This window comes from Microtus pennsylvanicus, chromosome 14 (assembly GCF_037038515.1).
Source record: "Microtus pennsylvanicus isolate mMicPen1 chromosome 14, mMicPen1.hap1, whole genome shotgun sequence".
In the NCBI taxonomy this organism is placed as follows: Eukaryota; Metazoa; Chordata; class Mammalia; order Rodentia; family Cricetidae; genus Microtus; species Microtus pennsylvanicus.
In genome coordinates, this window is record NC_134592.1 from 52,489,023 (window position 1) to 52,610,918 (window position 121,896).

At 41.3% G+C, this 121,896-nt stretch overlaps 1 protein-coding gene across 1 annotated transcript; it reads left to right on the top strand.

Moving 5' to 3' along the window:
- Window positions 1-24,923: 24,923 nt before the first annotated feature.
- LOC142834730 (ubiquitin domain-containing protein 2-like) lies at window positions 24,924-106,355 on the top strand. Its single transcript, XM_075947552.1, is given in 6 exon segments — window positions 24,924-25,018; window positions 25,517-25,578; window positions 63,644-63,816; window positions 103,296-103,456; window positions 105,690-106,203; window positions 106,206-106,355. Coding segments are annotated over 6 exon segments (1,155 nt in total).
- The last annotated feature ends 15,541 nt before the right edge of the window (window positions 106,356-121,896 follow it).

Genomic DNA, 121,896 nt, shown 5'->3' on the forward strand with positions numbered 1-121,896 from the left:
AGGGGCCAGAGCAGGGCAAGTGTGTAAAGCCAGAAGCAGAGGCAGTGAGAAAGCCACTGGAGAGCACAATGCATTTGTCAAAGTCACCCGGCCATTACCTATTCAGCCTCAATGTGTTAGGGTCATGGTGCTGGACGTTCAGCAATGACCGGGACTTTTGTTTGTGAAGTGGGAAGGTGGGGGAGGACAGGAGAGAAACACAACCACAAAGAACCCAAGGGAGGATGCAGGGAGACTTCTTCCAGCTAGCCCTGGCTGTTATGAAAAACAACAACAAAAAGCCTCCCACCCCCTCTAAGCTGAGATGTTCTTTTGTCTCTTCTCAGCTTCTCTTCAGGCCCATTTGCCACAACATTGCATTCCTGTGTACAGCACCCGCATGAGAAAGTCCGCTGCTCCTTTAAGCGATTTAATCTCCTAAAAGCTTTCTCCATACACACCAAGGCGCTCCCTGAGCCTTGCCCACATATTCGCAGAAGAAGATCTTGCCAGGCTGCCGCAGTCTGTGCTCTAAGTGTGTGTCAATATATTTACAGAAAAACACTGTTAAATTTAAAAAGAACCTCTTCGAAAAGACACCATGTACTTCCCAAATATAGCACTTTACAGATTGGGGTTCGGGAGCAATTGACTCACCACCTGCATCACAATCCCCACCACCGGACTAAATGACAAAGCGGCGAACAAGAAGGCTCAGAGCAAACGCCATTACCGCTTTAAAGAAACGTTCGCAGAGCAATCGTCTGTGAGAGCGGTGCCACACACGTCAAAGTCCAGTTGGCACACAAATGATGACATAAAACGGGAGGATTCTGTGGGGCCTTGATAAGAGGCGTTCCTAAAGAGAAAAGCAGGGCGGTGCTGGGCGGAGGGCTGTAAATCACAACTGGTCAACCAACCCATCAGCTTACACTGACTCGGTCCTGTCTTCCAGTTCTGGGTTGACTGCGCGAAATAGCAGTTCCATAGACCTTCCTGCTAAACACATTGGGTTTGCAGGCCGGAAACAAAAGTGATCTCCTCCACCACTGTAAAATCCCCTACAGCTGTCCTTCATAGGCTGATTAAGATGGAAAACCTCAAACCACTTCCCCCCTGTCTCTCCCGACAAAGAAAGCAAATGGTCATTCCCATCCTGTTCCATTTCTTAAGTTCTAACTAATTAGCTATTTCAAGTCCCAGCTACCTGATGCTTGATGGTTAGCCTGAGTCTCTCTCCTGCTAGCAGCTCCCAATTTTTTTTTCTATTGGGCTCCCAGGAAACAAAAATAAGTCTTAAACTAGTATTTCCTATTTCTCCTAATGCTTTACACTGTGCCTGTTAAATCATTCTTACACTGACTATCTTATTTTTCATTTTAAATCACTCACTTCCAAAGCCCTATAGACTAACATAAGAGATGCAATTCTGATTTTAAGACAAATGACAAAATGCCTCTGCATCCTCTATTACAGCCTCTGTATCTTCTCTCCAGCCCCAAATTTGAGATTTCATGTCTGAGGCAATAACTCCTGAAGACTCCAGTAAGTTGCTCCTCTGCTTAGCTGAAGGACTAAGACAGAGGGTCTTAAGTGTGTGTCTTTATTCACAAATAATCATTTAGTGTCCAGATTCAAGTCCTAGGGTCCTACTCCAAGCTTCTTAGCTTGGGCTTCCTAGACGTGTGGCCAGAATGCTTGGACAAACATCCCAACTTGACCTGGATAAATGAGAGTTTTAGGAGCTCTGCTCCAGGGGGTGGCCCTCTGTTGTCCTGTGAGAATCTGATGAACTCAGCAAATTCTGCAGCCCTGGACGATGATGGGGACAAGGAGAACAATATGGATACCTCTGTCTGTGCCTCTCGGGAAGCTGATCAGGGTCTATCAAAGTACACTCCCCCACCCCCAGCGCGGTGTCTGGACCCATATGAGAGCCTATCATACTAATCTGTTTGGCACTTCTAAAAAAACCTGGAGTGGAAAACAGCACAAACTGTTGCCTGCTCTGCTCTATTTTATTCTGCCGAGAAGAATTGTTGACAATTTATGTCTTTTATCTCAACCTCAAAATGAAGTGTGTTTCTTCTTATCCAATTCACATAAGTGCTATGAAGCTGAAATTGCTTTAAGAGCATTAGAAGAAGGATATCATATAAATGCAAATAACAGGAGGTTTGATAAAAAGAATAGTCACATCCAAGTACACAGTACTACCCTATCCAAATGAACAGCTTGAGGTTTCCCGGCTACTGTCATTCAAGATAAATCAGAAAATGTGGGCTAGGGAATGAATCTTCTGGAATTATTTGCGCTTGAACTGCAGCCCTGTGTTCCTTATGCTGTCGTGTAATAGTCACCCAGAGAGTCAAATGGATCCTCCAGACACCTCAGTGATAATAAGTCCTCTAAGGCTGCTGCCTGCACCCAACCAGGACACAGGGGTGACATCACTGGTGCATAAACGCTCTCCAACTTCCTGTTCAGCCTCTGGAAGGAATGTGCTGCAGCTTTTAAATACTTAGCACAACTATCTGCATATTGCAATATCTGGCATTTACCATTTTAACTTTTCACATTCTCATGACCACTATGCCCCCTGCTCCATTCTAATTGGTCAGTCTAAGGAGATGCTATTCAAAATGATAACCATCTAAAAAAATGCAGATGTTTTTCTGGACACTTCTGCACTTCAAATGATGGGTCAGCAATCATTCACATACCTCCTCTGAAATTTTCTCTGAACCTGCTATGGTTTGTCCTATAACTGACCACAGCACTCTGGGTTACTACTAATTGGAAAAGTTTCTAGAGAAAGTGTTCACACAACCAATGAGTGCCTTGAGACATTTGTGTAGCATTTTACTAAGTCTGTACAAGATATAAACAAAAGTCAAGGAGATACCCAAGGTTGAGTGCCACTCCCTTCAGAACAGCAACCTCCATGGCTTTCTGCCTGAGTTCCAGAGTATATAATCTGAGATCTTAAACAGTTATACAGTACAGAATTGGATTACTGGTCATGCATGATGCAGCTGGAACCTTACCATGCTTAATATACATTTTATTCTTTTTGTAGCTAGTGTCTTCGTAAGTCATATGTAAGTATTTTGTTTGAAGAGACAGGCAAGTAGAACTGTTTGGGTTTTTTTTTCTTTCAGAAAACTCATAAAGTGACACATAGTCTTTGTGAATTTAAGCAGAAGACATTGACCAAACACGAAAGTTGAGCCCTGTGCCAAACCCATCTAAAGGAAATGGGAGAGAATGACCATGTATGTGAATGAAAACCAGATGCCATAAATCCCACCAGTATATTACCCTGCTTGCCTCCATAACTCCCTGTAGGAGGAATATGAAGCCGAACCTGAGAGCCTGCCAGGCCCAAGATTATGCCCAGTGTCAAATACCACACAGTGTGTAGCTGGTGAGCCTAAGATAGAGAGAATTTTAATGGGAAAAATGGGGACCATTTTGTAACTTCAATCTCTTTCTGCCATGGTAGACAAAAGCTTCTAGATAGCCTAGCATTTATCTAAACCAAAAAGCTCATGACCACAGCAGGGTACATTATTAAAAGAAGAAAACTAAAGATTCATATTTGAACTACTTTTCTTATATCGCAGATCACAAATTTTGAACGGACATATGATATCTATCTAAGGGGAAGACTCGCAAAGCTAAGGAGTTACAAATTTTAATCATATGGAGTAGACCTAATAGAGACTTAGAAACCAGATCAAAAATCTACATTCTATTGATTACATCAGTACAATTCTTCCATGCAAATACCATTAAAAATACTACATCTGCACATGATATTTGCAGTGAATGCTAGAACTTTCTTTGAAACTGCTTATTATCTTGCCTTTTTAGAACAACAGATTCTTGCCAACACTCAAGTCTCCCAGTTTTTGAGGTCAGAAAAGTTGAATTCATGACAGGACTATGAAATCTCTCCCTTTCATGCTCAAAATTATTTCTAATGTTGTCCATGTATGAAAATGAAGCTAAAAAGCAGTCAGCAGTGGCTCCTTCTCCACCTGATACGTGTAAAGTCCATTTCTCATCAGCGGCTCTTGGACGAGCCTGCCTCTGATTGCAACCCCACTTTCCTCATCACAGTCTGATGGATGTTTTCGCTCAAAATAAGCTGCCCTTTGCTGATTGCTGCGGGCTGCTCGGTCTGTCAATTGGGAAAATACAGCATTTCGCAGGCAGGCCGCATAGCTTATTGTAATCTGAATCAGATGCAAACATACTCCAGAGAGATGCCAGCTCCAGCTCTTGGCTCTGTTTGCTCCACAGCAATGTTCACTGCGCTGGTGGAGTGTCCTTAGAACAAAATGCCGTGGGTTAGAGATCAAATCGCTCAACCCGGTTGAGTTACTATCTTCCCCTCACTCGGAGACTAAGCCTCTCATTTTTCCTGAAAGAAGAGCAAAGGCAGCCTGCACTGCCTTTTAAAATACAAAGAGGCAGAATCTGACATTTTTGATGAGAATACAGAAAACTAGAGACTACAGATTTTCATTCCTGAGAGGAACTCTAAATGCCATGGGCTTCCTGCTTGTCAATCAAAAGGATGTTGGTTAAAAGGATGACTGTGTATGTCATGAAATACTGAGAGTTGGATGGTTAAACAGAAGACCCTGAGATGCTTCATAGGCGCTGCTTCTGGAAAGGGAATGAAGAATCTAATAATCACTTAACTGTAACTATATGGCATCCAGATGCATGTGCACTGGAGGGCCATTTTAAACTCCTATTCCAACTCTAGAAAGGCCTAGCATTTGTTATTAATTAAGACGAGATTCTCATATACAAGACAAACCCCAAAGGGAGCAACAAATTCTCAGGAAAGATAGGGAATGCATGTCGCTTAGCAGGTAAGAAACCTGGAGCTCAACAACCCGTAGCTGGAGTCATAAATACCAGCATCATCTTGGAATCCAACTCTCATCTCTCTTCTCTCATCCAGTCATAGAGCAGCATTCTCAGAACTTTCTTAGGTTTTTGGTGGCTGCTAAACCCTGGTTACTATTTCCATGTTTCAAGACATCAAGATTGGAGAAACAAGGAAGAAAATATTGGCACCTCCTTTTAAAGGGACTTCCAAGCAGTCCCACCAGCCACTTCCTTTTATATCCATAGGTGAAAACTTTATCATCTGTCTATATCTAATAAAGCAAGAAACAATCAAAAACAGTACTCAAAATCACAAGAAGCCCAGCAAAATGTGACACTGTACTTACTAGAAACTAGTACTGCCTACCAGAGCCCTACACTCCCACACCAATATCTGCCCAGACATAGTTTGCAAATGACCTTGCACAAGTCATTTAAATCTCTGTGCCCTTCGATTTTCTCAACTCTGGAAGTAACACCCATATTAATCAGTATGACATATTCATTGCACAATATAGGTGTACTTATAAATACACAAGGAAAATTATCATACTGCGCATGACCAACACAGTTTCTGTCAATTTCTGTAAAACAAAAAAATTCCTCAACTCTAAAAGAACTATCTGTGCAGTAAAAGCTTGAAGACAGGTGGCCAGTGTAGAGGACATGTAGGCCGCCAGTTGATAGCAGCCTCCTCCTATGCACTAACAGAAGCCAGGCCCCCTCCCGAGCCTGTCAGGCTACCACCACCCACCTCCTAAGGGATCACACTAGGTTGGCTCTCCTGTCACCTACTCTAATACTGGCTCCCTCAACCTTTCAGTACCATTCCCCATATTCTAGTCTGAGCTAAAGAAACCTTGACAGGCCTGATAACAGGACTCACGGTGGATGCAGTAATGAGGAGGCTGATTATATAAGAAGAACAAGAGGAATGGAAACAAGTGTGTTATGGTCAATACTGACTGTCAGCTTGACAGGATCCAGTGTCACTAATGCAAAGGGTGAGCACAAAGAAGCACATAAAAATGGACCGTAGGAAGTGTTTGTTTCTTCCAAAAGGACTAAATAGTTTTCTTTAGTTCTGTTTCCCAAAGACAGCAGCTTTTTAGGTTTCTAACAGTTTCTACTGTCTACAGAGCTAAAAGTGCGTCTAAATTACCCATTATGTGTCCTGCCGGCACTGCAGTAAGACCCAGTGAGAGTCTCCAAGTGATGTTGGCTCACTTCTTACCACTGTGAGTCAGATGTAAACCAAGTGCTGCTGATAATTCCGTGTGCTGTGGGGAGATCGGGGGCTTGCTCATCGGTTCCTGCTCCCACAACCCAGATTTCCTGGACCGAAATGGAAGGTTTGGGATGTGCAATGTTTACGAGAGATGGACAACTATAAATGGAAGGAATAGAAGCAAGCCTGGATGAAGTCAGATTGCAAATCAGTCAACACAAAGCTAACAGAGAGTTCTGGAGCAAATATAACCTAATGAGATTTTTTATATACAGGCTGAGATGCCCTGACCGCTACGGAGTTCGAGAATAAGTACTATTTAAAGGAACTTCCATTTTCAGATTGAGATACCTTGGTGTATATGAAGTTACAGAACAAGCATTATCTAAGGGAAGTTACATCTTCAGGCTGAGATGCCCAGATCTATAAAGAGTTATGGAGCCAGTGTTACCTAAAGGAAAATCCATCTCTAAGCTGAGGTACCCTGCTCTCTGTAAGTCCTAGAAGGAATACTGTCTAAAGTAATGGTCACCTCCAAGATGAGCAGCCCTGGTTTCCAACGGCTTTTCATCTCGTGTCGGTTGTGATCTGATGACCTCAGGTGAGCTCCACACTGCAGTCATAACTGTGCAGCAAGATCTACTTTGAAAGGGCAATAGACTTATACATGTCTGCCATAGGAGACATCATCAAAGTATTTCTGTTTTCCAGGTTCTGTTGTTCACACATTGACTTCTTATCATAAGTAGAGTTGGCACAAAAATCGCTGTATTTCACTCCTGGACTCAAACATCACAGACTGGCTGCTTAACTGATAGCAGGCTTGAAATGTTATATAAACAACTCAATTAAGATCAGGAAGATTGGAAAGTCAGCCCTACTCTATCAGCCTTCTTGGTATAAAGATCAATGTATACAAGTAAGGATTTTTCAATTAAAAAAAGATTAGAATGTACTTCATAATCAATCGTGAGAAGTCTAAATGTAAGAACTGGGGAGGAAAAGGATGCTTTAGCAGCTTTCCAATATTTTCTAAGTCTTGCTTTACTGGGGAGTAAAGTGTTTTAGTACACGCTTTCCAATTTTCAGTTCTACTGAGATACTGGCATTTTCTACTTAAAATGCTCAGTGATAAGTTCGATTTCCCAAATTCTCAAGATAATCTTTCAACCACTGTTTGTGTCTTTCCATGGGGATAGCATCTGAAAAACAAAAAAAAAAAAAAATTGCCAGGAACCCTTCTATATTCCACACTCCCAAAGAAGCACAATATACCAGAAAGATTTTATATATAGAAATAAAATCATCCTTATATCACAAATAAGACTTAATCCAACGTGTTACCAAGTAATACATAACTATCCAGCTACAGTCTAAAATACAGATCAATCTCTCACCAAATCGATTTCTGTTTGCAACAGAGACTGTTACAGAAAACAACAATCAAAATGCAGATAACAAGAGACCCTGTGGTGCTGAGTCCCAACACAATTCCTGCACCTGAGATTCAAGTTTAATTGCAAAAGAGGGAAGAGCCTCAGGAACAGGAAGTTGGGGTGTCTCCTCAAATTAACGGAGACTTTAGCCATGAACTCTCATCAACATGGCTGCCTAAACAAAACCTGGACAATGGTAATATTAGTAGACATGCTAACATGGAAAGGGAAAGCTTATGGGGCCCCATAGATGAGCTAAGCAAGTTGTATTTATATACCTAGGAATGTGTGTGTCTGTGTGCGCATGCGCACATGTGTGCGTGCGCGCAACAACAATTAAGTAAAAATGGCTATGAATTTGAGAGATCAAGGCAGTGTGCATAGGAGGGGTTGGAGGGAGAAAAGGGAATGGGAAAATTATCTAATTACAATTTCTGAAAATAAATATTATTATAAAATTAAAAGAATAGTACATATTAAGCCCAAATTATAGTTAATTATGAATTGAGGAAGAAGTACTACTACACTTTCCTAAACCAGTATAATCCCTAATTAAAATCTAAATACTTATCCTTGTTCCCAAAGATAAGTGAAGCTCACAACCCTCATCAAAGAAGTTTCTTCATGCAATACAAAGAGGCCATTACAGAGATTTACAACTGACCATATGCAGAGAAGAGCTGACCTGGAGCTAACAAACCACAACTGGTCTATCTACAACATGATCTCTACAACAAGGCTCAGGAAACATCAAAAAGTGGGAGTGGACACACCATAAGAGACATAAGACTGGGGTGTCTTCCGAGAAATTGTGTCTACAATATGATCAACAATGTGGCTGCCTAAACAAGACCTGAACAAGAACAACACTAGCTGAAATGCCAACGTAAATGAGGGAAAATGTACAAGTCCCACCCGCAGATGGAGAGTTTCAGGCAATTAAAAACTGTTGTGGGAGAAAACTGCTCTTAGCTCCCTAAATAGTTATTTAATCTCAAATGGCCAGCCCTAAAAACATATACACATAAACAACAATAAGTGAACAGGGTTTGTTTATGTTTATTTTTGTGTATATGTAATAAATAATTAAAGAATAAAAAAGTGGATTTGGAAGGGAAAGAGGACATGAAAGGAATTGAAGGGAGAAATAAGAAGGAGGAAATTATGCACTTATATTTTAATTAAATTTTACAAATTTTAAAGAATATTTATACAAACAAAATACATAAAAACTTGATTTTTTTTCCTAAAAAATGTTTTTATACGTGTGTGTGTGTGTGTGCGTGTGTGTGTGTGTAACTTATAAAAGTATCTGGGCTCTAGAGATAGAACACAGGTCATTAGGCTTGGTGGCAAGCACCTTTACCCACTGAGCTATCTCTCTAGCCCTTAACTTTGAAATTTTGAGGGGAAAGGATTTAAGAAACATTCACTAACTCAGATCTCTAAAACATTCTGTCGGCTTCACAGTGGCATGCTTCAGTGAAATGCCAGTCTTCAGTTTCGCCTTCCTACAGAGCTGTTCTTAAAATACCTATTATAAGATTTTTTTTGACCAAAGAATTTTTCTATGGAATATATCAGAGAATGTACCAGAAGAAAAAGATTTAATATAGGAATACATAAAATGTCCAAGAGTGTTCGACTGTTGGAAGCCAAGTATTTACTAAAGAAAGGATCAGGGTTGGGAAAGGACACCAGCCAGAAGGGGGATTCTGGGACACAGACCAGTAAACCATATTCTCAAGTCAACAAGTTTATCACCAATGTTTTCAAATAATTCATATGTGTAGTGGTTTGAAAGAAAATGGTCCCCATAGGGAGTGACACTATTAGGAGATGTGACCTTGTTGGAGGAAGTGTGTCACTGTGGGGGCGAGCTTTGAGGTCCTTTTCTCAAGCTTCCCTCAGTGTGGCAGCCAGTTGACTTCCTGTTGCCTGCAAGATGTAGCACCTTCGGCCTCAGTTCCACATCTGCCTGCACGTTGCCATGCTGCCCTTCATGATCATAATGAACTGAACCTCTGAAACTGTAAGCAACTCATCCTCAATTCCATGTTTTCTTTGTAAACGTTGCTGTGGTCATGGTGTATCTTCACAGCAATAAAAACTCAAACTAAGACAGCATGTCTGTCTATGCCTACAATGGCTTCCACACAGAACTGAGACCTGTTTCACAGTATACAAAACTAAATTTGTTTATCATCTGTCTTTCTGTCTTAGTATGCATTTTGCTGGTATAACAGACTGTCTAAGGCTGGATAAGTAGTTATAAACAGAAATGTGCCTACCTTGTGGTTCTGGGAGGCAAAAAAAAGTCAGAGAAAGTAGGTGCTGACCCCTGCGGCTCTTCCAGTTGTGAATTCCATGGTGGAAGATAAAAGGGCAAGAGTAAGAAAGTGAAAAAGACTGAATATAATATTATAAAAATCTACTTGAAATAATTCCATTCCTGTGATAAACACATTAAGTCATTCATAAAGGCTCAGCTTTCAGTTACCTAATAACTTCTCATAAGACTCCGCCTCCCAACACTTTAACATTAAGTATCAAGTTTCCAACATAAAAAGTTGGAGAACTGGCTGGTGAGGTGACTCAGCAGGTAAAGGTGTTTGCTGCCAAGCCTGACAATCTGAGTTTTATCCCTGGAATCCACATGGTAGAAAGAACCAAATGACTCCCCAAATTGTCCTTTGACTTCCAAACTCAATCCTACATACACACACACATACACACACACACACACACACACACACACACACACACACACACACCACAAAAAAACTAAGCAAAAAATACACAAAATTTTGAAGAAGAACTTTGAGGAATATATTCACACTATAGCACTGGCCTCTTACAAAATACATTTTCAGACTCCTTATATAGGTGTTGACAAAAGGCAGCCCACAGAGGAGAGAGGACAACAAGCTAGTATCCATGTAAGATCTGACTAGAGAAGTCAGCTTTCCTGGATAAGGAAAGAGACCAGACAAAGTCTTCTGGACAAACAGTGATCTCTTCAAACTCCCACATGCCAAGCCATCCAAGTTGTGAGAGCCTCCAAAGAGCGGTGCTCTCCTGCTGCTGTCTTGGCATATTTTACTGGTACTGTCAACGGCTTCCCTTTACATGGTAGGAGGCTCCAATTTCTCTCCTTAAAACCCCCTCTATTGTACCTCTCACTTTCCTGAGGACATATTCATAGACGTTCTTAGCGTCAAGTCATTTTATAGGCTGGCAACTCCCAATGCTACACCTCCTACACCTGAGACCCACCCACCCACAGCCTTTGAAACAACTTTACCCCTCAAATGCAGCTCCCATAAAATTCAATTTCTTGTTTGTACTGAATAAGTTTAGTGATGAGTCCAGGCTTGTTAGTTAAAATCCTTAGCCCATTTGAGGGCAGTATGGAAAACTAATATAGTAGAAGTTTCCTAAAATATGTACATATATGAAGGTGATCTAAATGAAATCACCAAATAATGAGGGAGACCGAGTCTCAGTTGGTCTTCTCTTGTCACCTAATGAAGATCCCAGTACCAAGGAACTGAGTTGTTACTCAAAGTGGTCCCATAGGAATCTTCAAACAACTCAGGATGTTGCAAAGACTATAGGTTACTCTCTACAAACTGACAGTAAGGTCCCCAAACAGCTCCTACACAACCCAGTGAAGATGGACAAATCGAGTTGGTGCCTAGGTACTCTGGACACTACTAAAACAAATGTAAACACCAACCCAGCCAAAAACTCTTTCATCTACAGTGGTGTCCTGCCAATGAAATATACTAATGCAAAGCTTGTGACCCAAAGCTTGTGAAAGTAACTATGTCAACATCTGATTTGATTTAAGGCCCACTCCATGATTTAGAACCCACACTTGACACAGCTTAAGTGACCAAAAACCGGAGATTAGATAGCCCAAGGATATAGAAGAAAAACAAAGACTACTATTCTCTAAAAAATATTAGAAGTGTGATAACCCAGACACAGAAAGATGAACATGGTTATGTACTCACTCATAAATGGATACTAGCTGTAAATCAAAGGATAACAAACCTATAGTCCACGATCCTAGAGAAGCTAAGTAACCAAAGAAACCCTAAGAAAAAACAGACTCAGACAAAGAATGTTAGTGCAGGCTTTAAAGGCAGGCAAATCTGGCTCTGGGCTTCAGTTCCTCCCTGATAACTGTGGAGCACAGGATGGCTACCTAAGCCCTCCTAGGTCTGTTTCCTTACCTTAAAATAGAAGCAATAATTGTATCCACCTTGTTAGTTTATGTGAAAATAGAACAGATAAAGCATATAAATTGCTTTGTGTTGCACTTGGCAGTTGCAGCTAGTGTGGGGTGTCATTTGAAACTGGGCTGGAAGAAAGAAAGGTGTCCAGTCACCCGAAGTCATCTGACCCTCACTAATCTGCTTGTAAATTAATCATGGCCAATTAATCATCAATTAAGAAGGATAATTTGTACTTTCGTGGACACTAAATGATGAAAGGCCAGTCGAAACTCCAGCATGGCCCTCTGAAGACAAGGTCCTTCACCCGTCAGTCCTGAATTGATCACAAAGCTCTGAAGACTCTCATCCAGTCCAGAGAAGCAGACACCAAATGCATTTGGAAATCTTATCCCACTAGAAAACAAAAAAGCAATCTGCAGAGGCAACATGTTATATTGCTGTGGCTAATTTGGAAATGATTAGTTTACAGTATTTAATGTTTATTTTTGTTTGAGCAAATTATAAAATCCAAATGGCTTTTCAAGCTCCTGATTGAAAGGCTTTTTTTTTCTTATTTACAAAAGTGACTAATTTGACACTTATAGTACTTAGTTGTTAATTTTCCTTTCAATCACATTGATGCCAGTATAAGGCCCCGTAGACGAGAGTGACCTTGAAAAATAACTGAAACCCAAGAGCAGGTGCTCCCTAACTCTGCTCACGTTCCAATCCAATCCTGCTACTCCAGAGTTCAGACACCCGCAGAATCTTAATTTAAAAAGTTTTAAAAGACACCAGAAAGTTTTGCAAACAAAATTAAGGAGGCTTGCAACTGAGTTCAAGGCCAACCTGCTGACATATGGACACCAAACATCCTAGGCTACAAACTGAAACACCAACGCCATAAAAGCCTACAGATGATAGATAGATGGATGGATGGATGATAGATGATAGATAGACAGACAGGCAGACAGAAAGAAAGATAGACAGATAGATAGATGCACTCTACATATGTATTAGACCACAACAACCAATGGAAGAAACCTCATTCCACTTTTACCTTTGGTTTTACGTGCATTTGATCAACTTTTATTGTCTTCCTGACCCCATTTCTTTTTTTTATTTTTTTTTATTTAATTTATTTATTTATTAAGGATTTCTGCCTCCTCCCCGCAACCGCCTCCCATTTCCCTCCCCCTCCCCCGATCAAGTCACCCTCCCTCATCTGCTCGAAGAGCAATCAGGGATCCCTGACCTGTGGGAAGCCCAAGGACCGCCCACCTCTATCCAGGTCTCCTAAGGTGAGCATCCAAACTGCCTAGGCTCCCCCAAAGCCAGTACGTGCAGTAGGATCAAAAACCCACTGCGATTGTTCTTGAGTTCTCAGTATTCCTCATTGTCCTCTATGTTCAGCTAGTCCGGATTTATCCCATGCTTTTTCAGACCCAGGCCAGCTGGCCTTGGTGAGTTCCCGATAGAACATCCCCATTGTCTCAGTGTGTGGGTGCACCCCTCACGGTCCTGAGTTCCTTGCTTGTGCTCCGTCTCCTTCTGCTCCTGATTTGGACCTTGAGATTTCTGTCCCGTGTTCCTCTGTCTCTGTCTACTTTCATTGCCTGATGAAGGTTAATATTCATGAGGATGCCTATGTGTTTGTCTTTGGGTTCACCTTCTTATTTAGCTTCTCTAGGAACATGCATTATAAGCTCAATGTCCTTTATTTATGTCTAGAAACCAAATATGAGTGACTACATCCCATGTTCCTCTTTTTGGGGCTGGCTTACCTCACTCAGGATAGTGTTTTCTATTTCCATCCATTTGTATGCAAAATTCATGAAGTCCTTGTTTTTTACTGCTGAGTAATACTCTAATATGTATATATTCCATACTTTCTTCATCCATTCTTCCATTGAAGGGCATCTAGGTTGTTTCCAGGTTCTGGCTATTACAAACAATGCTGCCATGAACATAGTTGAGCATATACTTTTGTTGTATGATAGGGCCTCTCTTGGGTATATTCTCAAGAGTGGTATTGCTGGATCCAGGGGTAGGTTGATTCCGAATTTCCTGAGAAACCGAAACACTGCTTTCCAGAGTGGTTGCACAAGTTTGCATTCCCACCAGCAATGGGTGAGTGTACCCCTCCTGACCCCATTTCTAAAGCAGCAATTGCCATCTCACTGTCTTAAAAATGTTACAAACTCCGTTCCAGAATTTTCTCTTTTGAAAAGTAGTGAAATTATACTAAAAACTTTTCAAAGTTTACTTTGAACTTTAAAAATGCCGTGAGTCTATTTCAATGAATTTAAAGACGTTTTGTTCAAAAGGCCCCTGGTCAACTATATCTATTTTATCTGTAAGGAATAAACAACTGTGAATACAGGTGAAATGTGAGTACAAGTTTCTTTATAGCCCTAAAGAAAAGAATCAACTAGATGTCAGCTTCCAGTGGCAAGTCAGGAAATGGAAAATCAGGACTACAGAGACTGTGTGGGGAGGAGAGCCATGCAGAGGAAAGTCATGCAGAGGGGAGGTAGAGAATCAGAGTCAAGAACGTTTTCCAATGAACATTCCACGGACAAGCCAATGTTCACTGGAAAATGGAAGCAGAAATCTCCAGCACAAGACGAGGACAGGCTCCAAGAGGCAAACGGTCACAAGTTTGCATATCACGGGTTTTATTTTAAACTAAAACCTGAAAATCACATGCAAGAACTTGCACTGTATAAACAGACATATCAGAAAACTTAAATGTGCTGTGATAGTCAAGACTTTCCCTAGTCAAAATTGTACAGAAAAGTAATCTTTGAGGATCCCCCCTCCCTGCGGCTACATGATCTGTCTTAGGTTTCTCTTGGCTCTCCACGACTCCCACGTCTGGAGACTTACCAGGCCATATTGCTTTCCTTACAAAACTTCAGAAAGCACAAGTTAGGGAGCTAAGACTGGGTGTGAAGGTCAACGGTGCGTGAATCCTTCCCTCCAGACCAGTGAGGAGATTACACAATCACCAGGCCCTGGCACGGAGAGCAGCCTTAGAAGTTAGACTGTGCTTTAAATACCCACTGCAGACCTCACCTTACGGTGGCTGCCAGGACTCTGTTCTTTCTCTCGCAGGAAGGGGAGTCCTTCAAGATGGGTGTGGAGTGACTGCAAGCCAACCGGTCGCATCATTCCCAACAGGTCTCAATAGCTGCTGGTGTCTGAATCAGTCATCCCTTCGGTCATAGCCCAATGAAAGGAGACAGAAACATCATGTGTTAAACACCAAAGCAGAAGGGAATCTGTGGTGGGAAAGCAGGTGAATAGGAAGGCTGTCTGTGAAGACAGTCAAAGGCGAGTGTTCTCTAGAGGATACCAAAGTAAGTCTTTCACCAGCACTTTGGACGCAGATTCACACTTGAAACTTGTCAAGGGTTCACTTAACAATGGTTTCAAGTCTGAAAGATCAAAAATTGAAGCTAGGGGAAGTTCTTTGTAGTCAATTCTAAGGCCCACAGGTTTACTTGATAGCTGATAAAAGCTATTCTGTTCTGATGTAGAAGGTATTATATGGGGGGAAATGTGACTGTCTTTGCAGGAAGCGATAACTGAAATACAAGTTGAGAAAGCCGCCTGATTGCAGGGTCCCAAGAATGAGATTTGATGGCACTGGTGATTCTCTGATACCTTCCTTGCTGGGAGCGTATGATGATTCATAGAAGAAAACGGTGCCTGTGGGAAGTGGCGGTAGAAAAGGAAACTTGATTTACACCATATCCTCATTTCTGTGGATGGATTCTTTCGAGTTGGTTACAGCTAATCTATGCATATAGGATTATTCTATAAATTTCTATTGAAAGGAGACAGTGTAGTTATCCACAAGATTAATGCACAGTTTTAAAAACTTGAAGTTTTGCCTGCATTACTCAGATAAGTTCTCACTGCTCAGTCATGGTAAGGGGGAGTACATGAACTCCCACCGTGGGGTGGAAGCGCTTGTTATTCTAGGGAGTTACTCATCGCCTATGGCTCACAACATTTATAAATCTTCTGAAGCTTAGACTTACTTCTTTTAGAGCCTCACTATATTAGAAAATAATAGCACCACCTTTAAAAGAAACTGAAGTCTCACAATGGATATCCCCTACAGACAGTGTTAGCTCAACATAATTCTAAACCCGAATAGACCACGAGAAGGCTATCTGATTAGTGATGGACTCTAGAAAAACCTCATACACCTTAATCCCCTGTCCCACTAAGATAGCCTTAAGTTTGGTTTGTATACAACTGCTAGTGTGGCCATCCATGAGGCCATCACGAATAATCTAGTGTCCTCACTAGACAGTAGGTTGAAAGTCTAGGAGAAAAAGAATTCAGAGATTGTGTAAAACCAGTTCCTCAAGCAGCCCTGCAGGAAATCTGGAAGTGGCCAATCCTTTTTGATACCCTTAACTTGGTCTGTCTGGACTGTTTCTCCAGTTTCATGGGTTACCTTCCTCTTCTTCTCTATTTTCCCAGAACTTCCTTTTCTATTCCTCAATTAAAACAAGCCTTTAAGAAAATATTTAGTGCCAGCAGTGTGCATTTGTATTGGGAACCTTAGTATAATAATTCCCAAGCATATAAGTACTAGTGCTAGCTGGGCTGACAAGGCCATGCTCTTGTGCAAAAGACATAATTAAGCTTTAACAAAATAGGTGAGAAAGATAATGGAGTGTTGGGCAAGGAATAGTATCAGTTTACTTAAAATATGCAAATATATTGATTGCCTGTTTTCTTGAATTTGTCTTGAAAACCCTCTCAAATAAACTTTGTAATGTGTCACACTGTAAGATGCACCAACATAATATTTCTAAATGAATGCACATCTTATATCAAGAGAGAAAACACATAGAGCCTTGGGACCAGAGAGTGTGATCTTGAAGAATAGCGCTCAGAATGATGCTGATTTCTGAGGGACATTGTTTTTCCTTCTTGTAGAGTGAAACTCGATTTAATCCAAAAGACATATGAAAATAGAAAACAACTGTAAAACTCTTATCTACATAGGGTAATAATAACAAAATAACAGTAATTTAGAGAATAACTGACCCCCCCTTTGATGAATGGCACATAAATTAATGAATTCCAAACAGATTTCTTCATGCACTACATGTCCATCCTTTGCCGTTTCAGGGTCACTTGGATGCTAGGCATTTTTATAAATGAAGCTGTTCTGTACAATACAGACTCACACAGAGACAGGGCCAATATCTCTCTAAATTCATTATTCACCTCAGAGAATATCCTTCTTAACTAGGCATCCTGTGAATACACAAGCTAATATTTCATTTTGATTTACAGTCAAGGATTCTGAATGAAGATGGATATAATTTATACAAAGTCACCTTCATGCAAATGGCAATTTTGGAAGAAAGTGGAAATGCCTGTTTCACAATCAGAGTTTCTTCATTTTCTTGGTAATAAGTTCTAACATGATAAAACTTAATAATAGGTGATAAATATACTCTTGAGAAGTAGCATTTCATTTTTAATTGACTTTTGAGATTTCATGACTGTGATCACTGTAAAATTATCCCTAAAGTTATTTCAATCTACATTATCTGTGCATACTGATTAGCATGTGTCTTACTGTACTTTCAAATTAAAATGACTATTATTTCAAGATTTTCTTGAGGATGGAAGTGCATCTTAATGTAATTAAAAAGTGGTTGGTAGGAATATATTTTAATTGTTTTAAATTTATTTTTATTTATATGTGTGTATTGTGTGTGTGTGTGTGTGTGTGTGTGTGTGTGTGTGTGTGTGCTAAGTAGAAGCCAGAAGAGGGTATAAGATGCCCTGGAGTTAGAATTACAGGTAGTTTTAAGATGCTCAGAACTCTGGCCCTCTGGAAGAGCAGGGAATGCTCCTAACTGATGAGCTATCATTCTAGCCCCACAGTTTGATTTATTTTTACTAGTCCATTTATACTAGAAATCTATATTCAATGGCATATATTACCTAAAGTCTTTGAAGTTGCTTAGTATGAAACCTCAAGAAAATGGCATTCAAGATCTGTGTCTATAGTTCAATGGTAGAATGCTTGCCTACCACACTCAAGACTTAAAGAGCTGAGTCTATAGGTCAGTGATAGAATGCTTGCCTACCACACTCAAGACTTAAAGAGCTGAGTCGATAGGTCAGTGATAGAATGCTTGCTTCCCGTACTCAAAACCATGGTTGCATCTCAAAAATATGCTCCTCTTCTGCTCCCAAAAATCTAGACTATTAAAATGTGTGAGTCAACTGTCCCAAAGAGAATACCTATACTTTTAGACTAACACTGTATTAACGTTTCCACCTCTTATATGATGACAATTATCATCCAACCACTTAATCAGTCAATTAATTAAGGAATATCTACAATCTGCAAAGCCAGGAATCCAGGCTGGATGAGGTAATGGGAGTGGAACACATTTAGGAAGCATTGGATATTTCAGTGGTTTGTGTGCTCTGGTGATAAGTTTAATCATGCCCAGGATTGCTCTATCATTCTGGTAATGGGTTTATCATTGGTTTACCCAGAAACTTGTTTATATTGATATGTTGCATGACCTTCAAATTTGACTTTGGCTTTGCCACAAAACTTGTTTTGATGATCAAAATACGGGTTTGACACAAGCATACCAGGAGATACAAGAAGTATAGGAGAACAAGCAGCGCACACTGTGCCCATTTTCCTTAGCTAGAAGAAGAAAAATGGGCCTCTACCTGAAAACAGGGAAGCACTGGCTGTCCTTTCAGACTTTCAGAGAACCTTAGTAGAGTTCCCAGAACTCACACAGTGAGCCACAACCATTTGTAATTCCAGTTTCAGCAGATCTGACACATTCTTCTGACCTCCATGGGCAGACCAGGCATGCATGTGATACACAGACATACATGCAGGCAGAACACTCATACTCATAAAATTTTCATATGTGTGTGTGTGTGTGTGTGTGTGTGTGTGTGTGTGTGTGTGTGTGTACAGATTTGCACACTTGAATGCAGTACCCTTGAAGGGCAGAGGAGGGCATCAGATTCTCCAAAGCCAGAGTTCCAGGCAGTTCAGAGCCATCTGATATGGGTGCTGGGAACTCCCCTCCGATCTTCTGTAAGAGCACTAGTCACCCCTGATTCCTGAGGTGGCTCTCCAGTCCCCATCCTCTCAAATTGCTAACAGACATCTCTCCCGGGGCCATCAAGAAACAATTTAAGAAACCTTAATATAACCTAGAGCACAAAGGATATTACAGAATAACCATAAAAAATAAAAAGTTTAATGTTACAACTAAACCTAGGCTCCAGACAGGACATAAACATGACTGGTGAGGAACCTGGAGATGACATGGGATGAAGATGACTTCCCCCCCCCCCGGCTCTTTGCTGGGGGGCAGCACAGCTAAGAAGCAAATGGATGAGCAGAGGTCAAAGCCTGTGGTCTTAACCACTGAATAGCAATGCTGCTACTCAGCGATGCAGGAGACACTGGAGTATGAGATAGACAAAAAGGGTCTTGCAGTCTCAATTCCCAAAAAGGAATAGTTATTAACTATATTTGAAAATTAGAGGATGAGGAGGTGTTGCTTCAACACACTACAAAAACAAAAGAACCCTGCAGTATTGAGTCATTCTCACAAAGCTTTGTAAGGAAGTGACAAATGCAGACATTAGGGACTGAAAATGTGTCACATAAGCTCTCTTCTGAGCCTTTGTTTCCAAATATCAAGGTTGAAAAAAAAAAGTAGATTAGAGAACAGTCATTTGCAGAGGATAGTGTTCCAGGGCAGAGGCACGTCATTGCCAGCCCGCCTTAGCGGTGAGATCCTCTCATCAAATGGAAGCACATTCGGCTAATGGAGTGGGGAGGCCTGTGGGGGACGATGGGTATTTAGACTTTCGAGTCAAACAGCCAAGCTTTAGAGGCGTCATCGTCACACTACACCATAGCATAAACGGCACTGTATTAGCTCAGAAGGACCCAGGAGCACATTTATGCTAACCTCCTTATTTCATAGATGAGGAAATGGGATTCATTAGCACAGAACAGTCTGTCAGACCACATGGTGAGTTACTACTGAAAACAAAATTAGGAAGGGTAACATTGCTACCATTAGAGACATCTGTGGGGGCCTGGCACCTCATTAGAAGCTCAGTGAGTTAGACGAGGCTGCGGTTTCAGCCTGGATCAAGTGTTACCTTGGTGATACCTCTGATCCTTTAGTAAGGGCTCGGAACCTCCCTGCAGAAACGTGGTGAATTCACATCTTACCTTGTAAGCCACTCGTCGTGAGAGGTGAGCTTTCAAGTCACCTAGCTTTTGCTGCCCTGAAAAGAAGGAAGCTGGGAACTCGGCCATCTCCTTGGAGCGCGTTCCAGTTATTTACTGTTGTGTAAAAAAAAAAAAAAAAAAAAAAAAGCCACCTACAAACTTAGCGGCTCAAACAACAGTTATTTGTTTTTCCTACAGATTTGGGCAGGTCCAGCAAGACACAACTAACTGCTCAGTCTTCTTGGCTGCATCATCCGGGCAGTTCAGCGGAGGACGCTGGATCCCTTTTTAGGCTTGTCTCCACTTTTATGGCTGGCATGGTGGAGTCAAGGACTCTCCTCTGCAGACACAGCAGGAGAGTCCGTGTGCGAGCTGCTTCAGCTTGCTCTGGCCTCTGGCATGGAGCCTCCTGGAGCAGGCATCCTAAGAGAAAGGAAGTGGAAGCTAACAGTTGTTTAAACCCTGGGTTCCAGGTGAGCGAGGTGTGCTTTTCACTGCACCCTGATGGCCAACCAGAAACGAAGCCCAGACCCAAGGAAAGGGCACAAAGATTTCACCTCTTGATGAAAAAGTATCTGACTTGGTTGATCATGTTTTAAGGTCATTACATGGGAAGAAATTGCTCCCTTCTCCCTGTAAATATAATTCCATTTTGCTGATACAGTAAAGAACTGAGAATTATTAGAGGTATGCCATAGACATCAAAACTATAATCTCTTCAGAGCGTTTATCTCTTCACTGTTTACCAATCAGACAGACAGAGCTACAATTAAGGCTCAATCTTTGCCTCCGTTTCCTCTTCCACATAAAGGAGATAATAAGCCTTCTTGTGTGGAATGAGAAGCTCATTTCCAACTATAAAGCGGAATGTACTTATAGTTGTCTTAGGAAATGCTTATTAATAGTGAATTACCTGTAAAGTGTCCCACACAAGTGAAAGGTGTAATCATTACGTGCTTAAGGATCATGCAATAGAAGCCTTTTCTGGGCTCCTCGGGCGGTTATCCATGCCTGGATCTCAGAAGCCTTAATTAGTTCTGCTAAACATGCAGCTAAATAGCAATCCTATTTTTTAAAAGGATAATGGTTTGCCCAATCCTCTTAAGTATTTGATGAGACTGACATGATGAAATATTTATGGGTTCTTGGCTTTTACAAAAGGATTGTATCCAAAAGCGAAACCTTCCTAATAGTACCGACAAATGGCCAAATGCATTGGGTCCTTGCTGTAGCAAACAAAAAAGAAACTCCTAATTTAACTAAGGGGATAGGCGTGAAGATGTTAGACTAGTTCTGATCATGAGCAAAGCTGGCCAGCTCCTGATTTGTTTCGCAGGCCCAGTAACCAAGTGGGGTTTTCCCACAGGGGTCCTAGGAGTTAGGCAAAATGACTTCCCGTTAGGCAATTTAGACCACGGAAAGCAATAACTTCCTCAACTCAGCCACTTACGGGAAGATTGGTTAAATAAGATGAGAGTTCTCCTAGCTGAAAATGGGACCTGCAGCTGAGAGGTCGGTTTCCAGGGGACCAGAAGAGGGAGAGAGCTCTATTGCCCGGCGAAGCAATGTTGCTGCAAGAAAACAGGCTGAGTAGAAAGCAGAGTCACACCCAGCCAGGCAGGGAGCCTGGGCTGCGCATCTGTATCCCAGTGTCTGCTTCCATGTCACCGCCAGTGTTTGCGGGCACGTCGCCTGTGGTCTGAAGAATTGTCTGGATTACTGTAAACTTATTTCCAAAGATTTTATTATAGAGACCCTTTGTAGTGAGCATGTGAAAGCCAGCTAAAAGATCATACTCTGCTCCCTAAATAAAATTCTGTATGAGAAAATCAAAGTATATAATGAATGCAGTCACTGGACACATAGCCACTACCATATCATAGGAATTAGTTCACCTTCAGTGAACTATTTATGAGCCCACTAACACCCTCTCTGGCTGATTATATTATATACTTTATTACTATAATGAGATATAATAAAAAGTAAGCACTTTTATATAGAAGAGATACTTATGTTACTGTTGCTTATTAAATGGACATATGGTCAGATGGTTTATGTTTATACCTACAAGTTAGTACTACTCTCAGCCCTGGTTAAAGAACTTTCTTCTTAATGTATCTCTTCTTTGAGAATTTGTATACATGTATATTGCAGTAGACAGCAATTGATGCAGAGACTCACTAAAACTGGTCCAAGTGATAAGAATATGGTATTGCTGAGTGCTCGGCCCTAAATGGGACTTCTACATCATCTCCCATCACAGGGTCTATGGAACATACTGGAAGAAGAGAAAAAAAAGACTGAAAAGGCAGGCGGAAGGGGAAGAATGTCGTAGAAGGTTGTTTCCTGAACACGGCATGGCAGTTGTCCTCGTGAGATTCATAGCAGCTGTGGCTACCTGCGAAGACCAGCAAAAGATTGGGCTGTCAACACTCCATCATAGATGAGTAAGGGGCTCATGAGGCCCAGCCCTCCCTGTGGAATGACTGACAGTTAATGTTTCCCATGGGAAAGGCTATCATGTCCGCCAGTGGTGTATCCACTGGTAGGTTGCCCATGTGCCAGTAAATAACTCATTTGTGTTCATGCAGTCAACACTGACTAAACTCAGGGTGCCAAAACAAAGAGAGGGAAAGGAAAGAAAAAGCTAGAAGGGAGGCCTGGGAAGAAGGGGCTCTGTGGGAGTAGGGGTAGGTTAGAAAAGGTCATGGGAGTTCGTGTGGTGAAAACACATCATATACTTGTATAGTATTCAGAAGAAGAATAAAGACGGGTTTATTTAGCTCAGAATTCTGGAGGCTCGAAGTCTGGCACCTTCTGTGCGAGGTCCTCACTGCTGTGGCAGGAGCGTATGTGAAAACAAAAGCTCAGGTTGCAGGAAACTGAGACCTTTCCAGAGTGGCCTTCACCCTAGTAACAGCTAACTCTGGATCCCATGGCACTGCCTTTACCTCTTCTAAGGACATACACTCAGTGAGCTAAGGACCCCAGGCTCACTGCTCTACTGCCCCACAGCTGCCTAGCTTTTACAGATTGAGGACCATGGCTCCATCACAAGAATCTTCAGGGGATAAACAGCATTCAAACCAGCAGAGATGCTGGTAAAACACTGCGTAGCCCTTAGAAAATGGGAGCCCATACGCCAAATCCAAGAGAGGACATAAAATTATCAATAGTCAAAAAAGGGGGTGAGGAGACAGTAGGAGGTTGAATGAGTATTTTCAACACAGAGAGCAGGCAACTCATGATCTCATTTCCCAGGAGGTCTCAACAAAAATGCCGTTGACTTCTAATAGCACTGCTATTGGCTTGTCACAGTCCCCTCGGCACCGACCACTCCAGAAAGCCTGGCTCCTAATACAAGTCACTGATGTCATATGAAACATTTCCCTTCATTTGCTAATGTCAAAATATTCTGTCACTTGTTAAATTAGAAATTAAAAGCCAATTTTTTACATGCCCTCTCCAAAATGTGGAGAATGAGGGCAGCTATGGAGGAACTGAGAAACATGCACTGACTACAGATTTCTCCGAAATCCATCCATAAAATAGTGAAGGGTTTCTGTTTAATAGATTCTCGACAAGCCACATACTGTGCTCACTGAAGCAAGAAGTAGAAAGAAATGATTGAGCAACATTAAAAGGTGGAGAGACAGACCCTTTTCTCTGGAGTGTTTCATATTGAAATAAAAGGCCCAGCGGAAGCGTTTGGCCTCAGCAGCCAGGACACCCGCACCCTGCCCTTCCTGGGCTGCCAGGACATAGAGTCCCTGGAGAGGCCCATTCTCTCTCCATATTAAGGAAAAAGTGGAAGCAGAAACTGCCGGCAGGATTTTCCAGTTCACACTGCCTCGGAGAGCAGTTCCGCTCATCTGCTAGAAGGGTTGGGAAAGGAGCAGACAGAGATCCCGATTCGAACTGAAGTTCGTACTGCCTCCATTTTCATCGGCCTGGCTGGCAATGATTTTATCTTCAACAAAGCGGAATCCTGTTACAATCCAGTCTTCTCAAATGTTTTGAATTTTAGACTTCTAAATAAGGAACACGAGTCCAAAACACCCTATATTCTCTGTTATTTCTGTACACACGATAAGATGCATGCACACATACGTGCCTGCCATGGGGCTTATAGGAGTGCTTATGAATTCCTGCCTGCCAACCATGCAGGGCCTGCACAAGCACAGCTGGAATGAAGACGCAGGATAGCTTTTAGTGAGTATCTCCCAGCCATATTCATTTTCAAAGTATTGGCTGCTGCGTGTCTTTAGCATGTTCATTTAAGCATGAGAATTAATGTACACACTTCTGCCAAAATACATCTGTACTCTGAGATTCCTTTGTGTGATTTAGATTTTTTTCTTATACTTATATTTGAATTTAAAATTTAAATTAAAATTAAATTTTAGTTTGAAAATTCTTCTAGTGGAAATCTCCCACCCACTACTGCCTCCCCTTTCCTCACCGTCATCCCTCCCAGGTCAAGGGGAGAGAACCCATGCCACTGATTTCTCTAAATAATAAACGCATTATATTTAGAGGATATTTCCAGTTTGCTAGCAATAGATGTTTTTAACTAACAAACCAGTGTACCTCACACCGATATAAAACCTTCCTTGTCTACAGCTAATTTCTGTACAAAATAAATGACTGCACCCATGCCCAGCACAGTTGAAAACTGTCACTCGTCACGTACAATCCAGATGGCCATGCCCTGCACACACTCCCGCCTCCTCTCCTCGGGTATCTTTATAAAAAAAACAAAACAAAACTCCTCTAATCCCAATACAGGTTATTTTTAAGCTCCCTGATTCCTCCAGCAAAGGCAATGTCTTTAGTGATGTTACGCACTTAACAATGGGAGGGTAGCGTTTGAAATGAGAAGCATCGTTTCTCAGCGATCAAATGGTATCAGTGGACTTTTCAGAGTCCAAGGGCTGCAGTTGCTGCTGAATAAGAGACAAGTCCGAGGGTATGCACAAGAAAGGGAGAGAAGATGGACGGGTTTATTCCTGTCAGCGTTAAATACAGCTCCATACAGCTCTTAGAAGTCCGTGCCTGGGCCAGGCCATCACGGGGCTCTCATCTCCTCGCAGGGTCTTCTTCCCTTTCCTTTCATCAAATGAGAATGTTTCTCCTCTCACAGCCCTATTACAGGATTTTCCCCTGTTGAACTATTCCTTGCAGCGTGTTCTTTCTTTGTTCAATTGTCATCCTTTTAATATCCGAAGAAGTAGCAGCCTTGTTTTATTTATATGAAAGAGGATGACCTCTGGAATCAGACTTCCCAGGTTGGAGCCTCAAATCCAGCATGTTATTTGTATGACTGTGGGCAAGATGCTCAAAATATTTGTGTCTCATTTCCCTCATCATAGACGAGATTTTCAAGGCAGGGCTCTCCTCAGGAAGCCCAGGCTGTCCTCCTCAGGAAGCCCAGGCTGTCCTGAAAGCTGTATTTTTCCTGTTTCAGCTTCCTAGGTGCTGGCATCACAGACCTGAGCCGCCGTACCTTGGAAGAGTCAGTTGTTAAAGGTAAGCAAAGCAGTTACTGTTTAATAGAAAAAAAATTTAATAATGTTGAAAAATAATGAAAATTTGGTTTTACAAATGAATAACATTTCTTTGCTCATGCTATTTTCCAAATTACGTTGCTCGTATATATGCTTTCTAAACTTACATCTTTTTATTTCTGCCAAGTCTTCTTTAGTCTTTATCTTCGCTTAGTCCCCCCGAGTCATTTCAGTATTTTGTTTACTTAAAACCTTATCTCCTGGAGCTGGAGAAATGGCTCAGAGGTTTAAAGGACTTGCTGACTTGCTGCTCTCACAGGGGACCAGGGTTCAATTTCCAGCATTCACGTGGTAGGGCAAAGCCCTCTTTAACTCGAGCCCCAAGGATCCACCTCCCTCTCGACCTCCTCAGTCACAAGACACACATGTAGTGTACATACATGCATCCAGGAAAACAATCATACAGATAAATAAATCAAAAATGTATTTTCTAAAAATGTGTTTCTTGCCTGTGATCTTAGCTTAGAGCTGGGACTCTCAGGTTTGCCAAAACAACAACAAAAAATTACACAGGTTACATACTGATGACTCTATGTGAATTCAGAACACTGAAGTCACAGGTGCTGCAATTTGATGGCCCCACCAAAGTCCACTTATGGGAAAGGTGCCTAAAGTTGGGATGTTTGTGAAGTGACTGGTGGGGAAGGCTGTGCGCTTAGGATGATCTAATGTTGCTACCACAGGTGCAAGATTATGATTATCAGAGTGGCCTTGTTTATTATAAAAGTTAACTGGGTTCTATTAGGCTAACCCCCCGAACACACACACACACACACACACACACACACACACATACACACACACACACACACACACACACTTTCTGCCATCAAATAGCATAGCAAGAAGGCTCTTGACACATCTGACACTTTCGTATTGAAATTCCAGGTATCCAAGTTCAGGATTCTGAGAGAAAGTTTTTTATAAGTTTTCCATTTTTTTTAATTGCTTGCTTTATGGATTGATTGGCTGTTTTGGTTGATTAATTGTTTGGCCTCGCACTTGTGATCCTCATCCCTCAGCATCCTGAGTGTTGAGATTATGTCATGAACCGCTACATCTGATAAGTATCTGGCATTCTGCTATAGTCACACACAACAGACTAGGACTCAAGACAAACAAGCACCCTGGGGATGGAGAGATGTAGATTGCTGATGTAAATTAAGAAGGATGGATTCAGTGGACCAAGGGCTCTTACAAGTCACCAGGCCTACTGAATGACACTTCCAGCTGCAGGTGATTTAAAAAACAGAATAGTCTTCGCCTTTCTCTTCTTTCACCTGCACAGCCTGTCTCATCTCCACCGCCACACTGGAAGAATACAAAGGAGGGAGGCATTTAAAGAGATGCTGAGCTGCATTAAGCAAAGCTGGACAAAGGCAGTACAAGCACTGACAAAAAAGCCTAACGACCCAATACTCAGACCTAGAGCTTCGAAATTTCTTTCCCAGAAAAACAACAACATCAACAATAACAGAAGAAGAACAAAACATAAATCCGTAGTCATGATGAAATGAAAAAGACAAAAAACAAACCCCAGGGCTGGTGAGATGATGCAGTGAATGAGGTTACTTGCTGCCAAGCCTGAGGACCAGGGTTTAGTCCCCACTAGAGTCCACCTGGAAGACGAGAACTGACTCCCGCAAGTTGTCTTCTGACCTCCACATGTGGGCCATAGCAACTCAATTCCCTGCACCCACATTGAGCTTACACCTTCTTGTAACCCAGCTCCAGTGTAATCCAACACCCTCTTCTGGATGCCATGGGCATCTACACTCACATATGCATACAAACACACAGAGAGATGTAATTTAAAAATTATTAAAATTTATTTCCTTTCCCTATAGCAGCTCTTCTCAATGAGTAGAATACTTTTTGTCTAATCTTTAGATACATTCTCATTAACTAACAAAATTAGAAAACATAATATACAAGCAAAACACTAGTGAGATTTTTTTAAAATGCCCAAACAAAGCAATACGAGACACAAAGTCTACAGAAATACTGTTGAGTTTATTTTGTGGTTGCCATTGACTTCTGGCCATAGAGCCTACCCTGCCTATCCTTAAGTGTGGTTAAGACTCCACTGAACAAAAGCTGATTTTCCCTTTGCCATTAGGTTTCAATTGCAGATAGCTTCTAGATAGGAGGGGGAAGCCCAGGTCTGCTTCCCCCTCATCACTGGGACTCCCATCTGACTTGAGCTTGTGCATGCTGCCATAGCCTCTGAGTGGCTTGGTTCTATTGTGCCTGGAGGACACTGCGTCCTTGCAACCATCCATCCCCTCTGGCTCTCATCATCTTCCCGCCCTCTCTTCCCCATAGCTCCCTGAAGCCTGAGGGAAGCTCTCCTAAACTCTTTGATCAAGCCCAATCTACACAGACCCAGCAGTGCCTACCACAGTGCAACAGAGCAACATTCTCCAGGTACCATCACCAATATGCTTTTATTTAACTTTTTGTTTGAAAAGAGCAAATAGTCAAAAGTATCCACAGTCTCAAAACATCATTATATTAAAAAATAAAAGCCTTTTTTACCCAAGCCAGTTCCTGGGGTCAGTTTCTAACAATATTTTGGAGTCTCAACTGTATACATATTGATATGTCCATATCTGATATTTATGCACAGGTCTCTCTCTATAGGAATACAAATATCGCTTCAATAGCACTTGTTAGGCTTTCATTATTTTCCCTTATTTTCACACTGGTCTATCATGCAAACTGTCTCGTTCACATGTCATGTGCATATACACCTCTGTTCTTACTTATACTTTTTTAAGAGGAGTTTTTTAAGTAGTGTCTAAAGCATAGTAGGCACTCTGATTCTTAGCTATTCCTTACATTATTCTGCATTGTTATAATATATGTATATGTATGCCTTTCCAATCATAGAAATACTTTTTTTTTATCAAAGAGACATTTAAGGCAGGAGTGTACATCAGCAGATAGAGTGCATAGTGGTTTAAATAAGAATGGCCCACATAGGTTCATGTATTTGAATTTTTAGGGATGACACTGGTTAAAAGGATTAGGAGGTGTGGCTTTGTTGGAGGAAGTGTGTTACTGGGTTGGGCTTTGGGGTTTCAAATGCTCAAGTCAGACCCAGGGACTCTCTCAGCCTATGAAGCTGGGTATAGAACTCTCAGCTGTGAAGTGGTTTAACTAAAACAGCACTGTTCCCCGAGTGGTGGCAATTGGCAGCAGGCCATAAGGCCATGCCACAGGTCCCCAAAGCTGGTCCTGGACAGGGAGACCCCAAGTGGCCTTCTGGTCCAGCCAGTGGGTCCTAGGCAAGTACCCCATGGTGGGTGAGAGACCAGGATGGATAGGCACACCATGCAGAGTGAGGTTAGATATTTATTTAGTGGGTTGTGGAAGGAAAGGTGAGAGGGAGGGAGAAGGGGAACGAGGAAAGAAATAGAGAGAATGAGAGAGAGAGAGAGAGAGAGAGAGAGAGAGAGAGAGAGAGAGAGAGAGGAAGAGGCATGGGAGGAGAGGAAAGGAGCCACGGCCGCAGCTACCTCTTTGGGAGAGAGATGGAAAGGAAGGGGCTCAGACTGGAAGCAGAAGGAAGAAACTCCTGCCTCTGAAGTGGGGAGGGGAGTCAGTAGGGCTTGTCTCTTAAAAGGGCAGGACAGACCATTACATTCCCATCCCTTTTTTATAATTAAAAAAAAGTGGGAATTTAGGCACAACAGGTTAAAGGAATTGGGGCATCAGATTCTCAAAACTGCTTCCTGCTTATTTGTGGGCATCATCTTGCGGGGGGGGGGGGACCTGAGAAAGCTGGGTGCTGGTCACATCCCGGGATAGCTGGTCTCTTTGCTCCTGTCTGGTGTTTGTGAATTAAGAATGTATGGTATCTCTTATAGCTGTTTAAGGTATTGGCAGAACAGAGGACAAAGTTAAGTTTAGGAAAATAAAAATTTCAGGATCAGGGAATTGAGATGGGTATATTTGACCTGTTTAAGGTGGATCATTCAATTCAGCTCCCTGGAACTCACAAGAATTCTTTGGGTTTGTGAAAAACATAAGTTTTAGACATATGCATTGTATAAACAGTAGCATATTTATGTCAGAATGACTTGACATGTTTTTGCACAATGAAAAGCATCTTTAAGACTATGAAAGGCAGAATGGGAGTGAATTTTGATAGCATGCACTTGTCCTCACACCTTTATAACTTGCAGGTACACACCTTACTAACTTCTTTTTGTATTTTACTAAAATTTGTTTGGTGAGGTTGTACTTTTAAACTGACAAAACCTCTCAGCTGTCAAACTGCATCAGAGATCTTTGAGAAGGATAAAATTTTACTTGAGTTATTGAGTTAAAAACAACAGAGAACTTACTTGGTTGGCACCTAGAGCTACTCCTCAGAGTCCTCCATGGACACTGAGGGTCAATTTTTCTTTTGCTGTTTAGCACAGGGCCTGCCAGGCTCCAGAAGATCCTGTGGGCTATGAAATCTGCAGGAGGATAAGCCTACCTTGACCTGAGCAGCTAGGCTGTCAATTCCAGCAATTCTGTCCATGGTCTTGTCATCTTCAGTCTAGATAAAAGGAAGTTTGTCCAGTGGTCAGTGCTTGGCAGTTGAAACAAATTGCAATTGGATGTTGTTCTGTGCCCATTTGTCTTCTGTCTTCTTTGGAGGAAGTAGAGTGCTGCTGCTAGGAGCCAACCTGTCTTTTTTTGTTATGAAAAGTCTTTAATAATTAAATATTTAAATGCCATATTCCCCAGATCTCTGAGCAGTTGAGGCCTGTTTATCAGGTATAACTATAGTATAGAATCTATCTGGAGAATTGGGTCTAATCTTGACTGTACTGGCTCTTAACTTAAAAAGTAGATTTACACTCATAAAAAGATAGAAAGAAGAAAAAACTGCTTGCAATAGAAGGTTAACGGCAGAACTGACAATAGTAGAGAACAGCTTAATATATTTTAAATCAGGGTAAGAGTAAATATATCGTATTTTATGTAAGAGACTTAAAAGTACATACCAACTTATTGTTTTGTAGTCTGAAATGAGATACAATGAACAGACAATTATAACATTTAACAGTAAACATAGGTGTATTTAAGTTACATGTGTGTACAAACATACAGAGTGAAGAGGAACTGAGTGAGGTGGATGCTCTTGGTGAGCCCTACCAAAGGCATGCCACTGCACAAAACACACAGGTAACAGGGTCAACACTGGGGAACCAGGCAGGGAATACCTCAGTAAAGATGGCAGAACTTGGTCACCTGACTTGGCCCTCAGTTAAGTTTGCGGTGGAGTCACCTGATCTCAGTTAAGATGGTAATAAGGTCACCTGACCTCAGTCAAAATGGCGGTGGTCACATGTTGTATGGAGAAGCCACACCTTTTTTGAGCCATGGGAATTTTGCCTAGAGGCATGATCTGCCCTGTTGCTGAGCCACCATGCCATAAGCCACAGCAGGGAGCGAAGGTTGGAATTGAAAACAGCTGCCTCACAGATTGGTTTCCATGGGATCAGCGGTAGCGGTGGCAGGGATAGTTTGAGGAAAAGTGGAGCCAGCAGGACATTGGTGGAGCATAGTTTAAGGGTTTAGACATAGCGGAAAATGTGAAAGACACCACAGGGCCTATAGAAGAGTATCCTCTCTATATAGGTGGGGTATGAAACAATGGCAAACACCACAGGGCCTGTAGAAGAGTATCCTCTCTATATAGGTGGGGTATGAAACAATGGCAAACACCACATGGCCTGTAGAAGAGTATCCTCTCTATATAGGTGGGGTATGAAACAATGGCAAACACCACAGGGCCTGTAGAAGAGCGTCCTCTATCTACAGGTGGGGTGTTAAAGCCTGACTGGCTCCCGTCTGGGCTACTCAGAAGCCATAGAAGCTATAGGCCGCACTGAGCATTCTCTCACAGTGAGGACCACTTACGAGTGTTCCAAAAGAAAAGAAAAAGAAAAATCCGTAAGACCCTGGGCCCCCAAATCGAATGGACCACACAGTACGTGCAGTGCTAATGCAGGAGGACCAATACTGGATTGTCTGGTCACATTTTTAGCTATGGATAGTGAAGGGCTCACACATAGCCATGAAGGCTGTGGTTGGGAGCTGGAAGGGAAAAAATCGTCACCAAAGCTACTGGTATGTGTAGAGGTTGCATTCAGGCAGATATAATGTAGAACTGTTGCAAAGAAACCTGGTTTGGGAGCCCAGGGTTCCATGTTTCCACAGCCAACCTGACCGTGGGCTAGAGGGAATGTGGTAAGAACCTGGCTGAGTACCAATGTTATGGTAAAAGTAAAACCAATGTTATGGTTTAAATAAAATGCTGCAGGTCCCTTAGTGGCAGCAGTGGGCAGCTGGCACGAGACTACAGCAGGCCACAAAGACAGCCAGTCCCAGGCAGGGAGCCACATAGTGGGTGAGAGACCGAGATGAATAGGCACACCATGAAGAGGTTGGATATTTACTTAGTGGGCTATGGAAGGGAAGGAGATGAGGAAAGAGAGAGAGGGGGGAAGAGAGGGAGAAAGAGGGGAAGAGGATGGAAAGGGAGGAGGGAGAGGAGAGGAGCCACAGCAGCAGCTACTTCTTTGGGAGAGACACAGAAAAGGAGAAGTTCAGACTAGAAGTGGAAGGAAGATCCTCCTGCCTCGGTGGTGGATGGGGGAGAGAGTCAGCAGGGCTTGTCTCTTAAAGGGACAGGACAAACAATTACAAGCTCCTTGTCCAGCGCCATGTCTGCCTGTGTGCTCACACTTCCCACCATGCTAATAATGGACCAAACCTCTGAAAATGTAAGAAAGGTCCAATTAAATGCTTGCCTTTATAATATTTGCCATAGTTATGGTGTCTCTTCACTGCAATGGAACACTAATTAAGACAGAGTGCTTGCCTAGCAAGCAAAAATCCCTGGTTTTGATCCCTATTATTGTAGGCATAAACCCTACAATAGGTGTGATGGTACATGGCTAGAATCTCAGAAGGTAGAGGCCAGAAGGTCAGAAGTTTAAGGGTGTCCTAGACTATATAATAAATTTAAGGCCAGCTTTAGCTGTAAGGGACACGAAGGGATAGAGGGTGAGAAGGAGGTAGGGAGGGAAAGAGGGAGGGAGGGGGGAAACAGAGACAGAGAAGGCTTCAGTGAAGTTATGTGACTTAGAAAGGTAGTGTTTACCCCAGGTTCCATAAACTGTCTGGCAGAAATCCCAGGGACAGGTATAAGAATCTCCTTTTGAGTTGCTGGTCAAGAGAGTTCAAGAGCTTCACAAAACAAGAGAGCCTATTGCTGTTGCCCTTAGTTGCCTCCCAGAAGTTTACATTAACTTCCTATTGGTGAAGACACAGGGCACGTCAGATATAGGATTCAGAGGATGTAACCTGGATCTGACATGAAAACTTGCTCCCTAAGACTAGCTTCCATAGTGTAGGAAGACATTGTCAAAGCTGCCAAGGAAGGCAACCAATCAATAGCCCTATCCAGCTGTGACACCCATGAACCACAAAAATATCCTGTATGGCAATAGTGACACTCATATCTTGGCTGTAACCAACAGTAGTCTAGTTGGACTTAAGAAGTTTCTCTTTGCAGCAGATAGAGACCATCACAGAAAGTCACTGCGGTCAAATACAGAGAGAAACAGAGTGGCGCTCCCAGCCCCAGTTGGCACATGTACAACACAGTCTCCACACCTAAGGCTCTGAGAATATCACAGAAGAGTGTACAGAAAGATTATAAGACCCAAAGAAGCAGAAACTCTGCTATGAGAGTGTGTCTCCTAAAAATAACAGGGAAGCCTCATCTATGATACCTCAGCAGTGTGGCAGCAAAATAAAGACCTGAACAATGGCAACACTGATAGACATGCTAACACAGATGGAGAAATTCTCATGAAACTCCCAAAAAAATCTATAGGAAAATAATAACTGCTAAGAGAGGGTGAATTAGTCTAGTCTCTCTGGGGAGGTGTTGCCTAATTGGTTATCTAATAATATCCATCAAAACATATAGATACAAGCAACACTAAATGACTCTACAAGTCAGTTGGGGAGGAGGAGGTATTGCACACACATGGGTTGAAACAATAGTACTTAAAGAAGAAGAGGTCATGAATTTGAGAGAGAGTGGGGGAACACAGGAGGAATTATAGGGTTGAGAAGGATGTGTAGAAATTATGTAAATATAGCACTAACGTATGAAATTCTCAAAAAAGATAATCCAAAATTTTAAAGCCACAGTTAAAAAATTACAAAATATTTTCTCAATATGTCTGTTTTAGAATCTCAAAGACCTGGAGTCAGCCATTACAAACTTCTACGATTTAAGATTAATTTTTATTGTGACTTAAACTTGTCTCAATTTTGTTCAACTAAGACCAAAACACAGAAGCAAATTAACTACCCAGACTGATATGGCTACAACTGGTAACAATGACTACCCATTGAAAGTCTGGGAGAAAATATCTCAAAAACTTTATTTTCTGTAAGCATGAACCAAACTAAATTTGTGCAAATCAATTGTTACTTTAAATATTAGCATTAAGTGCAGAATTTTAGAGGATTTCATTACTAAAAATTCTGCAGTCTACTTACTTAGTTTTTCCCTGTAGAACATCGTTTGTCTCCACTACACTGAAGACAAAATTCATCAGACAGGTAATTTTCCATTGAGATGAATAGCTGGTATCTGACAGGAAGGCACTCTGCTGTTGACTGAAGGAAGATCAATATGTTTCACAGGCCAGGAACAGAGACAGCAAAGATGCTAGTCTGGGCCTAATTTGTATTCAAGGGTTAGTAGGGACCACCCAACTTTTCATTCACTGGAGCACCAGAGTTATGACAAACCTTTTTCTTGGATGAGTTCTGGATCTCAAGTGCTAAATGGAATCTTGGCTGAAGGTTGAGAATTTTGTGCCTTAAAGGAAGAAGAATGTGCTTTGGGGAATAATGTTGAGAGCACTGGTGATTTAAACATCCATACCTATCACTTCCAAGCCATTGATAGTAAAAATGAAAACTTCCTAACCATAAGCAGTCAACCCAAGTTTCCCCTTTCCCTCAGTCCCCGGTGATTTCTAACTCACTTTCTGTCTCTGTGTTGCCTATTCTGAATATTTCAGCCAAACAGTCAACCAACAAACCAGGTGTCTTAGTTATGGTTTCTATTGCTGTGGAGAGATGCCGTGACTGTGGCAATTCTTATAAAGAAAAACATTGGGGCTGCTTTACATTTTTAGAGGTTTAGCCTGTTACCAGCACAGTGCCACATGGTGGCATACAGGCAAACATGCTGAAGCAGGAGCTGAAGGTCTTTACATCTTGACTCACAGGCAACAGGAAGTTGTCTGAGACACTGGAAGGTATCTTGAGCATAAGAGACCTCAAAGCCTGTGACACACTGCCTCCAGCAAGGCCATACTTACTCTAAAAAAGCCACACCACCTAATAGTACCTAATAGTACCTTGAGGGCCATTTTCTTTCAGACCACCACACTGGGCCTTTGAGTTTGGCTTCTTTCTCTTGTCATTGTGTCCTCAAGGTTCATGCTAAATTATATGTTACTATTTAGTCCTTTATATAGCTGAGTAATATTCTTCTATATGTCCATTCATCAGTTAGTGAATAGTCTGGTTATTTTTACTTTTTGATTTTGTGAATAGTGTACCAGTTTTTGCTTAACATCTGTGTGCAAACCTTTGGGGTGTATATACCAAGAAGTATAATTGCTAAGTGACATGGTACCACTGTGTTTAACAATTTAAGTCACTGTCTAGCTGTTTTACACATGACTACACCATTTCACATTTGTACCGTTATTGTACAACGGTTCCAATTTCTCTAGATACAAGTTAGTATTTTTATGTATGTGAAGTGTTATGTTTTTGTGGTCTCTATTTATATCTCTTTAGTAATTAATGATTACCCTCTTTTATGAGATTAGTTGGTATAACTTTTGTGTTGAAATACTTACTTAAGATTTTGCCTATTTTTTAACTAAATTATTCATTTATTTGTTAAGTTGCAAAAGACTATTTATTCTGGATAAAAGTCTCTTGTAAAATGCATAATTATCAACTATTCTTTACCATTCTGCAGTTTGTCTTTTTTTTGATGGTGCACAAGTTGTTAACTTTTGCTAAATCTGGCATCCAGTTTTCTTGTTGTTGTGTTTCTGCTATCATATGTAAAGAACCATTGTCACCTCACAATTACAGATCTAATGAGAACATGTATCTAAAACACACTGGAATCATATTTTCTGTTTCTTTCATCAGAAGTAGAGTATATTTCTGTCACTTTGAAACTAGTGACCTGCTCTGACCAACACAAAAGAAGTGATATTTGAAACTCAGGTCCACACAGACATTATTAGAAAAGAAAAGAGACTGAGTCACCCCCAGTGGACATCCAAGATGTGACTGATGTCTTCTTGGTCTTTGATGTAAGTAAACAAATCCACCTGAGAAAGTCCAACAAATACTGTGTAGGGCAAAAAGCCACACAGATGGCCATGATATCACATGATATTTAATTTAAAAGAAAAATATTTAAAATATTGCTGTCTCAGCACTGTTAGAGAACCGTTGATCAAATATACCAGTGATGAAGTGCATCCAATGAAGGCACTGCTGGAATGTTGGCAAAAGGTCTAGAAGACCAGAGTCATATGACATTCCTAAAGTAACAATAAACATTCTGAATTTCTGAAAGACTAGGGAACTAACTGCGGAAAGACACAAATGAATATCATATCATTCATTTATTTGATTCACTTAAGCTGACAATTTAAAGCAACCTGATATCTGTTCTCATGATAAGGATTGACCCCAAGGTCTTGTGCATGCTGGGCAGGTTCTCTACCACTAAGCTACATAGCCAGCTTCAATTTTATTTTTGAAAGTTAACTTCTAAACAATAAACTTCTCTCAAATTAAAATTTTTAAGTGCAACTCTAAATTAACTTAAACGTAATAACCAAGTGTGAAATACACGGGGTCAAGAAACCAAAATGGATTAGGAAAGTTGTGGCCTTAAGATAGGTTGTTGGTGAGAAACCTGTAGATATATGATGATCACAGCAAAAAATGTCCAACAAACAAGGCTTTCAGGAAGGCTGTGATTGAAAACTATTAGCATTGAACCCTAAGATATGAAAACATCAGGGCATTTTTAATTAAACAGAAAATCTAAAAGTGTAAATTTGCCTAAAGAATGTCAAAAATACAAAAAACAAACCAAAAAAAAGCAGTTTGGAAGTCTTTTTCCCAAAAGGAAAAAGAAAAGAAAATAACTGAACCATTACAAGCTTCCCCAACAGGATTTCATTAAAGAATTAATGTCACTTCTAAATGATTTCTCTGCACCACTGAAAAGGCCGCTCGTCGTGGCAATGCTCTTCAAAGCACTGCTCTAAATGCTATTTGCCTGTGCTAAGATAGACAATTAATATTAAGCCACAGTGAAGTGCAATGTTCCTGTTGTACAAATCAGTTACTTACAAAGTGTCAGACCCCAAAAAAAGGGCTATTGAAACCTAATGAAAAACTGTAGTGCTTAATAAGAATAAGGTTTTTCAAAACATCATTGGTAAGCCAAGAAGCTGAAAAGTCCCTGCAGAGACTTCTGTTTAGTTCTTAAATTACTTTCAAACTCAGAGCTGAAGAAAAAAGAGAATCAAAGGCCCAAACATTCAAACCTTTAATAAAATATCAATGACTATCTTCATATAGCATCCCATAAGGACTGCCCGTTCCATGAATTGCAGTTTCCAAAGTGAAGTAAACAACTAGTGCAGTCTTTAAAATCACTCTAAAGGAGTAAGCACATGCAAACACTCCAAGATCTCCGGGAAGGAATGCCAAGCGACTGCCATGCCCCCACCACCAGTCTATTGCCAGGTCTCTTTTGTGGCAGCTCTCTCCACATGCAAAGAAAAACAAAGCTAGAAACTACTAAAACTATTAATATAATGTCAGTTTCATTTTATCAGACAAGAATATAATTTGTGTTACTTCTCATATAAAAGATTGGAAACCATTATGAAATGTCAAGTTGTAGTAGTTATATTTATAAAGAAGTTTATCAACTGTTTTATCAACTGATAAGTAAAAAGTGAAAAATCAAAGCTGCTATTTAAGAAATAATTTAGCTATAAATGAATTGCGGCCTGGAAGATGTAAAGTACTTCAATGTTATTGGAGTGAAAAATTGACTTACAATTTTATAAATGTTTCTGAGAGAAAAGAAAAAATGCATTATCATTTTTAACTGAATGCATTCAGATATATCAAAACATTTCCTTAGAAATTCCAGGTGGACTGAAGTCACATGCAATCTTCAAAGTACACAATCTTTGTTCTTACAGCTCCTAACTCTGTCAACACTCATTCTCTACATTCAATATTAGATGTCAAAAGCAATGTTATAAATCTATTTCTTTAAACACATTCTATAGAGGCTGGAAAGTTGGCTCAGTGGTTAAGAGCACTGGTTGCTCTTCTAGAGGACCTGGATTCCATTCTGAGCCTATATATGGCAGTTCTCAACCATCAGTACAGTTCCAAGGAATCCAACATCTTCTTCTGGCCTCCATGGGACCAGACAAGTTATAAACAGATATACATTTGGACAAATATTCACACATATAAAATAAAATAAAAATATGTAATCTAAAACATTTTCCTAACTACAAAAGGAAAATTTCTTATTTCCAAGTAAAAGTTAAGACATTTATTTTTAAAAACAATGAATGCAAGATATTACTTCAGTTTTCCTGTTTGTTAAAACTTGCTCTGTGTGGCAACACCTATAAGATCCTCTCAAGCCTAAGCCAGGCAAAACCGTGACGTAGAGAAAGGGAACTGGACACAGAGTCCCAGTACTAGCCAAGAAGCTGTTTTCTTTTAGGAGAGGGGCAATAAGTTTTCTTCAATATAATGACATTAGATATACCAGGGCAGGAGGAATTGCCCCCATAGGTTTATATATTTGAATACTTGGTCATTAGGGAGTGGAGCTGATTGACAGGGATTAGGAGGTGTGGTTTTGCTGGAGAAGTGTGTCACTGTGGGTGGCTTTTTGGTTTCAAATGCTCAAGCCAGGCCCAATGTCTCTTTCTTCCTGCTTTCTACAAATCTGGATGTAGAACTCTCCGCTCCTCCAGCACCAGGTCTGCCTGTGTGCCACCATGCGAATGATGGAATAAACCTCTGAAACTGTAAGCAAGCCCCAATTAAAGGCTTTCCTTGAGCTACCATGGTCATAGTGTCTCTTCACAGCGATAGAACATTGACTAAGACGTCCACACTCCAGGACAGGACCCATGCTCAGGAGTAGTTGACCAACACAAATCAAACTCCATTTGTCTGTGTGTGTGTGTGTGTGTGTGTGTGTGTGTGTGTGTGTGTGTGTGTGCGTGCGCGCTTTGGGTTTTTATTTGGTTTGGCTTGTTTGTTTGCCTATTTGTTTGTTTAAGAGAGAAAGAGCAGGAAGCTGGTGGATAGGGAGGCAGGGCAGTATCTGGGAAAAGTTCTAGGAGAAAAAAAAATATGATCAAAATACATGGTATGAAATTCTCAAAAAAATAAATATTTAAAAAAGAACAAAAAATTAAAATAAATAAAAATGAGAACAGTAAATAAATTACTTCATGTCAACATCTGTCAATCTAAAAGAGAATTCAAAGCCTACAAATAGGAATCAAAGATTGCACACCAAAGAATGGTCATTCTTTGGACAATTTAGAACAATGAAAGAAACACACCCTTTCTTATCAATAACCCTGGTCTCAAGTTTTAGCCCCCTTAAAGATCGTGTTTCCTGGAACAAGACGACTGACCTATCTGCACCTGCTTCTTCATCTTTAAAATTGGCTAATACTCTGCCAGCTTTGTAAGAACCTTTTTTGCTTTAGTGGAAGCCATGAAGGCAATACTAGGACAGCATTAAATTATTAGTTACACAGTTTCTCCTTATCTCTAGAATATTCACAACTGAAGCATTCTCCACTCCCACATTTGTCCAAACCTAACCACATTACACCTCATATCAACAAACTCACTAACTTTTGCCCTAGACTCCACCCAACTCAACAGTTACACAGAGCATAAAAGGTCCACAAGTTCACATCACCACCGTGTGAGATAAGTTGCCGAAACACAAAATGGTCCATAGAGTGAGGTCTAGGGCATCCAGAGCTACACAGAGAAATCCTGGATGTAAATATTTCTTCATTTTTGGAGGATAGGAAGAGGATGGGATGAATGGCACAAGCTTTATGTTGACTATTTAAGCATTACATGTTAAAAAAAAAATTAAAGAGCCTATCATTTGACCCAAAAGCTCTATGCTGCAGACTATGAACATCCTGAGAATGTAGTAGACACCAAAGAATTTTATCATAGTTCTGGGAAACTATGTTATCTTTGATTCTTTAACCTGTTTATAATATATTCTGAAGTTTTTTAAAAAGCAAGTTATAAATTATATGATTCTATTCATACAAATTAATAAATCAGATGCTCATTCGTACATGAACACACAGTCATATGCAAATATAGATAATGGAAAGAATGATTGGTAATTTTGAATAAAAAGAATATTCATTGGCATTCTCTCTTGATACACAGTATTTTTCAAAATACATGTAATTAAAAAAATAGGCTACCTTTTAATTTAACAATATAGTTATACCTTAACAGTGACCTCAGATAAAATCCTTGGAACTGAAAAATGTTTCTACCAAGGTTCATCATGAAAGTAGGTTAAGCTCATAATAAAATCATACCTAAAAAAAAGACACCTTTTCATGTTATTTCAGGTCTCTCCCTGCCATGATGAAATTTGCCTTTATTTATGTTAATATGCAAATGTGTCACTCCGGTCTTCCAAAGCACTATCCCGATCTAAAATTCCTCTAAACCAGAGGCTAGGTTGCATATTTTCCAAGTTTTCCTCTACAACACGCTGGACACTGCAAGATTCAATGAATTTACAGTCCCTACACAGTGTAGGTACTCCAAGCCCAAGCCGTCCTTTCCCCAGTTCATTTAAGGGATACTTAGAAACTGTTTCATGAAACCGCTACCCATGCTCTAGTGCAGAGAGTGAAAGTCAAAGGAGAGTGTGCGTGTGACTGTGTTCTGAGAAAAAGCTGCCACATTGACTAAGGATGATGCAGCATAAATATTTTCCAAAGGTGTTTTTGGTAGACACATAAGTTTGCTCAGCTGCCTCTAGCATATTCCTGAAAAATAAAACTTAAAAGTCACCAACCTAAAGTGCTGTATTATCTTACAGCTTGAACATTAAAATGTTAAAAAGGAAGAAATCTTAGAAGTTTCCTGCTCTTTAATATGTAGATTTCCACTAACGGCAATCGTTTACAGGCAGCTGTCGCCTTTAATATTTCAACTTCTTCATGCTGAGATGTTAAACCCTATCCAGTTTTCAGAAATGCTTTCTCATTCAGTATCAGCTTTACTAATTTCTAAGTAATAATTCTTCTCTCCTGCCTGAGAATTACAGAGGAAGGGAGGCAATGCAACGGACTTTGAGCAATAGACTAATTAAAATAGTTTCTTATTCTGAAAACTTGTTTGTTCAAGGATACATGGAAATTATAATAAGTGAATTTTTTTCTTTTCCATTGCTCAGCACACATCATTTAGATGTGGTTTCTTTCCTCATTCCATAATTCACAGTGTCTACTGCCAGTCAGTAGAAAGCTCCATGGTTAGTTCAGCTCCAGAGGAGACAGAGTCATGATCCTTGATGAATTAAAGATAAAATGTCTTCAAAAAAAAAACCTACAAAAGAAATGAAATACTGTACTGATGATAGTCCTCTCTTTTCTGTGACACCTTCCTACACTTGAGTTCCGGGATAATGATGCTTTGTGGCTTAAGTATTAAATAATCCATATGCATTCCTCTTGTTTACTACTTCCTGTCTTAGGAAGCAACAGCAGCTTTGATGCAACTTCATGTTAGCTTCCCCTGGATTTTTACTACATAAACAACAGTAACAACAAAGAACACGTAGCCAATTTGACAGTAATAACTTCCTAGTCCCAATAAAACAGCTTTCAATAGTCAAAGTCATCCATTAGTCAATGAAACAATGAGCTGGCCTCTAAGCATTATCTCTTTGCAAATTCATCTAGACATACACACACTGCATGGAAACTGTTCAGAAGAACCTATAAAAACCTGTGGAATAAATGAAGGCATGTGTGAAAAAATATCACACACAGAGCTGGCAACAAGTCCAAAGACATCATTTCACTCCGAGTGCATGGTATACAAGACATGGTTCTAATTTTCCAAGACACAATTCCAATTTTCTGCAGAATGAGTAGAGTGATAAGAATAGAAAGGAATGAATGAAGCAAAGAGGGAGCCAACATGGTATAAACTATTCTCCTAAAAAGTTCACAGAGCAAATGAAGAGCAGGCTATTGCTTGAAGGTGAAATAGTTCTCCAAACAGGAGTCGAGATATCCATTGAGAGCACTGGAAACATAGGCAGACAGCATGGAGCCTGGGTACAATATTTCGGAAAACCATCAGGCAGTTTTACACATTCTTAAGAAAACAGTCCACCTGTAATCTAGCAATTCCACATGTAGATACTTACCTAAAAGAAACAAAGCAATAGACTGCTCATCAAAAGAAAAGATTTTAGTAAGGTATGACTACTTTGTTCATAAATAAAAACTACAAAACAGCTCCCATAAGACAAATACATTGAACAGTGCTCATATAATGAAACAGTAGTTTCTCCTGCTTCATTAAATAATAGATAATTTCAAAAACCAAATTGAGCTGTATAGGCAGACGTTTCTATCACAACAACAGCTCCCAAATAGACACACAGAAGCTTATATTAATTACAAATGCTCAGCCAATAGCTCAGGCTTGTTACTAGCTAAATCTTACATTTTCAATTAGTCCATATTTTTTTTTTACCTATGCTTTGCAACATGGCTTGGTAAGTTTTCTCAGTACAGCATGGCTATCTTGTTTCTCTCTGCATCTGCTGGTGACTCCAGAGTCATAAGACAGCTTTTTGGGGTGATTCCTACCATGATCCTGGCCGTGGCAGGTTTGTACATTCCAGGGTAAGAATGTGAAGATTAGATACATTAGGTTGGAGGAACAGAGATAAGAAAGAAACACAGAAACACAGGATAGTACCAGGATGGCAACTCCATGGATCCTGAATGCTGAATTTTTGAGCTCTGAGTTCTGAGTTTGCCTGTGTTTAATTTTCCATACACTTTTATACTCCAATACAAAATGTGGGGGAGAAGGAAAAAGATTGCCTTAATATGATACAACGGATAACCAGAACAGTTACTTGTTTCAATGCTTGAGACATCAAGTCATTAATTCCTGGGTATTTGATGTTTGGGGCAGTAAATGCACCCTAGACCAAGTATCCTGTAGGAAGTTGCTCCCTAAGTCAAGCCTCTTATCTCAAAAGATGAAACAGAAGTATGCTTGAATTCTCTGAGCTTTGGTCAGGGTGGATCAGATCTACCTCTATGGACCATTTTAGTGTCCAAGCATCAAGTAACCACATCCTAGATGAGGATATGGTTTTTGTAGCCACACCTGTAGTCAACAACTTTAAGAGCAAAAATAAGCTCAAACTCTCTGACCTTCTTCTGACATGGTGGAATAGGCTCACATCTTTGGGTTCCCACACTCCAGATTTTACCCTTTTTCTCCCCATTGTTCTCAATTTGGCTCTCCCGCCTAACTTAACCCTGTTCAGCTATTGGCCAGTCAGCTTCTTTATTAAACCAATCACAGTGACATATATTCACACAGTGTAAAGGATTATTCCCAGAGCTGAAGAAGCCAAGCAGCAGGGAGTACATACTGCGAGGGTGCGCAGATACGATGTTCAAGAGCAGGGAACTTAATCAGTGTTGATGAGCTAAGAACAATAGTTAAGAGCACAGAAGATCCCAGCACTTAGAAGGCAGAAGCAGACTGATCCCTGTAACTTCAAGGACAGCCTCATCTACATAGTGAGCTCCAGTCTTGCCACGTTATTTGGTGTTGTCATTGCTCAGGTCCTGTTTAGATAATTATATTGTTGAAATTCTGTGGCCATATTTCATATCTAGACGACAATCTCACAACAGACTGCCTGATCTTCTGTTGTTGACAATCTTTCTACCCTGGCCTTTGCTCTGTTCCCTGAGCCTTAGGTTATAAGGGCTGTGTTGTAGATGCATCAGTTGGGGGATCACAATCACCCCATGGTTAGTTGTTCTCTGCATTTTGACTGATTTTGGCCCTCTGTAATGTTCTCCATCTTCTACAAAAATAAGCTTCTTTGTTGAGGGGTAAGGGCTACAATGACTTGTGTGTCTTAAGTATTTAGAATGAAATAATGCTACTGTAGAAAAGTAGCAGTAGTGGGCTCTTCTCTAAGATCCATGAGCTTACTAAGAAGAGTTGCCTGGGTTTATAGAACCAAGCATGACTATGCCAGTTGACAAGTCAACATGGATGGGAGATACCTCATGTGGTTCTGTCCCTAGATAAAGAACTACAGGGATTTAATGACTACTGTGAGAGGAAGAATTAGTCTTCCCCAGGGATGAGCTCCGTAATTGATTATCCAGTACTTGGTAATCAATCCAAAAACATATACATACAAGCAACATCAGATGAACTAAGCAGATTGTACTTATATATTCATTCATTATTAATAATTAAAGAATGAGGGCCTATGAATTTGAGATGGCATGAGGAAAGGACATTGGAGGGGGTGACAAGTGTCTTAATTAGTGTTCTATTGCTATGAAGACACACCATGACCATGGTAACTCTTATAAAGGAAAACACTTTATTGGAGCTAGTTTATAGACCAAAGGTTTAATCCATTATCATCATTGGGAGGCATGACAGCATGCAAGTGGATGTGGTGCTAGAGAGGTAGCTAAGAGTTCTACAACCAGATCCACAGGCAGGCAGCAGGAAGAGAGAGACACTGGGCCTGGCTTGAGCATTTGTGGGACATACTTTCTCTAATTTGAGGTCACACCTCCTAATCCCTGTCAAATAGCACTGCTCCCTAATGACCAAGCTTTCAAATATATGAGTCTATGGGGCCATTCCTACTCAAGGCTCACAACAAGAAAAAAGGACATGATACAACTATCCTTTAATTAAAGTGAAAATTTTAAAACCAGGTGCAAAGAAGCACATGCCTGTAATCCCTGTACTAGGGAGGAAGAAACAGGAGGATCCCTGGGGTTTGCAGGCCAGTCAGTCTAGCCAAATTAACGAATTCTAGATTCATCAAAGACTCTCAAAAATTAAGATGGAGGTGAGCTGAAAAGATGGCTCAGCATTTAAGACCACTTCTGGTTCTTCCAGAGACCTGAGTTTGGTTCCCATCATCCATGTAAGATGATTGGTCCCCAGCTCCAGGGGTTCAAATGCTTCTGACCTTTGCCAGCACCTGTCACCACACGCATACACATATACACATAATTCTAAAATAGTAAGAAAAACAAAATTATTTAAATAATGAAGTAGAGAGTGTTTGAGGAAAATGCCTGTCAGCCTCGGATTGTATACGCAGGTTCAGGTACATCCATACATAAACATGCACATACACAAAGATATATATCTTACAAGCCCTTGATAAAAAATGAAATAAAGAGCAAATATTGACTAGAAATACAGCTAGCATTCACCAAGCCCAATAGTCTGTTCCTATGACTGAATAAAATCAGACGTTGTGGCTCATACCTGAATTCCCAGCACTAGGGAAGTAGAGGGAGAAGGTTCATAAATTCATAGTCACACTCATGTATCCAGGAAGTTATAGGACATCCTAGGCTTCATGAAACCCAGTCTTAAGGAAAAAAATATTTGAGCACAGGAGATTTCAAGACTGAGGACAGATCAATCTTTTGCTACCTCAGAAGAAGCTAAAAGCATAAAGGAACTGGCAGACACTTTCACCTTGACGTCACGGTATGCATGCTGGAGTTTCATGATAGCTTTTCTTTGGCATGGTGACATTAAATAAGACCACAGCGACAAACACAAATGACACAAGTGCAAGCTTCACCTTTTCCTCTCCATCCACAGTTCGTACATTTTATTACTCCACGCTAATTTTTACTTACTGGTGTAGCTAAGAAAACTGGCAACGTTTTCAAAGCCTTGTGAAAGTCACAAACATGGCCAATTCCTTCAAATTAATGAGCCCTAAATTCATGATACTATTAAGAATGTACTTCTACTGCATAGAAAATAAAATTCTGGCGAGAGGAATAAAACATTTCTTTGTCTTCTCAGGTGAGCACCCACATATAATATGCAGATTTCGAGAACATCTAGGCACTCTGTCTAATGACTTCAGTAAATAAAGGAAGAGGTGAAAAACTACATGACAAGAATACACAAAACAAATAGTTGCCCATTCTAAATATGGGACCAAGAGAGGGTGGTGAAGAACCTGAAAGTAAGAAGATTGTTTCCCATCAGCACCTGCTCCTACCCCTTAATGAAGACAGAATCACTGACCTTCATTCAAGGATGAGGAGCGGGGACTGTAGTCGAGGTTATTCAGAGAGAGGCATTGCATTCTGAGGGTGTCAAGTGCTGTAACTTGAAAGCTGCTTCAAGGCCAGAGCAGAAACACAAGAGAAGCCATTGATCTGCGTGGCTGCTTTCTTCAATCCCACTATAAGAATTTTATCAAAGCTCACACTCAGCTCACAATGAGCAAGCCAGGACTGGCAAGATAAGCCTAGACTTCAAATAGGAATCCCAGTTTTGCCACATTCAGAATGAAGGGTAGCTTGAAAAGCTTGCCCCTAGGAAGAAAAGTATTTGAGAAAAGTGATAGCAAAAACAGAGGCAGGAGAGGCACCTGGGAAAGTTGTTGTCATGCACAAGTTCATAAACCATACCTCATAAAGACACACAGATCTCAGGGCCTAGAGCTTAGTAATATTACCATTACTAGAGCACTCACTTGCTTTACTCCATTTAAACCTTTTGTCAAAGCAACAATCCCTTATCATCATGATGTTTAGTCAACGGAGACCAGGAAGCTAAAGGGACCCTGTAGCACATGGTAAGGAAATAACAGGTCTAAGACTTATCTCTCATTCTATCCCTCCATGAGCAATATTATGTGTATAAAACTACAGTGGCAGTAGATTCTGCTCATGAAATACAGAAGGCCCTATCTCGGGGATGGGCAGGAGACAGAGGGCAGAAGGAGGAACCTGAGGGACACACTGCAGTGACCAGGGGGAGCATGACCTAGTGATATTGGGTGCTAAGAGGATGCTGCTGTGCGGGGAAGGGGCATGGGGTGGTTATGTTCTCAGCCTACACTTACGTGCTGAGGACAAGGACAACGCATTGTTCATGCTGTCAAATTCAACTAGCTGGCCACACACCATATATTCACCTTTATGTAGACATGCTTTGCTTTCGTAGACAAAAAAAAATATTTTAAAAAATCATCTATTCCTAATCCCAGGAGAGCTTTCTAAGTCTCTCTATATTTTTATGTTGTTTTATTTTTTGTTTTGGTTTTGTTTTTATCTGTTTGTTAATTGTATGGGAAATGGACATACATTCCTATCCTCTGATAATTATTTCAAAAGAAAAAAGCTCTATTTTCACAAATTCTTACCAACAATTATGAGACTTAGCCTTTTTCATTGGAAAGAAGTTCCAGCATCTTCATACAAAGATGGAAGATGGGGAGCAGACAGTGGATGCAGATTGGTACAACTCTCCTGCAGCCTTAATACCAACAGTCATGAGGCCCTGGCCCTCAGTTTACCCACTGTGAAGAATTTTAGGTAACTCAAAAATTCATTTCCCAGGATATTATTCAGTATAATTGGACAAGAATAATTATAGCTTATACTGTAAGTGGCATTAGGAAAAAATATAGCTGGTAGCCATCGAGAAGAGATTAGACAATAAATAACACTATAAACCATGCAATGAAATAGTCTGTAGAGATGAAGAACATTCATTATGATTCTATGTAATGTGGCTGGATCTCAGAAGCATAGTGCAAAAAGACACTATACACACGAATGTGTGTGTGTGTGTGTGTGTGTGTGTGTGTGTGTGTGTGTGTGTGTAATTATGGCAGTATCCATATAAGCTAAAAGCAAGTAAAATGAAATATACCGTTTAGGGATAAATGCACTCTGGTGTCAAATACTAAGGGAAGCAAATGATAAATACAAAACATCATGCAATGGTAATGTCTGGAGGAAAGCAAGGTAAGGGAGAAGGAAGTGAACAGGGCACCTTTGACTATAGCGGCATATTGACTGGTGCATTCATGAGCATTTATATAGTTATTGTTATTATACTTCATAACTTACATACTATCTTCTATGTATTAAACAATTCATAAATTTTTAAACATTGCATGTATTATTCTGAGAAACTCTTTAAGATAGAAGGGTAAGTACATAACCCTAATGATACAAATAAATTGTTTCTCTGGTCTTCAGTAGCTCCAGTAATATGGCTGTTTCCTGTGGAGAAAAGACAGGGACATAATTTTCCAGTATCGTATACCATCCTCAGCTTTTAGACCTTCTGCAGCACACACCTGAAGACAAAGAAGGAGCCACACCGATGCAATAGAACACTATTGGAACAGGAAGGCAGGTTCACCTCCTCTCTGGAAGACATTACTGGCTTATCTTTCTGAAGTCCACTTTACCTCAAGCACTGTTTGTAAGGTCAGGGCTAGGGAAGAGCCATACTTGGAGTCCTGCCTTACAGGGTTCGCTTGGCTCTCGAGCCAAAGAGAAACTTATTTTAAAAATGTAATGAGATCATTTCTGATAGTAAACAGAAAGCAAAACATGAAGTTTCAATGTCTTTTGGTTGCAGCTTATGAAAGTGAGGCACTCCTCCTTACTTTTCTAGAAAACTTAGCCTTATATTATAGCCTGCCTAAGGTAACTTCAGAGAGCTGAGTAGTACAGGACTTACCTCGCGTGCACAAGGTTGTGGCTTCCACACCCAGCATATGCACACACACACACACACACACACACACACACACACCACAAACACACACAAAGGTAACTTCTCTTTAAAACATGATTGTCTTTTAAAACAATATATTTTTTGAGAATTTCATATACTTACACAATATATTTTGATCATATTCACCTCCGACTTCTTTCAGATTCTCCCCATGTACAAAGCCCCCTCTCACCTTCCCATCCTTTTATTGTAAATGAGTCACAGAGTCTAATTAGTACTGCCAATACGTAAAAATGTGAGTGCAGACCTCTACCAGAACGTCCAACCTACCAGGGACCACACCCCTAAAGAAAACTGACTCCCTCTCCCTCCCCCAGTAGCTATCAATTGTGCATAGTTCCTCAGATAGGGGTGGGAGGCTCATGGGCCCCTCCCTGAGGCAATGTTGCTAAAATGTCAACTGGCTTGATCTTATGCAGGCAACCACAGCTACCATGAGCCTACGAGTATGGCAATCTTGTCTTGTTCAGGAGACATTGTTCCACCTAAGTCCTTCACAGCCTCTAGATCTTAATATCACACACACACACACACACACACACTTCCATGACAACCCCTGAGCCTTCTAGGGAATGGGTGTGATATATATGTTCCATTTATAGCTAAGTACAAAAGATATCTGTTTCCATGAAAAAAAAATAAAGCAGAAAGGTCAAAAGGATGGCTTAATATTCTCTTTGTTGTGTCAGTTTTACTGGGTTACAGTCTCCACTCCCCTCTGTTAAGTCAACACTAATATAGGTATTTCTATAGAGGTATTTGTAGATCTGATTAAAGCCCACACAAAGTGGACTACCTGCCTGTGGATCTCAGGCTTTCCCAACCAACTTTCATGTTAGATGAACCAATTCCTCGTAACAAATCTCCTACTGTTGGGTCTCTTCTTGAACCTTGATGACCAATGGTTGAGTCTAAAATGCCCACCACTAAAGATCCCAAGTCCAAGCACATGGGCTTGGCTTCCGTGTTGCTTCTCCAGAAATGTCAGCCTTTATCTTCCCATCAGCTTACACTCTAAAGTTTGCAAATAAAACACTATCACAACCATGGGAAGTAAAGGGTAAACCAGAAAGCAATCCAATTTAGCTAAAGAACTTGGAAAAATCAGAAGGATAATCAAATTTCTCCTTAGGCATTGACAGAAACATAAAACTCAATTTTTATAACAGACTGTTGAATTCCTCCAAGGAATGCTGAAATAGACGCCTAAGTGACCCGGAGGGTTCATTTAAGTATCTACATTATAGGATTTGAACTTCAATTTAAAAGAGGAAAAGTGATTCACAGTGAACCAAACAAATCACACTCTGAAATATAATGTGTGCCAATCTGCCACTTAATGGCTTATCGAGAAATACTTCATAGTTACCTGTCTGTCCTCAGAGCCTCTTCCTTTAAGAACTTCACCTTGATTATTCTGTGTCTTTAAAGTACTGAAACTGAACAGTCAAAATCCCAGTTCCATTTAAGCTCACTTCCCTTGGAGCCCAGGGCAACCTGTTACTTAAATAAGAAGGATGAATTTCACTGTATTTCAATGATTTGGGTGACATTTCCTTGACATTCACAATATGTCTATAAATTAGAAGAGCTATAGTTTTAACACAAAATGAATAAAATGATCAAAAGACTCCTCCAGCCAATGCTTACCCCCAGAGGATGGGAAGCCAATCTGATTTCTGTTCTCTACATACATCAAGTTCATACACAGAAGCATAGGGAAATCACCAATAAATTGCCTTTTCTCATTATGTTTTGGTTTGCCTTTATGTTTTCTAGCTCGTGTAATTATTCCCTGTCTTCTATAGAGGCAGATTATAGAACACCTTGATTAATCCACTGAAACCCTTAATTTACCATAATTTAGGAACCAGAAATTGTTTTCTAAATGTTAAAGCTATAGCGGGGCAAATGATAACATACCCACCTATCACAGAGCTCATCTGTGCTTCTTTTTTCTCCTTCTTCCCAAAATAGAACATAGAAGCGCAATCAAGAACAGACATACAAAGCCAGGCAGCACTAAAACTCAGGGGAGATGGCTTTTCACAGACTCTGTGATGGAGGCCTGCACTCTGAAGAAAACTCCATCCACTCCCAGGGGATGTGGATTGCAAGAGCCCTCTTTATTTAAAGCTGAATAGAGACATCCCAGCTAACACCCACTGGAGCAAACTCTATACTAGGCCTTGATCTGAACATTTTACAGTGAAGATAATATTAGTGTCTTGCTTTTATTTCTAATGCAAGGTCATGTGGCTGAAAAGCAGTAGAGCCAGGATTTAACCCCAGGATTTAATCTGCTTTATAACAGAACGTGTCTCTTATCCTACTAGGTTAGAACTGGTTTTTTTGAAAATTCTCTATCACTTAAGTAGTTGCAGCATCCCACCCATATGAAATACCCAAGGATTAGATAACAGACTGAGAATGAAATAAAACAATGCATGCAAGCTGGACAGAGTACTGGGGCCATGCATGTGAGCAGAATAAACAGACCAGTCATAAATCTAGAGTGGGAAGTACACACTAAAAGCCAGCCACAGTCTTGCTGCTCTGCCTCCCGCTAAACTGATAAAATAGTTGAGATATTTCTAAACCATGGTGACAATCATGATTCTAACAAAAGGAGTATTCTGTTTAATCACCCAGCAGCCAGCTTCCATGCTATATTTGAAACCTGTCGTCAGGAAGCCCATTGTGGTAGCTGCACAACAGAGATACCTAACAAAAAGTCCTTTTCAAAAATTGTGGAAATAGAAAGTTGAGTTGCCCAGAATACCCAGTCCCATCAGCATTACAGTGACTCAAGGTTTGGATCTTCTGTGTGACGGTCGCTGTGCTCGCTCCATTTCCAGCAAGCGGAGGCATCTGCAGATTCCGTGGGCCTTTGTGAGTCAGTGCCACAATGCTGTCTTGTCACTTTCCCTTTGCAATCTTTATCTGCTACTTGAAGTGAAGGAGGAGAGGCCTGAAATGTGTGTTTTTCAAATACATCCAGGACCACACTTCACTGGGGCTCTTCACTTGTTAAATAAAAACCACCCAACAGCTGCTACATAGGAGAGGAATACCAATCACTTCAGAAACTGAGAAACTTCAGGTCTTGAAAAACACACGCATTCAGAGCTAGCTGCGGCTATGACACTCGGAATGAAATGCTAAATCCAGGCTGCGTTTCTTGTCATCGGTCAGACTGAATGGGGGGACGCCAGCAAAGATGCAATTTCCCTTGAATGTTATTACGGAGAGCATTCATTCTTACATACACAGTATCTGTAGTCCCATTCTTGTGCGGTGTCCTCTCGAGCTCCCTGCCATGGCTATGAAGCCGTACGTTACAAGTCCTTTGGCACAATAGACATGCCAGAGGGATCAGATACACTGTTGAAATTCATTGCACGCCAGCTACAAACTAGGGGCTGTATCAATGCGTGTTGTGAGACGGATCCCCATTCTTTTCATGTCTCCCTGAATTTATTTGACAGAGTTTCAGAAGGGAAATGCGCTTGCTGGAGGGCAGGTTGTTTGGGCTTCTTGCAGTCACAAAGAGGCTGATAGATGTTCCGCTCTCTTTGCCATTATCTCAAACCTCATCATCTCAGATACCCAGCCGCACTCTGTACGGAGCAGCAGCGGGGATTCTTCCTCCGATTGTCCTTTGTCTTAGTGTTTCTGGAGGCTTCCCTAGGCAGGTTTAGACTTTTCAAAGGCGCAGCCAGCTTTGAAACACTCTTATATCAACACCCAAAAGAAAGAAAGAGGCTTTAAAAAGTTTCAGTTCAACAACAGCTAGGCCAGCTTCCGCACTTTCCTAAATATCAGATCCCAACCACTGTTTTGCAAAACATAATTCCTGGAGCCTGCAGCGCTCTCAGGCTAAGCTCCTCCTTTCAAGCAAAGTGGGTCATCTGCAAACTTCATTCCTTCCCTTCCCATCCAATTCTCAACACGCCACAGACTGTCAGCTCTCAGGGCTCTTGCTATCTTATTCTCATGACCAGTGATGGGTCAGTCGGGGTATGAGCAGATCTCCAGCTCCTTGAGATAATGTATTCCTCTTCTCTAACAAACTCTGTTCTCTTGTGCTCACTTGCTCAGTCTCTCTCCCTTCTCCTCTCCCTCCCTCTTCTTTTCTTTCCCCTCTACAACTTCTGACACCCCCTTCTTTATTTCAGTTGTGGGGATTCCTTGTCCCATTATCATTAGCCCACCTTCGCTCTGATGAACTGGCCCTAAGCAATCTTGTTCACATTCATGCTTCTAAAATGTTCTTCACATTGTTGACGATCTAAATCAAATCTTTCTCCTGAACATCAAGAACATTTTACTTCATGGTAAATACAGTAAGATATTTTGCAGAACCCCAAATTTGAGATGTCTAAAACAAAACCCATCATTTCCTCCTTCAAAAATCTAACTCTAGGGTTGTTAAGCTGCCTCAGCAGGACTAGGTTCAGCAAAGCCTGATGATCTGATGAGATCCCAGAAGCCACATGGTAGAAGGGAAGAACTGGTTGCTGCAAGCGCTCCTCTAACCTCCACACACATATTATGACACATGTATGACAAACACACACATGTACACAAACACACACGTATATACACATACACAATGAAGGAATAGTTTAGTTTTATGAAACCATGTTCCACAGAGATAGAAAACTGAGACTAACTCCATACTGGTCCTCTTCTGAGTCCCAAGCTCCTGTAATTCTCATCAAAATGGCCATGATGAATGTCGAACTGATCATCCATCCTCTGGAATTGCCCAACCCTTCCATCTTCCGTTCCTAAAAGTCAACAATCTCTACTGGTTAAACATCAAACTGAAAAGTAAGACAGACACCCCTTTCTGGAATTTCTGTTCCTACCAATCTTCGAAAGCCATGTTGTACACACTCCGGTATATGGAGTGTCTAATTTGACTGCTTACCACTTTTCTATCTTGTTATCAAACTAATAAAATTTAGTAATGAATTCATTATTCAAAACTCTGCTCAGCTGTTACCTTCTTTGAGAAGTCTTGCTCCAGCTTCATTGGGAACAGCCAAGGGTTTCCTCTTCTCCTCCCAGCCTTATTGATTCCTATTTTTATAGCACTTGGTCCTTACAGAGTAGATGAAGACTGGAAGCTTGTTCATCTTTATGTCGCCAGTATGCAGTACCATGACTCATGCATCCGAACAGTTTAATGAATGCCTTGAGAAGAAAATTGTGTGTGGGTGAATGGTATCATGCTCTACCTTCCTAAAAGCACACCTTTTTTCTAAGTTGTATGCTTTTCCCATATGGAATCCTCATTGTAACTCCAGGTGGGGTAAGGCCTAATTCTCCAAGACTTTGCTCTTTCCCCTTTCAAAGGAAGACTCTCTTAGAAAAATACGAAGTTCTAGCCACCCTCATTTAGCTAATTAGAAATTACATGCAGTAGAACTTCCTGAAAATTGAATCATTTACATCTGGGAAGGGTTGAGGTTTCCTTCTTTCTCTGCTAGCTGAACACTTAAACATCACTAGGTGAACCTATCAGAGTCCACTGCCAATACATTCACATGTCATTTCCATGACTGGCTGAATCTCATGAACCATCCCCAATCGTAGCCCGTCCTTTTCAATGATAGCAGCCCACACAGACTTGACCTCCAGATACCTCTGATGAGCCTTGCAATATGTTAAACAAGTTTGTTATGATCTTTACTAACCAATGATTATGAGGCACTTCCGGTTTTTCTATAGCACAAGCATACTCCACAGCTCCCAGGCTGTCACCTTGTAAATCAAACTCACCATTCCACCAGAAGAGGTAAAGTGTTTTAATAGTGTGCATTAACACATTAATACCATGAAAGTAGGACTTTTTACACACACACACACACACACACACACACACACACTACCTCTTCCCAGTGTCTCAGAGAAATAATTAAAAAGGAACTACTTAGTGCATATAGGATTCCAGCTAGATAAATTCTGCATTTCTGTCACATAATCTCATAATTGCATTCAGAACCCATTCCAACCAAATCATTCCCCAGGCTTACAGGGATACTTTCTTTCCCACAGCCCTCTTTTTTATAAGGTTATTTTGCTTGTTGTTAGAGATGTTTATTTGTTCTTCTTGGTAGTTTGGGAATTTTGTTCCCTTGTATAAACTGGAATCAAGACAGGATTTTCATACCTGTTACACAAATACTCTGCCACTGAACTACATTTTGAAACATTTAAGAGGCTCCCTAGAAGACAAATCTGAAGCAGGTGGCTTTGACTAGGTAGATGTCACAGTTCAGTCTGAAAGTAGCCCAATGTACACTAAACCTGTATCTGCCAAAATGCTGTAACCATCAAGTAAAGTTGCTACACACACACAATGAACACAAACACAGTAAACAGTAATTGTATTAACATCCAAATTTATGGCGCACAGGATGCTTGATAATAGAACATAATATGTGTTGACCACTATAAATATATCCTAAGCCATTTTTATATAAATTTCCAATGTTTAATTCAGTAAGTTCTTGGTTTCTATGTACAATGTATTCTCTAAGAACTTTACATGACAAATAATTTCTACTCCATCTTAAGGGTTGTTCTGCTCAGCCTGGTCTGCTGTAACACATTGCCATTGACTTGAAGGCTAAAACAGCAAGAGTTTGTTTTACATTTAGAGTTTTGAAGGTCTAAAGTCAAGATTCCTACAGGTCCAGTTCTCCTGAAGGCTTTCTTCCAGGGATGTAGACACCTTCTTGTGTCCTCACAGAGTAAGCAGTGGGGGTCAAGGGAAGGAGGAGAACCTCATCTTATAACACCATTAGGTTGATTCATGAGTTGTACACCCTCATGACCTAATTACCTACACAGGCCCCATACCCCAACACCATCACTCGGAAGTCAGGAGTTCAACCTAAGGAGATATGGACATAAATGTTCAGCCCGTAACAAACTTACACTGACTCAGTGAAAAGTCAAATGGGTGGGAGGTAGGGGGTGGGGAACCAAGGAAAGTCAGAGAAGAATTTTTAGTGCAAAAACCAGAACTCATTCTAATTGAGCAAAGAGAAATTTTATGCCCATTATAGGCAGAAAGCCGGAAGCTGCCTAACGAAGGCCCTGTGCTTACCCACAGTAGATTTAAAACTCCCTAATGAACAATTATCTCTGCTAACTTCTGCTAGACAAGCACTCCCTTTGCCTTCCAGTTTAACTCCTCCACAAAATACATTTGTTTTTCTGCCCTTAACCTTTTAAGCCAAGTGGATACCAAAGCATTTTAATGCCTTCTCTGAAATCAGACCCATTAACATTGCAACAAAATATTCAGGCATTAGTCATTGTCCACAAAGGTTGTTCCAATTCCTTTTGCCTTTATATATATATATATATATATTTGCTAATGAGAGTGTTAAGGAATTCTCTTCCTCCCAGATGACACTCTAAGTTGATTCTTAGTGACCCAATTAAACAGATATAATAATAACTCAAATCTTCATTAAGGGAAAGAAAGAAAAGAGATCAGAGAGAACATGTGATTTTTTTTAAACATTATTAAAAAGAATACTGAAGAAAATATATGAAACTTTTAGCATCCAATAATATGATTGTGTACAGGTGACTGCCTATACAGTAGTATAAGTTCTTTTTTGAGATTTGAAATGGCTCTTAACTGAAGTTTTGTTGCTGCGTTATTGTTAGGATGGCTGTTGTTGTTGTTGCTGCTGATTCGAAGCTTGGTCTCATGTGTCCCAGGTTGGCCTCCAGCTCACTGTGTAATCAAGTAAGACCTTGATCTTCTTTCTGGTCTTCTTCCTCTACCTCTTTAATGCTGGATTCAGACATGTGCCACCACTCTGTTTATGCAGTGTCTGGACAATATGGGACTCTAGAGTAAGAAAGGAAAGTACTCTACCAAACTGATCTAAGTCCCCAGCCCCTCATAACTGAAGAACAAAAATAGGTAATAAAAAAGTAACTGTCTTAAATCAGACAAACCAAACATCAGAGATTTCCGATTCCCTACTCTCTAAACTCCCACATTCTGCTTTGTCAGTTTTCACCCCTGGTTAAATGTTTTGTCCTTGTCCTCTTCTATGCCACCAAGCATTGCTACACAAAATCATTTATGTTAGACACAATGTAAGTTCACCCCTGTAACCTAAGGTAAGAGATGCACTGTTCCTTAGCAATTTGCCTTTTCCCTGCACTTACTGAATGAGTATTGTTGGAGGAGGCCACTTGTTTGTTTCCCAGCTGCCCATAAACTGAAATAAACACACAGAAACCATATTATTTAAATCACTGCTTGGCCCATTAGCTCTAACTTCTTATTGGCTAACTCTTACATATTAATTTAACCCGTTTCTATTAATCTGTGTATTGCCATGTGTCTGTGCCTTACTGGCTAAAAGAATTCCTGCATCCATCTCTGGCGGGGCTACACGGCTTCTCTCCAACTCTGTCCTTCTTTCTCCCAGCATTCAGTTTAGTTTTCCCTGCATACCTCTATATTTTTGCCCTGTCAGGCCAAGCCAGTTTTCTTTATTAATTAACCAATCGTATTCACAGCATACAAAGGGGAATTCCACATCAGGGTATCACTTTTCCCACTGACCATCCTAAACCTGTTCTTCTTTACTTCACTTCCTTGAAAGATTTTTGGAATTTTGGTTGACTTTATTTACATGTATTAGTTTCTAGAGAGTTTTTCAAGTCATGTGTCAGGTAAGTACCTTTGGTTCATACTTTCTAGTACAGTCATATGATGGAGGAAGGTCATTGGCTAATAAAGGAACTGCCTTGGCCCATTTTATTGGTTAGAACATAGGTAGGTGGAGTAAACAGAACAGAATGCTGGGAGGAAGAGGAAGTGAGATCAGACTCCACAGCTCTCCTCTCGGGAGCAGACGCCTCAGAGAGAGACGCCATGCTACCCTCTCCCAGGCAGATGCTCGGACCCAGGATGGACGTAGGCTAGAATCTTCCCGGTAAGTGCACCTTGGGGTGCTACACACAGATGATTAGAAATGGGCTAAATTAATATGTGAGAATTAGCCTAGAAGAGGCTAGATAGAAATGGGCCAAGCAGTGATTAAATGAATACAGTTTGTGTGTTGTTATTTCGGGCATAAGCTAGCCAGGCATCCGGGGTGTTGGGGACGCAGCCCCGCCGCTCTTATTACTACAGTCATATCTTTCTAAGAATACCAAACATGGAACTATATTTGGATATCTTGTCTATAGAACTACAAGATTAAGTCATGGAAAAGTTTGAGATGCCTTTTGATATTATACCATGAATCTTGTCAGGTAACCAGTCCCTAAACTATCCCCAAATATTGCCCAGTTCCTAAAGTTCTAAAACATCCTCCTCTTTGATACTGAACAGGCCAGGCCTATGATTGCTTCCAACAAGTGGAATGTGAAAAGACGTTTGATAGATATCACTCCAATATTAATGCTATGACATATGGCTTCACCTTAACAGACTGGATTATGATTCTCTTTGAAAACAGTTGTCCTGAAGAAGACATGTAGGCTATAGGGCCTCCAGTCAGTAGCCAGAAGGAAACCTGCACTACCAATCACATATCCTCAAGAAAATGGATTTTGATAGCAACATGAATGAGCTCATTTTTCCCCAGTTAAGCCTCCCAGTGAAGAGGCAACCCAGCCAACACCTTGGTGCAATGTCAAGAGATGCTGACCTGAAGAGCAACTAAACCATGTCACAAACCCTGAGTCATCTCAATATATGCACCTTGTCTTGCATGGAGTCTGTGTGATTTACTGTATAGCAATATAAAATTAATATGGTCAGTAGAATTTTTTTCCAAGGAAAGAAGAGAAAGGATGAAAAAAGCAGAAAGTCAAAGGTAGACGATGCAGAGTTACATCTAACTGAAAAGTCCAGAGAGAGAGAATGGACCCAGAAAGGCCCTGATTGGCACACACACTGAACATGACTACTTGAGAAGGAAGTCTCTCTGAGCTGCTGCTCTGAGAAAAGTCAAATTTTCATGGAATTACATATGAACTATTATACAGTTTGGTTTTTACCTCATCAATGGAGGGAGTGAGAATATCTGATTCAGTTCATAAGCCAAGCAGTAAACACTAAGTGCTTTGCGTGTGTTAATCACCACAGCCTAGGTAAGTGTCTTAAGTACCAATTCAGAGATGAGAGAAATGAAGCATGTGGATGCTGGGTGATTCGCTAAGCACTGTGCTAGAACTAAACTCCAGCCTGTCTCCAAAGCTGTAGGTCTCAACAGGCACTGCGGAGAGGAGAATGATGAAGGTCAGTGAGAGTGGCGTGGAAAAGATATGGATGGACCCTGAGAGTAGAAACTCAGGGGAAAACAAAACGATAGCAACCACCCACTGCAGAGTTAAGCAGAAAGCAGGAACCAGCGCTTTGAAGAATTAAATAAATTAAACGTTTTTCACAGTATCAATGAAAAGACGCAAATAATCTTTAAGCCAAGAAGTTATATCCTTGGGCAGAAGACTGAGTTTAAAAAAAAAAAATAATGAGATTACACAGGAGGGTATCAAAGCATGGACAGATAAACTCAGCCACTATAAGAAATTTCAAACCAGAGGAAAAACTTTACTAATACTTTTCACCTAGAAACTGAAAATTAGTATCAAATTTCCTTGTTCGGTTTTATGCTTGTAGCACTGTGCCATATGAACTAAAGTTGTCCCCCACTCCTCCAAATCAAGATATTGTCTCCAAATTGTATTGGTGTTTAATAAATCTGTGAATTGGAGAACTGCCCACGCTATTAGAGGCAGGCATGGGGGCTGAATGGTGTCAGAGTTCTTACAATGAACATTATGGTGACAAGAATTGACAAACCCATCACCAAGTCAGTCTTCACAAGGTGTGGCTCTGCCCATGTGGGGATATTTTACGCTAAAGTGTTATCTTGAATTCATTCATTACTCCCCAGGTTGATCTTATTGGGAAATAGTGGAGAGTTTAAGATGTAGAGCCTAGTGGAAGGTGTTTTGATTGTAGAGAAGGGAATCTCAGTCCTTCCTCTTTCCTCTTTTTGCATCCTGGCCATGAAATGAACATTTCACAGTCAACAGATCCAACTGACCATAGACTGAAACCTCCAAACCTACGAAAAAAAAATAAAGCTTTCATCTCTGTAAGTTTATTTCACGGTTGGTTACAGTAACAGAAAGGTGACAAAGATGCTTTATAAGCTAGGAAGTCACCCAAGAAGGGCCAGAATTCTCTGGGAAACAGAAGGAACCTGGGTGGGTAGCGATCTACAAACACAGTCATGGACCAACTGAGGATTGGTACTATCAGAAAGCAGGCTTCAAAAGAGAGTGGGTATGCAGGATATAGACAATGTGAACACACATGGAATCAGGTTGAGCACTTTGCTGCTCCCACTAACCAGGTTGCAGCAGCTGGTTCAGCAGGAATCTCCGCACACCGCCCTTGCCTGAGCGAGATTTCTCACAATACCTTTCCTAACTATGTCACTGATGCTTCTGGATCAGTGTGGTTTGTGTCATTCTTCATGGGCCTGCCCTGAACGAAGCAAGCATTTCTGGCCCTCTGCGAACACTCAGTTTACAACCCTGTTTTTCTTCCACAAAAGACAAACATTGTCAAGGCATGTAAGTACCTCTAGCAGCGTTGGATCCATCATCAAAGAGGGCTTATGAGGCCGACAAGCACTTATTGATTTCTGGGCCTGTGCAGGATGATGGAGCACTCTTCCTTCAGACACTTCACCTGTTAGTGGCAGAGCAGCTACCACCTGCTTGATGCCAGCCAGGCAGTGGCATGCAGCTGCTCGGGATGTCGGATTTACCCCTTGATGTGAGATGATTGGACAGTAGGGAACGGTATCAGAAACATGGGGTCAGAAGTTACATAATGCCTTTGAGGATCCTAAAGCGAGCCACAGCAGGGACATTGATACCATTTTCCAAGAGAATCTGCGAGAGTCTCCCATTCATTAGCTCTCTCCTCCTGTCTGTGTTCATTTTGGTCTCCAACCCAGCTTTTATCCAAAGACGTTTGATCTGTCCTTACTCTACTGTTTCATCTTTTTAATACCTAACTCAGCTGTTCACTTTATAATCTGGACATAATTTAATCAAAAACTCAGCCCTAAACTGAGAAGATAGCTCAATAGGTAAGAACCTGGCATGTAAGTACTTTAGAACCTGAGTTCCATCCCCAGAACCCACATAATGAAGCTGAGCAGGGTACTGCAGACTTGTAATCCCAATACTGCAGAGGTAGAGATGGGCAAATTCCCAGGGCTCCTTAAAGAGGCAGCCTAGACGTACTTAGTGAGTTTTAAACTAGTAAGAAATCATGTTTCAAGTATGCCTGCATGGGAGTTGGAGAGATGGCTCGTCAACTAAGAGCACTTGTGACTATTTCACAAGGCCATGTCTGTGCTCCATGGACCCACACAAAGGTGACAACTGCCAATAATTCCAGCTCCAGAGTATCTGCTACCCTCTTCTAGCATCTGAGGGCACTGGAAGCATTTGCTACACAGACATAAATACAGACAAAATGTCCACAAAACAAGAATAAATAAATCATTTTTCAAAACCTACTTACCTCTGTAGGGTCTAGCATGGTGAATCTTCCCACTCCCCTCCAAGCCCAACATCTCCCCAGCCCACCAGATCTAGTCCGGATCCCACACTGAGTTCTCCAACCTTCTCTGGCCTCCTGAGCCTGAACCACAAATGATCTCTAGGCTTTGGCAAGGACCCTCCCTACCTATCCCCCAACCCAAAGTCACTTTGAGCCAAAAGATCCTGAAGCAATGCACTCCAAAAACCCTACAAGACCATGATGGCCAACCTTAACTAGAGAAGAAAAGAAACAGCGAAAGTACATAATTGAAGGAGAAAGAAAAACTTTCCATAATAAAAACGGCCTTAAAAATTATAGCCAAAAAAACAAATACAAGAAGAAAGGAAGAAAAAAAATAGGAAGCAGTATTTAGTACTGAAGAGAGGAAGGTGCTTAGTTGAGGAATTGTGACAAGAAATACAAAGCCATGGTTACTAAGACATAAAATACTGCTGAGAACACAAACAACAAAAATCAAAGATCAACAAAAAACAAAGATCAAAAATAAAATAGACATTTCAATAGTACCTTTAAATATCAATGGCCTCAACTCTCCAATCAATCTGGCTGACTGAAAGGATCAAGAAGCAAAGTCCATCTATCTGTTGACTACAAGAAACACATCTCTAACACCCAAGCACCCACCCTGGCCTCGAGGATGCTACTATGGTGGAGAGACAGGAAAAATAGAATATTAGGAGGAGAAATGAGAAAGAGGCAGTCCACTGTGGGGCAAGATGAAACCGAAAAACATGCCAGCGGTGAGGAAGAGGCCCTCGGTAACTGCATTGCTACCAAGGGCCATTTGGACGTCTGTAGTCTGGTTTGCTGCCTGAGGCCATGTCGCTGGGGGACCAAACTGATTTGAGTGGCCTGAGCTGGCACGTGAGGCCATGGTGATGTCCAGGCCCAGACTGCCACCAAGGGCCATATCTTGGTCAGTGGTCTTACTGGGCGGGGTGTGTGTTGATATCTGAGGCCCATGTTACCACCAATGACCATGAGGAGCATGTCAGTGATCTGGGCTGCCACCTGAAGCCATATTGATGTCGGAGGGCTGTGCTGAGCTGACCCTGCCCCTCACCAGCCACAGAACCTGGGAGAACCGGTATCATCCCTTGCTGACCTGCAGTGCCAACAGTGATGTGAGTGTAGGAAAGCTCATCTTGCTCCTCGTGGCATGGGTACCTCACCAAGGCGGCAAGGAAGAGCTGGCCCCCGTGGCATGGGCATGGGCGTGGGCGAGAGGCGAGGGTGGCAAGGGAGCTTAGACCTAGGTTTACCAACTCAGTCACCACCCAGGCCCAGATTCGGAGCCTTGAGCTGGCCCACCCAGTCTATGAACTGTTAGAATGTGCGTTAAGGGGCTGGTCCTGCAGAAACATAGATAGTCACAGACTCTCCATGACTCTGGACAACAGCAGAACATACGAGAGGAGTCTGGGCGAGGGTGCAGCATTGATGGCGTAGCAGAAGCCAGAGGCCTCAAACCAGACCAATGACTCATGACAATGAACGTTTGCAAGTAAAGTTATTTGGGCAAAAACGTATGCTGTGTCTCACACCGCAACTTCCAATACTGTTACTGTGAATGAGTATGTGATGGAGAAGCGGGAAAGATGGAGGAGCAGAGGTACAAGTTCGGTGGCAGCTCCGACCTAAACAGCAAAGAACACGCATTCTACTCAGCAGCACATGGAGCTTCTCTAAAACAGACCGCAGCCTGGGACACAAAACAATCTTTACAATTTCAAAAAGATTGAACTCCCTCTTTGAATTCCGCCTGATCACAATGCAATAAGACAAAACAAACAGCAGACAGACCTCTAGCGAATACGCAAGCTCACGGAGATTAAGGAGCTCATTGCGGAACAGTGAGTGGGTCAAAGAGGAAATTAAGAAAGAACGTTTTTAATTCCTGGAAATAAACAAAAATGATAACACAACACAACAAAAATTCTGGGACACACTGAAAGTCTTCTTTCATTTCTTTTCTCTTTTCATTCTTTTTTACTTCCTTTTTATTTATTCTGTGTATCTTTGACATTGTGTATCTTGATCCCATTTCTTTCTCCTGCCCCTTCACATCCACCCTCCACTCCTGCACCTCCCCCCAAAAAAAAATACAAAATTTAAGAAAAATAAAAGGAAGAAGGGGGGTGAAAAATCTCATCATGGAAGCTGCAGTGTGACACAGTGAGTCACGCAGCTTTACTTGCAGTGTTCGCTGCAAAGTCATTGATCTAGTTCGAGGTCTCTGGTTTCTGCTACACTATCAATGTTGGACTAGGATTCTTCTTGGATAGCCTGTTGTTGCCCTGTGTTGTAGATACTGCAGACCCTGCAGCTTTGGGTCTGCGGATCAGGTCTCTTCATGTGCTCCGGCAGATAATAGATGGGGTGGATGTTGGGACGAGACAAATCATAACCCTGGTTCCGGGCACGAGCAGCTGCTGTAGGGTTGGTCGGCCAGCCGGTTCTCCCACGGTCCTCACCACCAGGGTGAGCCCAGCATTGCTCTGGCTAATTCGCCTATTGCAGTGGATTTCACAGCCTCAGAGCTGTCCCCATCACCCATCTGTGCTGCAACTGCATGGGTGGAGAGTTGTCACCTCCCCACCACTCCCTGCCACCTAACAAAGCCTGAGGCAGATGTGAGAAGCTATCAAGAGGTCACAAGAGTAGCAGAGCTGTCCCTGCCCCCCACCAGCTGAAGCATGCAGAAGAGTGGTCCTTGTACCTCACTTGGGCAACACAATAGATCTGGCCCTAGTGGCAGAAGTGTGGGAGAGCCGACCCTGAAAGCCTGCATTCTTATAGCCCCCTAGACCACCCAGCCCAGAAGGGGACCCACTCACTGTGAACCAGACCCTCCCACATCAATTATAAATCAAGAAAACGTGCCACAGCGTGACCAATCTCCGGGTCCATTATGTCTCCAACCTTCTTTGGCCTCCAAAGCCTGATTGATATTAAGTTTGAATTCTTCCTTTTTCAGCAGAGCTTCCAAAACACACAGAAACAATTAATCAATCACAATTAAAAAATTAATTAATTAATCACAAACAATCAGTCTCTAGGAAATACATGTAAAACTAGTCTTTAGATTTTCACTGATTTTCATTCCCATGAATACCCTCATAGCAGTGGTGTTTTATAACCTGAAACTCTCCGATCCATACCATTGCTGCATCCTTCAGTGTTCAGTCCCTTTCCATTCCAGTGCTACAAGATGCCACCAAAAATCTTCCAAAATCTGTGTTTACAAAGCTCAGTTCTGATTAGGCCACCCCGTGCTACTTAACAAGACTCTCACATGGAGATAAACTGTCATAACTGGAGATGGTTTTGAAACTCACTATTTCTTACTTAATAAAATCCAAGTATCTTGTCACAGCCTCCAGATAATTCTACGGTCATAGAGTTGTTCGTTGAAAGACATTTAGACACATCTTGCCCTAGCCTCCTCAAATGCAATCCCAAAATGTCTTTTCCTGTCTCGTCTTCCTCACTACCTCCAGCACATCCTTTGCTTGAGCAGACTGAGCCAATCATATCTCTGTCACTTCTGCCTCGGTGGCTATTCTCAAAAGCTTTCCTCTGTCCAGATGTTCTTCCCTCAAAGTCTGTCAAAATGTGTTCATTTTTCTAAGTTCCAGGTCAGATGTCCCCTCCTTCACAAATGCTTTCATGATCCTTGCAAATTAAAACTTGTCCCTCCTGAAATTTTCATAACTCTGCTGTAATCCCTTCTCCAGGCGTGGGAACATACTGCCCGGGCTGTAAACAGTTGGGCATCACCTGCTGCTGTCCCAACTGTAGACTCCTGAAGGAGAAGAAACTTGGCTAATTTATTTGTGAGCCTTCTGTGTTATTTTGTTCTGCACTTTAAGGGAAAAAGAAAGACTATTTCCAAGCTATTATTTTCTCCATGTTCTAAAAGACGTCATTGATAGAAGTGAAATTCGAAAATTTCAAGTGAAACCTCACTTTTTGACTGCCAGCCGTGAGCATTGCTTTAGGAAAGAATAGATTTCATCTTAGATCTCTATCAAGTAGGAAGCCAGGTCATATTATAGCGAATTTTATTAGATAAATATTTGTAAAGTATCGACCACATGCTGGGGACATTCTGCCAGGTTCTTTGGAAGTACACGAGCATCTACTCATTAAGACGGACATAGTCTAGTGAGATGAAACTAAATTTTACAGAGCTGTAGCAGCGCAAGTGCCATATGAGGAGAAATCTGCTGTGAGGATTTAAATAAGCGTAAAACCAGGGGGGAAATCTCTAAGGAAAGGCAGAAGCATATGGACCGCAAAGCCACTCAGGCTCGTTGGGATCCTCCTAACTCCATACACATGGCACAGGCTTGAGCAAAACCCTGAACTACTCCAGAACTCGGATTCCTCACCCACAAAAGGAGACCAGCCATAATGTACATTCAGCTAGTTTTCCTAAAACATAAGCGCTCAGAAAATAATATAATGCCTTCCCTCCTCTGTCTTTTTCTGGTCCGCAAAGACACCAAAAAAATTAGTCACAGTTCCGGACTCACTTTAGTTCTAAGCAGAATGAGTTGGATCTTTTACCACACTTCAAAATGAGAACCCTGAAAGACCAAATTCCTGGGGTGCTCACATAGCCGAGAATGAGCCTCTGAGAGGACTGCTAAAGTTTCCCTGCAGGTGGTGGCTTTGGTTTGGGGTGGTAAAATCGAGTGCAATTGTCCCAGTATATCAGAGTGGCTTCTCTTCTCCACATGATGGTAAATAATTAAGGCCCCACCCCACAGTTATAAATAGGTTCAGCCTCCAGTGGTTTCAAATTTACCATCTTTCTCAAGTGGCTATTTTACTGTTAGAACTCAGTCTCTTCTTTCTGTTTACGCCGGCACTGAGCAGTAAGGATTTTTGTTCTTTAGACAAGTTCAATAAAAGCACTAAAGCTGGTGTTTTATAAGGCTTTGATGCGGCATCATCAAGAATATCCATTTTGTAATAAGAAACATATCTTCCTGCTTCCTGGTTCCAAGATCCTTGGGACCCACAAATATCTCTCAGCAAAGGAGTCAAGCATCTCTCAAGCTGTAACACACACTCAAACTACAATCTTAGCTGTCTTTACCAGTCTGTCAGTTCTAGCGGCACTACAGGATATATCTTTTTTTAATTATCGTACCACACTTCACTGTTTTCTATGCTTTAAAATCATTTACAGTTGGGCATGATGGCAAAAATCTGTAACTGCGGCCATTCAGGAGGCTGGGAAACTGACAGGGTGTTGAGACCAACCTGGCCTACATTGCAAGGCCCTTCTTCAAAAGAACAACCAACCAAAACCCAAAAAATCAAATCACTTAGATCTGTTATTAAGGGGGGGCATCAGTGGCGTGCTACTATTCTTTTCGTTTTGTTTTGTTTTGTTTTGTTTTTGAGACAAGATCTGCCTACGTATCTTAATCTCCCCTAAGCTACCTAATTATCCCCCGTAGAAGATACCATCTCAAACTGATTCAACAAAAATGTATGACTCTTTGGTATGCCAGAAACTCCTCTAGGTTCTAGGTATTTAGTACAAAATCCTGAAGGAGATGAACTGTATTTTAAGTACTTACACTGGAATGCTTGAGAAATGGGAGTAGGGAAGTTACGTTGCAGGCATGGGTTTTCTAAGAGAAAATGAGACTTCATAACAAGGAGAGCAATCGCTTCAGAGAGGCAGTCAAAGCAGAAGTCCTGAAAAGGAGCAGGCACATCTCCGCCCGTGCTGTTTAGATCAGAAGCCAGGTCACTCAAGATCATTGCCACCCTTCATTACCTGGGCCGCTCTCTCCTGTGCCCTGCTCTGAACAGAACAACCCAGTCCCTGCCCTGAAGGCTCACAATTCAGCCTAGGGAGACAGCTTGTTCTGACACACTCCTAAATAAGCTTCAAATGCACAAGAGGGAAACCAGATGAAATCTAAGGAAACAGCATCTGAGGTACAGTAAATCTGTAATGACTAACTGACCTAACTTATGACCTAAAAAAATCATTTTTCTTACAAAGACAACTAACAAACTCATAGACAGCTCTGTGCCAAATAGACAGCTTGATGAATCAGCTCCTTAAACTGATGCATGGTCCACAATGGATGCAGTCTTAAATAACTTTGAAAAGGAGCTCTGGTCTCTGAGAGAATTCACATACGCGAGTTCATCCAAGCTTGCACAGCATCATAAAGATACTTCATTAATTCAACCAATAAGTACATGTACAGCATGGTGAAGGTAAAGAGGGGGCAAGTAAAAGAGTTAAAAGGTGTTTACTATCAAAAACAAAGTTTACAGTTAGAACCGAATATTTATCATTTGCTTTTGATTACATGTATTTATCCTAATTACAAAACAAGATGCAATCATTCTGAAAACAAAGAGAGACTGGATATTTTATTTTAAGCAAGCTCTCTTGAAGCACAAGATTAAAAAAAAAAAAATCAGTGTGTGAGCCAAATGCCAGAAGCTGAGAATTCAATCTAAGCTACCAATATCAAAAACAAGGCCAAACATAAAAGCTTCTGTCTGTGGGTAAAAAGAAATGGTAATCATTGACTACCTGCAAAGAATGAAGTGTATGAAGCACTCTTAAGCTTCATGTGTGAAGGAAGTCTTACTGGCTAATAAACCCCAGGACCCGTCTGCTTATTGAAGTTTGAAATTTATTGTTTACTTGAATCTGGTAAATAAAACAAATAAATATGTTTTAATGAACATAAACATTATATATATATATATATATATAATGTTTAAATCAGGATATGAATGTCTTCTCAAGTATTTATCACTTTGTCATGGTAAAAGCCATCAAGTTCCTTTCTTCTAGCTCTTTGAAATATGCAATACATATCGACACCCCATCACACTGTAATGCATCGGAACTCTGTCCCCATTTAAATATGACTTCTGTGTATTTATCAACCTTATGTTGTAACCTCCTGGATTTAGATAACTATAAAGTTTTCAAACACAATATTTTATTAATGAGTGTCAAAGGAGACTCTAATCCCTTGACATACAACTAAATATTTGATTTCTCCATTACATATGCCAAAAAACACCAACATTTGATGTGGGATTTCCTCTCTGTATGCTGTGAACATGTTTTATTACCATTGGTTAGTAAAGAAGCTGCTTTGGACCTGTGACAAGGCAGAATAGAGCTAGTCAGGAAAACTAAACTGAATGCTGGAAGAAAGAAGGTGGAGTCAGAGAGATGCCATGTAGCCCCTGAAGGAGACTGAGGCCCTAGAACCTTACCAGTAAACCATGAGCCTCATGGTAAAATATGGAATAATAGAAATGGGTTAAGATGTAAGAGCTAGCTAGGAATATGCTAGCCAAGCAATGTTGCAATTAATATAGTTTCTGTGCGATTATTTCAGGTTTAGGTGGCCAGGAAACAAACAAGCAGTCTGTCAACAAACATTTTTATTGCTTTTTAATTTTTTTGCAATTTCATACAGGTGTGTAATCTATTCATCCCATTATCCTTTCTTAGCCCACTCCAACTCCTACTGCACACTCCCCCCCGGTCTTCCTCCCACCTGGCTGCTTTCATTCTCATTTTTTTGTACAGATCTCATGCAGGTGTACATAGCTGCTGTGTGTGCCTGCTTACACTGACCATGTCATATCCAGAAGACATATCCACTCCATGCATATTCTTTCCACTCCCTTTTCCAAGATGTTCTGTGAATCCTGGAGGGTGTAATACAGATGTCCTGTTTAGGACTAAGCCTTCAACACCGATCCATTCTTAGCATTTTAACCAGTTGTGAGTCTGTGTGTTAACCAGTACCCATTGCAAAAAGAAGCCTCCCTGGCCGAGTGTTAGTTACAGCATACAAATATAAATATTGAGAAGACATCCTGGGTACATATATATTTAGCTTAATATCAGCAGTAAACTCCACCCTAAGACTTGTGACATCCACAACCATAGGTCTTATCAGACCTCTAATAAATCCAATTAAAATTCAGATACCCTGAAAACAATCATACCACCATTATATCAGTTGGGAAAGCGTGCGTGTAAGTCAGTGTTGCAGCATTCAGGACCCACAGCAGGGTGAAAGTCACCGGTTCCTTTTCTCTCCTAGCAGCCATCATAGCGCCTTCTTGGCTCTATGAATGCTATCTAGCTGGGTAGTGTGGTGAAAGCTTCCAGTTTAGTTCTAGCTTAATTAATCCCAGGTGCGTGGTGTCTTCAACAATAGTGTTTTACCATAGAGTTCTGCCGAGTAACCAGGAGCAAGGGTAATATACTTCATCCACTCTTAATGGAAAACGCCATACCTGGCACTGGGATTCTGTTTAGTCAGGACTTCTGAGAGCAGCATTATCCATTCACATAGGATACCCCCATTTGAAATGTAATTGATTACATCTTTTAATTACCTTGCAATTTAGTGGGTTTCTAGATGGCATTTCCCTAGACCCTGTTTAGTTGACCCTTCCCTATCCCTACTTTCTCAAATTCTCCTCATACCTGTTAAGACCTTTCCAGTTTTACTATCCCACACACTCTACTTTCATAGCCCATAAAAAATGCTAATTTTTTAATTAATTTATTTTTTATTGATTTTTTTATTGAGTTCTACATTTTTTTCTGCTCCCCTCCCTGCCTCTCTCCTCCCCTTCAACTCCCTCCCAAGGTCCCCATGCTCCCAATTTACTCAGAAGATCTTGTCTTTTTCTACTACCTATGTAGATTAGATCTATGTATGTTTCTCTTACGGTCTTCATTGTTGTCTAGGTTCTCTGGGATTGTGATTTGTGGGCTGGTTTTCTTTGCTTTATGTTTAAAAAACACTGATGAGTGAGTACATGTGCAATTATCTTTCTGGGTCTGAATTACCTCACTCAAAACAATGTTTTCTAGATCAATCCATTTGCCTGCAAACTTCAAGATGTCGTTATTTTTTCTGCTGTGTAGTACTCCATTGTGTAAACGTACCATATTTTCTGTATCTATTCATCAGTCAAGGGGCATTTAGGTTATTTCCAGGTTTGGGCTATGACAAACAATGCTGCTATGAACAAAGTTGAGCACATGTCCTTGTGGCATGATTGAGCATCCTTTGGATATATATCCAAAAGTGGTATTACTGGGTCTTGAGGAAAGTTGTTTCCTAATTTTCTGAGAAATCACCACACTGACATCCAAAAAGGCTGTACCAGATTGCATTCCCACCAACAATTCAGAAGTGTTCCGTTTTCCCCACAACCTCTCCAGCATAAGTTGTCATCAGTGTTTTTGATCTTGGCCATTCTTACAGGTGTAAGATGGAATCTCAGAGTTGTTTTGATTTGCATTTCTCTGATGACTAAGGATGTTGAACATTTCCTTAAGTGTCTTTCAGCCATTTTAGATTCCTCTGTTGAGAGCTCTCTGTTTAGGTCTGTATTCTGTTTTTTATTGGATTATTTGTTCTTTTGATGGCCAATTTCTTGAGTTCTTTGTATATTTTGGAGATCAGACCTCTGTCTGATGTGGGGTTAGTGTAGATCTTTTCCCATTCTGTAGACTGCCTTTTTTTCTTGTTGAAGCTTTTCAAGTTTCAGGAGGTCCCATTTATTAATTGTTTTTCTCAGTGTCTGTGCTGCTGGGGTTATATTTAGGAAATGATCTCCTGTGACAATGCATTCAAGTGTACTTTCCACTTTCTCTTCTAGGAGGTTCAGTGTGGTTGGCTTTATGTTGAAGTCTTTGATCCATTTGGACTTGAGATTGGTGCATGGTGATAGATATGGATCTATTCACATTCTTCTACATACTAATATCCAGTTATGGCAGTACCATTTGCTAAATATGCTTTCTTTTTTCTATTTGATGTGTTTTGCTTCTTTGTCAAAGATCAGGTATTCATAGGTGTGTGGATTGATATCCAGGTCTTCTATTTGGTTCAATTGGTCCTCCTGACTGTTTTTATGCCAATACCAGGCTGTTTTCAGTACTGTAGCTCTGTAGTAGAGTTTGAAGTCAGGGATTGTGATGCCTCTGGAAGTTCTTTTATTGTACAGGATTGTTTTGGCTATCCTGGGTTTTTTTTTTCTTTTCCCTATGAAGTTGAGTACTGTTCTTTTGACATCTGTGAAGAATTTAGCTGGGATTTTGATGGGCATTGCATTGAATCTATACATTGCTTTTAGTAAGATTGCCATTTTTTACTATGTTAATTCTATCTACCCAAGAGTATGGGAGATCTTCCACTTTCTGGTGTCTTCTTCAAGAAAAAACGCTAAAATTTTTAATCCCCAACATATGTCTTCTGTTTATACAGTGTGAACCCCTTAGCTGTAAATGCAGGCATGACCAAAACTAATGATCCTCAATCCCCAATGTGCTGACAGTAATCTGCTTCATTATCACCTTCAGGAGACAACAGATTTCTTTAAGCTTAGAGAGTAGACATGGTGAGCGATCAGCCTGGCTGATTCATAGGTACCCTTCAATATACATCCAATTTTCTGTTTCACTTAAGGCAAGATGCACAGTGTGACTCTTGCTGTGTCTCACAAACATTTCCTCAAGTGCTTGAGCAAAGTGATGTCAACTAACCAACACCACTGAAGGCTGAGAGGTTAGCCCGCCTGTCCACAACTTCACTACCATCTGTAACTAATCTTGGTCATCAACTTGACTACATCTATAAGCAACTAAAACGCAAGCATCTGAGCACACCTGTGGGGGATTTTCTTGGCCAAATCATTTAAAGTTGGATGACTTGCCCTAAATCTGCATTAGCTGAAATCAGAAGACCAAAGCTAATTCTGAGCCACACCTTCTGGGAGCAGCCCACATAAAAGAACATAGAAGAAGGAAGCTGTTGCTTTTTTGTCTGCTCATTCTTACTCTCACTGCCAAGTTCATCTACCCTGCTGATTAGGCATTCCTTTACTGGTATTAGAACCTGCTTCTTTGGGACTCCAACAAAAACCAACAACCAACTGAGACATCCAACCTTCTAAACACAACAACTGCTGGATTCTTGGTCTTTTTGCCAAGGGATAGCCATTGTTGCACTAGCTAGACCACAGTCTGTAAACTACTCTAATAAATCTCTTTTCAACACATATATTCTATTGGTTATGTTCCTCTAGAGAACCCTGACTAATGTACCTGTAGTAATAAGGGGAGCGGCAGCGGGGTTGCGTCCCCAAACACCCCAGCCGCTTGCCCTGCCCGGCTAGCTTATGCCCCGAAATAATTACACGGATACTGTATTCTTTTAAACACTGCTTGGCCCATTCTCTTCTAGGCTAATTCTCACACCTGGACTAGCCCATTTCTAATCATCTGTGTAGCGCCCCTAGGTGCGCTTACCGGGAAGATTCTAGTCTAAGTCCATCCTGGGTCGGAGCTGGGGCATGGTGTGCGTCTTCCCTGGAGCAGGTAGCATGGCGTCTCTCCTGAGGCATCTGCTCCGGAGAGGAGAGCTGCGGAGTCTGACCTCACTTCCTCTTCCTCCCAGCCTTCCCTTCTGTTTACTCCACCCACCTAAGGGTGGACCTATCAAATGGGCCTAGCAGTTTCTTTATTGCTTAAACAATGAAATCAACAGATTGATATATGACACTCCCACATCACTTCCCCTTTTTCTGTTTAAACAAAAAAAGGAAGGCTTTAACCTTAACATAGCAAAATTACATATAACAACAGTTATCAAGTAAAAGTTACATCAGAAACATTTATACATATAACAAAATTGACCGTAAATCTCTATCAATAAAGCAAAATCTATACTAATGCAAATTATTCATGTCTATATCATATCCCCCTTTAAATGTAAAAGAACGTTTTATAAACCATATTTGGGAACATGGGCGCAGTTTTTTCTCTCCAAACTGCTTCCTGCTGAATGGGGGCGTCGTTAATGATTTTAGGGTGTAACCTGTGTGCCAGGTTTATCTCAGTTGGCAGTTGAGCAAGGCAATTTTCTGAAGATGTTCATAGCAACCCTTCAGGAGGACGTGGTCCATCATACCAAATCGGAATAGAAGAAATCCATAGAGTCTCATCCTCTGTGAAAACAAAAGAAGACTCTCTCCAAAGCATCATATCCTTAGACCCAAATTCTGAAATCGTAATACCCTTATATCCATTCTGGTTTAGCTTGGCAGCCCATGTAATGAAATGTCTCTCTGTACTTAGCTCCTTCACAGTCAAAAATTTTAAAGAAAACACAATAATACAAAGAATCCAGACTCTCTGTGAATTTTTCATCTTTACGCAGCTTAGTTTTACTCTATCACTTTACTTTATTCTGTCTCTTTAATGACTTTATTTTTACTTTTTTCTTTTTAAACCATTAACTTTATTCTCTATATTCTTTTTCTTCTCTCTCCCAAGCCAACGTACATTCATCCAACAGTGTGACTCGTTTAGTGGTCTGAATCTGTCCTATTGTGAATCTGCAATTTTTTACTATCCAGGAGCACTTTTGATTTGCGCCTTTAAATCACTAGGCGCTTAAGAATCTAAGCTGAGACATTCCTAAGTTAACTTTTTGCTTTTTGAGCGCACATCTGTAGACCAGGCTGTCTTTGAACTCTCAGAGATCCGCCTGTCTCTGCCTCCCAGGCATTGGGATTAAAGGCGTTTGCTACTACACCTTGAACTCACAGAGATCTGTTTGTCTCTGCCTTTTAGGCACTGGGATTAAAGGTGTGTACTACGACACACAACAACTCGCTTCCTTTTTTTTGTTTTTTGCTTTAAGAACTTCAACTTTCAGCTTGCATATATTTTTAACACACAGTAAATCATTTAAAATTTTTCTTTGTCTTTGACGCTCTCTTTACTGTATCTCTCTCTGTTTTTTGACCACAAGAGCCTTTAAATTACTGAGCAATATCAGTAGGACTAAAGGCGTGGCTTTGCCGGCTGGATCCTTAGCTTTCCAGCCTCGTGGCTGAGGTATTGGCTGTAGCCATGTTTATAGACACAACTGGCATTTCAAGGTCCCTGCCAGCCAGAGAGCTACAACAGACAACACTCAAGTCCTCTCTCGGTAGCCGGCCCTCCTGCCTCAAACAGTCAGAGTTTGCCTTGGCAGGATGGCCCAGAAAGCCGGCATTTTTAAACGCGCAGCTTTTTTCCTGCTACGGCTGAAAACCGAAAAGCATGTGTTCAGCTTTTCGTCAACACCGTTTAAGTGTTTCGTGGCAGGACCTCTTAATGAGCCGCAGGGTTTTGCAGCTAAAGCTGAGTCAGGAAGCCTCTTGGGGCTACCAGGTAGGAGCGGCACTCAGCACTTTAATTCTGAGACTGAGCGTGCAGCACAGAAATTCTTTTCATCCAAGTAACATCCAAATCTGACAGGCAGAGCACTGCGCAGTCTAAAAACACGTCTCTGTATGGCAGCAGGAATCCGCCATGCTCTTCCGCCTGCCTAAGCCTGATTCTGCCTTCTGCCCAGGAGCAGGCGGGGAGCTCTGAGTCATCTTCATGCTCTCAGAGCACTCTCCTTCCGATCCCAAGCGGGAACACAAACATAGTCCAGAGTTTGCACTGGCGGCACAGCCCCAAGGAGCTGTGCTTTAAAATTACACAGCTTTTTTTCTGCTGCTGTTGCCGAATCAGGAAATCTCTCTACAGCACGCCACCAACAAACAGCAAAAATCTGTGTTAGACGCTCTCTTCCTTATTTTTAAGCCTTCTCAGGTTTTTTAAGTAGGTTTAGTTAGCCACACGTCTGGGCGTCATTTGTAGTAATAAGGGGAGCGGCAGCGGGGTTGCGTCCCCAAACACCCCAGCCGCTTGCCCTGCCCGGCTAGCTTATGCCCCGAAATAATTACACGGATACTGTATTCTTTTAAACACTGCTTGGCCCATTCTCTTCTAGGCTAATTCTCACACCTGGACTAGCCCATTTCTAATCATCTGTGTAGCGCCCCTAGGTGCGCTTACCGGGAAGATTCTAGTCTAAGTCCATCCTGGGTCGGAGCTGGGGCATGGTGTGCGTCTTCCCTGGAGCAGGTAGCATGGCGTCTCTCCTGAGGCATCTGCTCCGGAGAGGAGAGCTGCGGAGTCTGACCTCACTTCCTCTTCCTCCCAGCCTTCCCTTCTGTTTACTCCACCCACCTAAGGGTGGACCTATCAAATGGGCCTAGCAGTTTCTTTATTGCTTAAACAATGAAATCAACAGATTGATATATGACACTCCCACATCATGTACCATGTCTCCAGCCTCCCAGGCCCAGTGCCTATACAACTGTCTCCATGTCAGAGAGACCTTCTGCATGGAGACATCCTTTCTGGTCTTTCCTTTAAGCACCTTTCTGGTCTTTCTGATTATCCTGAGTTGCTAGAGCAGAGACCATCCTGCTGCTGTCTTAAAATGTGGGGATAGTGGCAAATTCTAAAGAAGATGACTTCTGCCTTCCTTCTCCTCCCCTCACATTCCAGAATCTTCTCCTGGTACCACCTCCTAGCAATATATTCTTTTTTTTTAACATTTTTTTATTGATAAAAGAAGAATAAAGAAAAAAAAACAAATTTCCACCTCCTCCCAGCCTCCCCTTTCCCTCCCCCTCCTCCCACTCTTCTCCCCCTCCTCCCACTCTTCTCCCCCTCCTCCCACCCCTCTCCCCTTCTCCCCACTCCTCTCCCCCTCCCTCTCCAGTCCAAAGAGCAGTCAGGGTTCCCTGCCCTGTGGTAAGTCCTAGGTCCTCCCCCCTCCGTCCATATCTAGGAAGGTGAACATCCAAACTGGCTAGGCTCCCACCAAGCCAGCAGATTGCGTAGGATCAAAACTGCGTGCCATTGTCCTTGGCGTCTCATCAGTCCTCATTGTTCGTCATGATCAGAGAGTTCAGTTTTATCCCATGCTTTTTTTGGTAATAGTCCAGCTGGCCTTGGTGAGCTCCCAGTAGATCAGCTCCACTGTCTCAGTGGGTGGGTGCACCCCTCGTGGTCCCGACTTCTTTGCTCATGTTCTCCCTCCTTCTGCTCCTCATTGGGACCTTGGGAGCTCAGTCCATTGCTCCAGTGTGGGTCTCTGTCTCTATCTCCATCCCTCGCCAGATGAAAGTTCTAAGATGATATGCAAGATATTCGTCAGTATTGCGCTAGGATGGGATCATTTCAGGTTCCCTATCCTCAGCTGCCCAAGGAACTAACTGGGGACCTCAGCTTGGGCACCTGGGAGCCCCTCTAGGGTCAATTCTCCTGCCCACCCTAAAGTGGGTCCCTTAACTAAGGATTGTAGTTCCGTGCTCCCCTATCCAACCTTCCTTTATCCCGATCCTCCTATTTCCCCAAGTACCCCTCCTTCCCTTCTACCTTTTCTCTCCCCATCTCCCCTTACCCCCTTCCGACCCCACCCCCAAGATCCCACTTTTCTCCCCGGCAATTTTGTCTACTTCCCTTATCCAAGAGGATAACGATATGTTTTTCCTTGTGTTCACCTTCTTACTTAGCTTCTTTAGGTTCGCCAATTGTAGATTCTGTGACCCCTATTTATGGCTAGAAACCAATTATGAGTGAGTACATCCCATGTTCTTCTTTTTGGGTCTGGGATACCTCACTCAGGATAGTGTTTTCTATTTCCATCCATTTGCATGCAAAATTCGAGAAGTCATTGTTTTTTACCGCAGCGTAGTACTCTAGTGTGTATATATTCCATACTTTCTTCATCCATTCTTCCATTGAAGGGCATCTAGGTTGTTTCCAGGTTCTGACTAGTACAAATAATACTGCTATGAACATAGTTGAACAAATGCTTTTGACATGTGATAGAGCATCTCTTGGGTAAATTCCCAAGAGTGGTATTGCTGGGTCCAGGGGTAGGTTGATCCCGAATTTCCTGAGAAACCGAAACACTGACTTCCACAGTGGTTGCACAAGATTGCATTCCCACCAGCAATGGATGAGGGTACCCCTTCCTCCACAGCCTCTCCAGCAAAGGCTATCCTTGTTGTTGTTGACTTTAGCCATTCTGACAGGTGTAAGATGGTATCTCAAAGTTGTTTTGATTTGCATTTCCCTGATTGCTAAGGAAATTGAGCACGACCTTAAGTATCTTTTGGCCATTTGAAGTTCTTCTGTTGAGAATTCTCTGTTCAGTTCAGTGCCCCATTTTTTAATTGGGTTAATTAGCATTTTAAAGTCTAGTTTCTTGAGTTCTCTATATATTTTGGAGATCAGACCTTTGTCTGTTGCGGGGTTGGTGAAGATCTTCTCCCAGTCAGTAGGTTCCCTTTGTGTCTTAGTGACAGTGTCCTTTGCTTTACAGAAGCTTCTCAGTTTTAGTCTAGCAATATATTCTTGAGAAGAAAAAAAAAGTCTTTGCCTGTCACTATTTGTACCAGCCTTGTCATTCTGGCTGATCAACTGAAGTTTTGTATTTCTCTTGTAATTTACTTTAAATCGATTTTCAAGCTTACTATGATAGTGAAAAGGTACAAAGTAAACCAGAATTCTCTTCAAACACAGCCCTTAGTGCTTCTTTGTGTAGTTAATGATACCAATCGCCTCATTCCCACCGATAAAAAAACACTTTGTCACAGTGAGAAACTTTTAATTTTATAATATCCAGTGAGATAGATGGAATATTCCCTGAAGGGTTACAGGACAAGAGACCCACTGCTTGAGGACTGCTATAAAGATGCATAATGATAAGGGGTCATTCCCAATGTTTATTACATAGCTATATTGAATTATGTGAGCAAGAACTGAACCAAAGAGGTAACTCTAGGTCTGAATCCTCAATCCCTAACTTTAATGTTGTCTTGTTATTGCTTAATCATATCAATTGAAGCTTCTATTCCCAGATATCTCTAGCTTGTATCAAGTTGACCAAAAAAATAAATAAATAAAACAGGACAGGGACCAACACGGGAGAGGAGAAGTAACAGACTGTGAAAGTGGAGGTGAGGATGAGCAAACTCCATGATACAATGAAACACATGCACAAAAACATTGTCATAAAACATCATCATAACTGTACATTGCTCTGGCTGTCCTGGAATTCACTATGTAGACCAGACTGCCCTCAAACTTAACTGTATTTTTTAAAGAAACATTTTCCTTTCGGCCCAACTAATTTCTTATATCAGATTTTTCTTACACTGATAGTTAGTAAAAGTAGATAATTTTGTAGTGATATGTCATACAAATACAACAATTTTAACTCTAGAATCACACTTGTGATGAAAAATATGCAACTCTAAAACACACAGAGCTGAGGAGAATTCTAGTTACAAGTGTGAGTAAGCTGGGAGGCAGTGATAACAACCAACAGTAAATCAACTGCATTTTTCCAGGAAGTAGTGGTCCAGGCAGAGAGCCAAAGGATGGAGAAAGTGGTCCACCACAGGACCAATAAGCAGCCAGCCTACCTTGGCCCGAGAGCTAGGTCCAGATTCTAAATCTGAAACTTTTGACTTCCATATCATAAGCTCATCTATTTGAGCTGAAGCAGTAGGCCAGCTACACTGATGTGTGCTAAGTTCATTTCTACCTCGCTGTTTCACAGGGTGTGCCCCTCAGCACACCCTCACCAGAAAGCAATGAAGACAAAATAAGCTTCATCTTACCCTCCAGTCTCTGATTATCTACTTATAAGGGTGGAGAGTGAGTGGAAAGAGCTGGAGAAATGGCTCAGAGGTTAAAAGCACTTACAGTTTTTGCAGAGGACCAGGGTTTAGTTTCTGGCACTTATATCACTTGGCTCACAACCATCTGTAACACAAGTTCCAGGGAACCCATTGCCTTCTGGGCCCCCATGGGCATCTGTATACACTTGGTGCACAGTCTCACATAGGCACACATACATATACATAAATAAAAATGAATTTTAAAATCTTTTTTAAAAAGGAAAGAAAGAAAGGAGAATGGGGCATCATAACTGATGTTTCAACTTTACTAGCTAGGTTAATTAGAAGGTAGAGTTAGCCAGGGAGTTACTTCCTTGGAAAATTAACAAACTTTTGAAATTCAAATCAGATATTAATCTTAAAAATATTTTAAAATACCAGAAAGTACACTGCCAATTACTAAGTAAAATTTTTAGTATCATTTCTGAATGTGGAGACCATAACCTGTCCTTTATAACTGCACAGTCAATAGAATGAATACCTTGCAGTGAATAAATCATTGGGAAACAAATGCTAGTGTAATTATGATTGTGTATATATGATCAGATAACAATAAATATGTGCTTGTGCTGTGGTTTTGTCCTGGTAACTTTTCTTATTGTAACAAAAACACCTGAAAAGGCTAAGTTAAAGAAGGCCTGCTTTTGGCTCACAGTTTGAAGCAATATGGTGTGACAACAGGAGCATGATGGGAATGATCACATTTGTGTCCAGTCAAGGAGCAGAGAGAGATCAATAACTGTACTTGAATGTCTTTCTCATTTTCCTCTTTTGTATTTAGTCTAGGACCTCAGTCCAAAGGGATCTTGTGGCTTACATTTATAGTAGGTCTTCTCACCTCCATTAAACCTCTCTTGGGAACGCCTTCACAAACACGTCCAGAGGTGTGTCTCCTAGGTGACTCCAAACTCAGTCAAGCTTACCATGAAGATGTACTATCACAGACCTACCTTGTGCCTGTGCGGGTCCTTACTTTAAATGCGCCAACTCTACTCTTCACATACATTCTAAAACACAGGTAGCATTATTCTTTCTTCATAAGAAAATTCACTCAAGAGACATTAGTTTTTTCCCACAGCAACACAGATTGCCCTTCAATGGAAGAATGGATGAAGAAAGTATGGAATATATACATATTAGAGTACTACTCAGCAGTAAAAAACAAGGACTTCTTGAATTTTGCATGCAAATGGATGGAAATAGAAAACACTATCCTGAGTGAGGTAAGCCAGACCCAAAAAGAGGAACATGGGATGTACTCACTCATATTTGGTTTCTAGCCATAAATAAAGAACATTGAGCCTATAATTCGTGATCCTAGAGAAGCCAAATAAGAAGAAGAACCCAAAGAAAAACATATGGGCATCCTCCTGAATATTAACCTTTATCAGGCAATGAAAGGAAACAGAGACAGAGATCCACATTGGAGCACCGGACTGAAATCTCAAGGTCCAAATTAGGAGCAGAAGGAGAGAGAGCACGAGCAAGGAACTCAGGACCACGAGGGGTGCACCCACACACTGAGACAATGGGAATGTTCTATCGGGAACTCACCAAGGCCAGCTGGCCTGGGTCTGAAAAGGCCTGAGATAAAACCAGACTCGCTGAACATAGCGGATAATGAGGACTACTGAGAACTCAACAATGGCAATGGGTTTTTGATCCTACTGCACGTACTGGCTTTGGGGGAGCCTAGGCAGTTTGGATGCTCACCTTACTAGACCTGGATGGAGGTGGGTGGTCCTTGGACTTCACACAGGACAAAGAACCCTGATTGCTCTTTGGGCTGACGAGGGAGGGGGACTTGATTGGGGGAGGGGGAGGGAAATGGAAGGCGGTGGCGGGGAAGAGACAGAAATCTTAAAGAAAGAAAGAAAGAAAGAAAGAAAGAAAGAAAGAAAGAAAGAAAGAAAGAAAGAAAGAAAGAAGGAAGGAAGGAAGGAAGGAAGGAAGGAAGGAAGGAAGGAAGGAAGGAAGAATAAAGCCTGGTTACACCTATATTAAAGGCTTGAAAGCTGAAAAGAAATAACCTGGGAACAGCCATAGAAATGGGATGTCTCTGAGCACCAAATTTTTCAGCAGTGACTAATAACAGCCTGTTCCTAAGCTTCTCTTTAGGATACTTTCTGAGTTATGTAACACGTGGTCAAACACAGAGAACCTATATTCCAAATCATCAAGGCTGAAGTTCGTTTATGCCAGCAATTCCAAATACAGTCTTCAGAGTGCATTTGAACATGGTACCGGTGTTTAGTATTGGCACACATGGAACTCAGAAGAGTGCACTGAACGCCATCTGCTTTCTCTCCCTAACCCTTGTGTCATTAATAAAGACCAAAGTGACAAGTTCTAAAAGAGAAACTATTCTATCACGTGTTTGAGTATTCTCAAGATATACATTGTCAAATTTAGAGTTAATGTCATTGAATTTCTTGAATTGTAAATATACCAGGTTTTATCAACTTTACAAATTGGATTTGCCATGTAGTAATTATCATTACTTTTCTATTATTCTACAAATCTCAACCTCCTAATAAAATGCTTAAGACACAGCTACATTTTAGTTCTAGAAAATAATCAAAGACACATATTGTATAAAAGCATGGAATACATAGACTGAGAAGGTCTTTTTAAGTGAAATAGGCAATATTCCATCTGGTGATTCTCACTGAATCATCAAATTGTATCAATGAACAGCTCATTATCCAAATTTCTTATTTTGCAGATTTAAAAAAATGAGGCTCAATATATCCACAATACAATAATAAAATTGTACTCTGAATGAAGGACAGCATGATTTGACTTTATAAATAGGAAGTTCTTATGTGCTCTGATTGTTCTGTTAACTGGTTATTGCTACATTACTACCACTTATAATGAAGGTTTCTTTTCTCATGTCAAAGAAACCCCATTGGGACCAAGAAATCACCCAAATTCTTTCTCATATAGAAACATATATGTGTGGTATGCTTCAGCTGTGTGCTGTGCGGTATAAAGCTTGTGATAGAAATGCAGAAGCTAATTATAGAATCAATAAAATCTGGCAAGTGATTTATGGAGACATGAGAAGCTGGGATTTGGGCATCCTAGAGAATAGCTCAAAAAAGAAATACTGCAATCAAAAATTCAAATCTATGGAGGAAAGAAAATGAGATGGGAAAATTACTGTTCTGAAAACTTATGACAAACACATTTCCCAGATATTTTCCACATGAAATTTGATAGACATGCTCACATAGTATAAATAAATAAATAGATAAATAAATAAACAAACAAACATCTCCAAAATCATCACCACAAACAAGATTTGGCTCTACATATATCAGCATTTAAGAAGAAAATAAGCGACTAGTCAAGTCAAAGACCATCAAGACTTTGAGGTTATTGATGTTTTTTTAACAGAATCCATTAAAAATCAGGTGATCGTCATTCTAAAATTACTTAATGCAAATTTGATCCGAAAACAAACATAGTACCTTCTTCACAAGTATATATGTAAGGTTTGTAGTTACATCTTCTAGTAAATATAAGATCCAAAACCAAATAGTAATATAAATGAACTTGTTCAACCTGGTAGCGTTCCCAAATAAGATTAAAAATACCATTAACTAGGAGCTCTACGCCCCGCCCCCGAGAAACGAGGTTAAGGACAATGAAAAGGCAACAGTGCCACCTGCTGTCTGTTCCTTATTTCTCGTCCTTTAATTCTTTCATCTAGTTTTCACTGAACTGTCCATGGTTTGAGAAATGCTTTGCTGGCCAGCCCACACTGTACTCCATTGCTTTAAGAGAGTAACCTGAAACAAATTATTTTTAATATATGATATGGGTCACAGACCTTTATATACAGCTTTAAATGATCCAGTTAGAGACTTCACCAAAATTGAGACCACATCTGAATGGAGATGGAGGAGAAGTGGGTGGGGGAGGGGCAGAAGGGAGGCATGCGGGGAGGAGGGAGGGGAAACGGCGTTTGGTATGCAAAACAAATAAATATTTTTAAGATGCTAGTTTTGTGCTATCATCCATCATATTAACTGTCTTGCTGCTTTACCTTTTTTTTCTATACCAGTATAGCTTGTTCTTGTTTGTTTGTTTGCAATACTGACAATTGAATCTAGGGCTCTCTGCATGTTCAACAAAAACTCTACTTAGCTACATCCCCAGGCCCAACCAGGAATATTTTACACACCTGCATTGCACGCACGCACATTTACACACGCACACAAGATGACTTTTAGCTTAAGAAACTGTGCAAAGTACAATGAGGCTGTCATATCAGAATCGTATTTAGACTTCTCCATGGAAAAAGGACAGAAATGTACAACACCGGGACCAAAATTCCTTAGGTGGATTCCAGAAGCACCGGTAGCAAGCTTACAAACAAGGAGAATAGGCCGTAGCTACCATATCACTTCCTGGTGTGTTCCATAATTCCACCTCTTGATGTCTGAAACATGACCAACCAGAATCACAACGTTAGCTAATGAAGTAGCCACATCGATCTGACTTTTTTCACAATTCACAATGCCAACTTCCATCCTAGAAGAATAAGGCATCAGGGCATTAGTACACAATAGCTCCTCGGAAAGAAAGAATCTGATTGGGTAAATTGTCATTATGTTGACTGACTAATGAGATTTTAATCAAAGAAGAAAAAAAGAAAGATCTTGACACTAGGACCCTGCCTGAAAGACAGCAGACAAAGGTGAGGAGTAATGGAGAGGGCTGAATAATCAGAGTAGAGATATACTAAGTATCAGTGAAAGAAAGGCCAGAGAAAAGAAAGGCAACACAGCAAAGAGAGATGGAAATCACCACAAACAGACAGAAACTTCTTTGCAAACTTGCTGGGTTCCTAAAGTGCCCGGCCCATACCGTGACTGTTATTACAAAGAGAGTGAGTACCCCAGGGAAATGTGTGCAACGATGAAATCTGTAGAACCAAGATGGCTAACTCTTACTCAGTGAAGCACGTCTAGAAAAATTACAGGAAAGGATCAGTTTCCTGGGTACATCTGTCACCTTTGGGAAGAGCATGTTTTCCTTGGGCTGAAGACAGTAGGCACGTGCTCAGTCTCTGAGGAGTGACAAATGACCCCTTCAGATTGATAGCACTAGCCACAGAACTGAACCTACAGAAGCTGATCTCAAAGCTCTATAGGAGAGAAAACAACGTATATATAAATATAAAGGTTACGGGTTTGATAAAAGGAAATTCATTTTTTCAATGACAGTATAAAAAATCCTCTATTGGCAAGAAGCAATTTTCATTCTGGGGGAAAGTGAAATTCAAGAGCTCATATGGGAGAAAGAGATCATTTGCTCTGTTTATTCTTGCCTGGGCAGACACATTCTAAATTGATCATCAATGAAGAATGGGATAACATTCAGGAGCAAATGTGCCTATGCTCTTGAACCTGCCATTTGAAGACATTTATAAAGAAACTTTATTTAAAAACAAACCTCTCCAGCTTCCCAGTGAGGTTAAAATGGTACAGCAATCCTAGGTTGTGATGAAAGCCATGAACCAATGAGGATATGTTTCAAGGAAATTGTTATTTGATTGCTTAACCGCTAAAGGCAGCATTGTCAAGCAGATGAAAACTGGCCCTGGAGAGAGCGCGGGGTACACTGTGATGAGTAAGCCGTAAGTTCGTAGGCAGAGTCTTCAGCCTAGTACATATAGGGCATTAACATGTGCAAAGGGAAAAAAAAGTCTTTCCTGTGATGTTGTTGTCATTTGTAGGTGGCTTAAGATTTAAGGATATTTTTGTTCTTTTTATTATTTCATCATGTTCCTATTCAATGCTACTTTTCTAAACCAGTATAATTCCCAACTGCATTCTAAATACCAATCCTTATATCTTCAGATAACTGTATCTCTCATCCTCATCAAAGAAGTTTTCTTTGCAGCAGAGACCCTTACAGTGTGGTATCCATCCTCAACTGCTACTTCTACAATATAATCCTGATATAGCACAGAAAAGGGGGCAGAAAGACTGTAAGAGGCAGAGAGTAGAATGTCTGCTACCCGGTAGTGTCTTCTATATATGACAGAGACCTGCACTCACAAAATCTCAACAATACGGCTACCTACACAAGCCCTGAACAATAACATCAGCTGACATGCCAGTGTGGACGGGGAAATCTCTCAAGGTCCACCGCTAAATGATGGGCTGCAAGCCATTAACTGCTACTAAGAGAGAGACAGTCACTCTTCTTCAGAGACAAGTGCCCTGATAGCTTATCTAATCCCAAGTAGTCAGTCATAAAGTCAAATACATACAAGCATACATACAAGCAACACTAAATGGACTCTGTGGTTTGTATTTCTATATATGTACGTGGAGAAGTGATCATAAATATGAGAGGGAGTTGGGAGGACCCAACAGTTGGAGGCAGGGATAGACATATGTAAATATAGTACTCATGTATGAAATTATCAATAAAAAAATGAATGATTATGAAATAGCTAAGGACTTTTTGGATTCCTTTCATTGATTCATTCTATCTCTAGTTTTTCAATGCTTACATAAAGATCGTTTCATAGGAACTGGATTCCAGGGTGGGTACCTAAACAACATCACATGGTAGGGAAATCTAGTTTATTATGGCTGAGTATGGCACGCCAATGTTGAGAGCAAGCGGGAGTCAAGAGCCTATAAGGGTCAGTGTGACATGGTTCAAGAAAAACCAACACTAACTCTATATTATTCTCTTTTGAGAATATGAGACTGTAATTTTATTTATTCATAAGAAAAGGACTGGAAGATAAAAGGTAATTTTCAAAGCAAATTATGACAAATGATTTCAGAAAATATAACAGTAAACACATGAGTAAAGACCGTATACTGTTAAATAGTAAGAGTTTATTGTTTGAAGTACTCTCTTCGCATACTCAATGTTTCTGAGTGTCTGCAGTTCGCAGCTTTAAGAATAATTGTGAAGCACTCCATTCAGGGACACCAGTTGTCTTCACTCAGCATTCTTTCCGGGCACACAGCTGTAAGCTTTCCATTCATTTCAGCCCTCGCTCAGGAGTGAGGCAGGCTTAGTCCTTCCCCCCAACAACACATGTGCCCAGGCTTAACGGGTCTGGACAGGCATCTGGTAAGGGCTCTGAAGGCCACCTGGACTACAGAAAAAGCATTTTGGATTCCACGGGAAAACCTTGTGTGTTCCTTTCTCCTGGTTGCATCTGTGACAGGCAGGTACCTCCTGAAATAATTTAAGTGGCCATTGCAAGGCAAGTCCACCCCACAACCCTGACAGAAAAATGGCACAAAGGAAGATACTGGCATTCTAGACCTAATGCTTGCAAGTTGACTAGTTAGTGCAAGGCTGTGCCCTCAGTCACCGGCTATCTGTACACACCCCCAAGGCATGCTAATCATTTCTTTTTTACTTAAAATACTGAGTAAATATGAACACCTCTAATCTGCAAGTCCATGTTTTGGAAAGGGGATTATTTATGATTTATGATTCATCTACCACTTCAAATTCTTTAGTGAGAACCTTTCCCTGCAAATTATAGAACTGGGTGGAGCATGTTTGAACAGAAAATGATTGACAGAAGGCTGTTATCTAGGCTCTACAATCCCAGATGGCCAAAGAATAAGCTTGGGGATAAGTAGGCAGGAGCAATGAGTTGAAATCACACAGTAAGAAGAAAGTCTAACAACTGTGCGTATTTGACAAACCTACTTGCGATACAGTCGATTGAGTCTTTTGTTTATTTACCGGATCTAATGAAATTTCAATCACTGGCTTCAACACTATTTTATTTTACTTTTCTGACTGTTTGGGAGCCTATTCTCTTTGGATGGATACCTTGCTCAGCCTAGATATAGTAGGGAGGCCTTGGACCTTCCCCAAAGCAATGTGACTTACTCTGTCTGAGGGGTGAATGGGGGTGGGGTGGGAGGGCATGGGAGGAAGGAAGGGAGTGGGAACCTGGATTGGTATGTATAAAGAAAAAATATAGTTTTCTTCTTCTTAAAAAAAATAATAAATTCTTTAAAGAGAGAGTAAAAGTAAAAAATATATTAGATTCCTTTATATCATTATATCTCTGCCTAATCTATTTCATGAAAATTACAAATTACATAAAAAAATTAAATAAATACAAAAAGCTTTCTCTTCTCTCCCACTGTCATTTTCAGCGTCCCCTGTTTTATGTAGCTGATACATAATAATTGCACAAGTTTATGGGATATAGGTACGAGTGAGTCTGAATTCCAGAAATCCCTCAGACTTTCTCGACCTGCTTATAAAAGACCTAGTCTCCCTGCGTGAACTCACCACCTTAGGAGACAGGGCTCTGTAGCCCAATTGTGTATATCTCTGCAGTCTCAATGGTGCCTAGGAGTGTAATTCATCACTTTCTGCATGAAGACTTGCTCAGAAGAGGTTAAAATGAATGACGAGTGAATTAAAATATGCTTTCATTGCAACCTACTGCCATGTTTTAAGTATTCTCTCCCTCCGTGCGAGCTAGGTGGCAGAGCCTCTCACACACAAAGCAAAAGAAAATGGCAGACAGTTACTTCCTTGAGGGCTCTCCAACTGGAGCCTGGGCTCTGACTTTTGCTTTATCCAGCATTTGCATCCATTTTTAGAGCTTGAATTTTAAGCCAGTGAGTGGTGCAAAGAAGAGGGGAACATGAGTGATTTATTTCAACAACACGAGTTGGAGACCAACAATATTCCTGGAGCAGCAAACCCAACAATGCTAACAAACCTTGCTGCAGGATCCACTGCAGCTCCGGTCAGCTGTGTAAAGTGCATCACCAGTCAGGGGCATCAGCCATGGTGCCCACAGGACATGATGTGGGGCACTGTGTCTAACTTGTAGCCTCAGTAAGTCGGTGTAAAGAAGTACCCTTAAATAAATTCATGCAGAGTTGCTTTAACTAAAAACACTGACTGATACATAAACTGTTACCAGGTGCAGCCTTAAATAGCAGTCCTCTTAAAAGATTCCATTGGAATAAAAAAATAAAAACAAGGAAAATCAAAGCCGTGTCCAAAGATGGGCATCTAGAAGCTCATCTCATGAATTTTCATCTTGATGGAATCCTCAGTCTCACGAGGATGTGGAAGCATTATGAAAGACATGAGGAACACGGGAGCTGTGGGCATGGAGTGCTTCGCTGCTTAAAGTGAGAGAGTGACAAGCTGAAACCACAAATTCCTGGCTGGAGGCATGAAGTGAAATCCTGTGTTTCTCTGACTGCTAAAAGAATCTCTTATCACTTCCAGCCGCAGGGCTAAGATAACTGAAAATCAAACTCAAACTTTGATCCTGCCGGTTTCGAAATTATAACGTCAGTTGAATTCACAGCCCACTGAGATCACTTAAGTGAAAGCAGAAGCATTGATCAGGGTAGAAAAAAAAAAACAACGAGGTACAGAATGGGGGGGGGGGGGGTGATAGATGGATTGAATTCAAATGTCATAAGTACTCTAAACCTACCAAATCCCCGGACAGTCCCTTGCTGGCCAACCAGTCAGTCTTCCTCCTTTGTCTGATGACATGCAGAAGGAATAAATTATCCATGGTAATGGAAGTGGCTGTCACAAAAATCAAGCTTTTAGGTAGCAGAACCAGCAGAGCTGATGGCAGCTCTGGAGGGCCATTGCTAGCGATGTCAACAGCGTGAGTCATAGTTCTTAGTAGCAGTGACAGCAGTGTCCCCATTGAGCCAGGTCTGTCGTATGATTTAGACTGTCATTTCTTCTAGCACAGTCCCAAGACTGGTTCTTTAGTCCAATGTAATTTGAATAAATAATTTCCTTCTCAAATTAGTTAAATTTGGTTGTCATAGATAGCTTTGAACTATGTGTTTAGAAATGTTTACAACTGGCCCTACTGCCACCACCCAAATGTCGCCAAGGTTTAAAACATTTCAACTCTGTTTGTTTGCGCTTTGGTACAATGATTTCATAACCGGTCTAAATCTCCCAACAGTGAGACTCATGATCAGCACTGCAGGTTCCCTGCCTGTAAAATTTAATAAGAGATTCATGTCTGTTTTCTGCTTACAGAGAAGAACATTTCCTTCTGCCTTCATCCATCCTTGTCTCTTTTATATGTGATATTAGTATTCAGTTTTCCAGAGAATTGTCAAAGGGCAGGCAAACACAAACCATTCCCTACCTAGCTGCAGTCATCTAATGTATCAAATTATAACCCACAAATTCCAACATGGCCAACTGCCTGGTCTATCTAAAGCCATGACAAAGTAAATGCATGGTAAACAGTCACAGTCACTTAGAAAACTGATGGCCAAGCCTTTCAAAGCCCCAGGAAGGGCACTTTTGGAGTGATGACAAAAACCATAGATCAAGCACAGCCTGATCAGGTGATTCAAGTCTCTAGCTATGTGTCTCTGAAGCCTCTTCGATAATGATAATGCTAAGCTCTGGTTTATGCATATAGCAGAGTATAATTGGGACTAATTTAGTTGACTTTTTTTGCTGGTCATGTTTTGTTCTATCCTAGCTCTCTGGGCTATCCAGACTCTGGTTCCTGATCCTCCAGGTAGTATTAGGTGTGTGTTCCTTCTTGTGGCATAAGTCTCAAGCTGGACCAGTCATGTTGGCCACTCCTACAAGTTCTTCTCCACCTTTACCCCAGCACATCTTACAGGCAGGAGTATGCTTGGATCTTGGTTTGCTGATACAAATTTAAGGTGTATATATATATATGTTAAATTTCTGCTATATATATTTCTGCTGTTGATTAAAGTATTGTGTTTGTGAAGCTCATTTAAAACTGTAACATAAAATTAAGAAATATAGGTAAATAGAGAGTCATCTGTAATAGTCAAGCTTATAGTTATCTTAGTTAGATTTTCTAGATGTACAGAAATATATTTCAGATGGATAGGGATTCTTCAAATCTTTCAAAGACCTTCAGAATATAGCGTTTAAAATGTTTTAAGGACTTAGGACTTTTCATGACAGTGAAACATGTCTGCTCCTGGCAGCACTTGTTACTTCAAAATAAAAATGGACATCAAAGAGGCTCCTTATGGAGTTTGATAACTCTTTGGGCAAAAAAACTGCTTTTGCCTGGACTGCTTAGCTGGACATGTAGGAGTCACAGAAAAATGACTGCTGAACTTGCCTAAAGGTAAGATGATCCTTTAAGGTTCCTGCTACATGAAAGAGTCTGCCAGATGTTCTACAGGACACAGAAGAAAGTGACTGACAAACTGCCAATATAGGTGAAACTGTCTTTGAAATTCCCTGCTTCATGGAAAAGTCTGCTGGATACTATGGGCCAAAGACAGATGCCCCAACAATGCAGAAGAACTTTTGGCTGACTTTCCAGGCAGCAAGATGTCTCTGTCAATTTTGGAAGTTGCTTAGAATGCACTTTTTGTTTACTTAGGTAATATTATATCCTTCTGGAGTCTGATGGAGATAAAAAATTATAATTATAGTTACAGTTTTCTGTAGTTATAATAAAAGACAAAATAGATATAAATATTGTAACTGTAATTCTTGTTTAATAACTGTTTTGTTATATGTAATATTACTATGTTAAAGTTAAAACTTTCCTTTTCATTTAAACAGAAAAGGGGAAATTATGTGGGAGATGTTTTGTCTATTGTTGCTTTTATTGGTTAATGAATAAAGAAACTGCCTTGGCCTGTTGATAGAGCAGAACTTAGGTAGGCAGGGAAAACTGGACTGAATGCTAGGGGAAGGAAGACTGAGGGGGAGACACCATGGAGCCACCACCAGAGATAGACATGCTAAAACTTTGCTGGTAGGCCATGATCTCATGGTGATATACAGATTAATAAAAAATGGGTTAAATTAATGTAAGAGTTAGCCAATAAAAAACTAGAGCTAATGGGTCAAGCAGTGATTTAATTAATATAGTTTCTGTGTGATTATTTTGGGTCTAAGCTAGCCAGGCAGCCAGGAAGAACAAATGGCCCTCCCTCCAACAGACTAGAGAGATAGTGCAGTGGTTAGGAGCACTTTTGATCTTATAGACTTGAGTTCAGCTCCTAGCACCCTCATGGTGGCTCACAAGTGTAAGTCTAGCTCTAAATAATCTGATGTCTCTTGCCTTTGAGGGCACATGCACTCATGTGTGCCTACTCCCACAGAGAGACACATACATGTACATAATTTAAAATATAATAAAATCTTGAATAGAAAAATACAATAAGGAAAAATTCTAGGCAACCATAATAAAGACAATAAATGTAAAAGTCATGAATTAAAAACTAACCTTCTGAAAAACAATACACAAAAAATGAATATAAAATGTAGAGAGGGAGCTCAGTGGGTGAGTCCTTCCTTCACAAGCTTTAAGACACCAGCAGAAAATCAGACATGGTTCCCAGTACTGGGGTTGGATGGAGAGACAAACTAGGGTTTTCTGGCTGTCACCCTAGTAGGAATGGAGGACACTGAAATCCAGGTCCATTGAGAGACCCTATCTCAAGGAATAATATGAAGATTGATAGAAGAAAGCACCTGATATCCTCCTCTGACCTACAGACACACACACACAAACCCACATATACCTGCATATACACATATACACACTGAAGAAAAAAAACTAATATAAAACAGCCATTTCAAGTTTATTATAGTAATGCAATGGTAATTTAATATAGAAAAAAATCTATCAATGTAATCCTTAACAGGGAAGAAGTGGAACCAATTTTAATTGGTGCACAAAAAAATTATTTAATTGTATTCAGTAAGGTTTTGTGATTCTTAAAAAAAATAAACTTAATGAACTAATTTTAGAAGCAAATTTCCCAAATGTACTTAAAGCAAATATTTTACTAAAGTGAAAAGCATTAGACACTTCCAAAAATGCTAGAAATGAGAAGGAAGTGTTCATCAATACCACTTAGAGTCAACCTCTGTTATGGTTTTTTTTTTAAGTTGTTTTTCGTCAGGTATTTTGCTGCACCAGTGAGAAGCAAGAACAATATATTGATCTAGAGATCTTGGTCAAAAGAATAAATGAATGAAAAGAAGTGAAGTTATGAGCATGATCAGGGGACACTGAGGATGGACTCTCCCTCATAATTAACAGCCTATTAAGCCAGAGACCTTAATTACTAGTCAGAAAAATAGGATTGGAGTCCCACCTCCAACCCTGGCATCCTGAACTACCCAGTCACAAGCTAATAACTACCTAAAACTAACCAGGGGAAACTTAAGAGTTAGAAGATTATTACATGATTGAAGGCCTTCTGGGAAAAAAATAAATACAAACCATTCCCCCTTCCTGTAAGGGCTGCTTATTCTAGAAACTTCAGAGATAATGGAGAGCCTGCCTGACATGTGGATCAGAAATGTAGATTGGGGGGGGGGGGGGCTGGAGAGATGGCTCAGAGGTTAAGAGCATTGCCTGTTCTTCCAAAGGTTCTGAGTTCAATTCCCAGCAACCACATAGTGGCTCACAACCATCTGTAATGAAGTCTGGTGCCCTCTTCTGGCCTGCAGGCATACCACAGACAGAACATTGAATACATAATAAATAAATACATAAATAAATATTTTTTTTAAAAAAGAAATGTAAGGGTCACGGAGTCTACAATTGTTGAACCTAAAGAAGCTAAGTAAGAAAGTGAACCCAAGGAAAAACATATAGTTATCCTCTTGGCTATGGGAAGTAGACAAAATTGCTGGGGAGAAAATTGGGATCTTGGGGGTGGGGTGGGATGGTGGTAAGGGGAGATGGGGAGAGAAAAGGGAGAAGGGGAGGATGGGGGGAACTTGGGGGAAAAGGAGGATTGGGATAAAGGAAGGTTGGATAGGGGAGCACGGAAGCACAATTCTTAGTTAAGGGAGCCACCTTAGGGTTGGCAAGAGACTTGAACCTAGAGTGGCTCCCAGGAGCCCAAGGCGATGTCCCCGGTTAGTTCCTTGGGCAGCTGAGGATAGGGAACCTGAAATGACCCTATCCTATAGCCATACAGACGAATATCTTGCATATCACCATAGAACCTTCATCTGGTGATGGATGGAGATAGAGACAGAGACCCACACTGGAGCACTGGACTGAGCTCCCAAGGTCCCAATGAGGAGCAGAAGGAGGGAGAACATGAGCAAAGAAGTCAGGACCACGAGGGGTGCACCCACCCACTGAGACAGTGGAGCTGATCTATTGGGAGCTCACCAAGGCCAGCTGGACTGTGACTGAAAAAGCATGGGATAAAACCGGACTCTCTGAACATGGCGAACAATGAGGGCTGATGAGAAGCCAAGGACAATGGCGTGGGGTTTTGATCCTACTTCATGTTCTGGCTTTGTGGGAGCCTAGCCAGTTTGGATGTTCACCTTCCTAGATATGGACGGAGGGGGGAGGACCTTGGACTTTCCACAGGGCAGGGAACCCTGACTGCTCTTTGGACTGGAGAGGGAGGGGGAGAGGAGTGGGGGGAGGGGGAGAAGGGTGGGAGGGGGGAGGGAAATGGGAGGCTGGGAGGAGGCGAAAACTTTTTTTTTCCTTTTCTCAATAAAAAAAAAGAAAAGAAAAAGAAATGTAGATTGGGGTGATGGTTCCTTGTGCATTGTCAACTCTCACCCCTTGACTGTTCTCTACTTTACTCTATGATAAGCTACACTGAAAAGAAAAAGAAATGAAAGTATAACTGTTGAAACAGAACAAGAATGCCAAACACTAACAAGTATGAAACCCCACATAGTGTAAAAGTACTGCCTTTTCAAAATAACAATAAGGTTCATGCAATATGACCACACATGAACCTGCCCATGCTCATATAGAGCAACTTGATTTGCAATCACCAAAACTTGGAAACAATTAAGATTATCCTCAATAGATTAGCAAACAAACTATTACATCTAGACAATGTCATATTATTCAGAACAGAAAAATGAGCTATTAAGCCATGAAGAAACACAGAGAAAATTTTAATGCTACTTACTAAGTGAAAGAAGCCGTTTTTGAAGGGTTATATATGGTATCGCTCTCACATGGTGGAGAACGCAATGCTAATGAGACAGAAGTTATGGGAAGCAGAGTGAATAGCTAGAGCATGAAGAAAGCAGTATAACTACTCTGTGTGACACTATGGCGGGGAATACACGTCATTATGCCATTGTCTAAACCTATGGCATATACAGCAATAAGAGCAGACTGCATTGCATCTGGTGAGGACATGTCAGCGTAAGTTTAATAACTGTGATAATGGTACCCTCTGGTAGGGATTGGGGGAGGCTGTGCATGTAAGGGGAAGGGATGTATGGAAATCTCTGTGTTTAGTGATCAATTTTTGCCATAAACTCAGAACTAATACAACAAATAAGTCCATTTTGTAAAAGTTCAACAAAGCTGCTAGGTATAAGAACAATATAAAGAAATAGATCATCTTCTAGAATGCCAGAAGTATTCAGAAATAACTTCTAAGACAACATTTACGATAGGCCTGAAACTAAACGTTATCACAGAATAAGTACATCCTACTTTGTTTTGGTTTAGGTTTTGGTTTTTTCTATTTCTCTGATAAATAAACCAAAGCAATGTGGAAAACAAACAGTTCTGTTCTCCTAACAAGTCATAGTCAGCCCTTCATTGAGGGAAGCCAGGTAACGAATTCAAGGCAGGAACCTGGAGGCAAGAACTGAGGCAGAGACAACAGAAGAATGCTAATTGCTGCCTTCCTTGCTCCTCAGAGCTGCTCAGCTTGCTTGCTTGTATTATTTAAGACTATTTTCCCAGGGGTAGAACAACCCACAGTGGGCTGAGCCCTCCCACACTAATCATTAATCAAGAAAACACCCCAATCGACTTGCCTACAGAACAATTTGATAAAAATTGAAGAAAACGTCTATTTTCTCTGTTGAAAAGTTCCCTCTTTCCAGACGACTCTGGGTTATGTTAAGATAACAACAACAAAAAAAAACTAACCAGCACAACTGACCCCTTGTCAACTTTACACACCAACACATTACTATTGAACCATAATAGCCTTGCCTTTCTTGTTTGACCCCAGGATGTAAGGTTAACATTGATAGCATAATAAAAAACATAGTGTAACTTTAAAAGTCTCATAATCTTTAAGAAACTCAATATTACAGAAGTCCAAGTTCTCTTTAAATTTCAGTGTCTCTTTAAAAGTCAGCTGTAAAAAGGATTTTGCAAAATCAAAAGCAAGATATATACTTCTTATTCTAAGAGGAGAGGACCAGAGCATAATCACAATCAAATCATAGAAAATGAAACTGAATAGTGTAAATAATTCAGTGTCCAATATTTGGTACTCCGTTGTGATCTTCTGGGAACCAAACGCCTTCAAAAGCTCCACTTCTTGGGCTTTGCTATCCATAACACACACAGCTCATTTCATGGGCTCAAGTCAGCTCCATGCCACTCCTGACACTGGTGATCTTTCCACAGTCCCGGCATCTCAAGTGTCCTAGGGATTCCACTAAAACTTAAACTGAACCTTTCCCAATGGCCACTTGGCCTCGAGGCAGGGACTCCAAGTCTGCCACACGGTGCCAAGCCTCAGCACCTCTCCATGACTTCTTTATGCCTTCAAAACTAGTACCACATGGAAGATTCTTACATGTTACAAAGTTTGGCTTCTAGCTTGAGACACAACCTTGGCCCTCTCTGGACCACACAGGTTCTGTGCGGATCTGCTAAGAAAACATTTATTCCCCTGAAGATTTCACCTCACTGATGCTGGTCTTTTATTAATCACAGCTGATTCTTCAGCTTCAGCTTCACCTAACCAGCACGGATTGTCCTGGTAAGGCAAGGATCTCATTTCAGCGGTAGAGCTCTCTTCTTAATCACAGCTGATTCTGGACTCCTAGATGATGAGAAGCCATGATTCTTAGTTCAAAGTATCATGGGAACAGCCCCAATAGTCTTTGAAGGACTCTCAAATTTCCATCTGAAACTTCTCAGTCCCAGCCTGCATCCTCAGCCCTGCTCTCAGCATTACCTTCTAAAGTCCCAATAACATCTTACTAAGCTCAGGATGCTCAGGGGCGTCTCTAGTCTGAAGTCCCTAAACCAAATACAGTCCTCCCACAACAACAAGACCAGTCTGTCATTGCAGTAACATCCTCCCTGCTACCAATTCCTCTCCTATTTTCTCTCTCTTACTGTTATAAAGCCACCATGACCAAAAGTAACTTGGGGGAGGGGGTACTTCAGCTTACAGGTCGCAGTTCTTCAATGAGGGAAGCCAAGGAATGAGTTCAAAGCAGGAGCCTGAAGGCAGGACTGAAGCAGAGACCATGGAAGAATGTTGCTGACTGGCTCGCTCCCCAAGTCTTAGTTCATTTTTATCATACAATCCAGAATCACTGTTCAAGAATATCACTATGAAGAGTGGGCTGGGCTCTCCTACATCAATTATTAATCAAGAAAACACCTTCACAGACATGCATATAGGCTAATCTGATTGAGGCATTCTCTCAACTAAGGTTTCCTCTTCTCAGATGACCAAAAAAACTAACCACCAGCACAAAGAATAATAAATATGGTGGGGGGGGGGGTTCCGAAGCTTTGCTAAAAGATAATCCTAATGAAATTATTGATATATTCTTTTTTATTTCGGGATTTAAAAGCAATAATCCTCTTAAAAGTATAGATTTGATGCTAAACAAATCTGCAAAGACTTTGACAAGCCCAAACGAAACTCACTTTGAAGTGTGAAGTCAAAAATTCTCAAGATGATTTTAAAGGAGGAGGAAGGAGAAGGAGATGGTAAAAGATTCTATCAGCTGTACTGATTTTCCCTCCCTTCTATCAAAAAGATACAACCACAGGGGTTATAACAGTGAAATTGCTGGAACTTAGAGGGAGAACAGGAAAACAAACATATTATAGCCCTTACTAAGAGACTTACAATAAATGATTTCTGTGATAGAGAAAATAGAGTAAGGTTAGAATTAATTCTTCAACAAAGTCTTAACACAATTAGCTATGAAAATCAGGTATCCAACATAAAGAATACAGAAACATATCATCAGACTGCTGAGATTAGAAAAGACCTGTGAGCACACAAAACTGACCTATCTGCACACACTAAAATAAAAGACACTGCAAGATTAAGAATTCCAAGAGTAAAGTTAAAAGATGAACTGTGAGCCTAGAAACAATATGTCTAACACTATCCAACAAAGGAGTAATAAAGTATGTTTATTACATAAATATATATATATATACAATTTTCATGTCATTAAAAACAATTCAATGAAACCATACCATAGAATATACAAGCAATTCATAGAAGATGAAATTCAAATACATAATAGATAATAAAGTAACGCTCTATATCAGATAATATGATACAGTTTAAGCTCTGTCACATTGGAAAATGGAATGTTTCACTAGACAATTTCATTTTTGTGTGACTGATACAAAGTAAGGTAGCTATAACATCACTAGGCAATATAATTTTATAAGACTACCAAGATATACACAGTCTGTCAATGGAGGAAACATTACTTGGTGGCACATTATTGAATTTGAAAGACTATTAATATCAAATATGACAAGGACTTGGGGTAAACCAGAAATCTCAAGTGTTGCTGATAGAGTAGAGAAGAGGCCACCGCAAACTGCAATGATGATTATGTATGTGCCTGTAGTAATATTGTAGTAACAGGAGTGGCGGGGCTGCGTCCCCAGCACCCAGGCTGCCTGGCTAGCTTATACCCCAAAATAATTACACGGACACTGAATTCTTTTAAACACTGCTCGGCCCTTTAGCTCTAGCCCTTACAGGCTAATTCTCACATCCTGATCAACCCATCTCTAATAATCTGTGAGCACCGGTCTTACCAGGAAGATTCTAGCCTACGTCCATCCTGGGTCGGAGCTTCATCACGTGTGCCTCAGAGAGCAGAGCTCTCACATCCGCCAGGGAGAGGGGAGCATGGAGTCTCTGTCTGAGGCGTCTTACCTCACTTCCTCTTCCTCCCAGCTTTCTGTTCTGTTTACTCCACCCACCTATGTTCTAAGCTATGAGCCCAAGCAGTTTGTTTATTACTTAACCAATGAAATCAACAGATTGATATATGACACTCCCACATCACTGGTGTTGCGGGAGATCCTCCCCTCCTCCAGCCTATAGCCGCTGAGATACCAGCCCATTGGGGCGTGGTCTCTCTCCCTTTAAAAAAGCGGCCACTTCCCTCTCCTCTCTCTCTTCACTTCCTGCTCCTCTGGCGACTAGACTCCCTTCCTGGTTGCAGAGAGGGCTGTTGGACAGTGATCTGTAAGTTTTTTCCCCTTTAAATAAATACCACCCTATTAATCATAATTCCAAACTGGTGTGGCATTGTTTGTGACTTACGCCTTCAGTTGGCACCCAACGTTTGGTGTTAGGACCTCTCCTTCCCCCGCTCGGCTGCTGGCCGCGAGTTCGGCTTGCCGCGAGCCTCCCTTCCTCAGCCGCAGCCTGTGCCTTACAGCTGCGGTGGTACCTTACACCTTCAAATTCAATGCCAGAGGAACCCTCACAGAAGACATGATATAACATAACATAAATAAGAAATTATCTACCAGTTGTTAAGAAAATTGATAGATGAACTGTATAGGTACATTCTTTTTCCCTAGTGCTATAATAAAATACCCTGAAAAAAGCAACTTAAGGGAAAAGGGTCTATTTTAAGTCACAGTCCAAGGGTATAGGACATCACAGCAGGGAATTCAAGGCAACGATAGCTGGAAATGACTCATCACATTGTGTTTCAAAGTACTCAGCTCACTTTCTTCATTTATTCATTTCGGGATCCCAGTCCAGAGAACAGAGTCACTCACAGTGGCATGGCTTTCTATCCTAATTAACTTAGCCTAGATAATCCCCCACGGGCATCCCCAGAAGCCCATCTGCTAGGAGTCTACAGCTCATCAAACTGACAACTGAGATTAACCATCACACTTGCTTAGTATTCTAGACCATAGGGTTGTTTAATTGGTTAGACAATATATAACAACACACAAAATACTCTAAAATGCACAGTTGAAAAAAATAAAGCAAGTTGCACAAAGAGATATTCAATAAGGTACCACCCATTAAAGTTTTAAAACAACCACAATTCAGTATTGAAAATAATGCTCACCATTTCAAACATATATGGAACATATTTATCACTAGAATGACACACACAGCAGCTCAAGATAGATAGAGCTAGACTCTACAGAGAGAGGATGAGAATTTTTTTATAACACCTTAACTGGTTGACAGATATATAGTTATTTTATATATTTCTTGGTGCATTTGAAATTTTCTAAAAATAAATTTCTAATATAAAAACACATAAGTATGCCATTTGTCTGAGTATGATCTAATATTAAGTTTGTATATGAATAGAAAGTTTTTTTGAATATGACCTTTCTTCTCTCATAGACAAATCTCAGACAGATGTACATAGGTAAAGATGGATGGATGGATGGATGGATGGATGGATGGATGGATGGATGGACGGACGGACACACAGACAGAAACAAGGGCTAACATAAATCAATAAAAAACACAATATCCTGCTTCTTGATGCTCGTGCCTGCCAGGCTCCATTCAAGAAGATAAAAATCTCTACCACGTATTTCCAATGAGAAAATTTAATGCATGGGTTAGTAACCAGGTTGCCAATCCAAACACTAGCAAGCGTAGGAAGTTATTGTCTGCGCCAGAGCACTGAGGAGGAGATATCATTAACAAACTCCAGCAGTTGAATAAGCTTGGCAGAGAGTTCAAGCTCAGTGCCAGCTGCTTGAGGGGAACTGGAGCAAAATCACAAGGCTTCAGGGGATCACACTGCAAGCAAGACGGGAACGACGTCTGCAGTTCTCGCTCCCTCCTGCCAATGCAAGCAGACACCAGGTAGCAGAAGTGCCGAGTTGATGCCCTGAAATACAGGGTGAAGCAAGAAAGGCGCGAGGAAGACGTTTGAGAACAACAACAACAAAAAAAATTGACTCATTTGTTAATAGGAAAAATACAGTGCTCCTCTCGCTATTTGTAGTAGACGAGAGTCGTAGAGACCAGTCTAAAATGTCACGTATGTGGGGCTAGGGATATGGCTCAGTGGTTAAGAGCACTAGCTTCTTTTCCAAAGGACCTGGGTTCAAGTCCTAACACCTACATAGTGGCTCCCAACCATCTGTAGCTCTAGACCCAGGATATCACCCTCTTCTGGCTTTCAATGTCATCAGACACGAATGTGACACACAGACAGACATTTGTGCAGGCAAAACACCTGTGCACATTAAATAAACAAAATTTTAATTGGTATATGTATTTTCTGCAAAATAGTCCTTGTGTGTGGATATTGATTTATTTAGGCAGAAGTGGTTATATGTATACCAGAGTGAAACGTCATTTCAAATATAAATATGACCTTTTGCTCACATAGGCACATTTCAGACAAATCTAGATAGATAATATAAATTGATTAAATAGGTGGATGGATAGATGGGTATATTAGATTAATTTTCATTAAATAAGGGATACATCCAAATATGCTTTTAATTTTTAACAAGTATATAAGAAGCACTTCTAACAGGTATATTATAAGTTTACAATGGTAGACAAACTAAATCTGACTTTTGCTTTACTGAGGTTTACAAGCCTGTGAGAGAAATTGATAAACACATATATCAATGCAGGCATAATTCCTAGCTCCTGACTTGCATCAGCTAAGAAGAAGACATTTTGTGTTGATACCTCTAAAACATCTAAGTTTTGTAGACAGTAGGATACTTGGTCTGGAGATCTAAAGCAAAAATGGGGATCCAGTTATGAGCAGTTGCAGACTCATATCTATAAAGACAACAAACAGCATTTGAGATTGTTTGTTCAAGAACTTGGAAGCCAGGCTGTGGCAGTGCGCACATTTAATCCCACAACTCGAGAGGCAGAGAACTCTTTTAGTTCAAGGCCAGCCTGGTCTACAGAGTGAGTTCTAGGACAGGCTCCAAAACTACACAGAGAAACCCTGTCTCTAAAAACAAAAAGAAAGAAAGAAGGAAGGAAGGAAGGAAGGAAGGAAGGAAGGAAGGAAGGAAGGAAGGAAGGAAAGAAGGAAAGAAGGAAAGAAGGAAAGAAAGAAGAAGGAAAGAAAGAAGAAGGAAAGAAAGAAGAAGGAAAGAAAGAGGTAATGGAATGAGGAAGACCAAAATTTTAAGATTTAGCTAATGAAGAAGAAAAGAAACTTACACAACAAAGTCAAATGAGATAGCAAGAGAAGACCAGAAAATCTGAACTGTATGCTCATCAAAGGAGACTTCTTCTTTTTTTTTTTTTTTTTTTTGGTTTTTCAAAACAGGGTTTCTCTATGTAACAGTTCTGGCTGTCCTGGAACTCACTCTGTAGACCAGGCTGGCTTCAAACTCACAGAGATCTGCCTGCCTCTGCCTCCTGAGTGCTGGGATTAAAGGCTTGCACTGCCACCACCCAGCCAGAGGAGACCTTTTAAGAGATGTAAGAGATGAATGTGGGTGAGCAGCCCAGAGTTGCTGCTAAGTAAGATGAGGCTCTTCATGGTAGCTCCATGTTGATGCAGCATCAACTCGACATTTACCACCTAGAAAGAGCTTTCTGGGCCACACAACTGAAAGGACACCTGATTCGTCTTCTCTTACCGCCAAACTTTATTTTCATCATTAACGCTTGCCAAGATCTGTTGTTTATGCTCACTTGGTGTCCATGACAATGGGAATTGGTGTGGGAAGACCTTCCATATATATGTTGCTTACATTGGATAATGAATAAAGGAGCTGCTTTTGGCCAATGGCTTAACAGAATATAGCCAGGCTGAAAGAGATATATAGAGAGAGAGTAGGCAGAGTTGAAGACGCCATGGAGCCGCCAGAGGGGAAAGACATGAGCTGCCAACCAGAACCTTACTGGTAAGCCACAGCCACTTGGTGATACACAGATTAATTGAAATGGGTTAACCAAAGATATATGAGCTAACTAGCAATATGCTTAAGTGATTGGCCAAGATTTAAATAATACAGTTTCAGGAGTCTGTGTGCCTGGGAAAAGAACAAGTGGCCTCCAACAACAGAGACTTGCATCAGTCTTGTTCAACGCAGCATCTTAGTACCTAGAAAAGTGTTCAGAGCATAGAAGTTCTATTCAGGAATTAATGAGGGTTGTGATTCCCCTTTCATTTTTTATTAAAGAGTGACTGGTTGACCTTAGCGATTGCAGTATTGTTCTGATGTAGGAGACTAATGCAGGAGAATGGGAGGCGCGAACATGGACAGAAAGTAGCTAGTACTTTAAAGATGGACAGCTATGGATAAGGAATTGCTTTGAAGGAGGAAAGCTGTAGAAGCTCTTGAAGGTGGGCAGATCAGGATATGTGAGCTGTGTTGTGAAGGAAGAATTCACAGTTCGGACACTTCTCTGATGCTGTCCTGGCCCATGTGTTCACTCTTGGTCTTAGGAAGCCAAGAGAAACTATTCAAATAGCTAGCCGGCTCTCCTTGGGGAAAGCACATGCTGTGGGAAATAGTTCCAACAACAAACATATTTGTGTACCAGCACAGTTTATGAATGCAGTGAGGAGAATGCACAAGCTGAATGTCTTGTCATTAGTCCTCAATAGAAGAGCAGTTTTCCAGACAAACTCGATATTTATGACACTCAAAAATAAGTTTATGGTCAAGGAAGAGTTTGTTCAGAGGAGACTACAGTGGCTGCCTCTGATGAAGGGGGGAAAAAATAGAATAACTATTTCATGGTGTAAAATGCCACCCGTAGGTAGCAAGGGTAATTGCAGCTCTAGAGGGAAGTATTTGAATGGGATAATTTTCAGTTCTTCCAACAACTCCATATTGTAAAAATATTCATTTGTAGTATAATATAGTCACCTAGAGTGGACCCTATAATTGATCACACCAGAGGAAATAGGAAAGGGAATGGGCTAGAAATTGGTTATAAAATTTTTTAAAAGCCTGAAATTAGAACTTCTATTTATAAAGTAATATAAATAAGAATACCAACCTAGAATGTGGTCCTGACTCTATTCCCACCTAAAAGAAATGTCTATAATTTTTTAATTTATCTTTATTATGTTTATTTATGTATGCATGTATGTGGTGAAGAGTGCACACCTGTTCCAGCACACACGTGAAAGCAAGAGGACAACGTGGGGAAAGTTTTCTCCTTCCATCATGTCGGTCCACGGGATCAGGCTCAGTTCATCAGGCCTAAGATGCCAATCCATCTTGCTGGCCCAATATTTAATCTTTTTAAAAATAAAATCCAAGTGACCCGCCATGGGGATCAGCAAGCCTGGAAGAGCCTGCCTCGTGGGGCAGCCTGACCCACTCGGCTGCCATCTGGACCCAGATCCAGTGTTTGCAGTGGGCCAACCTCAGCACCCACTCCATCTACAAGCTGCTGAAGCAAGAGGAGAAGCCAGGGCTGCAGAACCAGATCCAGGAATACACCACCAGCCACGAGGATGAGAACCTGAAGCATGACTGCCATCAAAGGCGTTTGCAGCGATGGTCTGGTATTTATGGCACTTCAGAGACCAGAGATCTTGAGCCAGAACAATGCCTCCTGGCAAAGAGCCTTTGCATGTAGAGCTGTGTGGGCAAAACAATCTACTGAGTGGCACCCTGCCGTTTCCACTGCCACAAACAAAGCTGCGCAAGAGGAGTGGGAAGGACGGAAGAACAGAGTAGTGAGCACAGTGTTGAAGCTCAGAACGGAGCTATGCCCCCTCCGCCGAGGCCATGTTGATGTGTATGAATCCGTCGCATGTGCTGCCTCGGTGGCCATATCTGGGTGGCTGTGACCCTGTGACCCATGGTACCAACAAAGGCTATGTGGATGTCTGGGCATGTTTGGGTCATGGTTCTGCTACCGCTAGGGCCCATGTTACCACACAAGGCCATGCAGATGACCATGGTCTGTGCTACCACCTGAAGCCATGTTGGTGTCTGTGGTCCATATTGCCACTGGAGTCCATGCTGAGGTCTGTGGCTCTTGCTAACACTGGAGGCCAGGTGGGTGTCTGTATTCTGTCCTGTCACCAAATACCATGTGGAAGTCCATGAACTGTGCTCCTGCTGACTATAAAGACTAAGGACACTTCTGTAGTGGTATTGATGACTTCAGACTCAGAGATGAGAAAGACAAAAGGCTTCTGTGAAGAACCCTACCCTCACCCCCTGACTAAAAAGTAACAACCTAGACAGAAATCCATCAAAGAGAAAACTTTTTGTTGTTGTTGTTTGTTTGTTTTTACATGCCAATCTCATTCCTCCTCCCTACTCTCCTCCCTCTCTCCCCACCTTCCTCCCACTCCACTCCCTATCTGCTCCTCAGAGAAGGTAAGGCCTCCCCTGGGAAGTCAACTAAGTCTGTCCTATCACCTTCTTGAGGCAGGAACAAGTGCCTCCTGTCCCCCCATTTCTAAGCTGAGCAAGGTATCTCTCCATAGAGAATAGGCTCTCAGCACTGGGACACTCCCACCAGCAATGCAGGAGTGTTCTCTCTACCCTATAACCTCTCCAGCATAAATTGTCATCAATGTTTTTTCTTTTGGCCATTCTTACAGGCATAAGATGGAATCACAGAGTTGTTTTGATTTGTATTTCTTTCATGGCTGAGGATATTGAGCATTTCCTTAAGCGTCTCTCAGCCATTTTAGATTCCTCTGTTGAGAGTTCTCTGTTTAGGTCTGTATTCCATTTTTATTGGATTTTTTTTGTTCTTTTGATGACCAGTTTCTTGAACATTCCTGCATTGCTGGTGGGAGTGCAAGCTGGAATAGCCCCTTTGGTTATCAGTATGGAGATTTTTCAGAAAATTAGAAAACAACCTTCCTCAAGACCCAGCAATACCACTTTTGGATATTATCCAAAGGATGCTCAATCGTGCCACAAGGACATGTGCTTAACTATGTTCATAGCAGCATTATTTGTCATAGCCAGAACCTAGAAACAACCTAAATGCCCCTTGACCAAAGAATGGATAAGGAAAATTTACACAATGAAGTACTACACAGCAGAAAAAAATGATGACATCTTGAAATTTGCAAGCAAATGGATGGAACTAGAAAACATCATATTGAGTGAGGTAACCCAGACTCAGGAAGATAATTATCATATTTACTCATTCATAAGTGGCTTTTAAACATAAAGCAAAGAAAACCAGCCCACAAATCACAATCCCAGAGAACCTAGACTACAATGAGGACATACATGGATCTAATCTACATGGGAAATAGAAAAAGACAAGCTCTCCTGAGTAAATTGGAATCATGGGGACCATGGGAGAGGGTTGAAGGGGAGGAGAAGAAGGGAGAGGAGCAGAGAAAACTGTATGGCTCAATAAAATCAAAAAGAAAAGATTATTTTTTGTTTCATAGAGATGATAGGATAGATAGATATAGATAGATAGATAGATAATAGATAGATAGATAGATAGATACTTAAATCTGTTGATACATAAATATAACTTATTCTAAAGAAATATAAAATAAAATATTGACTTACTCTATGATGGTAGGGAATATATGTATATATCCTAAAATGTTATTCCTTTAACTTAAAATTATTTCCAAATAAATAATACTAATTTATAATATAATAATACTAATTATAGGGTAGATTTTCCAGAAGATTAAGACTTCATTGTTCAAATTTCTAAAATAAATTATTACAAGAGAACAAAGAAAATAATCAAAAAATAATAATGCAGCCTGAGGCGGTCGGAGCAAGCACCCTGAAGTGGCGGCTTGGGAGGGTGCGTGGGCGCCCAACACAACTCCTCCAGCAGCCTCAACAAGAACTCAGATGGCATTGGAGTTGCTCTAGGTCGTAACCAGCCTTTGAAAAGGGAGAAACCCAAATGGAAAAGCGATTGTCTCATGACAGACGGACAACTGCGCAGGAAGAGGGATGAATTTTGGGACACTGCACCAGCTTTTGAAGGGCGGAAAGAGGTCTGGAATGCCTTGAAGGCTGCAGCACACGCTTTTGAAAGCAATGATCATGAACTGGCACGGTGCTCCGATGAGCTGGGGAACCCATACCAGCTGCCAGTCTATTGTTTGGCACCACCAATCAACTTGATAGAGGAAAGGAGTGACATAGAGGCTCTGGATATCCCTGAGCCACCTTCCAATTCTGGACGTAAGTCTCAGCTCCGTTTGTGTCTCTCCACAGGCAAAGACCACAAGCTCGTGGGGCGCAGCACACACACGGTATTCCATGTGAAGAGGCGCTTACATTCGACAGAGGGGGGCGTGGGGAGCCGGGCAGACAACAGTGGTTCTTCTCTGGCAGGCCTCTCACTGATAAGATGAAACCAGAGGAGCTGAAGATCCCAAAGGACTATGTGGCACAGGTTATCGTGAGCCAGCCTGTGCAAAACCCAACACCAGTGGAGAACTGAGCTGGGCTTGCCTGCGTCCCAGATCCCTTGGCTCCTTCTTATTATCATTTCCTACTCTATGACGTGAAATTCATTTTTACTGTTCTGAATTCCCTATGAATGGATTTAGTTCTGAGGAATTACCAGTGAAAAATTCCATCTGTGATGAAGACCAACAAAAATAATAAAACACACAGAGCCAGCCTCTGGAACTCCTGTAATTACAATTTCTAACTTGAGAGGCAGTTAAGAAATAGATAACCATTTATTTTAAAACATTTGTCAACTACGTAATGGCTTTGTTTAAGTGATTTGGAATGTACACAGACACCAGACCCATCAAGAACAGCACCAAGCACCTTTTGGATACAGAGTTTTTTTAAATGTATATGTCAAGTTACATTTCCAGAACCACCAATGATCAATAACAGTTACGAAACTCAAACATTTTTGATTTGTTTTAGTGGAACCTAAAAGAGCAGAGGGGATTGTTTCTCTTCTGGGTTTGTCTTCCTATTCCACCAGGAAGCAGTGGAGCCTGGGAGTTTGTCAGTGTTGCCTCCCCTCCCCCAAGTCATGCTCCTAAATCACATTCATTCAGTTCCGCTGGCATCCAGCACGCTGGCAGCAGACACCCTCTGGAACACCAGACGCTAGACTAATTTAGTAAGTAGTCAGAGTTCCCATTCTCAGTTGAGAAGTTGTCTCTCTGCATAGTGGTTTAAAATGTCTCTGGTCCCCAGGCTTGAGACTGCTAGCCTTCACTGATGCAGCCGCTCTGCGTGGCCGTTTCTGGAGCTGACTGACCCCATCTGTATTTCTGGGCCATGTAACATGGAAATGGAGTGTAGCTGCTTCCATTCCAGAATAAAAAGCAATCCTGTCTTCCCCGCCTTGCGGGGCGTGGAAGTTAAATCTTCTCTGCCTGTTCCTGGGGAAACTGTGCTTCTTCTCAGCCTTGGAGAAAACTCCAACTCGAGATTTTCAAGTGTGAAGGTTTACTGGTGTAACTTAACGGATGCTGGTGAGAACAAATGGTGGCGCCTGGCGCTAGACCTGAGGGCTTTTCACTTCACTCTGATTCTAGTCATTGTGGGCAGCAGTGTTCTTCCTGCACCTTCCCACAAAATGCTTAATCAACACCATCTGCATATGAGGCTGAGGGACTAGAGCACAGTGAGCCAGCCTTACCTCCTGGCGAAGGCTGGAGAAAGCTACCAAGAGTTGGATTCAATCTGGAGCCTCTTAAAAGCCGATTCTGCCAGGCATGGAGGTGCATGCATTTAATCCCAAACTTGGGAACAGAAATAGGCAGATCTCAGAATTTGAGACCAATCTGTAGTACAAACGTAGTTCTAGACCAGCCAAAGCTGCATAATAAAAAGGTTGATTCCATGAGCTAATGTGACCACCCTATATCTTTGGAGTCTCAACTGTGTACAGTAGATGAAAGAGGGCGCTATGCCGTCTCAGTAGGGAAATGCCAAACCTTCAACATCTATTTGGATATAAAACACCATGATTTTCGTGACAAAATGAAACTGCTAGAGTTTAAAATGTAATGTTTAAAGTGGTGTTAAATTTCCTATAGCCTATAAACAATATATAGTTTAAATATATCTATAATTGAACTTACGTTTCTGAGAACTTTTAACCATTTCCCTAATTCTGTTCATAAGTTTAAAGTCTGTGACTGCACCTAATTTAGACTTGATGGGGATTGAGTCTAAATTCAGGAGAAGCACACAGCTTTAACAATGAGGAAGGTGCTCACATTCCTGTGTGGAGGCTCCAGGACATCCAAGCACATCGGCCTGCCATTAAGAGGGTTGATTCATGTGCCACATTGAGTAACAGTATCTCAAAGTCCATCAACTGGGAAAGAGTGTTTTAAAAATTATTTTTCTAAATGACATTTGATGGTGTCAATAATCTATGTTTGATAAAAGGTCTTGATTGTTTCTTGAGGGTTGACCTCTCTCAGAGGTTTTTATTTTCAAAGAACATATACTTTGAATAATGATCCTCTAGGCGTGTTTAACCCAGGTGAGAAAAGAAAACATGGTGATGGTAATTGTCAATAGATTGATGTAAGATCAATACTTGATGTGTATAATTTTAGTACATAGGAATTTTGTGCTTTTATTTAAAAAGTTCAACTTTAAATATAATAATAATAATGCTTTACATTCCTAAAGCTAGCAGTAGGACCAAAGAATACAGAAGATGAATGAAAAGGACCTGTTCCTGGAAACATACTCACATCATCTCCAAGAATAAAGCCAAACTGTAATAGTCTTCCAAAAAAAGTGGGGTTATGCACATTTTTTAAATTAAATTGATATCAACTTAGTCAGACAAAAAATTAACAGAAAAATAAGGGAACTAACAGATGTTATGACTCAAATGAACTTAACAGACATCTATAGAATATTCCATCTAAACAGAAAAGAATATACCTTATTCTCAACACCTCATGGAACTTTCTCAAAAATTGACCACATGCTCAGTAACTAAACAAATACAAAAAAAATGGAATAACCCCATGTATCTTATCAGATCACTATTGTTTAGAACTAGAAGTCAAAAACAATACCAATTCCAGAAAGCCCCAAAACACAGGGAAATTAAACAATGCTCACCGGAATCATCAATGGGTCAAGGAAGAAAAAAAGGGAGAAACTAAAGACTTCCTAAAATTCAATGAAAATGACCACACAACATACCCAAATTTATGGGACACAATAAAGGCAGTTAAGAGGAAAATTCATAGCACTAAATTCTTACAAAAAGAAACGAAAATTCCTACACTCGTGAATTAACAGAACATTTGAAAACTCTAGAACAAAAAGAAGCAAAGTCACCCAAGAGAACTAGACAGCAGGAAATAATCAAATTGAGCTGAAATCAACAAAATAGAAACAAAGAAAACAATACAAAAAAATCAATGAGACAAAGAGTTGGTTCGTTGAGAAAATCAACAAAATAGAAAAACCTTTATCCAAACTAACCAAAAGACACAGAGAGAATATCCAAATTAACAAAATCAGAAATGAAAAGGGGGATATAACAACAGACACAGAGGAAATACAGAGAATTATCAGGTCATACTTTGAAAACCTGTATTCCACAAAATTGAAAAACTTAAAGGAAATGGACTGCTTTCTGGATAAATATCACTTACCAAAATTAAATCAAGACCAGATAAGAAAACGAAACAGGCCAGGCGGTGGTGGTGCACGCCTTTAATCCCAGCACTTAGGAGGCAGAGGCAGGTGGATCTCTGTGAGTTCGAGGCCTGCCTGGTCTACAAAGGGAGTTCCAGGACAGGAACCAAAGCTACAGAGAAACCCTGTCTCAAAAAACCAAAAAGAAAAAAAAAAGAAAACGAAACAGAACTATAACTGCTGAAGAAATAGAAACAGTCATCAAAAGTCTCCCAACCAAAAGAAAAGCCCAGAACAAGATGGTTTCAGCTCAGAATTCTACAAGATTTTCAAAGAAGAACTAATACCAATACATCTCAAATTATTCCACACAATAGAAACAGAAGGGACATTGCCAATCTCTTTTTGTGAGGCTACAATTACCCTGATACTCAAACCACAGAAAGACATTACTAAGAAAAATAACTACAGACCAATCTCACTCATGAACATTGATGCAAAAATACTATATAAAATACTAGCAAATCGAATCCAAGAACACATCAAAACTATCATCATATAGTCAGATTACATCTCAAAATACATGACAGTCTTCAAATATTTAAATCTATAAGATATGCAAAGAACAATCTATAAACACAATAGGAGACTACAACATTCTTCTTTCAGCTCATGAGAAATCAAGTGCACAGTATAAGTTGACGATAGATTGAAGAAAACAGCAAAGGTCTGACCTAATTAAGAATCAGAAAAAGAATAGAGTATAAAGTGCTTACTCGGTCATGTTGACCAGCATCTTAATCATGAGCTCACAGTTCACGTAATTCTTTTTTCAAATTTGTTTTTGATATTGAAGGCTCTTCCAAGCCAATCATTGTAACACTATTAGCCAAATACTAGGAAACAGATCCACCCTAGAGCCTTAATAATGGCACCTCTTGAAGATTAATAAACACATAAGGAGAAAGAAAGACTTGAGTCTGAAGAGATAGCATAAACAGTGGCAGATGGGAAAGCCATTCTTTGACGTAGAAAACCGGGAAGCAAGTTCCTTCACTGTGGGAAGCAGACCACATGTCCTATTTTATTCTCAGTTTAGAAGGTGGAACGTACATTCCTATGACCTTTTCAAGTCATGGGCTCACTGAAAACTTCGTCATTTGTATTCACAGCAGCTGTTACAAGCCATTCATTCTTTCTGTTACTGTTTTGTGCACAAATAACTACGTTATCTTGCTCAGCAAATTTGATTTAGCCTGAATGGGAGTGACTTAAAGTTGCAGTGCCAAAATTGTAAAACACTTTCTGAGGGAAATGTCTTAGTTGACTCATAAAACATTTTGAAGTAAGCTAAATTTTAAAGAAAAGTCAAAAATAGAGCCAGATATGTTGAGCTCCCGGTTCCTTTTGTTCTTCTTTTCCAACACCATGGCTGCCTGCATGCTGCCATGCTTCCCATCAAGATGATAATGGACTACACTTCTGAATTGTAAACCAGCCCAATTAAATATCTTCCTTTATAGAAGAGTTTGCCGTGGTCATGGTGTCTCTTCACAGCAATAGAAACCCCAACTAAGACATGTTGTTTCCTCAATATGTGGTTTATGGCATAATTTTTTAAGGTGATAATCAGATCATCCTCTAGTACCAAGTTCTCAGGCTTACTACATAGCCACTTTCCACGTTCACGTTCAGAGGTTTCTCTAACCTTAGTGTCTCTGCTAAAGAACCTCATTCCAAAGCCCCAAGTTATAAGAAAAGCAAACAGAGCTAACCAAATTACAGCCAAGAAATCTGGCTCATAAGATGCATGAAAGATTTCCTACTGAAGTACCCAGGCAATTACTAACCTCTGGTTTCAGCTGTCCCAGTGTAGGCCCAATCAAAAAAACAAGTTTTGGGGACCAGCAGGCAGTTTCTTGTATATTTTATAAGTTGAAGAAAGGGATTTCAAAATTTAACTAGTTCTTCCTGTAACCCTAAGACAGTTGGAAGCAGCACCATGATTACAGATAATGAAGACGGTGTGCCCTCTGCCTGGCTGGCAGTGGTAAATAAAGCAGAGGCGATTCCTTCCCTCTTCTGCAGTGTTCTCAGAGCTTTGGGTGTAGGAGTGTTCTGTAGTTGTATTCACTGGGACTGGGCTCCACAACTCTGCATTTTGATTAGCTGTGATTTTTTTGTAATGGTCTCCATCTGTTGCAAAGAGAAGTTTCCTCGATGAGGGGTGAGGGCTGCATTTATCTGTGGGTATAAGAACAAATGTTTAGATTGTCCTTAGGGATTTTACTGGCTCAGTAAAGTAGTAGCTACAGATGCTCCTCAGATTCCCAAGAATTTGCTAGCACTGAGTTGTGAGCTCCATTTCCAGTACCAGGCATGGTTTCTCTCTTGCTGAGCATGTCTTAAGTTCAACTAACAAGGACGACACGAATGGGCTTGTCAAAGTGGGCAGGGAAACACCCACCCACACAGCTTCAACCATACAGAATGAACTAAAGACAACTGGAGAATGCTGGGATTGGGAAAAATAATCTTCCCTAGGGAAAAGCACACCAATTAGTTATCCAATACCAGTTTTTTAGCCCTGAAAATGTATGTACTAGTTAATATTATATTTAGGAAAATATATGTATATTCATATATGTTTACAATAACAATAAAAAGAGAGGCCATGAGTTTGAAAGAGACCAATGAGGGATATATGGGATGGTTTGGAAAAAGGAAAGGTAAGTTATTTTTTAATTAAAAAAAAAACAAAGGCCTATTCCAATATTATGTACTCAGGGACGGGAAGTTTTACTATGTAGGCACATAAGATAAATAATATTTTAGGCACAACCTGAAATTCACCAAGCTAGATGGGAAAACACTTCATAGGCAAGCAGAAGCACTTTGAAAGCTTTTCCCATCTCTGTTGGCCACTTTTGGAATATTACCACTGAAGATACAGAAAGACCTAAATAGCCAGGTGACCCTCCCAGGTGCTTTTCTGATCAGGCGTAACTAATGGTGGCGTTTGGAGGCTTAGCCTTCACTTCAGTACTTGATGACTGCTTGGTCTCCCCTGGTAGAGACCACAGTCCAGAAACACCAGGGCAATGGGGTGGACTCCTGAGCAGACGACGTGAGGAGGTTATGTGTGAAGCGCGGCGCTTCTGGGAACTTAGCAAACAGAAACACTAGTCGGGGAGACAGACTTACTAACAGGGAGGCTCCAGAGGCAATGTACTTCACCTGGGTCCGGCGCAGGCCGACGGGACGAGAGGCACTTCACTCTCCATGGCGCTTTCTGCAGAAAGGGGGCCTTGTAAATTGGTCATACGTGCGGCTGTTACCAGTGGTCAGGGACTGGAGTGAGCCTTTTCAGAATTTCAGCCACTTATTCAAGGAACTGAGATAAGTGCTCTCACACAGCTCGCGAGCTAGCAGGGAACTTTATTCAAAAGCAGAAGGTTCTTAAGAGCCACAGTGGACCAGAAGAATGAACGTGCACTTAAGGACCCACATGATTGTCTTAGATTTCCTTTTACGGGTACAAAAGGAGGAGGAGTTTAGTTCATAGAGGTACAGTTGGAGCGGTTCTCTATTTTGATTGACAGACTTGTGTTGTATAATTTATTTCCATTGTAGCAAGAACGCATGCAGATAATACAGGTAGAGGTCCCAGGTTGCCGCCGAGTTGTCAAGTGCTTCATTAGCAGCCCAGACCAAATGGAGTTCCATGTTGCTAAACTATTCCTGTTCCTTATAAATTACACACAGTGATGTCATCAGCTTGCTAGCTCACTTTTCCCTTGTGCCAGCAGCATTCCAAAGAACAGCTGACTTAGCATATATGCAGAAGGCAAGGTCCCTTACAGATGATGCGAGCATGCTCCATCTCCACTCTGTTCTGATGAATAACCCTATCTGTACATCCAGTCTTGGCCTGTTCGCTTTGTTTCTTGCTTGGCAGGGGCCTTGGAAAATGGAAAGGGGAATTGCAGAGGCGTGGTATCTGAGCTCTCAGAGATCAGACACATCTGCGTCTCTTTTTAGGCAAACCTTTCCTGGGCCATAAAGGGTCGAGGCTCTCCTTGTTTTAGACACCGTGTGCCCTCAGCACTTTGTTTCCGTGCCTGGCATCCTTCCTAACAATTCCCCTGTTCCTTTGTGGGGTATACACATACCCCAGAGCATACCAGTAACCCAGGTATGCTGCACAAGCCTTCTATGGAAATTATAGAAATTCTTATCTGTCTCTCTAAGAGACCAGTGTCTTTGTCTACCTGCCCCAGAGCTTAACTCACGATGGCGCCGTGTTTCTCAGATCAGTTCCACAAACGCCCCATCAGCTCCCACGACTCCCTTGGAAATCTCTCTCATATGAATCACCTAGCATTACTTCCTTCTATGGGAAATTTTAAAACCATGCTGCATTTGTAACATTGGAAATGCTAGTAGTGATTTTTCAACTTTTAAAACAAAAACCGAACCCAAAACACAATTTTGATCACCAAAAATTATTTGTAATAGCAGGACCCCGGCATCCACAGAAGGTGGTGTTGTGGGACGTTACACGTTCAAAGATTTCTGTAAAAGGCAGCTTCCCCAAAAGAAAAGTGAAAATTTTTCAGAGAAGTGCCTAGAACTGAAAATCCTTACGTCCATCAGAATAAGGCAGACAGAGAGAGACAGATGCTGCATGCTTTCTCACATAAGCAGGAACTAGGAGCCTAGGTTTAAACGTGGTGCGGGGAGGATGTCAGGAAACACAGAGGGGACCGTGGGAGGAAGATGAAGATGACTTGAAGGGAGTTAGCAGTAGAACACACGTGACAGAAAAAGAGAAGACAGACTAAACATGGTGGGGAAGAGGACCAGCAAGAAGTGGGCAGAAGGATGAGCAGAGAGGGAGGGAGGAGGCATAAAAAACCAAGTGTATATGAAATGCCATAATGAGGAGCTAGAGAATGGTTCATCAGGTAGGAAGACTTGCTCTTGCTGAGGACCAGAGCTTGGGTCCTAGCACTCAAATAGTGGCTCAAGCCCTCCATAACTCCAGGCCCAAGGATATCCAATTTCCCCTTCTGGCCGCCTTGGGCACCAGGCATTGCATACGATGCACATCCATGCATGCAAGCAAAACACTTATCCACATAAAGTAAATTCAATTAAATTCCAAAGCCCATCAAGAAATCCGTTACTTTGTATGCTAACTTAAAAACAAATAAATGAATTCATCCCAGCCCAACATATTAAGAAATGTTGAAAATCATACCATGTATGTTACAATCTCCATAATATATGGAACGAATTCTTCTAGTGAGAAGCAAAAGCCACAAGCACAGGATCAGGAAACCCAGTGACATCGGGAGTCCCAGTTGGATGAATCTGTAGCTCTGTGCCTTCCCAATTAAACTAAGCTTTATTGAGTCTCCTGCCATCTCCTAAAGCAATCCTATCTCTTAATCGCCTCAACTGAGTTGCTACACATGATTTCCCTTGGCCTTTCCTGGGAAGGCCAGCTGAGTTTTGTCAAGTAGCAAATGCATGTGCTCTAGGTCAAGGGTCGCACATAAGGACCTTTTCCTGGTAAAGATACACCCTGAGCGGGAGTGCTGCACATCCACCATGCAGTTTCCTCACTGAGGTATTTCATGCCCTTGTCGGGCTGCAGCTTGGTTTCTCTGCAGACTCTCTCACAGCAGCAAATGTGGCACCTGAAAGCCAAGCGGAGTCGAGTGGCCAATGTCCTGATTTCTCACTAACAGGAACGGTGGGGATACTAACTTGCATTCAAAGAAACAGTAAATGAAAGTATGGAAGGTTAAGCAAAGAAATTAGCCATTTGCCACAAGGACATTTGCTCAACTGTGTTCACCGCAGCATTGTTTGTCATAGCCAGAACCTGGAAACAACCTAAATGCCCCTTGACTGAAGAATGGATAAGGAAAATGTGGTACATTTACACAATGAAGTACTACACAGCAGAAAAAATAATGACATCTTGAAATTTGCATGCAAATGGATGGAGGTAGAAAACATCATTTTGAGTGAGGTAACCCAAATCCAGAAAGACAATTATCACATGTACTCACTCATAAGTATTTTTTAAACATAAAGCAAAGAAAACCAGCCTACAAATCACAATCCCAGAGAACCTAGACAACAATGAGGATCCTAAAAGAGACTTACAAAGATCTAATCTACATGTGAAGTAGAAAAAGACAAGATCTCCTGAGTAAATTGGGAGCATGGGGGGAGAGGGTTGAAGGGGAGGGGAGAGGCAGGGAGGGGAGCAGAGAAAAATGTAGAGCTCAATAAAAATAATAAAATTTTTTAAAAAGAAAGAAATTAGGTATTTGAAGAGCTAAAACAAATATAATGTCTGAGTGATACAAAAACGGATTTATGAATTAGAGACAAGTAAATAAATTACACTTTTTCTAGTTGGGAAGTAGAAGTGGGATTGGTTTTCGATTGCTCCAACAATGTTTTATCTGAACCTCTGTGGATCCTCTGTGTGGCTCATTGCACTGAACTTAAACTGCCAGCCAGAGCTGCCACCTCATCTGAGATGGGACTCTCTCCCGGTCTCTCAGGACTCTCTTCTGGTCTCTCAGGATTCTCTCCCGGTCTCTCAGGATTCTCTCCCGGTCTCTCGGGACTCTCTCCCGGTCTCTCAGGACTCTCCTCTCCCGGTCTCTCAGGACTCTCCTCTCCCGGTCTCTCAGGACTCTCCTCTCCCAGTCTCTCAGGACTCTCCTCTCCCGGTCTCTCAGGACTCTCTCCCGGTCTCTCAGGACTCTCCTCTCCCAGTCTCTCAGGACTCTCCTCTCCCGGTCTCTCAGGACTCTCTCCCGGTCTCTCAGGACTCTCCTCTCCCGGTCTCTCAGGACTCTCTCCCGGTCTCTCAGGACTCTCCTCTCCCGGTCTCTCAGGACTCTCCTCTCCCGGTCTCTCGGGACTCTCTCCCGGTCTCTCAGGACTCTCCTCTCCCAGTCTCTCAGGACTCTCCTCTCCCGGTCTCTCAGGACTCTCTCCCGGTCTCTCAGGACTCTCCTCTCCCGGTCTATCAGGACTCTCTCCCGGTCTCTCAGGACTCTCCTCTCCCGGTCTCTCAGGACTCTCTCTCCCGGTTTCTCGGGACTCTCTCCCGGTCTCTCAGGATCTCTCCCGGTCTCTCAGGACTCTCTCCCGGTCTCTCAGGACTCTCTCCCGGTCTCTCAGGACTCTCTCCCAGTCTCGCAGGACTCTCTCCCAGTCTCTCAGGACTCTCTCCCGGTCTCTCAGGACTCTCCTCTCCCGGTCTCTCAGGACTCTCTCCCGGTCTCTCAGGATCTCTCCCGGTCTCTCAGGACTCTCCTCTCCCGGTCTCTCAGGACTCTCTCCCGGTCTCTCAGGATCTCTCCCGGTCTCTCAGGACTCTCTCCCGGTCTCTCAGGACTCTCTCCCGGTCTCTCAGGACTCTCTCCCGGTCTCTCAGGACTCTCTCCCGGTCTCTCAGGACTCTCCTCTCCCGGTCTCTCAGGATCTCTCCCGGTCTCTCAGGACTCTCCTCTCCCGGTCTCTCAGGATCTCTCCCGGTCTCTCAGGATCTCTCCCGGTCTCTCAGGACTCTCTCCCGGTCTCTCAGGACTCTCTCCCGGTCTCTCAGGACTCTCTCCCGGTCTCTCAGGACTCTCTCCCGGTCTCTCAGGACTCTCCTCTCCCGGTCTCTCAGGATCTCTCCCGGTCTCTCAGGCCTCTCTCCCGGTCTCTCAGGATCTCTCCCGGTCTCTCAGGACTCTCCTCTCCCGGTCTCTCAGGACTCTCCTCTCCCGGTCTCTCAGGACTCTCCTCTCCCGGTATCTCAGGACTCTCTCCCGGTCTCTCAGGACTCTCCTCTCCCAGTCTCTCAGGACTCTCTCCCAGTCTCTCAGGACTCTCCTCTCCCAGTCTCTCAGGACTCTCTCCCAGTCTCTCAGGACTCTCCTCTCCCGGTCTCTCAGGACTCTCCTCTCCCGGTCTCTCAGGACTCTCCTCTCCCGGTCTCTCAGGACTCTCTCCCGGTCTCTCATGATCTCTCCCGGTCTCTCAGGATCTCTCCCGGTCTCTCAGGATCTCTCCCGGTCTCTCAGGACTCTCTCCCAGTCTCTCAGGACTCTCCTCTCCCGGTCTCTAAGGACTCTCTCCCGGTCTCTCAGGATCTCTCCCGGTCTCTCAGGACTCTCTCCCGGTCTCTCAGGACTCTCCTCTCCCAGTCTCTCAGGATCTCTCCCAGTCTCTCAGGACTCTCCTCTCCCGGTCTCTCAGGACTCTCCTCTCCCGGTCTCTCAGGACTCTCTCCCGGTCTCTCAGGACTCTCTCCCGGTCTCTCGGGACTCTCTCCCAGTCGTCTCTCAGGACTCTCTCCCGGTCTCTCAGGACTCTCTCCCGGTCTCTCAGGACTCTCTCCCGGTCTCTCAGGACTCTGTCTCAGGACTGGTAGAACTTCCTTGCCATCGTGAGGCTGAAGCTGCCACTCATTTGCTGTCAGCCCCCTATTGATCTCTTCTCCAGAAGTCACCCTGCATCCTTGCCATGTGGCCCTCTTCTCTGAAGACACAGCAGCCTAATTCTTGCAGGCAGTAAAGTTTTCAAGAAAAGTTCAGTCAGTACCTCTTTTGAAGGGCTTGCCTGTAAAAGACAAACATCTGAGAAGATCTATCTTTTATTAACTAAGAGTCAACTGATCAGTGACCTAGGCATTAGAATACTGCCCACATTGTACACAGGTCCCTCTGTCCTCAAGAGGAAAGGCTGACACAGACACCACAGGAGTTATTAACCATCAGAGGTGAATATTAAGACGGAGGAACAGGCACACTACTAGCATATTTTTCATCTTCTCACAACCAAACAGAGAGTTACACATCTCTTGCTTTTGAGGAATGCTCCTAGGCAGGGAGACACACTGGCACCTATCAAGTTTTCATAAACTCTTACCAAGTTTACTCATATTATTCGGATAATAAGTGAAGTCCTAAGTGAATGTGTACTGTTTGACATGGGCACTGTCATATCAAGGACCCCAAAGCCTCAGGCCCATGAAAGTGGCAAAGCCTAGATGAGGCTTAGAGGGATGGCAAGTCTTCCTCTGGTCCATGTGGGGATATTGACAGTGTGTGCAGAAAATGGCCACTGTAGCTTTCTCTTCCTGGATGTTTACAGCCTGAAGACCAATCCCATACAGAGAGATCCCTAGGGAGATTAGTTAATCATGTCTCCTATTCACCTCTACACCATAGACCCCAACCTCGTGTTCAGATGTATGCAGTAACCCACCTCCATGTTCAGCTCTACATAATAAACACACTGTGCTTCCAGAGTGCTGCGGCTTCTCCATCAGCATGCTCAGGCCACCAATCCCAGACTATGGATCTATGTACCTATGTCTGTTGTTTCTTTAGAGTCTGTTATTTCTTCATTCCATTGATTTTATTGTTGGCCTTAGGCAGGGTTCTGGGACCCAAGCTATACAAGGATTCAGCCAAACAAAAGCTGTTCTAGTAACTATGTGTGTCGATCAATAAACCATACAATTTACTTCTATTTTGTGTGTCATCTGAACACCCCCAATTCTTCAACTGTCCCCTTAACTTTCTAACAAGTCTCTTCAGGATTTCCTACTATATTATTAGTCGTTTTTTTCCTATTTATTTGTTTTTTGCTATTGTTTATATCACACAAGAAATTGTGCTATTATTAAAATCTTAATTACAGGAGGTATGATGAAAAAAATCACACCTTTCTAGATTTGCGTTGCTGGTTTCTTCTTTGTTCAAATTATCTTCATGAATAATTCTCCTTTCCCCCTGTTCACTCCTCCTGGTTTCCTCCATGTCTGTGGCTTCAACTACCTTCTCCAACACACACTGATGAATCTCACATACACATTCATAACTCTGACATCCCTACTAAGTACCACACAAAGGTTCAACCCTTCCTGGATATCTCCAACTTCTGACTTCTCAGCACATTTAACTTAACAAATTAAAATTCTAATTTATTATTTGCAACAGTCAAGCCTTCTTTTTTCCCAAGTTTCCTTCAGTTGATGGCACTACTATCCCCTTAGCAATAAAAGTCGGAGAAGGTACAATGAGGTGCGTGCAAGAGGGACCTTTCAAGACTCGCAATAGGTTGATCAGACATTGGGGTTGAGCCGTAGTAAACAGAGGGGAAGCTGTTCTTGCTAAACCCACTAAGAAAGTCTTGATAAAACTGGATTTTTACAAAGATGTCTAGAAATAGGCCTGAAAATGATTCAGGCACCTGATGAACATTTGCTCACACCAAGACTCTCAGCTGGACTCAGAGAATCCCTGATCAGGTGAGGATTATTCTTTGGCATAGCATGGTCAGGAAGGAACTTTCTGTGAAAGAAACAGCTGAGTCCTGAGCAGTTTTGGGTGTGTCTGGAACAAAAGCATTTCACCTAGAAAAGGCAAGATCAGAGGACCTGGGAGGAAAGGGGCAGCCAGCATGGTAAAGCGCTTGAGGAAAGAGGACTATGGCATCCATCAGGTAACTCAGAAACAGATCAGATAGATGTCACAAAGCTTTCCCAGAGTTCTGAGTTTTACTATGAATGAGAAAGGGGCCACTGTTTTAAGCAGGAGACGAGAATATATAATTGTGTCTTAAAATCTTCCTCGGGCTGCGCTGCTGAGAGTGGTGGCGGGCAAGGGAGGAAGCTGGGTGAGTATTCACTGGCAAGCTTCGCAGTGATCCAGATGAGAAGTTACAGTGGTTGGAACAACGTTCCAGGTAGACCCAAGGTAGAGGAGCTGGTAGCTAAAGCAAAGGCTTTATCAGAAAGCTTTCCACTGATAACCTTTGGGATGCAATCCAAGGAATATATTCTCTACATAACAAAACTAAATTTATGTGAGCTCCAAATGTCTTACATTACACTGAGTTGCTATTTCTTCAGGTTCAGATCTTCAAAGCAACGACATTACAATGCTTAAAGTATACATTTTTATAGATTTTTTTTTAGTCAGACAGTATTTAGGTGATAAAAAGAGAAACTGCAATAGGAAAAATGAGATTTTAATATAGACATGAGCTCAATTTCAAATATATATATCATGCAGGAGTTGGGGGTCTGTAGATAAAAAATTGCTGAGAGAAAGCATGGAGAGGGATAATCCTTGTAAAAGCAACTTGACAGGATTCCTGCAGAAAGCAGATAAAGCTAGGAAAATGTCCCCTGGGGAAGAGTGGCAAATAGGAAATTTGACCAAAGAAAGAAAAAGATCAGAGATTAAGGGTGGGAGAATCTTATAAAACTAACTTGAAAAGATTTTTACTGAAATTGTGATATGCAAACACAAACACAGAGAAGCCCAAGGATCAGGTCTTCTTCGAGAAAAGGGCTTGGATGTGGTAGCACACACTATATTGCCAGCACTTGGCTGCAGAGGCAGGGGGTTGCCACAAGTTCAAGCCCAGCCTGGGCTGCAGGGTGAATTCTAGACAAGCCAGGATTATAGACTGAGTCCCTGACTCGGAGTCAGAAAGGAGGGGAAGGTATTGGATGGCACAGAGCTAAGTGGGGATGGGGGGGCTCATAGCTGTAACCCTACCACTCAGGAGGCTGATGCAGAAGGATTTCTATAGATTCAAGGCAAGCCTGGGCTACCCTATGGAACTGAATCAAAATATCAAAAACAAGAAAGAAGGAATCAGGGATACATAATTAAAATCTAGTCAAGGGAAGAGTCTTTGCAAAAAAAAAACGTGAAAATCCTGCTACCTAATGTTTTAAGATCCTGTTCTTCAATATACAAAAATGGTATATGCTTGGAAAAAACTGCTTGATAAAAATTTGATGATCATTAATATTGAATATCATTGATGTTGAATATGTAAACAATTGAAAAGTTTGTAATTTACAGTAATCCTTCTCAATTCATGTTCCTTTGTCTAAAAATCTATCTGAGAAGAGGACTATAGAGTAAAATATCTCATATGTCCTTTTTTCTCTCATTGAAAATAAATGTATTTCTCATACACTATATCCTAATTAAGATTTCTCCTTTCTCTACTCCTTCCAGTTCCTCTTCTCCTCCCTTCCAATCCAGATCCACTCCATTTCTGTATCTCAGGAAACAAACAGGGATAATAATAGAATAGAATAGAATAGAATAGAATAGAATAGAATAGAATAGAATAGAATAGAATAGAATGGCATAACCCAAAATTAACACATCAAAACTGGACAAATCAAACAGAAGGAAAAGAGTCCAAGAGAAGGCACAAGAATCAGAGGCCCACTTGTTCACATACTCAGGAATCCCATATAAACACTAAACTAGAAACCATAATATATATGTAAGGACCTGATGCAAATCTGTACAGGCCTGTGAATGCTGTCTCAGTCT